The sequence below is a fragment of the Sarcophilus harrisii genome, chromosome 2, assembly GCF_902635505.1.
Source record: "Sarcophilus harrisii chromosome 2, mSarHar1.11, whole genome shotgun sequence".
Taxonomy (NCBI): Eukaryota; Metazoa; Chordata; class Mammalia; order Dasyuromorphia; family Dasyuridae; genus Sarcophilus; species Sarcophilus harrisii.
Window position 1 is genome coordinate 159,825,230 of NC_045427.1, and position 144,179 is coordinate 159,969,408.

Genomic DNA, 144,179 nt, shown 5'->3' on the forward strand with positions numbered 1-144,179 from the left:
GTAGATGTATACTAATTGTTAATTTGGGGATTCCCTTTGATTCTTTGTCAATATCAGTCAAGCAGTTTTAGTACTAGCTTTCTATATTTGTCAAGAAAGAAAGATAATTCTAATAACCAATTGGTCCACAAATAACAACAAAAAAGAAGCTGATAATAGGTTCACTCCAATAGACTTCATTCAATATTGAGGAATTTACATATTTTAATATAGATTGTGATGGAAGTAATAGCTAAGACATTCATGGAGATATATATATATATATTTAAATTTAAATTTTATGTGGGATTAAGTTGAAGAGAAGACAGTTCTTTTTTTCTTTGGAGTATTTCCAAAAATCCTTTTTATAGCATGTTTGCTTCAAAAGGATGAATTCTGGATAGATGAACTAGGTCAGTGAATACATAGAGGCTTTCATAATAAACTCTAGTTAAAAAGTAGTGAAAAGATGCACAGAGGTTATGATCTTAATTTAATAAAGGAATATAAAACAGAAAATTAATCTAGTAAAAATGTTTCTTTTAACTTCTAATATGAAATTTGAATTTGGAAACATTTCCTGCCTTGGCATAACAGGCACCAAAAGCATGGTCACATCATATAATAGATGTCACTTAGCTTAAGCACAATACATTGTTTCCTAGTTTGTTAAGACTCACAAAAAAATTTCTGCAGCTATGCTATCAAAATGTCTGCCAATAAGGAATTTAATCAAAGGAATACATACACACACACACACACACACACACACATCCATGCACTCCATCTCATTAGCTTAATAGTCAACCTTTAACAGTGTAAATGATTAACATATTTATTGTTCCTGAACAATTGTCTCAGATTTATTTCTTCTTTGATGATCAGAGAGCTTAAAATGGACCAAAGCAAGTGATCCTATAGAGATATCTATATAATGAAAAGTGTTAAAAGTTAAAACTGTTCCTGCTCTTTTTTTACAAAGGCTTAAAAAATACTGAAGAAAGCAACTCTACGAACCAATTTTATGTTTATTTGTATTTAACATGATTATACACATTCATGTGTCTAACAAGATCTGCACTGTTACATTAAAGATACAGTACAATAAACATTCAACATGAGGTACTTCATATTTATATATTTGTCCTTCATAAATAATGCTATAAGCTTGCTAAATTCAAGCACCCTGAAGCACAATTGGCTACTGTGATCTGAAATTAGCTTAGCTTAAGCACCTTAAAAAAATTCAGTGCAATAATTATGTAGAAATTAAACCATTTACTTAAATACTATTTAAGATATAAAGAATGTTACATAGCCTAGTTTCCCTCTATCCCCAGAATTAACATTGAAATACAAAGACTGCCAGGTACATTTAAAAATAGCATCTACAGCATGTTCTGTTTATTGAAGTTGTGTTTATATACCAAAATTGACTGGTTTGTTAGAAATATGATCTAGTTTTATAATCTATAACTACCAAGAATATACTGAGAAAAGCTAAAGCAAGCACATCAGTTTTCATTCCATTTTGCCTAAAATATTGAAGGGATAACAGATTTAAAATAAAGTTTTCCACTGTAAAATATCCAACTTTAATTCAAGAATATCTGCCTAACTTCATCACATGGTAGACCCAGCACTTAAAAAAAAAAGAATGGAAGGTAAATGTAAAATGAGAATGAGTTTACTGGCAGACATAAAAGGGGTATTCTTCCCTCTGGCTGTCATCAGGTTAATTCCTAAGCTACCATGAATACAGCTACTTAAGAATAGCATGGACAATGATTCAGTGAACTGAGCATACTCCAGAAGAAGGCCATCAAGTTGACCTCAACTCCTTAAGATTATGCCATTTTCCTAGTTTCTAATAAATTTTTTTTTTTAAATAAAAGAATGCATGATGGCTAATCAGGCTCTTTTTTTTTTTTTTTTGTATTTGTTTTGTGGTGGCAAAAAATAACAGGCAATTTAAACTTTATTAAAAATAATTTGCAGTAGTTTTCTAGGGAATATTTCCCTTTATTCCATTAGTATTTTGGCTCTTCTCCCTATTCACAATCTTCACAATATCACATTATTGTTAAAGCTCTTGGAAAGCTGTCCTAGGGGTTTTCTCTAATTACCAGTGACAGTCAACTCTTGATTGTATAGATGAGGACAGCAGCACAGAAGACTTTGAAATCTCAGACAATCCACTGTCCTCCTCTATTAGATTAGGTAATGAGAAAGCCATCCCAGTTTTATTAGGTAAAGGGGAAAAAGTGGCCTGGTAGCACACCAAAGAGGGCAGGGTAAAGGAAAATTGCCTAGGACCATACTAAGGTGAACAGAAGAATAATTTCTGTTCTACTGCCTAGATGGCAGACATAGAAAGAGGGGAATTCCTGAGTGTGCAAACACACACACGCACACGCACCCCAAAACTACCCCCTAGCTTCAAAAAGCCAGTCTAGGACTGTGCTGAGCAAGGGGAAGGAGGCAGCCAGAAGCCGCACTCTGGGTGGCGGGGGGGAAGACATCTCAGGATCATACTGGGCAGGAAAGCAACCAGGAGTGCATGGATAGTTCACATGCAAATAAGTCAGTCATAGTGAACTCTACCAATAATGTTAGGTACTAAACTTCCACAAACCATCTTATAAGGGAGATTATTTCTTGTAAAGCAGACATTCCCTTGTTTATGTTGTACATAGAACATATAACAAAGCTAGATACAATGCTGATGTTTTGGATATTAAGTAAAATCCACTTTAATCCTTTGAGATCATATTTTATTTTCTGTAGGTATTTAATATCACTTTAGGGTGACTAGATGGCACTATTCTAGCCATTTAGGAATTTTAAAGAATTATCACTAATGGATATATTATCATATATGCAAAACATATATTAGGTAAAACAAGTAAAACTTATATATGTAGAATTCTGTTAACTAAGTGGCATTCAACCAATCTAAACAACTGTATGGTCCTCTTTTAACAGAGAATATATAGAGAAATTAATCCTATTATGTATTAAGCAATTATTATATATTAAGAGCAATATAGGGGGAAAGCTCTAGTTTTTTTTTTTTTTCTCTCTCCTCAAATTGTGAATTCTAACATGTGCTATCAATTTTGTATCTTTAAGATTTTTCTACTTTCCAATAAGTGACAAGCCTGTAGCCCTTTTCTGTTATGAATGAAAACTATGATTTTGAAGTTACTTCCAAAAGAAATTCATGTGTTTCAAAATTCTGCCCTTCTAGATTAAAGAAAAGTAAGTTAATTGTTCTCAAGGAGTTCCTTTAAAAAAATCCAGTCTTTCAATTTTTCACTAACACCTCCAGGGAAATTGCTACCTTTAGCTTCACATATACCAGTCCAATTAATTCACATAGCAAGTACAAAGCAAAAGCTGAAAAGCAATGAAAAGAAATAAAATAAAAGTCAAAAATGATTGCTACCTATTTGTTATATATCAACCAAACTTAAAACTGTTACTTGTAGGTTAAAAGAACTTCATTCCAAACTAGTCTATTTTTTCCCTTGAGCCTTAAAAATAAAATAATCCTCCACTTCATTTTATACTACATATTTACACTATGATCAAAAAAAAGCCCAAAGGGAAATTTAAGACAATTATAAAAAGATTGTTAACTAGATAAAAGCAGTAAAGAAAATGTACACAATTTTTCTTAGTATATAGACGCAACTCTTAAAATAATAGTTTTAATCAGAACTTGGTTCTTTTGAGCATCTAGTTAGGAATGGAAAACTGCATTTTAGCCTAAAAATAATTAGGAATTACCCATAACATAATTAATTACAAATTACCTGTACTGAGCATTTATCTGCAGATAAGCAAAGCATCAACATGTCTGAACCAGACAGATATGCATTTCAAAGATCACACTTTCTTTTGGAAATGATATTTTAAGCATAAAATATAAGTTCAGGAATTTGTCCACCCTGTACACCAGTACCATTAGTACTATCTGAAGAGCATTGAAATTGGACAGTCACTTTGCCACACTGAACCTCTGTCATTCCTTCCTGTCCAAAGTAACTCAATTCATTGCCATCCAAAATTACGCTGGCTGTGTAAAAAGTGTCTGGCTCAATCTGCACAGGATATTCAAACCACACTGGGAAAGTGTTGCTAGATCCATCTGAGAAATACTTGCTTAAGTTCTGTCCCAGAATGACACCTTGACGTTTGAGTTCAATCTTGGCACTGTATTCTGCTGAACCACAACTAGAGCCATAGAGGCCAAAGCCAGCAATGAAGACCCTTTTGTCCACAGCAAATTGAATGCTGTCACAACGACCCCGGTACCGCCACTGATTGCTTCGGTAGGCACAGGACTGGAAGCGGTGGCAGCGCTGTGGAACGAGGCCCTTACGGGCATTGCTCACAAACTCTAGCTCGGGCTTTTTAGCTGCCGTATACCAAAGAAAGATGTCATTGGTTTCATTCAGAGTCAAAACTCCAGACTGAGCAGCGCCATTTGCAAAGTCATCAAGGGCCATGGTGGGAATTCGGATCAAGTACAGTGCCTTTCCAAGGACCTTCCGTTTATTTTCAATGCTCAGTGACAGCTCCTGGCGTTGACACTCAACTTCAGCCCAATTGAGAGCAGCCTCAAAAACAACAATCTCTTTGGCATTCAGGGTCTCCCTGCGGAGAATACTCTCTAATGTTTGGAAATCAATATCGCAGAATCCCTCAGATTTGAGAGCTAGCTCAGCCTGGGCATCAATGACTTCCCAGCAGCGCTGGGTCAGATCAGGTTCTTCAAAGAGGCAGCTCTGGGAAAGCAGCACACAAGCGTTTTTTGCACTGAGACTGGTCTCCAGGAAATTGACGCAGGCCCGAGCAAGATGAGGGACGATGTACTTTTTGGCAGCATAAAGGGTGGCCAGCACTGTGTCTGCAGCCAGGTCAATTTCATCGCAATAGATGTATCTGAAACAAAGGACACAGGTGTAGTGGGACTTCAGCAGAGTACAATATAATTAGAACTAGAAAAAGCAACAATGTTCAAGTTGTATGGAAACATGTATAGACCTACTGTATATCAATTGAGAATTAAAAGCAAAGTATATAATTAGGTTTCTTTGATAAGAATATATCTAAGATATATGACTAGAGAACTAAAACAACTCAAGAATAGGGGTTAAATAAATAAGGTTTCTTTTGATCTTAGATCATCTTTGAGAATGTAATAAAGGAATTTCACCATTAGATGGTAGGTGACAAAAAGAATAAATGAGGAATAAAATGTTAGTGTTCAAGTGGTAACCAATGAAAAAAGTAGAAGAAAAGTTCAAATGTAAAAAAAGAAAATACACAAATATTAAGAGAAATGAAGCATAAATAGTCTGAGAGACTTCCTACTTAGGTAAAGAAAATAGATCCTTTATATGGAAGTTCTCCTCAAAACTGGCTGATACAATAGGGATATTAAAAAAAAAAAAAAACATCATTATAGGATGATAAGCACTGATTTTCATCTTACAATAATTTTTATAATATTAATAGGTATTACAAACAAGGAGGATTTATTAAACAGGAGTTTTTGCAAAATAGAAACAAACCATTTGGTAGTAACTGATACTTGAGAAAATGATACTTGGATAAAAAGATGAAATGAACAATCTATCTCAGAGAGTTGTTTATAATGGGCCTGTCAGATCCTCTGAATCGGTCTCCATTAGAGTATTAGTATACAGTTAAGAAACTAAATAAACCTTGTGAATATATAGTTACCGAAATATGAGGAAGGTGATAATTCTGTGTTTATTGAACAAATTAGTTTCCCTTCAAAATTTTCGTCTCATTTCACAAGAAAGTTTATTTTTAATATACTTTTATGAGATGGGTAAAGAGAAAAGGTTTTTGGAATTATTTTATGGAGAAGTTTTTGCATATAGCATGATGAGAAATTTCTTAATTACTATATAAGTTTTTTCTAAGATGCTATCTGCATAAGAGATAAAAATATAATGCTAAAAAATGATAGCAAGACAAAAAAAAAAATGAACAATTTCAATGCTTGACAGTGTGCGCTCTCTACTGGACAGGCTGCATCTGGAGTACTACATTTAGTTTAGGAATATTCAGTTTTGGAAAGGAGACTGATAAGGATGAGAACATTGGAGAGCATAAAGGAAAAGTGCCCAGGATAGTGAAGAATTTTGACATCAGACAGGATGAGAATCAGTTCAAGAAAATTGGTTTATAATGTAGAAAAGAAGATCTGGGAGAGAGGAGAATATGTGAAAAAGGTCTTAGAGTGTTTCTGCTTACCCAAGAAGATAGAAATAGAAGCAATCGATGGAAATTGCTGAGGTAGATTTAGGATCATAAGGAAAAATGTTCTAAAAATTAGAAAGTAGGAAATTCATTCTTCATACTGAAATAAGCTGCTTTACAGCTTCCTTATAGGAGTTACATTATGCTAAGGCTAAATGGCCATTTGGAAAGTCAATTTTACATGGGATTTTAAATCAAGTATGGCTTGAACAGGTGGCCTCTGAGGTTTCTTCCAACTCTGACATTCTGCATATCTAATAATTTTGCCCTACTTGCCTTGCACAAGTAGGATTTGTAATTATAAATTAGATAATGTACATCCAATATTTTGTAAACATAAAATGTTATGCTGTGAGCAATTACTATATTTCAGCAGAAAATTTCTATCTTCTTTTGTGGAAATAAGTTTCATTATAAAAGAGTATGTGTATATGTATACATCATAAATGAGTATGTATAAATGAGAACAAGCATACTCACTCAAAAGTGAAAAGAAACCAATTTCCCCAAATTTCTCCCATTAACAAAAAGGCTTATTTAATATACACATCTTAATATTTTTTTAAAAAAGAAAATCTCTTAGCTTTTCCTGAAAAGAGTGATTTTTATGCAGAACATAATTCAGGTAAGTTCAGCTAGTGAATGATTTTTTTTAAAATGGTCTTTACTTAATCAAAATTGACAATTAACTAAAGATATCAACTTGTGTGAAGTTTCCCAAAGTTGTCAAGTCTGGAATAATTACAAAAAAATTTACATGTATTCCTTCCAACTTTAAAAATAAGTAGCACATTATTTACAAACTTTATATTTTTAAAATTAAGAAAAACCAACTCAAGTTTGCACATATTTTTGTGATACTGTGAACTTTCCACTGTCATTTCTAGAGAAAAGTACCTTTAAGGAGCTTAAGATCAAAGCATTAGAATTGCAGGATCATAAATTTAAACCTAAAAGGAATTTTAGAAGCAGAATGCAAAATAACCATCAAGTCTAAAGCCCTTATGTCACAGATGTGAAAACTGAGGGGTAGGAAGGTTAATTAATTTGCCCAACATCACATAGACAACAAGTCGCAAAGGCAATATTTGAGTTCAGGTCTCTGTCTGACTCCAGAACCAGAGTGTTCTAGCATTGTAATGTACTTTGGAAACAAGATGTCACACTTAGAACCTACTATTTTCCTTTTGTCTTTAATATAACAGAAGATCAACAAACAATTTCAGAAATCGTTGACTGCTGCATTTACCTAATTACCTTTTCCTGATCAGTCACCATTTCCCATCCTCAAAAAAAATTTTTTTTAAAAAACAAGAAATATTCATTATATTTTTCAATCTCTCTCCTTTAGTTAGAAGTACCTTTTTAAGTCATTAAGAAATTTACATAGATGGAAAGATATATACTAACAAAAAAAAGATACTTAATAATTCAATATCATGAAAAATATAACTCAAGAAGTTAGATCTACCCCCAGTGAGACAGTATAATGAAACAAAGATTGTAGCTCATAAGTGAAGTTATATTCCCAAAATCATAACCATGATCTTTTATTATCAAGAATCAAACTTCTAGTCTAACTTGTGGGATAAATAAACCAATTATTGCAGAACTGACTGATGAGGTATTGTAGATGCAATATCAGCTGAAGGCAGCTAGGTGGTTGGTTCAGTGAATAAAAAGCTAAACCTGGAGTCAGGCCCACTTGAGCTCAAATCCAGCTTCTGACACTTACTAGTTGTATAACCCTAGCCAAGTCATTTAATCTTTATTTGTCTCAATTTCCTTAACTGTAAAATGAAGACAACAATAGCACCCACCTCATAAAGTTGTTATGAGGATCAAAAAAGATAATATTTGTATAGCACTTAGTACAATTCTTGGCACATAATAGGCACTATATAAATGCCTATTCTTTTCCCTTTTTCCTTTTCAATAAAAGAATAAGGAAATGCTGATATCCCCATAGGGTATGGTTAATACTTATTAATTCTATCCTGGTAGTATTATCAAGTCTCCTAATCTAAGATCTTAAAGTTAGAGTAGCAGTTATCTTCTGAATCCCATTCCTCTTAATTTTAACAGAATAATATATCAACTATATTAGTATTATATGGCACAAGACCATATTTTACAATTTGATGGAAAATTGAATATGCTCATTATGAAACTATAAATCAATTAACTTCCTTAGATGTTAATATATTTATTTATAATAAATTTGATTCTGAAGCAAAATAATTACTAGGGATTTTTAAAGAAAAAGCAAAACTTGTGATTTTATATAGAATCTTATTTCTTTTGTCTTTATTTTCCTTGTCCTGATTTCTAACTGTTGAAGATAACTACTGATCCAAATGGGTTACTTGACTCTACAGTTAAATCAGAATACTGAATTAATGACACACTATTATTTTCTTCAGTAATAGAAGGCAATGCCAAACATAAAAGATTGGAACTTCACTGAAGAAATAATCTGAAGGTGAATTTTTCTTTTTTTATTCACATAGAAATATATAAAATGGTTGAAAAGGTAATAAAGAAAGGGCTGTCTTATTAACTTTTGAAGTTATATGTTTTTCTGTGCATCTGATTTCACTGTACTCCAATGTTAAAGTTATATTCAGCAGCACCGGTAAGCCTCCAGAATTTAGCAGACTTTCAAACCACAGCTGAAATAAGAATCTAAATACTTAAGTCCAAATTTTAGAGATATCAAAAATATTTTTCAGTAGATAGCATATAAAATGTAACATTTACTTGTAGCTATTCAAAGAATCACAACAGAATGTGGTGAATTGCTCAATAAATCAGTGAATAATTGTCAACATGTATGCTTTGTATATATGCTTTTGATTCCAATGACTTGAAATCCCTGCAGCAGTACTTTATCTTTATCTCTGTTTAATATATCATGGCATAGAAGAGGTTAAGAAAGATATTTGACAAGCATTATTTAGGATGACTAATGGATTAAAAGGCAGTAATTGAGAACTACAGTATTACATTATAAAGCATTAGTACCATACTACATAGGCTGATTATTTTTAACTGGTTAATGCTTGCATAATTCTAAGAGATACTAATGCTCATAATGTACCAAATGACTCTTTAATAAACATAGAAAGAAAAAAAAGCAACCCTGGAACTCTTTGTTTCTATATTGTATTTTTCCATATTAAAAAAAAAAAAGAGAGAGAGAGAGAGAGAGAGAAAGAAATGTCTTTCCTTTCAGAGTCAGGAAGACCTGGGTTCAACTCTTGCTTCTGACACTTACTAAATGTCTGATTACTAGCAAGTAAGTCATTTAAGTTAAGACCAAAAGTTAAAAACAAACTGTATCTGATATTCACTGGTGGAAGGACTTTCTATATCAGGAGTTCTGCATATATATTGGAATCGAAGCAACAGCAGCATAAAATGAATATTAATTTATTTCAAAAGGTAGTTCAAATTCTAGTACTTGATGATATCCTAAAACGACAATTCTTAGAAAACAATGAAATTTCTTGTATTCTTCTAAGAAATGAGTTTAAAATACAAGTATAGTTTTTAAAACAATCATGTATTATCTTGGGGCACTTGTCTTTCAAAATTTTGTGCGATTAAATGGTTAAAAGGAGTTAACAAATGAAGTATGGCACCGATGTTAAATTAAACAATGTTGCAGTTTTCTCCATTATTACTTTAAATCTATTAGATATTCTAAGAAATGTTTGTTTGAAAAACTCTTTGCACTATCTTAAAAAGTCATTGAATTTTAGAGCAAAATCATTCATTTCAAACATCTTACTTTACAGTTAGGGAAACTAAGGAAGGGCCAGAAAGATTAAGTGACTTAGTCAATATCATATCCATATCCAGAAACAGAACCCAGATCTCCTTACTCCTAGTTCCGAGTTCTTTACATTAAGAAATGAAGGTTGTTTTTTTTTTTTTAAGTTAATGCTTAAATTAGCCAGATACATTGCTTTAATAGATACTAAATTTAAAATCAAATCAGAACCACATGTTCAAAGATCACAAGATTAAATTTTCAATTAAAAAGTTTGTATTGTACAATGTACTTTTAAATGTAATCATATGCAGTCTTTTGGGGGTTTTAAGTGTAAATATCAAAAAGCAATCTCTTTGTCTATTCATGCTTTTGTTGATGTTAAAATACAACTCACATTTCAACTGTTACTAGCAGAGTAACCATGTAACCATACAGCATGAAAAATTCTTTTCCAACACATAAATGATGCTTACTTCAGCATAGCGAGAAAAGCAGCAGGTTCGACATCTGGTATACGGATTTCATCTTTGTCCTCAGCAAGCTCTCCATAAAACATTGCATGGAATACAGAGCTCCCAACAGCTAAAACATACTGTGGAGAAAGGGAAATCTTATTTCATCCTCTAAATTGAAAGCACTTTTAACAAAAAACTACCCAGGAGAGTTACTATGAGCAATCAGTTTCAATGGCTATATAGCCCAACATCAGTTCATCTGAAAAAGCAAAAACATTAAAGTCTTATAGTAGTAATATAAATCCAACATGTAAAAATAGCCTTTAAGTTACTAGCTGCCCAAATGCTTAAAAGTGACTGTTGAACTGGCACCCACAGAAAAATCTTATCTAACAAACAACTCTCAGAAAGTGGTAAACACACACTACTTTGCCAGCCTGTCATAGCAACTTCTAGTCACAACAGATTTTATCATATGACTGGAACTTCAAGAGCGTGCATATATTTGTGAGGGGCATAAAAACAGATAAATAGGGGCAAAGAAAGACTTATTAAGCAGCCAAAGTAACTCACAGAAGCAGCTCCCTCCCTGATACTCCCCAATCCTCTCATAAATAAACCTGAGACATAACCAACCATGCAGTGCCTGTCAAAGGAAATCTGTTCACACTAAGTTCCAGCCTAATAGTTAAAAGTTTCCTCTTTGTTATTCCCAGATCTAAACTGATAATGCAGCTGTTGCTTACTTTGTGTCCTGGCAACCGCTGTGTCCCACCTGGTGGCCCAACCACAAAATGAACATCTGCCATCAAATCATTGTTGAACATCACCGCATTTCTACAAACAGAGGCAGTTCATTAATTCACAGCATCCAGCATTTTTTACACACCCGGTTCACACTCCCACTGGCCACAAAGATCGAAAAGCCAAGCAATATTTCAGTTACTTCGAGGTAAAACAACAAAGATTATAAAATATATAACCATGCTTGTAATCACTAAAAATGTTTGTGAACAAAAACAGAAAACTCATCCAAGCTTTTTATAGAGTAAAAAGTTCCCATTATCTAAGAATTTAACTATGCATGCCTCATCGGCACAACTACATTGAGTTAAATATTACAGCTTGCAAAAACATTTTTATCTTAGAGGAAAACAGCTGTACTATTTAGAAAATATATAAGACACATTTCATTACCAAGAAAGCTTCTGAATTAGATAAGAAACACATATTTGAGTTAAAACTTGGAGGATGTACAAAAGTAAAAAACTTCAAATGAATATAAACTTTTAAAGTAAACAGAATGGTCTGTGTACTTACCTTTCTCTAATGGTAGGATAAAGCCCCTGCCAATTAGGGGCTGGGATAGTATTATTGTTATTGAGATTCTGCTGGTGATACTGCTGGACAGTGGTTGTACTGGAGTTGGTTGGCTTCTTACGGGGAAAAATATCAGCAGCCATCTTCTTCTTTTTTTTGGTCTTCAAGGTAATGATTTCATAGCAGACTGGTGGCAACTTGCTGCTGTTACTGCTATTTGCCTTCTTAGAGCTTTTCTTGGACCTGTTCTTGACAGTCTCTGGAAGCATCAAAAAAAAGGTAAGACATTTCATGTTCTTTCCCTTGTCATCTACCATGAGGACCGTATGTCTGTCTGTGCAGCTAGAAAGTCTACATAGATAAGATCATTTAGAAAAATAGAATGGATGACAAGAATTTAAAAGTAAACAATATTTTGCTTCTCTTCCAATGAGGCAAGGTGACCTTTTCACTATGATGAATAAGAAACTGGCTTTAAGTTTGATCCAGTACTTGATTTGTTAAATATATCTCCATTATGATTCTTGATTCTTATATTTGCTTCTAAGAGCCATTCTCAGCTTCCCAGATCACCTGAAAATGCTACAGTGTGCAAAGAAGATATACATAGAGCTGTAGCACTTGTTTTCTGAATTAGGTTAGCAAGATGTGCTTGCTGTAGCAGTGCGAGTCTGTTCAGCTGGCTGAAGTTGTGTGTTGAATGGATCCGACGAGAGTAGGTATTACAGCCCTGCAGATGGAGTCAGACAGCCAGTGTTTTGAGCCAATAGCTGAAGTCACCGACAATGATTGGACCAAGAAACACAGTGACACCTATTGTAATGTGCATAGCTCCTATATTAAAGGGACAGGAGTTGCTTTTTCTTGCTCACTGTGCATTCAAAAAAGAAACTACATACAGAGCACATTTAAAATACAAGAAGTGAGTTTATCCCTGTAGTGTGCTTTTTTCCCTCTCTTCTATAGACAGACAATTTTTTTTTTCAGGGAAAAATAAATAGGACCAATTAACAAAGGGTATTTTCTCCTTTTATTTCTACCAGAATAATTTTCCACATAGCATTTAATTCAGAATATTTTAACAATTCTCAAGCCTAAAAGCTTAAAAGGATTGATAGCAAAACTATATTAAACAAATTTATTACAGGAACATCTTTTAATAATCTCTTTTGATGCAAGTTATGTTATTATAGTACAAAACAAGAAAGAGATGAGATCATGCACTTAGTTTTAATTTACTGTGTTTCTCACTACAATAATGCTTGTTGATAGGAATCCCAAATCTCAACACATTTAATCAGACATGCTTATAGAAACCTGATTGTACTACATCATTTAAAAAAAATTCAAGATGTACAAATAAAGATTCATATGAGACAGATTACAGGGTTGTTTAAAGACTGTAATTCACTGAAAATACACAAGTTGGCATTATTTACTGGTTCAGGCATTTGAAATTTAAGTTAAAGTTGATAGTCTTATTTAGCTTTGCTATAAATTTAAAGCAAATTAATCATAAGCTTTTAATATCAAACTGATAATATGTCCTTTAAAGCATTAAGTATTTGGCTGTCTTTTGTTTGTTTTGCTTTTTTAAATGATTCAGGAAGGTTTCCCCTGCTTCGAGACATAAAAATAGGAACTACTGAATGTCTTATATAACTTCAGCATTCACTTCTGGCTGCAATAAGGAAAAAAGGGGGGAGTATTACAGTCAAAGCACCTGTTCTATATTTTTAACATTTTTTTTTATAAAGAGGAGCTGATGAGGATGATAATTGAATCTTATCTTCATATTTATTTAGATTGCTTCCTCACTGGCTCATTGAAAGCACAAGCTATTTTCTATTTCCACATATCTCACTGTTACTCTTCTAGTATTTCTTTGTTCTTTATTATACCAGTTTAATAAATAACTTAATAAAAATCATATAAAAAGCATGTTATTCTTCATGAATGCCTTCATTTACCATCTTCCACATTAAAACTTATCTATATCCTTACCTATCCTTTTCTCTTTCCCTCTGCTTCCAGAGAATGAGGGTGGGCTTCTTTGCCAAGATTATCCCATCCATTTTGGTATCCTTGATTCTAAACCTTGCTATTTAAAAAAAACCTCAATCCATTCATCATTCATTCTCTATCTCTCTCGCCCTCTCTCTGTTTCATCCTCAGTCTGTCTCTCTCCTCTCTTCATAATCTTTCATAATTTGCCTAAATAGAAATCCTGAGGTCTTTTTTTATGCTAACACAGACATCTATGTGCATGCAATATCCTGATCCTGGAATCATTTGAATGCTTTATATCTCTCCTCTTCTTATTGTTAGACTTTCAGAAAGAGCAGTCTGTGATCTGTTGCTTTCATTTCTTCAAAATCCATTTCTTCAACCAATCAACCATGGCTTCAGAACCCACCACTCCATGAAAACTTCTAACTTCAAAATAGCCAGTGTTCCTAACTGCCTAATCCAAAGGCAGAATCTGATCAGGCCTAATGTTCTCAATCTTTACCTTCTTGATAGTTTCTCTTCCTTTGGTTTCCTTGATACTATTCTTGTCTGATCACTCCTCAATCATTTTTGCTAGTTCACATCCTTTTTTCTTGTCCCCTATCTATAACTGTCAAAATCCCATAGGGATTCATCAGATAAATGGGATTAAACAGCAGGTGACCAGAGTTAAAAATTACTAATGTTGCACTTATAATCTTTGATTAACCTGACTCCTTTGGATATTAAGCACTGAATTCCTGGAGTCTAAAATCTCCAGTTTTATATTGCTAGGTCTTCTTGGATCTTGCTGAGAGTTTGTAGTCTTGTTCTTATTTCTATCTCTGATACTGCTTTCAGTCTCTTTTTCTTTCAGCTGCTTAGTCTGTTCACCTGATTCCAAGTCCTGGTTTTTCTGCACCATCTTGACTACTCTTACATAAGTTGAAACATTTCATTTCCACTGCCATGCTTCTTTAGACGTTACTTCTGACTACATTTTTAGTATAAGCCACATTTTATGGATCAAATATAATTTCTAAGTGTATATATTCAACCCCTTTATCTGTTTTCTTTTCTTTGATGATTATCTATGTTCATGTTTCCTGCAATCATTTTTATGTAGATGATTACCAAATTAATAAATCCAACCTAAATCATTGAATCCCATATTTCCAGTTGCCTATTGGACACTGATTAGACATCCCACCAGCACCTCAAACTTAACATGGCCAAAATCCGAATGTATTTCCTCTCTAAAATCTGACCATCTCCCCAAATTCTCTATTTCTATTGGTGGGATCAGGTTCCCAATTACTTAATTCAAAATTTAAGTACTGTTGACTCCTTTTTTCCCCCTCAGCTACACAACTCATCAATTGCCATATTTTGTTGAATGTATGTCCATCAAAGTTTCCCACACTGGTCCTCTAAGTTTTACTTACACTACCTTAATTTTATGCTCTTATTATTTTTCACTAGAACTTACTATAATAACTAACATTACTTGTTGATAGACTTTAGTGTATTCCTGTTCCAATCTATCCTTCACACAGCTGCCAAATATCATCACTCCCCTCCTCAAAAACATGGTTATATACAACATAAAATATTAACTCCTTAGCTTAAGACTTAAAGCCCCCCACATTTTATTTCCACCTTACCTTTTCAGTCTTATTTCACTCAATTCTTGACATATATTCTACCTTCCAACTAAGACTGAATTTAACTTGCTCATTCTTATCCTTGAACAGTCATTCATAAGACTTTCTACATAACTATGATGTATTCTCTTCCCCATTTTTGCCTAAGGAAGTCCAGTTCTTCTTTGAAAATCCAGTTAAGGTAACATCTCCTGATCTTTTTCTTGATCTTTCATGCTAGAATGTGGTGTACCTCCTCATATTTCTTAGAGTATATGGTTTAAATTTATCCTTTTGCCCAAATCACTTTCTATACCATGCTTATTTGATTCAAGCTGAATCCTACATTTGATTCATCTTTGTATTATCTTTAGTATCTAGAATTATGGCTTAAACATCTTGTTTAAAATGTATTAAAGAAATACTTATTAAGATGAGTTGAAATTTACCTAGATGCTAGGGTGTCCTGCTTTCACTATTATTATTGCCACAGCAGTATATAAGAGCCACTATAGGAAATATTAGTAGTAAGTTGGGATTATTTTTTTCCTAATGCATAAAACCACAACCTTTAATACAAATGTTTCTACTGCTTTTTTAAAGAGATGGAATACTGAAACAAAACAAACATTCAGGGTTGTCATACAAATGTAAACAAAGCGATAGTTTCACATGAGACCCTCAAATAAAAAGCTACACAAATATCAAGAACTTAAATCGACTACTCTGAAAGTGTATATCAGTACCAGGATCTAAAACATTTCAGAAAGTAAAGCAAAAGATGTAAATCTTTCTTAGCTTTGCATTAGAAAATCAGAATAATATCTTATTTAGCCAGAGATTTTTTGCACATAGTGAATAAATAATACACATTCACTGAATCAAAGTGGGCCAATTCAAATAATATGAAATACACATTATTTTTAGAACCCCCTCACTCCCACCCAAAAAGATTCTAAACACTGGTGCATTATGTTCACAGAAAAAGTTCTAAGATCTTTCCTCACTTATTTCTTACCTCAGACATAATTCTTAGAGGTTCAAAGGTACTATGTAGATGGCATCTCATACATCAAATAATCCAAATCCAATCATTTTACATGTTCTCACATGAGGGCCTATGGGTAAATAAGTTGAAATCAGGTCTTCTGCCTCCAAGTCCAGATCTCTTTCCAATGTTCCAATTTTAAAAACAAGATTATTTTGCTTGTCAGCCCATAATAGATTAGAAGAAACATCATAGAGTGGAAAAGAAACTCCATTTTTCAGTCAGCTCAATGAATTCATTATTTGCTTCAGCTACTTATTTTCTGTATGTCCCATATCAAATTGCTTTCTGAGTCTCTCTTTAAGGCTCATCTACCTTATCTGTACAATGGCAATTAATGTCTATATAATGTCTCTCTATAGAGTTTGTCCTTAAATATGTACGTAAAGGGACAGTACAAATAGATGATGATTTGGGCCTGGAATTGGACAAGCCAACTAATACTTTTTAAGGACCCAAGGCACTGTGCTTAATGTTGGAAATACAAACAAAAAAATACAAAAAACAGTTCCTGCTCTCAAGGAGCTCACAATCTAATGTAGGAGTCTACATGTAGACAACTGTATACAAACAAAACACATAGAGGATAAATTGGTGGTAATCTCAGAAGGAAAGGATGAGCAGAGCAGTAAGGGGAAATCAAGAGAGACTTCTTGCAGAGGGTAGGACTTGAGCTGAAATCTGAAGGAAGCCAGAGAAGCTGAAGGCAAATATGAGAATTCAGGCTTAGAGGAAAATCAATAAAAATTTCAAGACTTAAGGAATGGAGCATCATGCATGAGCCACAGCAAAGAGGACAATGTTTCTAGAGGACTGAATATGTGGAAAAGAAAACATGAAAGGATTCTAGATTCTTGAAGGCTATGTCATCAAAGAACAAACTTTTGGTAAATCCTACCAAGAATAGAATAACATGGATCTGATGACATATATCTCAAGTATAGAATACCTATATTCAAAGAAGTTTATGCCCAGGCTATCCATTAATTAATGAATTTTTTTTCACTTTAGGAAATTCTTAAGACCATTACTAACTTGTAAAATGTCAATAATCAGCATCAATGGAAAAAAGACTCATACTGGCCACACTAACTGAAACAAGATTTTCTTAGAAAGCCTAGAAAAAATGAAAACTTACTATACCTGGAAAGAGGAGAAAAGTGTTAGTAAGTAAATAGGGGAAAAACATGTTATTCATTACCATCATAAAAATAAGATAAATATATAAAATATTGGCATACAAGCTTCATTTTATTTGTAAGAAAAATAAGACCCAGAGAGATCAAATAAATCTTATTTCTGAATGCTTTCTAGTGAAGCATATTACTTTGCAAATACATTTCTGAAAAACTATCAAACATAGATCTAGAACTTGTTAAATGGCTGGGCTGAATAAAAAACAAAAGGTCAGTAATTGTTCACTGGCAACTTGGAAGGAACTATATGGTAAAAATGGCTTAGATAAAAGTAGATAATGCACTTCTCAAACATGCAGATACACAAATGGGAAGAATAGAGCCAAGATCCAGAATAATCTTGACAACCTAGAGCACTGAAGTGAATCTAATAAAATGAAATTGAATATGTAATGACAATTAAAATCTATCTGGATACAAAAAATTCAACTTAACTATTATAACAAGAAAGACATCATTTTGACAGCAATTTGTCTAAAAAAAGATGCAGGGGGAGGGTAGCAGGTAGCATACTCAATTAGTAAACAGCAGCCCCCCCCCCAAAAAAAAAAAAAAAAGGTAAGATTACATTGAGAAATGTAAAACTTCCTAGGGTAAAGATGTGAGAGTCCATCTGTAGACTTTATCCTAGTTAGACTACATCTTGAACACTATTTGGCTTATAAGTACCATTTTTTAGGAGATTACTAGTAGAGATTATTTATTCTGAAGAATGTCTAAAATTATGAAGCATTTTAAATCTATCTCTGATAATTATTAGAAGAAAACAAGAATATTTAGCCCGAGAAAGAGAAGATTCAAAAGGAATTTGACAAGTGTTTTCAAGAACTGAAAGGATTTAACAATCTTAACCTAGTTCTATTTGTCTCCTGAAGGCAGAAGTAGAAGGGAGCAAAAATTGTAAAGAGATAAATCTAAGCTTGATGTTGGGGGGAAAAAACCAAATTATCCAATTCAAATTGTAAAAGAAGGAAAATAGGAGCTTATTGGGGATAAAGTGACAGGGAACAGAAGAGAAATAAAAGGAAAGAGTAGATACCACTTATCAGGGTGTGTTGCAGGGAGATTCTTTTATAGGATCTGAACTGGGTTACATGGGCACCAAGATTCCTTCCAATTCTATAAAGTTTTGAGATTTTGTGAAGGGCTATATACTTGGAAGGCTATATGATATTCCTAGAAGATTTAAAAGTTATGAATTATAAGATAACTATTTACTTTCACTCAAAAATGTTTGTGAATAAATGAAAAGTATGTTGACCAAGTTAAAAACAGTGAACATATGCAAGATAGTGATAGTCAAGTTAGAAATAAAATTATATGTCCCTCTGGATCTAGTATTTTGAACTTTTTCTGCATTGTCCAAATTGGGTTTAAAGAGAAAAGGGGAAAAAAAACCTGTGAACTAAAATAAACTGAACTTACTGTTATCTACATTACACCTAGATTGTTAAGTTTTGGGTTTCTTTTTGTGTGTGTGTGGATAGTCACTCTTCTATACTTCTTTCCTTTCCTCACATTGCCAGGGTAATTTTCATGATTGCTTCAAGGGTATATTTTTAATAGCTTATGAAATTATTTCCAAAGGAATTTAAATTTTCATGAGCATGAGTTTCTCTACCAGAAAAAATACTATTTAAAAGCTACAAAGTATCTAGTTTAAATAATTGAGTATTTATTTGGGTACTACCTATTCCTACTTCAATAAAGAAGTCAGGCAATAGAAATTAAAATGGAATTCCTCTGGTTGTTTCTCAACTTTCAGTTTTTAGGTAGTTTAAAAAAATAAAATCCAGATAATTTTGACGTTGAAAAAAAAATCAGTCACAGAACATGCTGCCATGAATAATATCAACAATTTTATAGGAATATAACAATAATTTTCAATTGACAAGTTCAAGATGTATCGTCAAGGATGAAGAATGTTTTAATGTAGGTTTAATGTAGAAGACAAACAATAGTCCTGGAATCATAATATGGATAGTTCAAGGACCTTAGTTTCCTCATCTAAAAAAAATGGTGAAGGGGCATCTAGGTGACATAGTGAATAGAGCACCAGCCCTTAAGTTAGGAGGACCTGAGTTCAAATCTGGCCTCAGACTTAATACTTCCTAGCTGTGTGACCCTAGGCAAGTCACTTAACCCCAACTGCCTCAGCAAAAAAAAAAAAAAAAAAAAGGGGAAGGTGGACCAGTTGACCACAAAAGTACCTTTTCAGATACCTGTAGGCAGGTGGATGAATTCAAATTTAGCTTCAGACACTGATTAGCTCTGTGACCCTGTGCAAGTCTATTTTTTTTTACCTCAGTTTACTCATCTGTAAAATGAGGATAATGGCAGCATTCACTTTACAGATTTGTTGTGAAGATAAAATGAGATAATATTTGTAAAGTACTTAGCACAGGGCCTGGCACAAAATAGATGCTATAATATAATATAATATATAAATTATATAATATAATTATAATTATATATTATATAATTATAAATTATATAATATAATATAATAGATTTATTCCCTTCCTCCTTTTCAGGTATCAATTTTTAATATTAAATTCTGATTCTGTTGCTTATATTCCATGTATCTTTGGACAAGTTTTTTTCTTTTCAGTATCAATTTCCTTGTCTGTAAAAAGAAACAATCAACTCATGCAACTACCCCATCTCATGTTTAAGAATCAACTAAAACGATGCATATATATATATGTAAAACAAAAGTGCTATAGAAATATTTTAAATAAAATTATTTTTTAAAAAAAATCTCAAATTAGGATCAATTTTTTAATCCCTCTTTTTTTACAGAGATGTCAACAAGCAAATTTTTGTTGAGAGATTACTGTTGAGGTTACCACTATCTTCACAGTCCCCCAGACTTGGGTGGGTGGGGGGTGCAGACTTGCAATTGAAGTCTCATCCTCCACTATCTCACCTTTCAAAATCAATCTGTTGTACCAAGGTCTGTGAATTTTATACATCTCCCTATATCTTTTCTTACACTGCTATCATCCTGCTATAGGCCCTTATTATCTAATGCCTGAACCATTGTTATGAATGACTTACTGTTTGGTATCCTTGACATAAATCTCTCCCTATTACAGTCACTCTTCCATGCAAGTATCAAAGTGGCCTTCCTAAAGTACATACATTCCAGATGCTTTCTAATTTCATATAAAACCAGGCATAATACAGTAGTATTATGGAACAAAAAAAGTATGGAACAAAGTAGTTATTAATGTTTATTGACTTAAAAAATTGTTATAAAACAATAATTTTTATTTATCTGTTTGCTTTTGTGAATTCTATTATCTGAAAGAGGAAATTTAAAACAGCACTGATGACATCAGAATCAATTCTCAAATAATGAATATATTTAGAGTACATCAGAAACTCAAAATTGAGTGTGAAAAGATTTAGCAAAGACCTTATTTGTCATGCATATATCTATGTACCTATAGAATACATGGCCTAACAATGAAGAAAAACATTAACTTGAAAAATAAAAATAAAGGACCCAGTGTTTAAGACAAGGGAAATTATCAACCACTCAGGAATAATATCCTTAACTGGGATAATAAGGGAGACCTCCCAAGGCTGATGTTTACTCTTAGAACTTCTCTCCATTTAATAGCTTGACCATCATTTCAATTGAACTCAACTGAACTGAATTGAATTTGAGAGCTAAAGACATTTTCAATCCATTCTATTAAGATAATTTAATTTAGAGTTAACAGAATCATTGGGAGTCTGGTATCCACTGTGAGTAAGGCATTATGCTAGGCACTGTTTGGAGGCATCAGAACCATAGTACAAGTCTCCTGACCTCTACTACAGAATTAATGTTAGTGTTACTTCTACTCTATAATATCCCTTACTGCTTTATTTTTGACCAACCTTTATGTAGGCTGCCTTTATAAACTGCAAAAGTAGGGGATTTTTTTTTTTAAGACATGTCTGCAAAGGTCAGCAAGATATCTATTCTGCAATCCTATATAGTCTGCATACTGTCAATTCAATAAGAAAACAAACTACAGCTAGAGATGTATTATAATTTATATGAAAGTACATAAAGAAAACATATCTATTATGTTTTAACCAATTAATTAGACAATGACAACTGAGAACTGAGAACCAGCAACTGAGACAATGACAATTAAGCTGAGAACACAGTGATAAACTTATTACAACTCAATTGTCTGGACATGTCTGTAGATGATAGCAAGTAACGTAAATAGCTAAAATATGGTAAGATGAATTCAGGTTAGAATATTTGAATTTGTAGAAAGGGCTACTGAATGAAAAGAAAATATAACAACAAACTCCTAAAACATAATATCTAATAGTTGTCTGAAGGAGGACAATTGTAGAAAGTAGCAAGCAATATGATATTCTGTAGTAAAGTAATTCATTCTGAAGACAAAAAATTAAATCACCATAAAAAGTAATAAAAGCAAGAAAATAGCCTATACATTTTTATAAATTTGAAATCACAAGGAAGAAAAAACCCTATTCTGGGAACCAAGACCTGGCATAAAATGAGCAATAAATAAGTTTGTTGAATTGTCAAACTGATGATTTTACTTCTGGCTGTGCCACTAATCATCTGAGTAATCCTTTCAAAGACATTTAAATCCTATGTACCTCAATTTCCTTATATATCAAGTAAAGAAAAAATATATGATACCTAACAGTTATTTGAGAAAGCACTTTGGAAAAGTAAGTTTTTTTGGAAAGCTACCACTTTATAAAAGTTAAGGTTCTGTTATTCATTCCAACATAGTAAAAAACAAACAAACAAACAGCAATCCAACCTTTAATACAAAAGACAGTGGTTATATAAACAATACACAATGAGACAGTAAATGTAGTCACCCTACCAAGCCCACCAATGATGGAATGGGCTAGAGGCTTATTTTCCCAATGAATCATCTCTTCCTCCCACTGTACAAAATAAAACCTGGGAAAAAAATGGTTGTGGAGGGTTAGTGTTTTCATTTGAAAAAATGCCTTATTGTGTTTAGTGCTCCTAATTCTGTGCAAACTTATGAAAGGCAGGGATCACACCTTTAAATAATTCTTCTTCTTCTAAATAGAATCTAACATACCATTGCCACTGGGTTACTGAACTATTTAGTGGTCTAAACACAGTTTTCCTGAACACTAAAGCATATTAAAAACACTAATTTCAATTCAATAAACATTTGTTATTGAATAACAGCTGTGAAATTATTTGAATTAAAAGATATCATTGTATCCTATCTTGAAGCAACAGAAGTTATTTAGCTAATTATAGCTGATTCTTAGGTTTGTGAAATGCTTCAAAGATATGTTCAGTTTTGGATTCCATACTTCAAGAAAGAAAGTGACAAGCTGGAGAATATTTAGAAGGGAACAATTAGAATGATAAAGGACCAAGAGTTCATGATATATAAAGAGCAGTTGAAGGATTTGAGGGTCCTTAACCAGAGAACAGAAGATTGGAGAGGTAGAATATAGGACATAGGAATATAGGTCATCAATTATTTGAAGATCTTTGAATAGTCTTTTAATCTTTCTTATAGACATTTTCCCTATAAGCAGGGAAAATTTTTAAAGGCTTGCTGGAAGGAAAAACTTCCCATGAAGTAGAGTCTCAGGTGGTACATCCTCCTCAATGCATGTATTCAAACAAATCCTAGATAATGACCTTGTCAAGTATGTGATAAAGAAGATTATTTTTCTTGAATAATATGGAACTAGATAACCACTAAGGTCCCTTCCAGATTTGAAGTTCTGGGAATCTATTATTTCATGATCTTTTCACAATTAAAATAAAGGTTATTTTTATCCCTATTTTATAGATGAGAAATTTAAGGTAGTAAATAATTTGCTTCAGGGTCACACAATACTAAGAGTCTGAGGGCAAATAACTGAGCTACATATAAGATTCATATTTTTCCTCCTACACCAGGAGAAATTTTTTTCTGCCAAGGACCATTTGAATATTTGTAAAATCACTTGTGGGCCATACAAAATTATCAACTTATAGAATCTAAACAGTGGGAGAATGCTGTACCAATTTCAGCTGATCATCTCCTGCAATTGCCTTAGCAAATGATTTTACAAGTCTAATATGGTCTGCAAGCTGGACATTCTCCACCTGTGCCCTATGCCATGCTTTTATTTTATATAAGCAAAATTACATTTTAAATAAATTGGCATAATTTTTATTGAGAGGAACCTTATTGAGAATAATTTTGTAAAGGGTAGTTTTTTTGTAAAAGACATACTTAATCTCTGATTATATAATTTTAGAATTTCATGTATAAAAGGTTATATAAATTGAGGTATACCAGTATAAGGGTGAAGAATATCTTGTTTATAAGCTGGTTATCAACTCTCTCTTGGGAATACATATTTATGAATGAAATTGATTAAAATAATTGTACTTTTACTATCTAGCTAAAGAGACCCGGAATCACAATTTTCACCTGGAGCTGCTACTATGACAAATAATCTGACTAAATTTGTAAAAGCTTACTATCATCCTCATATTTATAATGAAATCTTACGATACATAATTACAGAGAAATGAATAGTCATATTTAAGTACTAGAAAGTTATATTTGTCAAAGATATTCCATCAATCAGGTTTATAAAATGCACGAAATCTTTACAAACTAAACATATGATAAATGATTAAATGTATACGATTATTTTCATAAAAAAAAAGACTACATAAAAAGCTAAGAACAGAAATAGGCTTCATCACTAACACTGATCACATATGATACCATGTTTTCATGCTTCACCTCTATATGCTTCAAAAATACAGATTTTTGTCAAAGAAAAAAAAAAACAATCCTTGCCCTCCTAAAACTATCAGAGAAGAGTATACTAGGCTACACCAATATCAACAAGATTATACACCCGAATTTATATAAATTTTCCCTACATTTCCTTCACTCTCAGAAAAATCTGAAGCTTTAGTTGATGAGTAGATAATGGAGTTTTTTAATCATCCAAAGGCAAAAAATATTTGCTTCAGAGATGTTTCTGCTTTTAGGTAATGTAAGGCATGTGACTGCTTTTGTCACCATCAGGCAATATCCAATAATCTCATCTTAATGGTAAAAACTCATGATTTGTACATTAAAAAAAAAAAAATCAGAGGAAGGATTCTGGGAAGACAGCAGAGTTGCTTGGTAAATGTCAAGCTCTCCAGATTTCCCCCACAAATACAGCAGGTATGAACGCTGACTGGTGCAGAACAGGGGGCCTCCTGGTACAACCCAAGATGATTTTTAGAAAGTCCCTAGGGCAGTGATTCCCTGTGTGAATTGCAAACACCTCCAGGTTAGCTCTGCAGAAACATCAAGTGCAAAGGTCTGGGACCAGCAGACCAAAGCAGGAACCACAGAAACTTTCACCCCAGGGAATGCTTTGAGTTGAGGAGTCTGGGGTCTGAGTCCAGGAAGACTGAGGGAATCTCAATGGAAGTGAACTATGCTGCAGGGATAGGCCCTGGGTAGAAGGAATGCAGAAGCAGTGGAACAGGGAGGCTGATGGTTGTAGGCACTTGCTGAAGAGTTGAGCTTTTGATTTGGGGTTTCTAGTCAGAGGAGAGAGCTGAAGTGACACTTAGAGGAACTATTTCCTAAACCTCATGATTAGAGGTGTTTACACTAAATATTTATTTTAAAAAATGAATCAACAAAGAAGAACAAACCCCATCTTAGAAATCTACTATGACAACAGGGAAGATCGGGGTTCATTTTCAGAGAAGGACACTTAAGTAAAAAAAAGCTTCTACCCCAAAGAGTAATGTGAAATAACTCTCTGACCAAAGAAAATTTATAGAACTCAAAAAAGAATTGAAAAATCAAATGAGAGACATTGGGGAAAAACTAAATAATAAAAATAAAAACCACCCAAGAAAAATAAGGTTATGAAAAAAAGACAACCAACTAGAAAAGGAGATACAGAGTCTCAAAGATGAAAATAATTCTTTGAAAAGTAGAATTGGGCAAAGGGAAGCCAGTGAATTTATGAAAGACTAAGAAATAATAAAACAGATTATAAAGAAAAAAAATAGAATAGAATATGAAACATAAGAAAAATGTCCAAATATAAGAATTGCACTGCCTGAAAATTGTGACCAAAAAAAGAACCTGGACACAATAACACAAGAAATAATCCCAGAAAATTGTCCCATAGTGAGTGATACATGAGGGTAAAGTAGAAAAAGGAAAAAATTCACCTATTGCTGCCTCAATGAGATTGTTTATGGAAAACACATAGGAATATTATTGCCAAACTTCAAAAACCCCAGCTCAAAATGAAAATTTTTGCAAAAACAAGGAAAAAAAAAAACCCAAAAACAATTCAAATACCCTGGCGCTACAATTAGAACTGTACAGGACCTATTAGCAGTCACAATAAAAGACCACAGGTCCTGGAATCATCTACTGACAATCAAAAGAACTAGGTCTTCGGCCAAAAATAGTCTATCCAGAAAAATTATCTATTTAATACTGAACAAGAAAAAATGAGCATTCATGAACTTGCATATTTTCAGGACTTTCTATCAATCAAATCCAAACTTATTAGAAAATTTAACATATAAGTCAATTTCTAGGAATCCAACATGGACAAAAACAATTTTTCAATATGGGAAATGTATGCCATGTGTTTAAGCTTGACGTCAACAATATGGTAGCTCAACAGAAATATTGGGGCAGGTAAGGTAAAAATAGTAATCATGTTATACAACTCAAGTGCTGACGCAGAATAGACAGAGGCATTAGAGGGTGAGTGGAGGACTTGTTCTGAAAACCTGCTCATGTCTGGAATGAGCTTAATAGGCAACACTAAATATATATCATGAAGGGCATAGCATCCCCCAAAATTTATAAAGAAAAAAGTGGGGAGAGATGAATGGATGGGGAAACAAAGGGTGAGAAAAGAAGAAAAGGGAGGGATGAGAGATTAACTTGCAAAGCAAGTTAAGGAGCAGAATTAAAGCAGTTAAGAGGGATAGAAAAGATATGTATGCATCTGGGGGGGAGGTGGGAGGTATGTGTTTGTATATATCTACATAAATATATCTTAACTACTGGCCTGCTTGGGAATGGTGGGAGGATGTAAGGAGGAAAAATGAATAAAGTAAATAGCTACACAGCAGAGAACAAAAGAAAATTTTACAAGGAAGTTAAAAAAAAATGGACATACATGAATACAATTTCTTCTACTAGTACTTTCTTGAACTAGTAATTTGTTGTTATATATTTTGAATCTTCCCTGATGTCCTGTTGGACACATGACAATGTTCTATTTTGTTTTGATATTCCTTTTCTATTTTTCTTTTATTTTATTCTGTATTTTATTTAAATAAAATACATTTTAAAAAAATAAAATAAATCAAGAAATGGTCATTTCTTGTCTAGGAGATAAAGGGATTTCTTATTTCTACAACTTTTTGCCATAGAATATATGAGTAAATACATGGAATGCACAAATTAATGTTCTCATTAGTATCTGTAAAGAAATGCTACTTTATGGGCTTCATATTCATCACCTATAAAAAGAGGGTGGTGGATTGGATGACCTCTAATTTCCAGTTTTAGGTTTATAATTCTATATCTTCCTCAAACCCCAATTTTAATGCAGCCTTTTCATGGCACTACTAAGAGTCTCTATGTAAAAGAGGTTGTGGGAATGGAATGAGCCTGTAGAATGCTTTGCAAATCTTAAAGTGCTATACAAATGTCAGCAATTATTAAAATTTGAAATATTGATTCAAATTAAGCTGGATTTCTCCTCTATAAAGCCATCAACAATACTCATCCCCCAGCTGAAATGATGTCCCATTTCCTCTGAACTCTCATTAATATATACTGTCAAGTGTAGCAATTATATATTTATATCCCACCATCATCCTGAATTAAATCTACTGGAGTGCACGAAATTACCATAGGGAAGTAGTATAAAAGAGAAAGTTCAAGAAGACCCAGGTTAAACCCTGAGGGACATCTGTTAAAAGGCTTGATCTGGAGGAGGATCCAGCAGAAAAGTGGTCAGAAAAGTTGGAGAAACTCCCAAGAATCTAGAGAGAAGAAAGTATCAAAGAGGAGAGTAAGCAATAGTGTCAAAGGCTTCAAAGAAGTTAGGAAGATTGAGGATTGAGAAAAGTCCAGTGGATCTGGCAGTAAAGAAATCATTTGATAACACCCAGGGCAGTTTTGATGGAATGATAAGGCTGGAAGTCAGATTATAAGAGATTAAGAAGAAAAAGTAAGAGCCCCTATTGTAAAAGGTCTTTGCAAGAAGTAGGAAGGGCAGGAGATGTATAGGAAGATAATAATTATGGAGGATAAAAGGATGAAGTGAAAGGTTTACTTTATTTTAAGACAGGGATGATTAGGCATGTTTATAGGCAGTAGGAAAAAAGCTACTAGAAAGGGATCAAGACTGAAAATAACTAAGAGTGGGGATGATTGAGGGGACAATCCACATATATTCTAAGCTTATAGACATTTAGAAAAAGAAATTTGGTTACCAAATGATGTTCACTTTTATCACAGCTACTCAAATACTTTCTATAGAGAAATGGAGAGACATCTGTCATTTGGAAATATTACCTGCTTTGGTGAAGTCACAGATGTTTTGAAACTTGGCATCCATGGCCCTGTGTTAAGTAGGGGGGGGATACAGCTACAAAATTAGGAGAGTTTCAGTCCTTGTGGAATTTACATTTTAATAGGGAGAGACAACATATAAAAAAGTGTTCACCAGGGGAGACTTTTAGTCTGTGATAAGGGATATGTATGAAAGTACAGTCACAATACAATTCAAAGGAACAGAAAAGATTTTGTTCCTAGAGCAAGAGACGTTAAGTTTTGGTATAGCAGGACAAATGGCAGGGGTGAAAGTCTATGTATACATTGCTTCTTTCCTAGTAGACCTCTGAGATCAGTAATTGTTTCTTTTTCATTTCTGTAATACCAGTATATTTATTACATAAAATTGAATTTTAAGATGACCTTTTTTGAGGGTTGATTATGGGAACAAAATCCTTTTCACTTATTTAACCTATATAATAAATAATATTTAAAACAATAGGTTGTTGTTTATCCTTCATTCTCGAAGATGATCAGAACACCAAGAGGTGATGCCATGACATACAAGTGAATTGGATTTAATTAGGGAAGGCTGTGCAAAGTCACCAGTTTGAATTTCTCCTCCAGAGCCATCTGAGTCCGGTGGTAAGATTAAGATCAGGACAACTGGAGATGGCCTTACTTAGATGCAGTGGGAGAACTTGGCCTTTTTAGCCTAAAGTTTTTAACAGGTCTCAGTCTGGCTGAGGCAAAATCCATCCAGTGATTAAGGCTAGGTAAGAACTGAGGCAAATAATAATTCCTTTTACCTAGTTTTAAAAAATAAGGCAATCTGTGAGGGCCACCTGAAGGGTTTCTGGCCAAAACAGAAACAATAGCTATTTCCATTCACTTAGCCAAGAGAGAGAGAGCAAGAGTGGGAGAGAAGGGAAAAGGGAGAGAGAGGGAAGAGGAAAGAAAGAAAAAGAGTGAGCCAGCCAGCCAGAGACAAAGTGTGCATTTTTTCAATTTCTGAAACCTCCCAAAATCTCAGAGTGAATAAAGGATTACGGAAGACCTAGCAGTGAATAGAGCATAATGCCTGGAATCAGGAAGGACTGAGTTCAGATTCAATTCAGATACTTCTTAGCTATGTGACCATGAGCAAGTCACTCACCCCTGTTTGTCTTAAGTTTCCTCATCTGTAAAATAAAAGAGGGAAATAGCAAAATTCAAAACAATAATTAGAAATAACAATATTCATTTAATCATCATTAAAGGATTAGAAGCAAAATGTAAAGGAACAAAGGTAATCATTAAATCTACTCTAAATTTAAATTAAATCTACTCTAAAAAGTATAATCATGAAAGCATTTTGTCACTGGCCTTGCCCAAAACACAGAAGACATTCTACATATTTTTTTCTTTAAAATGTGTTAGGGTCCTGTCAATAAATCCTCAGTTATTATTCTTGCTGATCTACTTTATTTACTGTGAGAGAGTTTATTATGTCTGTCATGAAATGGTAGGAAAGGAAAACTTGAAAAATAAATATTTAAGTAATGACATTTTATTTTAGATTTGTATACCATCTGGACTTGATACAAAAATGGTTATCAATTTCTTAGTGCTGCCACATATCTCCTTTTCTGGCTATAGTTTCAGGTTTGTGGAAATAGCTTAGAAAATACTAGCATTAATCTGAACTCCTATATTAGGACTCTTTAGTACTATTAAAATCTACCAAGAGTGAGACCTATGTTCAGGTATAAATTTTGTATGCCATTTTATATGACTATATGACATTTTAAAATAACAAGTCATTTTTGGTCTGGTTCCTAACATAATAGCTACTATAGCTCTTATATCATTGTGTGCAGCTACTGTACATTTTGATTTTAATGTTTTCAAATTTATTCCTTATTGTTAATAGGTATAACATGAGTATCATCTCTCCACTACATTCTAGTCCAGAGTATGAGCAAAAGCTCAAGTATTAAAAAACATTTTCTATACAAATGATTTACCTCTCAGGATTACATGACCTTTGACACACATATGAGAAAAAAGGAAATGACTCAGAAGGTGTCAAAAATGATGTTGTTCAAGGGATGACAGATTCATTATTGCTAAATCTTTATCCTGAGTGCTCAAAGACCTAAGGCAGCTAAATGGTCTAGAATTTTCCAGGTTGTACATACCAGAAAGAGAAATAAAGTACACATTCAGGGTGCATTTTTTGCAATTAAAAAAGTATTATGGTAGTTTTATAGCACAACTTTTGAATTACTGAAGAATCTTTTTTTAATTTTGAGAGAAGTTAATGCCTTTTTTAGGGCATTGGCATCAGGTACTTCTTTCCTTCCCATATGGCTCAGATGTCATGCCTTTATTTTAGAAATAAGACCATGTAATCTCAGAAGAATTTGAAGAAATCCCCAAGTACTTTGGGTGGACCCAGTATGACGGGTTTTTGGAAAAACATCAACAAGAGTCACATAAGATGAGCAGGCATGGGTGGGTTAAAATTTGCTATATTGGAGGCAATATTCACATTGATGACATTCATAAACCCACTGGAATATTATCATATGTCCAAAAATATTAATAAGTGATTATAAAGTTGTAATTCCCATTTTATAGATGGGAAAACTAAGACACCTAGCTGTAAAGAGACTTGTCTCAGGTTCCATAGCTGTAAGCAGCAATACTAGGATTGAAACTTAGGTCATCTGTAAGACCTCATGCCCTGAAAGAATTTGTTTTGCTGGACACATGATCACATCCTATATGAAATTTCAATATTTATAACAAGTTGGATGTACATGGAAACCTTTCTTTTTACAAATAAAATATTTAAGAATAGCATAAATATGTAATTCTGTTTCCTTTTTGTCTTAAGAAATTACATGAAACTAAGGTAAATGCAAATGTAGACTGCACTAAAACTATTTCTGTTGCAACAGCATGTGAAATTAAACATAGGAAATACTTTCTCAGTGCCAAATAATTTATTTCTTGATTCCAGTTGAAGTAGACCTGTAAATAGTTTAGTTATAATGATACCAGTATTAAGGTTATGCCAACATTTATAGTACAATATGCCTTGATATAGCATCCTTCACAACAGACTTAGGAAATTTCGTAATATAAAGCTAATTAAAAGCAGCATAAAACATGCTTCTTTAATTTGGACTTAAAATCAGAACAGATTTGGCTTTTTGAGTTTTAGCCAGAAGCTGATTTCCATAATGACTCTGTTTGTCATAGACTTTTAACTCTACTTTAAAATATTGTTAGGGAATGAAATCTTACAGTGTCTTAGTTTAGGAGGTTTTTTTTTTTTTTCTCCATCTAGTATCAAATGTATAAATTGTTATTTTAGGAATTGAGTGTGAAATGCCCTGAAACATTTTTTTTTGTCAGAGAATTTGTTAATTTGTATCCAATATAGACCTTGTATTTTTAGTTTTTCCTCTGTCTAAAATAAACTTAGTTTAGTTAGATACATTGAGTAAATGAAAAGAAGGTGGATGGATATCAAGTTTTTCTAGTTCTTAAACACCAAGCATCAACTTGCTTTGGCATCTATAAATTTTATCATGATGTCTAGTATTTTAAAAATAGGTGATCAAAAAACATGAACATTAAGTAAAGTCTGACAGTAAAGCTTATTTCAAGCACATGAAGTAAGGTACCACAGTAGCTAAAGCTTCTCCTGCATCTTGAATTTAAATATATGTCAAGAATTCTGAGTAGGGCTTCTTGTTTTTGGCTCTTCCCCCTGAACCAGAGATATCAACAATATCTGCTACCAAAATGAAGCCAAAAGAGCTAGGGTCCAGGGTACTAAGTTCTGCAGAGCCTGTTGGCTCTAGGCCAGATAAGAAAATTATGGCAAGGAAAAAAATCTAAATGGCTCTTCATATTTTCATCAAGAACCATTTATTCTACTGGCCGTCAAAGGGTATGTCATAGCATATGAAATTTTACTTTCTACATAGCCATTTAAAACTTTGTGAATAACAAATTACTCTTCTTTTGGTCAGGATTTCAGTTTCTTTTGAACTTGCAATTAATGTTATGACTTGTCAGAGTCCAAACAAATTAAAACACATTTTGCTGCCTGCTTTTTGAGCCCTAGGGAAGTAAAGATGGTGAGAGAGTGAGAAGAATTGAGGATTTCTAAGATCTAGGTAATGAGTGTGGAAGGCCAAATGCATGAGAACTCTTCTTTGTTGCTAAATTAAATCCTGTGAACTATGGTTTCTCACAGCAAACAGTGTTGTGCTATGACAAAAATAAAATTTGAGAATCCCTGCTAAAATAACTTACCTTCAATGTATGGAAAGGAGCTCTTATTAGTGCTATTCCAGCTTTTTCAGCTAACAAAAAAAATTCACCTATAGAAGGAAAATGCTTTCCTCCTTGATGTTCCAATAATAACTATCTCCCAATACCATTTTTTGGGAGGGATACCAGAAGAAACCTTTTCCCCTTTTCTTTTGCCCTTAAAATTCTCATCTTTTCACATCTGCTGGGCTCAGAGAAGTAAATTCTCTAGAATAAAGGTTCTTAACATGAGGCCTATAAATGATTATAATAAAATATTTAAATAACTATTTCAATTAATTTCCTTTGTAACTATTAATTTTATATATATATAAATATTATCCTTAAAAGAGGTTCATAGGCTTCACTAGAATGCCAAAGGGTCTTCTGTAATATACCCACACTCTTAAGATTCCTTCCCCAGAGATATCTCCTCTTGGAAGATTTTTATCTTTTTGTAGGTTTGAGAAGGAATGGACCTAATGAGTTTTTGATTTGTTTTGCTGAAGTCTTCTGTTCTTTGGTACTCTTTGAGTAGATAGGGACAAGAGAGAGGGACCAGATCAAAACATGTTTGATTATTTGAAAACCTTTTTTAATTTGGATTCATGCATTTATTTAGAAACTGGATCTCCCTATCTTAATCAGGATGAAAGTATAGTAGACATTTGTGAGCCCAACTGGTTAATCATCCAGGAAACTTTGACCAGCTGTCTTTCTTAACTGAGTTGCTTTAGTATGTCAATAAACCTTTATTAAACGCCTTAGGCAACCTGGTGGTCTTGTTCTCTCTGGACTCATCATTGCTTTATTTGGCTTCAGGCCTCAGGTTAAAGCCAAGACCTGAGTTTGAGAATTTGCAGAAAATTGGTACTTGAGAAGCTGATACAAAAAAAAAAAGAAGAAGAAGAAGAAGAAAACATTATTATATGGTATGGCAAGCAAAGAATACCTTTATATACTACATAGCAATATGAAGAAACAAGAGATTTGTTCATAGTGTTGCAAGAAAATCACCGAGCACAAGGGGAAGAAGATTTGTCATGAAGGAAATACACTCAAAATTGTGGTTCAGGTGGCAAAATTATTTGCTCTAAGAATAGGCTTGATTGAAAAAGGTAATAAACATCAGCTGTGGGAGGGATGTTCCTAATCAGACCCAGATATAGAGACATTTATACAGTCATACCAATGAGTACTAGGTTCAAGTAATGTCTGAGTAGTGAGTTTCCTTACTGAAACCAAGACTAGTAGGGGAGGATCTAAATTGGCTATCTAAGGCTCAGTAAGAGGATGCCTTAAGACATCTGCAATTGGTCAAAAATTTCTTCCAGTGAAAACTGCAAGCATTATCTGCCTGACATAGAGTTAACATAAATCAAAACATTGGAAAAATACAAACTTTGTGTTTGCTTATATGCTTTATGGACACTCAAATCTAAGAGACACTATAGTTGAATCCTATTATAACTAACATCAAACAATGTAAAATTATGACAGCCATATTAGTGCCAGATTTAGTGTATACATCCAATTGGTTGTTTTTATTTTTCTGCAGTTCAGAAATCCTGAGTCTAAATGATTCACCAGCTTCAGCCTTCCTCAATAACGGGGTGTGCCAGAATAATTGGCACTAACTTGACTCACTAAATAAATTCATCTGCTTTCCTAAAACTTGGGAAGATTTGGAATCCTGATATTAATGACTGCTATGTTTTTTTTTTAAAGAAATTTTAAGTAAATACTTTTAAAAACCAACAACTTGGTTCTGATTATTGATTATAATTTTGTCTGCCTCAAATTGATTATAATTTTGTCTGCACCAAATTTATCCTATTACATGTTAATGTCCAGAGCTTCTACATTTTAAAAAAATACAAGTGCTCAATATAAGTAAGAAAGCAGACTGCATAAAACAGCCAGTATACTTCACTGATGCCCACATAAATTGAGGTCTAAAAGTAGGTGCCCAGTATTGGGGATGGACTCTCTGTGGAAGATTTATGGAAGAGAGTATTGGAATTGTTTTGAAATATGTTCAAGGTACTATCCTAGGTGTTAAGGGAAACAGATAAGAAAGAAGTACCCTCTCATGTGTGACTAAGTTTATTGTATAGTAAAGAAGAGAAGACATAGTTATAGATAAGTATGAAATACAACAGTCCTACACATGGCATACTAATGAGAGGTCAGAGGAAATGGGACATCATTCCAGCTGGAGAATAAGTGTTGCTGATGGCTCCAAGGAGATTATTTAAAATCCAGGTTAATTTGAATCAGTATTAAAAATTTTGATAATGAGAGTTGACATTCGTATAGCACTTTAAGATTTGCAAAGCACTTTGCAGTCTCATTCCATTTCCACAATAATGTTCTGTTCAACATTCAAACTCCATAATTCAATGTGCTCTTACCTTTCCAAACTTCTCATAACTTTTTCTTTAAAACATATTCTTTAATCCTGTGACATTGGTTTCCAGGCTTTTTCATGAACAAAGCTCTCCCTACTCCACTTTGGACTACTGACCTCCCTGGCTTCCTTAAGTACCAACTAAAATTCCATCTTGTATTAGAAGACAACCTCAATTTCTCTTAAATCTGCTTTTGTCTGTTAATTGTCTTATTTATCCTCAATATAAACTTGCTCTGTATATATGTTTGCATATTTGATTTCCCCCTCAGATTGCAATATCCTTGAAGTGCAGTGCTTAGTAGTATTTGGCATGTTGTAAGCATTTAATAAAACGTAAAGATTATAAATTTGGCTAGATTGATTTCATGGAAATATAATCCTGTTCCAGGCCATCCTTAAAGTTTTTCTAACTTGGAAAGACCTGTTTACTATCATAGCTTTCAAGAACCCTGGTCATAGCCACATCTTAATGAAGTATCAGAATATGACTTTACTAAAGGATAAACTAAGTTTTATTTACTAAAGGAAAACAAAATATGTTTTCAAACAGCTATTTTCAAAAGTTATAATAGAAAAAAAGGACAATAGTGCAGAATAATAGGGTATTCTTTCACTTAAAGATTCTTAATTTAAACCTATGACGATATAATTTACCACTTAAGATTCTAGATCAAAATAGATGTTAAATATAGTACTTTCACATTGGCCATTATTCATATTACTAAAGCACAGATTTGATCCTATTTGGAAGTTTCAAAGAAAAAGCAAACTTAGAGCTTGGCTATATTTTAAACTACCATGCTATTGAAATTTTATTTCAATAAATGTAGAAATTGTAGTTGTCTGTTTATATGCAGAAATATTACCTTCAGTGGCTGGGCAATATCACTTTTACTCATCAACTAGTTAAAAAAAAGAACAAAAATAAAACACATGAGAAACAAGAAATTTTTAAAGTAAATTTGGTAAAATTTAAAGAAAATCTAATAAGCATCAAATTTTAGCTTTACATATTTTTTAAAAAATATAGTCTTTAATTTTTTTATTTTTCAATATTCTATTATATATCCAATAAAACATATTTCCTTATTATCATAACAATTATTTCAATAGTAGCTACAGGATCATGCAAATATTTATGGCTTTCTCTTAAAGAAATTCAAAAGAGCTGATGTCTTTTAAGTGGTGAGATATTTCAAAGATGCAATGGGAGGCAATATTGTCATATAGTAGTTTTCAGTCTTCAAAGTCATTCTTTTAATGTCTATTTACAGTTTGTTTAAAAAATATATTTATCATTGACTTTTTAACAATCTTTAAAAAAAAAACTTTTGAGGTCCAAATCTTTTCCTTTCCTATGCCTTTCCTCCATCCACTGAGAAAGCAATGTATCAGTTATACACATAAAATCCCATACAAAATGTATTTCTATATTAGTCATGTCACAATGCAAGAATAATTTAAATAACACTACTATATTTGATATTTCATTCATCAGTTCTTTTTCCAGTAGTGGTTAGCATTTTCATCAAGAGTCTTTTGCAGTTATCTTAGATCATTGTATTAATCAAAGTAGCCAAGTCTTTCACATTTGCTCATTGTTACAATATTACTGTTGTGTATGATGATCTATTTCTTCTCTCTATACTCTGCATCAATTCATGTAGGTCTTCCCATTCTTTCTTGAAATCACTCCCTACATCATTTCTTGTAACATACAGCAGGCTATACTATTAAAATCATATACCACAAATTTATTTGTCTACTCTCCAACTGATTTGCATCCCCCTCAATTTCTAACTCTGTCACCACAAAGAGTTGGTATACATATAGGTTCTTTTCTTTTCTTTGGTATACACACATAGGAATAGTATTGCTAGGCCAAAGGATAAGCAAAGTTTTACAGCCATTTGGATATAGTTCCAAATTGTTCTACAGAACAACTTACCAATTTCACAACTCCAGCAAATCATTAGTATGCTTATTTTCCCTCATCTCTTCTAGCATTTGTCATTTCTGATAGGTGTGTGGTGGTACCTAGGAGTTGTTTTAATTTGCCTTCCTCTGATCAATAGTGATGTATTTTTTTTTATGTGATTACAAATTGCTTTGATAATTCTTCTGAAAAATGTTCATTTTTTGACAATTTGTCAATTGGGGAATAGAACGTTTTTTTTTTTTTTTTAGATCTGAGTTTTCTCGATATTTGAAAAATGAGACCTTTATCTGAGAACCTTGCTGTAAAAATTTTTGATGTTATTTCATTGTATATGGTTCCTTTTTGCAAAATGTAATTTCCCTGATTATCTCTAAAGTAGTTGCTTTTATTTTGAGATCACGACTGCTATATTTGTCATTTTACTTCAGCTGAAACAAAACAGATTCTGACCCTGACCCTTATTTTATTCTATATATTTTTCTTTTTGAAGTGTGTCTCCCATAAACATATTGGGTTCGTTTCAAATTTTTCTGCTATTCACCTTATTTCATGGGTGAGCTCATCCGATCCACATTCACAATCATGATTACTGTATATTTCCCTCCATCCTATTTTCCTCTGTTCATCTTTCCCCCATCCCGTTATCCTGATCCTCCTCAAAAGTTTGTTTTGCCTTGCTCCACTGCCTCTTAATCTGCCTTCCCTTTTATTAGTGTCCCTACTTTCATTCTATACCCAACTGAGTGTGTCCATACTCTCTCCCTCTCCCTCCCTTTCTCTTTCTCTTCTTCCCTCTCCTCCTCTCTCTTCCATCTTGGAACCAATTCTGAAGAGACTCAAGCATCGCCCATCACCCAACATATTTTCTCCTTCACTGTGAAAGCTCTTCCCTGCATGCTTCTTTTGATGTGGTACTTGCCTTCATTTATTCTCTTCTTTCCCCTCTCACTCAGTGTATACTTCATTCTCATCTCTTCATTTTTTTCCCAACATAATTCACACTCCTGTCCCCTCTTTTGAACTGTTCTAATAATAAAGTTTTTGGAATTCCATGTATCATTTCCCTACATAGGAATGTTAACAACTTTAACTGTATTGAGTATCTTATAATTCTCTTTCATGTTTACTTTGTTATACTTTTCTTGAATCATAGTTTTGGGTCAAATTTTCTATTCAGTTCTAGTCTTTTCATCAGGAGTGCTTTAAAGTTCCCTATTTTATTAAATTTCCATTTCCCCCCAAAAAGACTATATTCACTTTTGATGTGTAGGTGATTTTTGATTGTAATCCTACATCCTTTGCCTTCTGAAATATATTCCAAGCCTTCCACTCCTTTAATGTGAAAGGTAGGAAATCTTGTGTGACCCTATCTATGGTTCCATAACATCTGACCTTCTGGTTGTCTGGAATATTTTCTCCTTAGCCTGAGAACTCTGGAATTCGGCTAAAATATTGCCAGTAGTTTTAATTTTGTATCTATTTTAGGAGGTGATTAGTAGATTCTATCAATTTTATTCTACTCCCTGCTCCTAAGATACTGAGGCAGTTTTTCTTTATAATTTTTTGAAATATGATGTCTAGATTCTTTCTGTAACCATGACTTTTCAGTTTATTCATTTCTAAAATTATCTCTCCTTAATCTATTCTCCACATCAGTTGTTTTTTCTGATGAGGTATTTCACATTTTCTTCTTTTCCTTATTATTTTGACTTTTGTTTTATTGCTCCTGGTTGTCTCATGGAATTATTAGCTTCATTGTCCAATCTAATTTTTAAGGAATTTTCTTCAGTAAGCTTTTGTGTCTTTTTCCGCTTGGGTAATTTTGCTTTTTAAGCAGTTTAATTGAATTTTTGTACTTTTTTTTGCCAATTCTTTGTACTTAAGGTATGGTCAAACCTTTAAAGTATACAAAAAAAATGCCTCTTTTATCAAGCTGTTAATTCTCTTTTCCTAATTTTTCTTACATCATTAATTTTTCCCAATTCTTCTTCTGCTACTCATCTTTTTAAAAAATGTCTTCCAGGAATTCTTGGACTTAGACTAATTAGCATTTTGCTTTGAGGCTTTGGTTGAAAATATTTTTAATTGTCTTCTTCTGGATTTGTATCTTATTCTTCTTTGCCATCATATAGCTTTTTGTGGCCAATTTTTTTTTTTTTTTTGCTGTTTTCTTATTTTTTCAACCTATTTTTACTTTGTGCTTTGTGTAAAATTTAGATTCTGCTTACCTGAAATAAGGAGGTACTGTTCCAAGCTTCCGAATTTTTGGTACTACTATTTTCAAAGCTAGTTCTGGAAGTCTATAAGTTTTTGGTCCTTTCATGATGGTATGATCAAGAGAGAGATGTAGTCACTTCCTCTTGGTCTGTGCTTCCTTACCCAGGAAGAAGTCCTGCTTCCCTAGAGCCCCAGATGCTAGTGTTCTTCTTGACCCTGGAACTTTGACCAGGTCTCTGGCTTTCCTGCAGTCTATTAATCAGCAATTTCTCCCATTCCTTCCCCTTAGAATACAAAAATGCTTAAACCCTTACATATCCTAAAAAACAAAAAAGTATTACTTATCACTTCTCTTCTTTTCAGGTATATTCTTCTATAATCTAAACTTACTGTCTATGCTTGATATAATTTGAATTTATTATAATTTAGCTTTCATCACTACTCCTTTATTAAAGTATTTTTTTTATTCAGTATTGAAGATTTTCCAGGTCTTCCATTTCATATAAGAAATAAAATTATTCATCATCAAAGTAAACAGTCTCTAGATCTAAATTCTGTTCTACAACAAATCAAAATATCTACAAAATGCATATAAAACTTACAAATTGGCCTTTCAAAGCAGTTTATATTTGATTCCAAAATATTTCTTAATAAAGAACAACTTAAATGGATATTTAATGTAAGACATGACAAATATAATAAAAATGAAAATTCTACCAAAGACTGTTTACAATTTTAATCCTGTACCAATCAAAACTACTGAAAGTATACTTTAAATAGCTAGATAAAATAACCATATTCTTTTGGAGGAAACAAAAGATTTATATCAAGGAAAAAAATGAAAAAGGGGGAAATGGCCTTAAACTTTATTATAGACATTCATCAAAAACATTTGGTACTGGTTAAAACAAAACAAAACAAAAACAGAAGAGTAGATAATTGGAACAGACTAGACAAGGAAGAATAAGAAATAACTGAACTAAACAAATAATTATTTAATATTATCTGGGAAACAATTTCCTATATTTGATATGAACTACAAAGGGAAAAAAAGAATGTCTAGCAAAAATTTTTCTTAGACTCTTATTTTACATCATATTTCACAATAAATTTTAAAATGATGTAGAATCTGAAATATTAAAGATTACATTCCTCACACCAATCCCTAAAATAGAAGAACAGATTCTCTACTTTTTACAGCTATGGAGAGGGGTTCCAATGCTTAGCTTAATGAGAGGAAGAAGCAACTTTATAAAAAGATAAAATGAACAATTTTATTTACATGAAATAGAAAACAAAATTAAGCATCTAGAGTCAAGAAAGCAATAAATCAACTGGGAAAAAATTGAAATATATGATAAGCCTTATTAGAGATACAAGACCAAAACTCATTTCCCAAGAGGAGTAGTCAAAAGATCTGAACAGTTCTCAAGAGAGTAGCAAACTATTAGCAATGATGTAAAAAGGAAATGTTCCAAATCACTAATAAGAAGTATGAATCAAAATCACTCTAAAGTTTCACCTCACAGCCCCCAAAATTTGCAAAAATGGCAAAAGAGAAGAACAATCAATGTTAGGGGGATGTAGAAAGACAGATTAATGTATTGTTGAATGACTTGAGAACTGGTATAATCATCAGGGAAAGCAATTTGGAGTTCTGCCTAAAGTTACTGAAATGTGCATTCTCTGAGATTACAATGCTAGCATATATCAACAAGGAGAAAGGTTCCATATACATCAAAATATTTGTAGCAGCTCTTTTTTTTATAGCAGCAAAATATTCAATAAAATATTCAACAATTGGATAACAAACTATGCTACATGAATATAATGGTAAACTATCATACTATATATATGATATATGATAAATAGAAAGGAGTATGAAAAAGCTTAAAACTCATAACAATAATGAAAATGTGAATAGAAAGAATACAACAAATCCCAGAAATCTCTGTTCATGGAAGTTAGCTCACTCTAGACCTTACAACACTTACAACAACTACCTCTACTTTCTCCCTTTTCACTCTCTTCTTAGCCCTTTAACAATCTAACTTCCAAACTTATTTCACCAAAATTGCTGTCTCCAAAGTTCCTAATGATTTCTTAATTGACAAATCCAATAGACTTTTCACACCCCTCATTTTCCTTGACCTCTTTGCAGACTGTGACACTATTGATCATTCTCTCTTCCTTGATTTTTCTTCTCTTTTAGGTTTTTAAGTTATCACTCTCTCCTGATTTTCCTCTCATCTATCTAATAATTCCTTCTCTAATTGCTTTACTGAATCTTCCATCAGATTAAAGCCTCCAACAATAGATGTTCTTCAGGGTTCTGTCCTACATCTTCTGCTCTTCTATACTACTTCACCTGGTGATCTCATCAATTCCAATGGATTTAATTCCTATCTCTATTTGATGATTCTAAAATCTTGCACCAGCCTCTCTGTTGACCTCCAATCTCTTATCTACAACTGTCTTTTAAACAGGATATGTAGTGATATCTGAAAATAGAACTTATCTTTCCCCCAAAACCCTCTCTACACATTCCACCTTCTCCATTACTCTTCTCTGACACCCTAGTGGCACCATAACCTGAAGTCTTGCCTATTACAAAAGCCCACTGGTAGATCTGCCTGCCTCAAATCCACCCTCCATTCAGCCACTAAAGTAATTTTTCTGAAACACAGGTCTGATCATATCACCCCACTCCCCACTCAATTAAATCTAGTGGCTCCCTACTGTTTCCAGGAACAAATACTAAATGTTCTGAGGCATTCAAAGCCTTTTATTAATTAACTCCTTCCTACCTTCCCAGTCTTCTTAGACCTTATTCTTTACTATGGACTCTTCAATTCAGTGATCATGGTCTCCTGCATGTTCCAAGAATGAGATCTTTCATCTTTCAGCTTCAGACATTTTCTGAACTTGTCCTCATTACCTGGTCTGTATTACTACACTCTGACACCCATCTCCAGGATTTCCTTTAAGTGCCAATTAAAAATCCTACCTTGTATATGATGATTTCCTCAACCCCTCTAAATTCCACTGCCTTGCCTGTTATATATTCCTTATTTATTCCATATATAGCTTGCTTAGTATATATTTGTTTGCTCCTTGTCTCCTCTATTAGATCTTAAACTCCTTGAGGGCAGGGAACTAGCTTTTGCCTTTTTTTTTTTTTTTAAATCCCCAGTACATAGGATAGTGCCTGCATTATAAATGCTTAATAAATGCTCATTGAATTGAATCAGATTTTGTTTTTATGGAAAAAAGATTCTTCTGTTATATTTTTCCACAGGAATGTAACACACCATAAATAGCTTAATGACAAAGTTTATTACCAAAAAAGCAGTGTGATATGATGAAAGAATATTGCTGAAAACTTGTTCTTGTTCAACCATTTTAACTACCTATGTGAGAAATCTCTAAAATCTATGAGTTATAGCTGTCTCATCAGGAAAAATGGAAAGAATTAAGTCTACCCCAGGCTGGGAGTTAAGTAAGACAAAATGATTTCTTAGGATTCTTTCTCCAATATCTAAGATTCTAAGTATGATATTGTAATTTTATCAGCATATTGTAAACAAAAAAAAAAAATAAAGTTTCAAAGTCATGAAGATAGAATCATGAAATCCTTAAGGCAGAAGACAAATTTTTATAGCCTCAAGTAGGAACAGAAAGGTTGTTACAAGCAGGCTGATTATCAATGATGTCCCAAAAATAGTGCAAAGAAAAAAAAAAAGGAAATGATAGGTAGATTACCATTTTTAGTAGGGTATTATAATGTTATTATTAAGGTATTATAGGTACTATAATGGCCTTGATAATGGCCAATATACCCTGAGGCTGACTCCCATTATTATTCTTTCTTAAAAAGAAAAAGTCAACAAGCATATATTAAGTACTTATGGTGCCAAACACTGTTTAGCACTAGGGATCCAGAAAAAGATAAATCATTCTTTGCCTTCAAGGAGCTTAAGTTCTAATAATAGAAGACAACATGTAAACAACTATTTAACATATAAACCACAGAAAGGAGCTTTGGGCAATGGGAGAAGTTCAAAAGACTACTTGTGGAAGGTAGAATTTGAACTGAGTTTTGAAACTGGGGATGCCAGCAGTCAGAGGTGGAGAGCAAGAGTTATTACAAACATAGCAAACAGCCAGTCACAAGTTACAGAAATAGTGGATTTTATATGTAATCCTGGAATAGGCAGCCACTAAAATTCATTTCTTTCCTTTCTTCCTTCTTTCCCTCCCTCTATCCTTCCTTTCATCCTTTCCTTTTTCTCCCCTCCCTCCCTGTCATTCTTCCTTTTTTTTTTTTTCGTTTTAGGAGCTAGATTTCCTACATAAAGGCCCACATCCTAAATCCAAATCACTTTGGCTAACATGGATTGGTTAACAAAGGCAAGCTACTAAGTCTTTGTTTTGCTTCTAAATATAAATTGTGGTTTTGGCCAAAAAACCCTGAGGGTCGTTCCTTCAGGTTGGACTAATGGACTGATTGATATATTTGGTTTTTTTGACTAAGTAAAAAGGCCATTCATGGCCCTATTTCTTTCTAACAGCCTTAATAACTGAATGAATGTTGCCACACTAAGACCAGTTAAAGACTTTAGTTTAAAAAGACCAAGGTCATCCATCCATTGCATGCAGGACTATTTCCAGTCGCTCTGATCTATATTCAGCCACTGGACTCAGACAGTTTCAGAAAAGAAAGTAAGACTGGTGACCTTGCAAAGGCCTCCAACTCACTTGCATGTCATAGCAGCACCTCCCTGAAGTCATGGTTGTCTACAAAGGACAAACAACAACAGCAGCAAAGATATAAAACATTTAAAAAAATGACTAAAGTTTCATAACTATCAGATTTCTAATTTTAAGTTAAAATTAGCTGGTAGAATTTTGATCATTATTTATATGAGAAAGTCTAAAAGTTAAAAAAAAAAAAAACACCAAATATTTTAAAACTAAAATCCTAATCCACTTATTTGTCCTACAGATTGAGCAAGGATATATGATTAATTTGTCAATGTTTTTGCATTGACTTTCTTTTTAAGGAGAAGAAAATTTATATTTTAGTTTGGGTTTAAATTCTTTTTAATTTTTTAAACTATCACTACCTTGTAATTATTCTAACTTTAAAAAATGAGGTGGTGACAGGATTCAAAAGTCACCTAGGAACTTAGCTTTGAAAGTTTAAATTTGTGTTTTACAAAACTACTCAAATTTGTGGCATTGTTTTACTAAAATTTTTACAAGTGTATAACTTCTTTACTTATTTCTTTGTATCTTAAGTGTTTTACCAATATTGAATTTTGGAGTAAAAATGCTAAATGATACAATTTTCATGTTTAGTCTGCAGAATCCAGATAAAGCTTCTGTAAATGCTTGGTCATGATTGACTCAGATGATTAGTTTGTAGGACCATGTAGTAAGTAGGCAGTTCTTCAAAAATGGGCAAAAAACAACTTTACCTTAAGAAATAGTGATGCAACTCAGGCCTCTTCAATTCAACATTAATTCACACCTTCTCATCTAGGGCAAAATGCTGTGCTAGGCATTTGATGGGGAAATGAAGAAAGTTCAGACAACAGAAAATCACAACCTGAAATGGATCATTTCATTTGTGTAGGACCTTCCAGGAGGAAACTAAAAGTATAACATCAAAAGTCTAGTGACTTCAAATGAGAGACCACAGCAGCGTACAATGAGACTCCCTGGTCCTGGAAAGTGATATCCTCTCATAATACAATGTAAAATCAAATGAGTCTTTTTGGTTCTCATATTACAGTACTGATTCATTTGATCTTACAGTTTACTAAAATCTCTATATCTTTTGTACATGAATTGGTATCTACATAAACCTCCATCTTTCATTTGTGAAATTTCTTTTGAGCTCAAATGTTAAAACTTGAAATGTAAGAAAAGATAAATGTATTATTATTCTTGAAATTCCTTCAAAAGTTTTAACATGTCCAAATATTTTTGGATTTAATCAGTCCTCCAACCTATTACATACCTATCCTAATCCTGTCATTTGCAAAATCTGATAAGTATATTATCTATGCCTGACACCGATAAACAACAGAGAACTAAGAGCCTTGGAATCTGTAAAGACTTTTTTTCCTTACATGTTATCTCCCATTCAAGAACCATCACTGGTTCCCTACTGATAGTCCAGTGCATCAGGTACTGAGACTGGAATAAGGAATTTCAAAGTCCAAAAGTGGCTTCAGACATTTCTTAACTCTGTGATTCAATGTCTGCCTGTCTCAGTTTCTTCAACTGTAAACTGGGGATGATAATGGGAAAACACTACCACTTACCACCCCAGTTGCAGTGAGGATCAAGTGAGCTAATATTCATAAGGTGCTTAGGCCTGGCACATAGGAGAAGCTTATTAAATACTTGTTCTCCATCCATTTCCCACCGCCTACAGAATAAAATGCAAATCTTCTTAACAATTGAACACCTTCATACTTTAGCTCCAGGTTTCCTTTCCAGGCCTATCCCACATCGGGGACACTTTGCTCCCAGTCAAACTTTTCCATTTACTGTTCTCTGAATTTAACAAATTTGATTTCACAATTCCTGTGCCTTCTTTGCCCAGCCCCTCTCAAATGCCTGTAAGGCACTCCTGTTTCACCCCCAGCTCTTGGAATCCCCAATTTCTTTTAAGGCTTAATTCAAATGACAACTCCTATAGGAAATCTTTCCTGATGTTCTAGCTATTACTATTTCTGTCCTCAAAATTTGTTGTTTTTATCTATTCAAATGTCACATCCTTCCAGTAGAATGTCAGTTCCTTGAGGGGATGGGATTTTTGTTTGCATTTTAGTATTTTGGACTATTGGCCCTGAACACAATGCCCTGCATAAAAGAGGAGTTTAATAAATTCTTGTGAGACCAATATTAATTCATTAAGGTCTATTTTTTGGGTCCAGCCACATTGCCCCACTTCATAATATACCTAATTGGAATAATCCAGTGGTTCTCAAAGTGGAGCCCAGAGAATTTTGAAGGTCCCTTTCAGAGGGTCTACAAATTGAAAATTAGGTTTTTCTTTTTTAAATTTCTAATATGGTAAGTATCTATAAATATAACCCCCATAAACAAAATCTCTTTGGACCAATCCTCAATAAATTTTAACAATATAAAGATACCAAAAACAAAAGTGTGAGAATGGTCTATAACCTTTCAGCAATAACCTTTCAGTTTTTCCACAAGAATATGAATGCTTTACTGAGTTTAACCTAAGACACAATTAAGACTCATATAAATACAACTATAAAACCACTGTGTAATAAATAAGACCTAACAATTCATTTTTCATGCCTGGGCCATACAATGCCAAAAAAGGACAAATGAGAATACTATTCAAATTACGCTGCAAATTTAATGCTATATAAATTACTAAGGAAATACTTTGTGGAATTACTTAATTTAGAAGAAAAAAGATCAAGAATATGTAAAAAAAATTTTAAAGTAGGAAGAAAAAGATGTTGGTGCTTTCAGTTCTAAAACTACATTACAAGCATTTAAATCTCATATTCATATTTTATAACTACACACACATGCACACATATGCACACAAGTTGATTCATGGAAAAGAATAGCTAACCAAGATCTCCAAACAAAGAAGCCCTGTGTTAATATATATGAAAAAAAAAAAAACAAAACAAAACCAGAAGCTACAGGAGAATTCTTTATTCAGAAGATCTTGGTAGATAGAATAAAGCATTATGGAGACTCTTAAATTGCAGATAAGATATGAATCTTCTTTTATAGCATTGATAAAAAGAGTTTCCTTTATCAATGGAATCATAGGTCCTGTTCAACTAATTGTATTGGGGAAAAGCCAAACTAGGCATAAGACCACTGTTTGAGATGGACAAGGGAATATTGAGTTATTTTGTGTATATTGAGTTTGAAATATTTATGGACCATTTAGGTGGACCAGCAGGTAGATGGGATTGTATAGGATTAGGAATCAAGAGAAGAGAGAAGGGGTGGAGATAGAGATTTGAGAGTCATCTGCATAGAGAAGTAAGATTTGAAACCATGGAGGCAACTGATACTCATCTGCACTCAGCTTGCACACCTATACTCTCCTGGTAAAGGGGATCTCCATGCCCTTGAGGTACTCAGCTATTCCAATTTGGAATTCCCATTGTAAAATTGTTCTTTCCTGACCAATCAGGGAAAGCCTGTCTTATCCAGTTTTTTAGCTACGCTAATGCAAGAAATATATCCATACACTTTTTTAGTCTGGGGAAAAAAATCAAATCAACACAACCATTGCCTCTACAAAGGGTATGCCAAACAATTACTCAATGTCTCTACTCACTATTCCCATGAATAAGGCAAAACACAAGTCCACAACAACCATTCCCCAATATTGTCCTATTTCCCCCTATTCAAGTGGAGTCCTTGAAAATAAAATCATCTGTTTTGCATCTGTATCCTTAGGATAGAAAATAATGCCGGGCATAAAGTAATTACTCTGGGAAAGGGAGAAGACATACGATTATAACTTGAGAAGTTGGGTTCAGATCTGCTTGTAAGCATGCTTGTAAGCATCAGAAAAGGCACCAGAGGATAAGGAGATGTGGAAAATCCAAGAGATTGACAACCTCCTAGGAAATGACATTAGCAAAATTAAGAAACGCCTTATTCTCTGAGACTATAGCAGAGGAGGGAAGATACAAAGGTGATCAACACAGAGTCTATGGGGGGAGGGGGGAAGATCATATTCAGCAAGAAAACTGGAAAGAGAGTGGCAGTTGGGGGAAAGTATGGAAAGTTTGATGGGCACTGAACACCAAACAGGGTAATTTTATACTTGATCACAGAAGTAACAAGGAACTACTGGAGTTTCTTGAATAGAAGGACGACATGGACAGATCTAATGTGTTTTTTTGAAGAACCCTTTGGCAGCTATGTGGAAGATGGATGGGAATGGGGAGAAACTTGTGGCAGGGAGAACAATTATGCTTACAATATATTACAACAGCCCAAACATGGCACGATAAGGGCAGTAAGAGAGAAGGGATTGTATGAGAGGTGTAATAACGGTATATTCCACAAGTCTTGCCAAATGACTGGATGAGTGAGAGGGAGGAGCTGAGAATGACATCTTGGGTTTGAGACTGGGTGAATGGGTATCCTAGACTGTACACTAACATTAAAAAGAAGAGAGAGAATGAGTTCAATCATGGACACATTGAGATTAAGATTATGTCTTTGTTGACATATCTTGTTCTAAACATTCAATAGGCAGTTGAAGATGTGAAACCAGAGGTCAACAGAAGTTTAAAGCTAAATAAGTTGATCTGAGATTCTTTGGAAGTGAATTAATTTTTGACACCTGATGAGATAACTAGCTGAAGAGTTTTGAAGACAGATTGAGTCAGGACAGAATTATGTGAGTATCCCTCACAGTTAAGTGTAATCTGAACACTCAGCACAAGAGACTTTAAAAAAAAAAAAAAGAGGATAACTAGAAAAGAGAACAAGGAGAGAGTAGTGTCATGAAAATATAGAAGAGAGTAAGTGTCAAAAGTTGCAGAAAGGTCAAGAAAAGTGAGGATTGAGAAAAGGGTGTTAAATTTAGCAATTAAGAGACTTTTAGAATTCATTTCTTATGAATGATGTGGTCAAAAGTCAAGAGTGTAAAGAATTAAGGGATTCAAAGAAAATAAGGCACCTATTGCTGCTCAAAGATTCTAGGCACAAAAGACAGGAGTTATGGGATGATGGCTAATGGGATTGGATGAATCAAAGGAGTACTTTTTGAGGATGAAGGAGACATAGGTATATTCACAGGCACCAGGGAAGCAGTCAGTAGACAAAGAGAGAACTGAAAATTACGTGAAAAAGTAGAGACAATCTGCTGGAGGAGACTGGGAATCACTTATATAGAGAGGTTTGACTTGGCAAAGAGAAAGATCATCTCATTATGTGAGACAAAGATGAATGCAGACACAGTGACAGGAAGAATCTGGAAGATGTGAATTGGAAAATAGGGGAGATGAGGGCCTCAATTTTTTCACTGAAATATGAGGCAACATTACCTTGCCAGAATTTGTACTGCATGGCATAAGCTTCATGTGGTATTAGAGTGAAACTTTAATGAAGAAAGTTCAACTATACTTCAATACATAAAAAAGCATGATCTTATCAATATGGGTTCTCTTCAAAGGTATAAAATAACAAACCATAAATGACATGGTAATAGACTTGAGATCTAAGACTTATAAAAGGTTTCGGGGTTTTTTTAATGAAAGAATATATTCTTAAATACAAATATCATGCTATAATGGACAAATCACTAGAATAGACTGAAGCAGGACACTTGGGTTCCAGTAGAAGCTAGCCATGTGATTTTGGTAAATCACACCTCTGAACCTCATCTATAAAATGAATAGTTTCTAGAAAAATAATCTATGTCTAAAATTTTATAGTTTTATGAATCACAAAAAACAAAGCAATTTTTTAAATTTTTCGAATAGGAATTTTCCAGAAGCTCGAGTAAATTTTTAATTTCAAACATTATAGCCAAAAAACTTTTCTAAAACAATTGTATATATCCCTGTTTATGAACAGTTAATATGGAAGATAATCCAATCTTTTTCTTGATTTCTCAGGGTCCCGATTATAGATATCAATATGGTAACATGTCAAGATTTCTAAAAGTGCTCCTCCACTAAATCCTCCCTATTGTTAAACTTCTGAGTGATTTCACTTTTGTCTTTTTTTTTCTTGTCAAGATAACAATGTTACAAGTCTGGATGTCTTCAGCAAAGGCCATTTCTAATTTGTTTGGTATCTTCCAACTCTTATGATTCTAGAAACCAGAAAACTAAATCTGTCAGAGAGGTATTGGAAGGAAAAGTAAATATAAGAAAGGAACTTCTCCTATGAGTGAAGTATATAGTAACATGATCTTTGTAACATTTTGGCCTTTGAAGAGCCAAAATGTTACAAAGATCATGTTACTATATACTTTTTATACTATATATATAGGTATACTATATAGACCTAATACCTTTTAACAGAGGTATTTGGGGGAAAGGGGAAGGGGAGAAGTTCTACCTTACAGGTTCCTAACCACATGTTCAATAACTGCAACTGTTTCTAAAGAAAGTATTACTTTGTTACTTCTAGAGAAGAAACTTCAAAGAAGCTGGAAAGTTACACTAAATTCAATATCTTTAAAATACTTTCAAAATTATTCTTTAGAAATCATCTCTCTACCCAGAATATTAGGTTATTATTCAATCATTTTCAGTTGTGTGACATGTGACCACCATTTAGAATTTTCTTGGCAAAAGTACTGGAGAGGTTTTCCTTTTTTTTTCCCTTTCAGCTTATTTTTGCAGATAAGGAAAGTGAGTTAAAAGGGTTAAGTCATATAGTTAGGAGTGTCTAAGGAAAGATCTGAACTCAGGAAGATGACCTGCCTAACATGTTACTGTATTTTTGATGAAAATTTACTGGATCTCTGAGTGTTTCTCTAACTCTCCACCATTTACACTTAAACATTACCTTGTATGTTATAGTCTCTCTTAGAAGATATGTCAATCACATTCATTACTGAGAAAGACTCATGACAACAGAAATCAAGAAGCATCTATTATTTCTCAACTCTGTGCCAAGTACCATACTAATTGCTAAGGATATAAAAGCAAAAATTGGTCCTTGCTCTGAAGAAGTTTATAATCTAACATAACAAGCATGTACAAACAAGATATTGACAAATATACAAACAAGATATGACGTCATGTGTATATGCCTATAGACATACATATATGCATATAAGCAAATGCAGACACATACTAAGACATACATGTGCACATTGTGCACATTATCTATACATGTACATACATGTATATGTATATAGATGCAGGTATGATGTGTATACATATTTGTATAGTCACATAAATGTACAAATATGCAGGCTTATTTATATAAACACATGTTTTTGTTTAGTTATGTCTGGCTTTATGATCTCATCTAGGGTTTTCTTGGAGTATTTTCCATTTTCTTTCCCAGTTCAGTTTATAGATGAGAAAACTGAAACAAATAGGGTTAAGTAATTTGCCCAAGATCATAAAGGTAGTGTTTAAGGCTGGATTTGAATTAAGATGAGTCTTCCTAACTTGAGGCCCAGAACTCTATCACTACAGCATCTAACTGCCCCTTATTGCACCTCATGCATCTATACATACAAATATATGTGCATATGCACACATACAAATATACACATGCACATGTGTGGTCATTCAGTCATTCCAACTTTTGGTGATCCCCATGAACTGCAGCACATCCATACCGTCCATATGGTTTTCTTAGCAAAGATATAGGAGCAGTTTAGCATTTCTTTCTCCAGTGGATTAAGGCAAACATGTTAAATGGCTATACCCAGTGTCACACAACCAGTATCCAAGGGCAAATTTGAACTCAATTATTCCTGATTCCAGGGACAGAGCTCTATCCACTGAGCTACTTAGCTTTCTCATAAGTATAAATACACATTATACAATATGCATGTACCTGCATATACAAATGTGTGTGTGTGTTTGGTGGCTAGGTGGTAGAGTGGATAGAGCACTGCTCCTGGAGTCAGCAAGACTTGAATTCAAATCTGCCCTCAGATATTTACTGTGTGACTCTGGACAAGTCACTTAACCCTATTTGCCTCAATTCCTGATCTGGGAGCTGAAGAAATTGACAAACCAGTCCAGAATCTTTGCCAAGAAAACCCCCCAATGGGGTCATGATGTTGAACTCAACTAATGACCAAAACTTAAAAAGAGTATATTCACATATACAAATATGCATGCATATGTATATATACATGCATTTGTATATGCACCTAGGTGCTGTGCATAGCATACAAATACATTTGTGCATCTATACAAATACATACATGTATATATATATATATATATATATAGAAATAAACATGCATATGTGTATGCACACCTACATAAACACTGCAGATAATAAACAGAGAGAAGGCACCAGCATTTCGAGAGATTAGGAAAAGCTTGAGATGTTATGGGTAACTTGAAAGAAGCCAGGAGGCTAGGAGGAGGGAGCGCATTCCAGGCACGGGAAATAGGATGAAGTATCAAGACTATAGTATAGAACGAAGATTATTAAGCAGCTCTGCTCCGTAGCTCCAAAACACTGAGCAAAACTCCCTCTCCCAAAGTCCTGGGACACCCCGCCCCGCTCCACGATGAGCAAGGAAACTTATGCTTTGGCTGTACCCCTTTGCATGGGGAAGACAGATCTGGGACACTCGGCACCGAGTTCGATCTCACTCAAAGCAAAGTTTGCTCTGACTCTCAAGGTATGGAGTGGGAAAGTGGGGGCCAACCCTATCGGAGGCCGCTCTTTGAGAATCGTGCCTTGCAAGACCCCGCACCCTAGCTGCCCCCGCTTCGCACCAGTGTTCAGAAGGACCCCTTCTCTTTCCCCTTCACCCCCTCCTCCTCCGCCAAAGCCCCCTGGAGATGCTCGGGCACTCCCCGCCCCTCCACCGCCGCTTTTGCTCTCCTAGCCCGGGCCCGCACCCCACGGCCGTTGGTCCTCAACGGACTGAGAGGGCGCGCGTGCCACCGCCCTGCCCGTCCCACTCGCGAGGAACGCCTCTTCTCTGCCCCGCCCCCCTCGCGGCTGTCCACGCCGGTGCCCACTCGGCGTTACTCACCGTACGTCGTGTCCTGAGGACAATCTCGGAAAGAGGCCAGGGCAGTTAAGGAGAAAGCGCCCAGCGGGGTCCGCGGGCACCCGCACGCAGAGCACGCTCTGGCGAGGGCGCGAGGCTAGGCGAGGCGCGCGGCCGAGGCATCGCTGCCGCCAGAGCTTCCCGGGGAGAGGAGACGTGGAGCGTGCGCAGTCCTGGCTGGGGCCGTCACCCTTTGCTTGCCTTTGTTGGGTTTTCCCTGGTCCTAGATCGGGGCAGGGGCGCCGAGTGAGAGAGAGTAGAAGGATGGTGTAGCTGCGCCCCGGAGAGAATGTGATCCCGAGGGAGGCTGAGAAGGAGAAGCGGAGGAAGGGAAGCAGTGGACAGAGCATCGCCAGCCCGGGTCAGACAGTTGGTATCTTTGTACCCAAAGACCCATTGTTCATTCATTCACCCTTCCTGCCACGGACAGTTACAGAGCAGTGCCTGCTGTACCGGGCATTGTATTAGGTTCTGGGGAATACAAAGATGCCTAAGATAAGATTGCAAGATTTAGAGTAGGAAGGGCACTGTAAGCTCCCCTGCTCTTATTTTAAATCGAAGGAAACTGAGGCCCAGAGAGATAAAGGGATTTGAATTTGCTCAAGATTGCAGAAGGACTAAGTGGCACAACCACAATAACAGTAATAACAAACATCTATACATAGTTTAGGACAGGTTCTTCTGTGACTTTTCATCAGGACAATTTTATCTGCAAAATGAAAAAGCTTGAGAATAAAATAAGGGAATTGCAAAGAGACAGATTTTGGCTTGATGTCAGAATAAAAAATAAATAAAACTTTCTACAGTGAGAGCTGTCCATAAGTGGAATAGATTGTTTGGGGGGAGGGGTGGATTCCCCCTTCATGAAGGTCTACAAGGAGAAACTGAAGAACCACTTGAGTGTTATGGTAACTATAATAAAACCCTGAATTACAGGGATTAAAAGGTAAAGACAGAAGTGAGAGACATTGAATTCCCTTCAATAAGTGTATACTATGTGCGAGGTATTGTTGGGAAGCACTGAAGCAAGTTTCTATAGAACTTGATAATGGATTGTTAAGAGCTAGGATCTTTTAAGGTTGCATCAAAAGGAGGCTGAGCAACAGCAGACTAGTTTTATTTTATCACAGTCTTTAATAAAAATTGTGTTAAGAACTGTGCTAAGAGTTTCACCAACTTAGTTTTAAAATATAGGAATTGACTTGTGAAGAGTACAGGTTTGAAAGATCACACATGCTATATGTCAGTTCTTTGGTTTGTTGGGTTTTGTTCAAATTGTTCTTAATTACAAGAAAGGGGAGAGGGGAAGAAAAGGAGAGGAGCATGTAATGGGAAATTGTGTAAAAAGTCACAGATATTAATTTGAAAAATAAAATTTTAAAAAGAAGACAAAGCCCCATGCATTGTTTAAACTATGACAGAGATAGACATAGAATAAACATTAAATGAATTAATTTTTATTTTACAGCGAAAGACACATTACTATTTTTTTCAAATAGGACAAGTGATTTCATTAGTATAAGAGAGTTCCCTCCTATAAAATGGGTTGCCTCCGAAGATAGCGAGCCCCCCCCATTAAAGGTTTTGTAAGGAAAATTTGGTATGCTAGGTATGTGATAGATGAATTTTTATCTGAATATGGCTTCTGTAAAGTAACCCAATTCTTTCCCTGAAGTATCTGATTTCTCCTCATGAAAAACAACTTTTCAGCTTTTTGTTTTTGTTTTTTTCCAGAAACATGCTCCTGAAACAACTGGTAGCTTGGTAGTCACTCAATAAACTATTAAAAGCTTCAACACAAACAAAACCCTAGCTATTTTGATACCCTACAGGGCAAGTACGATCACTCCATAATGGATAGGTTCCATTATATCTTTATCAGTATAGATCCCCAATATAGATATGTAATATCATCATTATGATTAACGTTAATGATGTTCTAGTTGTAACATGTATTTTAAATTAATATGCCCTCTCTGTTTTTGTTTTGTTTTTTTAGTGTACAGAGATACTTAATATATTCTGCCAATGCCTAATATTTGCCTTCATGGAAAATCTTTCTAGTAAAGGATAATTAGCATCTTGTTCTTTTCTTTTCTCTTTTTGTCTCTTTATTTTAAACTTAAATACAAAATAGTAAAAGAAAAAAAAAACATTTCCATGTACACAGCAGAACATAAGATGGGATTCAAAATATTATACAATAAATTTCCATTTCAAGGTAGGTTATATAATAAATACCACACACTGTGTTCAAAGCTGTCCATTTTTTCTTTGCTTCCTTCTAGGCCTTCTTTTGTTCTCCGCTATTTACTTTTTACTTTATTTTTTTTCCATTTCCTTCCCCCTCCCAGGCTATAATTAAGGAAGGAGAGAGAGAAACAGAGAGAGAGAGAAACAGAGACATACACACATAGAAACTTGCATACCTATACACATACATATATGTGTATATATATATATATATATATATATATATAAGCATACACATGTAAACATATACATTCATATTCATCTATGAAAGACTGTACTATCTATGGTTGTTTGTCCTCTTTCTCTGAAGATGGATAAAGTCTTCCTTCATAAGTATGTCTTTCCATATTTTTTTAACTCCACCATCTCATTATTTCCTATACCACAGTGTATTACAACTTTATATACTTTCTAGTTATTTTAAATAATGGAAAACAATATTATTTAATATGTCTGACACAAAGCCATATTTTTCTTCTTTTGATTAAATATATTTTAGCTTTAATTTTGAGATCATAATTACTACCTTTGCTTTTTTTTTGACATAATAAATTCTACTCTTGATCTGCATTTTATGTTTGTATTTATTTTTTTTATTTCCTATCCCTCCTGACTACCTGCTTTATTTCTACTTACTACCTTGCCTTCCTATTACTTAACCTACTCTCCCTCCAAGGATCCCTCTCTTATCCTCACTCCCCAACCTTTTCTGCTTACCCTCTTGCTTCTTTTTGAAATTAGGAGACATTTATAGCCTTTCAAATATATTTGTTATTCCTTCTTTATCCCATACTTATTAATCTACACACCTTTCTATACCTTCTTATCCTATTCCCTCACATTCTTATTTCTTTATAAATTTAGAAGACTTTTATTTCCTTCTAAATGTATATGTTGTTCTCTCTTTAACCCAGTTCTGATATGAGTAGAGTTTCCTCTAAAAATCCTTCCTTTATCCTCTTATTCTCTTATTTTTTTTCTGAATTTAGAAGACTTTTCTACACTAATGTTTCTTTTCTTCCAAATATTTAGGGCTAAGACAGAGTGAACAAAGAGAGAAAAAACATTTTATGCAGCACAAAATAGCAGCCATCCAGAAAACTACTGAATCTGACTCTACATATTCCTTCTCTCATATCTAGATCATAGTGTCACAGAAATGACTCTAGATTCTTGAAGGCAATATCAAGGAAGTAAAAAACCTGGAAGATCATATCAATACTGAATTAGAAATGAGTTGAGTATAGGGCAGTGACAGAACATGTCTTTCATCTGAAGATAAATCCAGGTAAGTTCAAAAAAGGATATCATCAGATTGGTGATAGAATGATTTTTGTATTACAAAACAGCTCCTAGAAACTTTCAACTAAGATATTTCAATTAACTAATCAAATTCTTCTTAGACTCTAAATATGTGCCAGGCAGCAAATACAAAGCAAAAAATGAACTAGTTCATAGTTCATACCTTCTATCAAGGCAAACAACATACATTTGTATAGGTGAATTCAAAACTAATAGCAAGCAAACACAAAGGATTTTTTTTTTCTTTTTGGGGGAGGTAGGGAGGTGGGGAGAAGTGATAGTGGCTCAGGAAAAGCTTTATAGAGGAGTGGGTGATTAGAAGACTATATAACATAGGAGGTAGGCTTTGAAGAAAGATAGGGATTCTAGGTGAAAAGGGAATAAATTTCACTTATGAAAACAGTTTATGCAAAGGCACAGGGAAGGCAGAAAGGCATTACAATTTACAGCAGTGAAGGGAGCACCCCTATCACCCAAATCACAGATCATTATAATGTTAAATATCGGTTATCAAAAGTCACAGTAACATGAAATGACCCTACCACTTAGAAATGGTGTGATTCTTTTCAAAACTTTCCTGAATAGAACATTACATCTTTCTGATTACTATGTCTACAACTGGAACAGCAATTTGGTGTGGGACTAAATGAATCTGATAATGAACAATTTGCTACATGACTGCATTATCTTTAAAAATCCTAAATGCCATTATCCATTTCTACCCTTAAAAACATTATAGGATCATAGATTTAAAACTGAAAGGGACTTTAGAGGCTATTTAGTCCAATTCCCTCACTTTATACATGAGGAAAACTCATATAAAGTATCTACCCAAGAGCAGACAGGTAAGTTGCAAAGCTTATGGTAGAATTGAGATCCTCTGGCTGACAATGCTTTTCCTCAGTATAACGTATATGCTCCAAAAAAGGACTAGGATAAATCCATAATTCTAATCTCTTATAGGAAAACAACTTTAGCCATAGAATTCACACCTCAAAGGTGCCTTCTGCCCTTGCAGCCCTTCCCTTTGATTGGATGGCTCCTCTCAGAATTTCTGTTTTTGGAGGGTGCTCCAACCAGTCATCAATTCATTTCTCACCAGCCCACTTGCTCTTTGAATTGACCTGATTGCCTCAGAGTGAAATGTTAATAGCAACAGTTCTTTTGGCCAGAAATGGTGAGGGACTTCCACTCTCACATGGATTCCATTTTTTTTTTTGTCCTATTTATTCACTTATTTTGATCATGTAAAAAAAACCAATTTTTGCTTCATTTCTTTTTTACCTAGTCTTGATCAGTGAATGATCAGTTGCCTCAATCACACTGAAGCCTGTTAAAGAATTTAGGTTAAAAAGGTCAAGGTCTCCCACTGCCTCCAGAGCTATCTCTAGTCCTCCAGATCTAAGTCTGGTCACTGGACCCAAATGGCTCTGGAGGGAAAATTAAGGCAGGAGATCTTGAACAGGCCTCCCTCACTTAAATCCAATTCATTTGCAAGTCATGGCATCCCCTCTCTGGTATGAACAAACAAAAAAAATAACCTCTCTCCACTACTCCCTTCCTTTTGTTATCTTCCCCCATTAGACTTCAAGTTCCTGGTACATAGTAAGTACTTGATAATGTTTGTTGACTGACTAAAAATAATAATAGAAGATAGTATTAGTTTTACTTATGCAATTGGGACAAAGCACAATGCAAATGTTTTGGAAATGCTTTCATTGGCTAACCACCATCACAATTAATAACAGAAAAAGCAAAACACCCTGAATAGGTGCTCAAAGTTTTTCCAACTTGATTGTACCTCCTAGAATGAGTGCTTTGCTTGTAATATCTTTGGGAATAGAGGATTATTTCCATACCAAGGAAAACTGAAGTAGAAATTAAGGACTACATTTCAAAAATATAAACATTTGTACCAAAGATGAGATGCATCATAAGTCAAATTTTCGTGTGTAAACAGCAGCAATGGCAACAGCACAACAAAACTCAGTATTTTGCCTATCCCTGCTATTACAGTTACTTCATTTCCTGTAAAATGAATTCTTGAAAAAAAATCCATCTTTTCTACTAGGTATAAGCATATTCTTCATCAGATATGTTTTTTTTAATCATATAAAGATTCAAATCTTCCTTTCTATATTCTGAATTCTAGTTTAGTGAGTCCATGAAGGGTCTTTATTTTTCTTTAAAGGTGCACTCAAACTTCAAATATCATGGAATCAGTGACCTGCATCAATTTCTTTCTGCACATTTGAAACCAATAGCTCTTTAAAACATGCCGGAAATTTAATGTATTCTTTAAAGCAGCCATCAAAGTAAATTACATTTTATTTTATCAATAAGGCATATGACTAAGCTATGTTTTAAGAACATAAAATAGGCATAAGTCTTGCTCTGAGATTACTTATTTGGCATCCTTGGAGCCTTAGAATACTATAGTCAATCCATTTCTTTCTTTTACACAGGCATACTGAATTATTTGCTCTTAGATTATAACCCTAAAAGAATAATTGCCATTCAAAGAGTTCTGAATTGCCACCCAGTATTTAGTGCCAATGTGAGAAGATGACAAAAAAATAGACTCAGAAAACAACACCTGCATATGTTATGATGTTTGCCCTTTTAAAGAGGTTACTTCTATTTAAGTCTCCACAAGGAAGGAAAAGCCAAATGTCACAGCTGGAGAAAACATTCTAACAGAAGAGAAATGAATTTAGAAGAGGGAGTCACTTGAATGCTTACCTACCAGAGTTTACCTTCTAGTCCTGGGGGAACAAGGACAAAGGGAGTCATGGAAACCTCTAACTCCTGCTGGCCCAACTATTGACTCCACCCAACTCAGTGATGCAAAAGGTTCTGTAGCAGGGAGTTTTCCTCTCCTCCCCTTGCTCTGCCCACTCTGTTCCTCTCATAACTCAATCACATACAATAGAGGGAAGCAAGTAAATAGAAAGACTTATTAGTCAGGCATTCACTCTGGCATGGGAAATAGAAGTAATACAAATTATATCAAATCACCTACTAAGATATTTTTATCCTTTCAAAAGGACATCTGATAGCTGCTATCTGTGAGATATTGCCCAGGGTCTGACATATAGTAGGTAATTAATAAATTTTGATTGATGTACCCACTGGTCACATAACCAGAATTTGAGGGATTGGAAAAAAGAAAAAAAAATAACTAGAAAAGTTAATTCTTTTTCATCAACTACAAAGGTGTAAAACATATACAGTAAATAGGATCATGAGATTTAGAGTTAATCCAGCTACTTTAAAAATAACTCCCTTAGTACTTTAAGATTTACATAGTGCTTTCTTCACAATAATTTTATAAGGTAGGTACTAAATATGAATGAATGGAAAAAAAGCATTAGTACTTACTATTTGTGTCAAGCACCTTGCTAAGTACTGTAGCACATGTAGGAGAGTGTCCAGGGAAAGACAGATATTTTGTTCTGGGAAATAATAAGATAATAAATGGAATCATAGACAGGAATGCATTGACATGCTTTTCTCAGTAGCTATGGTAATATTAACTTGATTATGGTTTTAGAACTGCCACAGGATATATGTCCGGATCATAAAGTAAAGCAGTGACATCAAACAAACAGAAACTATAAGAATCCCTGCAAGCTGCATATTGACCTAGAAAACGACTTACTAATATTATTTATATCTTATATTTTTATTTTGCTAAGTATTTCCCAATTACATTTTAATCTTGTTTGGGCAATACTTAGGGGTATTGTGGATTTCATGTGGGCCATCTTCCCCATGTGTAATATCTTTGAAGTTAAACTTACTAGAGACCACCTAAATAGAGTGAGCTGCATGAAGCACTTATTATTTAGAGCAAGGGAGCCCCAGTGTAGCTTTCTAGAGTTGAAAGTATTTTTATTATCTCTATATCTATTGATGTGGAAATTGAGCTTGAGAAGTAAAGTTTTACAACCATACAACTTTCAGTTGTGGGAGGAAGAAATCAAATCTTGCTTTCCTAACTCTAGATCTAGCACATTATTTTCAGCAATATTTTTTCCCAATGGAACTTGGAAGTATTTTTAAAAGTAGAAGAGAGGGACAGCTAGGTGGTGCAGTGGATAGAGTATCAGAGCTGAGTCAAGAAGACCTGAGTTCAAATGTGAACTCAGACACTTAACACTTCCTACCTTTGTGACTCTGGGCAAGTCACTTAACCCCAATTACCTCAGGGGAAAAAAATGGTAGAAGAATACTACTAGAAATTTATTATTTTGAAAATGTAAAAGAATCTGACAAATGTGCAGAGTTCCTCTGATGCTATTATCCATGAGGAGGAACCTGCTTTAGGGAGGAGCCTGCTTTAGAGAGAAATGAAATACATCTTAAAGAGACTTGAGTAAGTTTCAATTCCATAACTGATTTCAGTTTGCTAATGATAGTTAGAAGATGCTTTTCCTATTTGTTGCATATTTGAAGGAATGCCTTCAAAAAGCAGTGGGGATCAGTACCTCAGATTTTTTTTTTTTTTCTCTTTGCTGCTATGTTTTTGATTTGACACCTTTGCAGAAAGCATTTGGTGAATGACAATGCTGTAAGGAGAGATGCTTTGGAATCTCCACACTGAAGGTGACTTGTGATCTCATAAAATTTCCTTGACCTCTGCAGTTATTCTTTTAAGTTTTAGGTGAAGAATAGATATAATGAACTTGTGAGTTCTGAAAGATCAGAAGCACAAGGCACTGGCTGGCATTCTAGCATCTCAGTATCTGAATTTTGCAGCATTGATGCACAAAGGATCTTGATATGAATTTGGTAAAATCACAATCCTGCAAAAACTGAGCTAAATTTTAGTTTAATCTCCCTAGAGACCAAAAGAGCCCAACTTAAGGAAGAGGGAAGATGTTTTTACTTTTGCTATTACTAAATTTAAAAATAAATTCCTTTTGCAAAAGCTAATTGATGTTAAATGGTTAATGGAAGTGGAGTGCTAATCAGTTACTGGAAGCTAACAGATTGAAGGCCAGGTACAGAATACCACCAGTGGGGGTTCAAGCCAATGGTGATAGAGAAGAAACAACTTCCAACTCTTAAGGGTACTCTTGGAACTCTAACAGGCAAAATGTAATCAACTTGGCAATAAGATAGTAAGTCAGCGCAAACTTGCTATACAAAACTTTAGGAAATCATGTGACCTCATAACATGTTTCAGTTCATAAAAATTAGCAGGAAATCCTAAATCCCAAGAACCAATGATTACTGATGAATAGTACTATAGCACAAAAAATAGTCCAGTTATTTTTGATTCACCAAGTCAAGCATGGAAGGTGCTGACCCTCATTGATTAATTTCTGCAAATTTGATTGAATGAATCAAATTATATGTCATTTGATGCCATTAAATCCAAGTTCCTGCATTATATAAGGACCTTTAGCTTTTCAAGCTTTCTCAGTCTATGAAATTGAACAGGTCATTTATAAGCTATCATATAATTTTCTGTTTATCAAAATAAAAGTAATAATTTGGATACACAAGAAATTACTGCATAATTGACAAACCTGCTTTTACAAGTTTTATGTTAACAATTAAAATCATTTTATAATAAAAACTATTAGAGAAAAGTGATTTTATTTTAGAATCTTTTTAATTTAGTTATTAGTAAATAATCTATTTTTGTGATTTTTAAATTGAAATTTTCTAGTTTGAAACAAGTATTCTATTAAATATTTGTATTTTGTTCCATTGATAGAACTCACAGACATCCTAGAAAGAAAATCTCTAGATGGAAAGTTCAAGTTCTTTAACTCAATTCAGACATACATAGGATAGGCAAGATACTACAATAGGTACTGGGAAAACAAAAATGAAAAAAAGTTGTCTCTATTATCAAGTATCTCATAATCTATGAGAGGAAAAATCATGTAATAGGAAGAAGCCTTATATTAGTCTCATTTCTCTCTTTTACTTGTTTATGTGGCTATGAATAAATAATATAACAGCCTTCTTTTTTATCTGTAAAATGGGAATAATAGTTTTTTTATTATAACAATTATATATGTATATATAGTATATATATATATATATATATATATATATACATTTGTATTATTTGAAGGCTTGCAAACTACTTTTCTTACAACATCCTAATGATCGGGTTATTGTAAAGTATTATTTCCTTTTTTTTTTTTTTTGCTCAGGCAATTGGGGTTAAGTGACTTGCCCAGGGTCACACAGCCAGGAAGTGTTAAGTGTCTGAGGCAGATTTGAACTTGGGTCCTCCTGACTCAGTGCTGGTGCTCTATCCACTACACCAACGAACTGCCCCTATTATTTCCATTTTTACAAATGAGGAAAGAGACTCATCAATGTTAAGGGACCTGCTAGAGGTCACACAACTAGCAAGTAGCAAAAATGAGATTTTTAACAAAGATCTATTCTAGTGTTTTGTTTTGTTTGTTAGTATTTTGCCTCTCATTATATAATATTCTCCTTTTCTTTCATTGGATGGAAATTACTATTTTGTTATTGTGAGGGAAATGTTATGTAAATTGTATATACATTATTTACTACCAAAAGTGATAAAAGAGATAAACTATATAGACATATAACTACAAGGTAAAATGACCCATGCAAAAAAGAGATCCAGACAAAGTTCTCGAAAGAATTAAAGAGGAAGATATCTTTCAAATGGGGACATGGGAGTTAGGAACAAAGGAGAATTTCATTGGGCAGGTGATGCCCAATTTTAGCCTTGAAAGAAGGGATGTCAATAGGTACAGATATGTATATTTAAGGGGCAAAAGAAAAATGAGAATTCATTCCAATATAGGAAGGAATTTGAATAAATATAAGCAATAGGAAAGAACAGGATAAGAAAAGAAGATGGTGGAAGTTCAGTTTGATAAGAGATTTAATGGTTCAAAGAGAATAGTGCAAGATGAATGAGTGAATGAATGAAAAAAGCATTTATTAGCCATCATGCTTTGTGTAAAATAAAGTGCTAATAAATAGAAAAGCTAGACAGTCCCCGACTCTCAAGGAATTTACATTCAAATGGGTGAAACAACCCATATAAGAAAGTTCATCTGAAACATAGATGCGAAGTCCTGACTTCCCTATTTTTGTTTTTTGGTAAGACAGAGAATTTTTCAGAATGAACAGGAACAGATAAGATTGTGGCAGACCTTAGATTTCATTATAGTATCATTTTCCCCAAACATCCTTTTCTAAACTTCCCTATTATTTCAGAGTACACCACAATTTTCCACAGTCAGAATCACAACCTTGGTGTCATTTGCCTCACAGCTACTAAATCTTGCCAATTCTATATCCTCATGTCTCCAATCTGCTTCCCTCCTTTATTCAACCAACATCCTAATTCAGACTTTCATCACCTCTCACCTTGCCCTTTACAGAAACTTCCTAATTGATTGTCTTGCTTCAAGTCTCTGCTATCCAATTTATTCTTCATACAATTGTCAATGATTTTCCTCACATAAAGGTCTAACTTTGCTCACTCAGATTTCAGTAGATCCCCAAATATTACCTTTTCTTGAACTCATCCTTTATTAATTTCTATTTTGTATAAGTTTAATAATGTACATAATTATTACTACAGTGACATATACATTTAATCTGGAAATAAGTATTTATATACATGTTAAAAGTTTATATTCATTTTTTTTCTGATAAGGGTATACAGTTAAAAAAAAAATTGAGATCATGGGCCTTGACTACTGGTTACTGGGAGAGGTATTCACATTTTAAAGGATAAAGAAAAATTACCACAATAAGCAGGGCTAAACTGTTCACTGTCTTTCATATAGCACTAGCCCTAAGCAATAATAATTATTTGTCATGTGTACATGGTTCTTTATAATTATAGAGCACTTAATTGTAAATTATCTGATAAGTACTACAAAAACACTGCCAAATAGGCATTCAAATATTATCTCCAATTTCCCCCCATGGAATCACTGAATTGCAGAATATGGTTTATCTGGTTCAAGTCCTACCCAAAGCATGTACCCCATCTATGATATCACTGACACGTGAACAGCTAGCCTTTACCTGAAGAGCTCCTGTCAGAGGAAACTCATACCCTTTTCAAGCAATTCATTACATCTAGGGTAGCTCCAAAAACTGTTTATAGTAACAAAAGTTTGCCTCCCTGAAGTTTCAGTATATTGCACCTAATTCTTTTGTTTCAGGCGAAACAGGATAACAACCTATCACCTGGAAGGTACATGGTAAGTGTGTTATTCCTGTTTTAGAGATGAGCATATGAAAAACATATATTTAAGAGGTTAAAATGACTTGCCCAGGAACACATAGCAAGTAATTGTTTGAGGATGGACTCAAACACTGGTCTCCTGATTCCAAGTTTGGCCATTCTAGCCAGTAGTATATTATTGGACATTACAGGATCAGAGTTCAAAACTTGACTGTCCTAGTTCCTACCTGAATGACTTTAGGAAAGTCACCTAACCACCATTACCTGATATGTCTTCTAACTTTAGAGCTATAATCCTATGCTATCTTTACCTCACTTTATTTTTTTAAACTAGGAACCTTTTAAATATTTAAGAAAATATTAAGAAAAGAAAATATTTAAGAAAATATTTAAATATTTAAGAAAATTAAATATTAAGAAAATATTTAACTGCCTTAAATCTTTAAGCTAAATATCTGTAGATGTTTCAACTGAACCTTTATTGAAATCTTCAACTGATCCTAGTTCCACTGAATTCAAAGCTATAAAAGATTTATACATACTATTTTCTAGTATCTTTTTCTTTCTTTCTTTTTTTTTTTTGCTGAGGTAATTGGGGGTTAAGTGACTTGCCCAGAGTCACACAGCCTTCATATTAAATATCTGAGACCAAATTTGAACTAAGGTCCTCCTGACTTAAGGGATAGTGATCCATCCATTACCAATTAGCTGCCCCATCATCTTTATAAATAGATTTTGTCTTTGAAGTCAGAAGGTTTACATACCAATTAAGTTCTAAGTATTGGAAGTTAAGGGACCCTCTCATATACTTCTATCTTTCTCTCAATGTACCTTTCAGCCTTCCATGCAAGTAAAAGGAATTCCATAAATGTTCACTAGATTCTTCCTGCTGAACTAGAAAAAAATGCACAGCTCTCCAAATTAGGAATGATTTATTCTACTTCTTTCAAACCCTCCTAATGTCTCATATTCTGATGTTAACTTTCTCAAACCTTATCTAAAATTACTTTGAAATCAAATTCAGTGGATCAATTAAATTATCTCATTGTACTAGAAACTTTGATTCATGAAAAAAAAAATGCCCAAAATGCACAAAGGGGTAGGAGGAAGAGTTTAAGACTGGAGTCAGAGGAGCTGGACTAAATTCTGTCCTATCTTCTTACCACTTCTGTCTCTTTGGCTAAATCTTTTTCCTTAACTATAATTCAGTTTCATCATCTGCAAAATAAGAGCATGGAACTGGGTGCTCTCAACTCCTTTATAGCTCTAAATTCCCCTGATTTATACTATATAATCCTTTTCTCATGCATATTCTTGGTATACCAGGATTTTACCTGTATTTGCTTTTCCTCAAATTTTGTAGGTCCATTATTTTCTCTTATAGCTAAACATTTTACCTATTACAATAATTTGGAGTAGTTATGTCACAAAATATTGACAACTTTAAGATATTAAGTGTTGTCAGCCTAAAATCGGAAGTTTTGGGCATCAAAAGCAACATCTATTCTTTGAATTCTGTTTCTCTGATGTGACTTTCACAATCACAATCTCTTTTCATCTTTCTTTTACACCCCATTATTTATACTCCTGTGCTTATAAATGACAGCATCTGACAATTTTTATATCACTTTAAAATTAACAGAACACTCTACATTAAGAGAACACTCTACCTTTGAAGAATATACCATAGGTATGATTACTTCCCTCTCCAGATAAGTAAACTGAGGCTTGGATAATCGAACAGGCTTGTCTATAGTTTGCAACTAAGAAAAAAAGTGATGGTAAAGACCAAAATTCAGGCTTTCTGAGCCCAATCCAACAGTTTTTTCATTATATCATGTAATCTTTTGATGTTGTCTTATAGTATTCTTTTATTTCACTATAGTAAGACTTGTTTTCCAAAATAGATTTGGAAAATTTGTCTTCAGCCTTTCCATCCTCTTGCACTCAAGCTATCTAAGGCCTCCAACTGCAATATTTCCCTTTTTTTTCTCCTTCCTATCCTATCCCAGTCAATATCTAGCTATTAAATGTCCAGTTCTTATTGTTCTCTGAAGGATTAGCTCTTTTTTCCTTTTTTTTTTTTTTTTTTTTTTTTTTAAGGTAACAGCAAGCTGATCTTAATCTACTCTCAAAAAGTGTAGTGTGGAGAGCATGGATTGACGTTTTTCATCTTAGGTAAAATATATCTATTTTAACAGGTGGCCTTTTAGAAGCATCTTTCAGTGTAGGAATGGTACATCACCTTGTTCTTCTGTCCCCAGAACATAGCACAGTGTTTCAAATGTGATAGGTTCTCAGTTAAGTTTGAACTGAAGTGTTGAATAGCCAAACAAATTAAATATAATAGAAGTTATCAAAATTCTCTTGGTAATGCATGTAAGCATCGTAGTAGAGATCAATTTATCTTACAGTCTACCACATGTATATCAGTGTATATAATATGGGGGAGGGGAGGGAAAACCAGGTCTACATGGGCACAGAGGCAGATTAGGGGCCAAAAAAAGTAAAAATATTCTGTATATTCAAACTCAGTCATATTCTACCTTGTAAAACACAAAATTTCTATATCAAAATTAAGCCCCTGTTGAATGGCATTTAGCCATCTTATTGCAGAATATAGACAGGAGATGCTCATAGGAAATACAATGAAAACAACACTTATTTTAGGGAACAGAGAGAGATTATTTGCTGTACACTTTGTCCACCTCCCCCAAATGCCACCATCTGGCTCCCAGCATTCTGCCCAGCAATTTTATTGGATGAAAATTAATATATACTAGCTTTATTAGCAAAGAAAGAGTAATAGTGATTTGTCTCTGAATTACAAGGCAATTTATTCTTTTGCCTTGTAATGATAGATTCTGTTGATTTAAAATTCAAAACATGACTTTAGCCAGCAACAAAGACATTTCCACAGTACATATTCAACTCTGTGAAGGAGTGCAATAATTGGGAATGGAGTATTTTAATAATAATGTACCTAACATTTCAGATTGTTCATGGATCATAGATTTATAACCAAAAGGGATCCCAGAAGCCAATTCCCTCGATTAAAGATAATGAAAATGAGTCAAAATGAGCTTAAGAGACTTTTCCAAGAACTCACAGGTAGTAAGGTATATTTTGAACCCAAGCTTTTTGACTTCAGAATCAATCTTCTTTTCATTGTATCATATTTGAAACAATTTCTAAAGGAATCCAAGTAAATAAATTTACCTGAAATCAGCTGTCTGAGAAAAGAGATCAACTCATTTCTATTTAAAGTATAATTGCTATATATCATTGACTTCTTGGGTATGAACACTCATTCCAGGCCATTTAAAAGGTTTATTGAATTGAATCAGATAACTTCCTAACACTTGCAAAGCTACAACAATCTCCTCATGTTCTCCCCACCAAACCATCTTCCATTCAGTTATTTTCCTAAAGCTTGGGTTCAAATATGTTATTCCCCTACCCAATAAACTCCAATGGCTCCCTATCACTTCCAGGATCAAATGCAAAATATTCTGTTTCGCATTCAAAAACTTTCAAAGCATTCACACACACACACACACATTCTTCTTCTTCTTCTTTCTTCTTTCTTCTTTCTTCTTTCTTCTTTCTTCTTCTTCTTCTTCTTCCTTTTCTTCTTCTTCCTTTTCTTCTTCTTCTTCTTTTCTTCTTCTTCTTCTACCTTATTCCCTGCTAGGTACTCTGCCATATGGCAACATTGGCATTCAGGATGTACTATAAACAAGAATTTTCTCTCTCAACTCTGGATATTTTTATTGGTAGTCCCTATCCTTAGAATATTCTTCTATCTCATCTCTACCTCTTGACTTTCCCAGGTTCCTTGGAGGAGAAAATGAGGCTGGTGACTTTGCATGGCTAACCCTCCCTCAATTCCAACTCACTTGAATTTTATAGCATCACCTCCCTAATATTTTGGTTGTCTTTGAGAAGGAAGGACAAATAACAACTTAGCATAGTATCTACCACATACAAGGTGCTTAAAAACTGCTTACTGATTGATTGACTAATGGTCATAAGATCAGTTAATGTCAAGAAGTGAAATTTGAATAAAAATCTTGACCTTATGCTTAGCACTCTGTCCACTCTTACTTACTACCTTTTTAATTATACCATATTGTCTGAATATATCCTAAATTTTCTCTCAATATTGCATAATAGATATAAATGGTGCTTTTTGAAGATATGTGTGTTTATCTTTCTCTCTCTCTCATTTTTTCAAATGGTTTTCATTTTATATATATAACAGATATTAGGGAATGGCCTAAATTCTGACCAATAGAGTATATGCTAAGTTGAATATACAATAAATTAGCATTCCTTAATTTGATATTTACCTGAAAATATAAAACCTATTTTCAAAGATAGGAATATACAGCATGTATCAGTTGCATAATTGATATAGTATATGGCAGTATACCAGTCCCAGCCTTTCTCATCAAGGACAAGTGAATAAATTTTGATTAATTACATTTGATAATAATAACAACAACTATAACCACATCTATAACATGTATAATTCTTTAAGGTTTGTAAAGTACTTTTACAGTTATCCATTTTTTTTCTCTCTATAACCTTGGAGATAGATATTATTATCATCCCTATTTTTCTGAGGCAGATAGAAATTAAATGACTTGTACACACAAAGCTAGATTTGAACTCAACTCTTCCTTGACTCTCTAAGATCATAATTTTCATTAACTCTTCTATAAGCAAATTGGTTTTCTTTTTCTTTCTATCTACAATGTGTGTTATTTTATCTTTAGGCTTTATCAAGCTAGAATCCCTTCTTAATCAATGATTGCTAGTCCACAAATCTTCCCTCTTGAGATGTATCTTCTTCACATTTTCTCTCAAAGGGAATTTTCCCAGAGAACCAAAAGTTCCTATTTTGGATAACTGATGAGGCAGTAGAAGGAACAGAGAGTCAGAAGATCCTCAATTTAATTCTGATTTTATACTAACCATAGCATTTAACTCCCCCCCCCCAATTTCCTATGAATAATTAATATTTATATAGCTGTTTTTTGTTGCTGTTTATCCTTCATTTTCAAAGAAGATCATGACATAAGTGACACCATGACATGCAAGTGAATTAGATTTAAATAAGAGGGCTGTGCAAGGTCACCTACCTCACTTTCCCCACCAGAGCCATCTAGGTCTCATGGCAAGATATAGATCAAGATGATTGGAAATGGCCTTGGATGAAATGGGAGATTTTAACCTTTTTAAGCTTAGGTCTTCAACAGGTCTCATTATGACTGGGGTTGTATTCATTTAGTGATTAAATCTAAGTAGCAATTGAAGTAAAGAATCTCCTCTTTCACTTAATCTAAATATACCCACATATACATATGTATGATTTTATATATATATATATGAAAATCTGGAAGGGGCAGACCATTATGGATTCTGGCCAAGGCAGAAATGATTGGTATTTACATCCGATCTGAATCAATCAAGACTCAAACGATGACCAAATGGAGCTTGGCCATGGACCTACTGATGGCCTATGAGGTTAAGGCTTCCCAATATCCCCATGATCAAAATTCTTCACATTGACCATTCCTCTATCTTGCTTGTCTTCTTATTACCAACTGCACCCTCTCTCCAACTCCTACATATTATGCAATTAGCGTTACTAGCGTTCTTCAAACAAGAATCTACTCCAGACTGGGGTATTTTTAATAGCACTTTAATGTTTGCAGAATACTCTCTCTATATTTTCCCATGTGATTCTGTTAAAAAAAAAATACAGGCATTTACAGTTGAGGAAACAAAATATCACAACTATATGATTGACTTGCCCATAATCATGGTAATAAATTTGACCAAAATAGGATTTCAACCCAGATCTGCATCCAAATCCAGCACTCTTTACGCTATAACATTATGATATTCCCCATGTTGAAAGGTATACCGATACACATTTCCATAATATCTATAAAACTTGTCTTGTTGAAAGAATGTATATATATTTTAGAGACTTGAAGGAAGGGGAAAGCCAGGCACGTGTTTTCTAATGGTCCTACTCTAGCAATTCCACAGGCTTGAAGCAGGCACTGTGGAGTGCTCAGAGCTTAGGTATAAAAGCCATCACCAGAAATCCTGACTTTTGTCCTGCCACTGGAATTCTGTGACTCTGGAAAGCAGATTGAGGCTGATGACTTTATCCAACTCTGTGTCACTTAAATCCCAATTTAATCACAAGTCAAGAAATTATTACTCATGCACCATTTTATCCCAACACCATGATGTCATTGGTCCTATTCAAAAAACAAAGGATGGACAACAACAATTTTGTGTAAACTGGTGTGACAGATGGTCTCCAGGAGGTATACAAGCTAAACCTTATTACAGCAGTTAACAGCCTTGCTGATTCTCTTTTGGCTTCTGTACAAATATGACTCAGAAATTCAGTAACATAGAAAAAGGAATGTTTATTACAGTTCACTATTCATTGCTTCCCTTAGGAGAAGAATGTGTGCTCTTAGTCTGCTCTCTAATGAACACAATCCCCATTGTCATACTTGTGCTTTCACAATCTACCTAGTCTAACATAACATTCAACAAGGTCATTGACACATAAAAAATGAATAGATATATACATACATGTATGTACACATGAGTGAGTATATATGTATATAGGTAAACATATTATATATACATATGTATATACATATATATAAATATACATAAGCATTCATTCTATCACTATTCCTTAATTGACTATATTATTTTCAAAACTTAGGTGTAAATGTTTGTAAATTTCACTAATTGTTTGGGACTACTGAACCTATCTAACCTTTTCCCACTGTCCTAGTTCTAGCATATCTCTTCCCTTCTACCCATTCCCTTCTTTTCTATTCCCTTTGCATTGGTCTTCAATTCCAGGGAGACTTAGTTTTGTGACTTCTATTGAATCCAATTTAGTTTTTTTTCCCTCTCCTTGGACACACCATCAATTTCCACAGCTTTTCCCCTTCCCAAATCCAATGTCAACCTAGAAACAACTACCTGAAAGACAATGATTCTCTTAGCAATACTACAGTGGACTGAGAGTATCTTATTGCATATACTCTCTTCATACTGTTTAATAGGCAGTACCAACAAATGCATCAAGCATAATAGAGTGAAAAGAATGATGCCTTTGGGGTCAGAGGACCTGTGTTGTTGGGACAAGTCAGGACCTGGTTTTTAATTTCTAAGATGTTAGGGTAGAACTGAGTCATCTCTAAGGTTTCTTCTGGTTTTAGATACTGGTCAGAAGAGATTATTTTAGTTGTCTGATGATTGCTGACGCTCAGATATAGTGGTTTCTTAGAAGGGAAATCCTTGTATGTGTTTAGTAGTTACAAGTTGTCCACAGCTGAAGGTTATTTCAATTAATAAGGAGGACAGGGATAATACCAGAATATCCCAGCTAAAAAGGACAAAATCACACTTACCTCACTGAGCAGGGCAAATCACACATGAACTCTTTGTTCAAACTCAGACCTCCTCAGACTTATGACTTATACTGGAGTCTGTTTTCTGCTTCTCTTTTCACTTTTATTTAGTGCTGCTCGGGTAACCAAGTGCTCTGGTCCCCAGGCACATTTCCTGCCTTGGGTCTCCATTTGCTTTGTATTTCATTCTATTACTCTGGCAACAACCCTCCTCCTCCATACCTCTTGCTTCTTGCTTCTCATAATCCAACATGAAGGGGTTGTAAGCATGGGGAGCTCTTAAATTGAAGGGGTCTGGACAAGCATGGCCGGCTGAGCTCAAAACTCTCCTGTGTCTGTCCATCTGGTCCTTCTTTGTCTAGTTTGACTTCTTGTCTATTGACTGATTGCCAGCCCTTGCAGCATGAAGCCCAGACATTGTATCCGGCTGGCTCTACTCTTGAACTTTGTTGTAAATCTCTGGCTTTGATCCTCCTCTCTGTCCTTTCCTCCCACCCATACAGTTAACTCACTGATCTTTCTGCTTGGCTCCTAGTACTAACTTGGCCCACATTCTTGACTTTTATTTGTGTTTAAATTTCTCTGCTTCTCCTTTCCTCATTCCCCAAGGATGGGGAGTTAGTTCACTCAGAGTTGCGTCCTGTCAGGCTGTAGCCCTCACTAGACCTTGCCCCAATATGATTACACTCTCAGCAAATCTCTTTAGCCAGGGGGGCACTGGCAGACATTGTAAGTCCTCTCCTTCAGCTACTAGGAAGGCTGAAAATCCTGGGGAAGTGTTCACACAGCTGTGAGCAATGCTTAATTATCTCCCAGGTCCTAAGTATTGTGGAGATGGTCTCTTCATATAGGTAATTGAGGGTTTAGGTATGGTTGGAAGCCAGAACCTACTTGGGTGGTTAGGACAATGAGGAGTATGAGATATGCAGAGAACAGATTATGGGTGGAATCCCATTAGGCTTGGAGTAATTTGTGTTGCAAGTTAAGGAAAGAGTAATTAATTAATGACACATATGCAGAGTAAGGGAATATGAGAATGTGTATGTTGGATGAGAGCAATTAGTAATTTTAGAATGTGTTTTAGGACCTCTGGTGGAGATTCTCATGAGGTTTGAGGTATCTCTTTGATCCCGGACTTCAACCTTTTTGTGTCATGATTTCTTTTGGCAGTCTGATGAAGCTTGTGCCTAAAAAAAGCAAAAATACATAGGGTTACAAAGGAAACCAATTTTACTGAAATACAGTTATCAAATTATTAAAAATCAAATATAGAGATTCTGGGTTTAAAAGCCCTGATCTGGAGTAAACTCCCATGAGAGGATTTCTTCAATACACTTTTTAAAATTAAAGCTTTTTATTTTCAAAACATATACATGGATAATTTTTCAACAATGATCTTTAGAAAACCTTGTGCTCCAAATTTTCACCCCTTCTCCCCCCTCCCTTAGATGGCAAGCAATCCAATATGTGTTATACATGTTAAAAATAACATATGTTGGATTGCTTGCCATCTAAGGGAGGGAGTGGGGGAGGGGAGGAGAGGAAAATATGAAACACAAGGCTATGCAAGGGTCAATGTAGAAAAATTATTCATACATATGTTTTGAAGATAAAAAGCTTTAAAAATTATCAGTATATGTGTACATATATATTTATATATATCGTGCTGCACAAGAAAAATCAGATCAAAAAGAAAAAAAAAGAAAGAAAACAAAATGCAAGCAAAAAACAACAAAAAGAGTAAAAATGTAATGTTGTGATTCACACTCAATTCTCACAGTCCTCTCTCTGGGTATGGATGGCTCTCTTCATCACAAGATCATTGGAACTGCCATTAATCATCTCATTGTTGAAGAGAGCCATGTCCTTCATAACTGATCATCATATAATCTTGCTGTTTCTGTGTCCAGTGATCTCCTGGTTCTGCTCATTTCACTTAGCATCAGTTCATGTAAGTCTCTCCAGGCGGTTCTGAAATCATCCTGTTGGTCATTTCTTACAGAACAATAATATTCTATAACATTCATATGCCATAATTTATTCAACCATTCTCCAATTGATGGACATCCACTCAATTTCCACTTTCTTGTCAGCACTACAAAAAGGGCTGCCACAAATATTTTTGCACATACAGGTCCCTTTCCCTTCTTTAAGATCTCTTTGGGATATAGACTCAATAGAAACACTGCTGGGTCAAAGGGCATGCACAGTTTGATAACTTTTTGAGCATAGTTCCAAACTGCTCTCCAGAATGGTTGAATCCACTCGCAATTCCATCAACAATGTATCAGTGTCCCAGTTTTCCTACATCCCCTCCTACATTCATCATTATATTTTCCTATCATCTTAGCTAATTTGATGGGGTCTCAAGAGTTGTCTTAATTTTCATCTCTCTGATCAACAATGATTTAGAGCACCTTTGCATATTACTAGAAATGGTTTTAATTTCTTTATCTGAAAATTGTCTATTCATATCCTTTGACCATTTATCAACCAATAACCTTTCTTACCATATAAGAACTAATAAATTAATGATAGTGGACAGCTGTATAAATGTGCTTCTCTATTCTGATGTCTACTTTCCCCAGGATCCTTAACTATATAAAAACAGCTATCAGAATGGCAGGCCCAGAACTAACTAGAAACATATATCAATGGATCTACTATCAAAGGAGGAGATCCAATTGAATTAGCCACTTCTAAATGAATTAATAGAAAATATTAAAGATATAGTGTAGGATGAACTATTGAGAATCAAAGCAGATTTCTGCCGGCTTTGCTCCCCTCTCCCTTTAACTACTTATAGACAGTATAAGCAAATCAAGACCATTCTCAACACCTAGCCAGGGCAACCAGATCACTGGAATTCCATCCCTTCTAACTGCTCTGTGTTCCCACCCTGCCCTTCACATTGTGTCATTCTCAAAGAACCAATGTATCTTTTGGGGAGCCAGCCAAAACTAATTGGATATACCTATTTATATTGTGGTTTGCTCAGTTAAGGACCCAAAGGGTTAGAGAAATATTAAAATGCTCTGGTGATGAGGCCATTTATAAGCATTACCTTTTCCTTGCACACACAGAAAAGAAGAGCCTACCTGTACCTGTTCCTTCAACCCAGGTACTTAGAATCTAATCCCTGATAGACTCAAGGACCTTGTATACATAAAACTGACTCAGAGGAAGATAATAGCCTTACAATTCCAAAAGAACCAGATCATTGTAGAACAACTGATTACTAGCTTTTGCAATGTGGATTCTTTCAGGGAATGATTCCAGAAGTTAAGACTTCATGGGTAACACTCAAGGAACACAAGGGGTATCTTATTGCCAGATGCCATGAGACTTCCTCCATGTTTTAGAGGTCCCTGGGGTTTGAATGAAGGGCTTGAGAATAAGTGTATATTTCTTGGGGGCCACAGGAACCATGAAGTCCTGCTCTTTCTATTGCCAAAAGAGATATATTGAAAATAGGTGAGGGGATGTGTGATATATGAAAGCAGAGAACAATTGTTACCTCACAATTGACCATACAGCATTTTTCTCTGCCAACATTGCAGAGATTCTACCCCTCCAACCACTAATCCAAAGATCCTGTGGTAAATATGGCCCTACATGAAGTCATCTACTCATATCATTCTCATTACCTGATTAGGTCCAAATTCTAGAGCAGAGATTCTACCCTGGAAAGACTTAACCCTTTAATAATAGCATTTATATAACACTTTAACATGTTATCTCATTTGTATATATTATTACACATTTGTTATCTCATTTGATAATGAATTTTGGAACATCTTGGGGCCCCTTTACCTGACTTGAGTACTTCCTGTAACCTTTTATGCTCAGGTAATCTCTACTATCTCCCTATCAGGAACCCTGGGAAGTTACTCCTCCCTACTCATTTCTCCGTATCTATAATCAGATTGGAAAGGGTGTGTCAATCACTTATCCCACTAGTCACTATCTCTGTGACTTCCAGTTCAAAGAATCCTTTCCAGTATACCATCCCATTATATATGTCATCTTCCCAAATTAAGAGTGTAATTCCTTGGAAAGCCTTTACATCCCTAGGGCTTAGCTTAGTGCTTTGTACATAGTCAATACTTAATTTTTTTAAATTATATTTTCATTCAGGAAATAAGTGATCCAGGAATACTTGCAGAATTCCTGTGAGAAAAAAAGAAAGGGTTTATTTATTCCTTTTGTTCTCTGATTGTACTGTTACATGTCAAAAGAGTGTGGAGTTAGGATTCTGGATTGCTGTTTGGTCTCAATAGCTTGGTGATATATTCCTATTCCTTCTTTCTGAGCTCTTGAGCATCAGATGGTTATGTTCACTAAACTAGATCTTCAATAGGCATACTAAAACAACCTCATTTAGATTCCAGAGGGAGATGAATGGGAAAAAAAAAAAAAAAAACCTTTTAGCAGTCATTTGAAATATGAAATATCCCTTTGCTTTTTCAATTATTTCAGGAATTGTTGGATTGGGGATGAAGGAGATAAGTAGTTCTTTACTTCATTGCTTGCCCTGGCACCAAAAGAAAATCCTTTAATATCTGTACAATGATAATGACAGCTGACATTCACATAAAATCTTAAAGCATCACGGGTACTTTATCTCATCTCAGCCTCACGACAACCCCTCTGTGCAATAATTACAGTTACCAAGAGAGGTTCAGTGACTTGCTCTATTACCTGTGTTTCCAACTTTACTGAAGACTCACAAATCTTCTGGAGTACCCAAAGACTTTGTTGGACCCCTGCCTCTGACAGGCTTTTTAGGGAATTAAAAAGATTGTTCTCCAGCTCTTGATGGTAGCATAATCAGATCTGTGAAATCCTTTTGTCATGTAAATAGATGCCTTTCAGTTGGCAATAGGACCTAAGCTGGCCCCTCCCAAGGATCTGTATCTGTTTCATTAAAGTTGTCTATAGCAAAACAAGGTAAACCCAACAAAAAAATAACCAAGAAATTACCCAACCCAAAACCAATATTATTTTTGGGGAAAAAATTCTTAACCACAAAGACTATTTTTAAGATTTGATTCTATATCACTTGGAGTGGGGGTGGGAAGGGTGGATCCAACAACTAATGCCAGTTACACTGAAAAAATATGAACATCTTTAATAGACTTGAAAGCTCAACTATTGAGAAGAGAAGTGAACACATTTCTTCAGCTGATTTAATTTCTCCATGAACTGGAAGGAAACTCTGAATGAATAAATGAATGGAAAAGTCTTTATTAAATGCTTACAAAGCCCCTAGCACTGGCAAATACAAAGCAAAAATAATCTCTGCCTTCAAGGAGTTTATATCCTTGTTGTGGGAGACAACACATATTAGGGAATATTGACTAGGGAGGGACATTTTTGGTTTGGAAAGTTATAAAAATGGTAAGTTAAACCAAAGGGGCTCTGTTCTTTACAGGAGCGATGACAGAACTGATTTGTTTATGGATTCATAAAACTAATAAGGGAATAGAGAGCATGCATACAACCAGAAGGCTAATAATAATAAGATGCATAGTAAAACATGGCTGGAATTGGATAAGAGGTTTAGAAGCTACTGAGTTGAAATTCATCATTCTAATGTTGAGGAAATGGATCTGGACAGATTAAGCCATTTGCCAGGGTCACATTGACAGTAAGACTTTCCCTGTGGTCTCATGCTAGTGATGGTATCCTTGTTTTAAGTATGATGCTAACCATCTTGTTCCCTTCAGGGGAATGTGTCAAGAAAAGGAAGCTGAAGGGAAATAATCTGGGCTATTTGAACTTTCTGCAGGTCTGGACATCAGAAATTTGTCACCTTTTCAAAGATGTGATTCCATACTGCCAAGAGGATGGATGAAATAGTCCATTTCAACTGCTGCACTGGCTTCCCTCATAGCATTCAAGACAGCTTTGTTATTCCTTGAGGAAAATCCACCTCAATGGCCTACCTTCATATCTTACAACTGATTGGACAGCTAAATGACATAGAGGATAGGGCACTGCAATGGCATCAAGAAAACCCAAATTTTAATTTTGCCTTTGTCATTAACTTGCTCTGGGATCCTTGGATCCTCGATGCTTGAGTCTTTCTGAATAAAATTATAATTCAACCTACCACTAGAATTATTTGTCTGTCCTTCTTCTATTCCAACTCAAGCCATTTCTTCAGATGAAATATTCTTTCCTGTAAATCTATGGTTGTTACCTTTTGGTTCATTTCTATGGTTCTCCCTTACACTGATGATACAGGGATAGATAGCTGAAATGATTGGCTGAGGATAGGAGGAATGCTTTTAGCAGCCAAAGAAATCAGTAGACACAGCTTCAGGGGAGTATTTTACAAATAAAGGAACATATATGGCTATGAACATAGAACTTTGAAGAAGCTGGCAGATTGAGTGATGGGTGACTATTTTTTCTCTATTCAATATGTAAGCTGAATAGTGCCAGCCAGAATTCCTTCTTTCCCTCCGTGGATAATCATCCTATATTCCATTGGACTGTTTGCCCATACACATTGACCTAAAGATACCTATACTGGGTAGACCAATCTCTACTATCTAATACTGGTTAAAGAGCAGGAAGAAGCCATAGTCATAGAGAGTTTAGTACCTTGTGGAGTAGGTAGTTTATGGATCAGAAGAGGGAAACTGTTACCACATTTATACCCCAGAATTAGTGAAGGCTTTCATTCAATAGTACTACATCAAGCCCAAGCACAAGGCTTTATCACCCTCTAAATTTCATGAACTTTAATGATGATATAGGCAATTTTCCATCTGGAAGACCGAATCTACTTCCTTGTGGATCCCATGAGGATGAATGAAAATACTGAGGGCATAAGGAATGCTCTATTTGCAGAAAGTCTGGGTAGTGTTAGAAGCCATGGTTAATCAGTGAATGCCTAAGGACTAAAATTAAAGATTGACACATATGACTCTCCAAAGTGACATATTAAATTAACTCTTTGTCTTTCACTTGATACCTAACCTGTGCGCTCTGTCTCTTACTAGGCTTTTTTTTGAACCTTGTTGAGGATTTTTGCCATTAACACTGGTTTCATTTCTGACATTGCTTCCTGCCACTGACCTATTCCAATTCATTGATCTTTTCTATCTAGGTCCACAAAATTTGATTGTAATATTATGTTTCTGACCATCTGCACTGGGACTTCTCCCCTACTATTGAACCTAGTATAGAAAGATATGAAAAATAATCTCAGAGACTTAGAAAATAAGAATGGAATTTAAAATGCAAAATTGGAGGGATCATCCACATAGATAACCTCCTGAATTGCTCAAAGTATTTGTAGAGCAAAACTGGAATTTATAAAGCAACCAATGACAATTTTATGTGATGTTAGTTTATATCACTGTGTCTTCTCTAAGCAGGAAACTCATTCCTTCTTTTGCTTTTCTTCTTTTGTATCCCAATAATGTTAAAAAAACAAAAACACAAAATTGTGGTTTTTGATCCCTGGGATCCTTCTACTTATCTACTGGGATCCTTCCTTAAACTTCTCCTAACTCCCCAAGCAAGGAACTGGATTAATTAACACTTTAAACTAAGCCCAGCTTCAACCCATTCCAGTGGAGGCCCTACCTAATCATGGGACCAAATAGAAGATTCCACTCAAAGACAAATTTTATTTTGTGAATTCTTCTACACCAACTTTTTCCAGGATTCTGGTAATTGCTACAGGAACTCAACCATTTTTAGAAATGACTTTTGACCATAAGCATTGGCCATCCCTAACCCTGCTCTGGTCTCCACAATATCCAAATCTCAGGAATCAAATTATTTTCTACTTCACAGTAGATATCCATCTTTAAGAACATACTATTTCTTAGCCCAGAGAAATCTTCCTTTTGAAGTTCAGCAGGATCTAGAAAGGTGTTTAAAATTGGCTTCAGTAGGAAAGAACATAGTTAGATGGTAAAGAAAAAAAATGTTCCTCTGAAGCTTCATGCCAAAAATGAAATTTCTCTATTCCTGCTTCGGAGAAAATAAAAACATTAGTCCTTTGGTAAATGGCTATTTTTGTGAATTGCATATTGGACTTTTATGTCAACATTCTTCAAATGATGCTAAGTATCACGATATACACCATCTTTGAAGAATTAAAATTTAATTCTGCAATGTACAATAGAGAGATATAAGATAAGCATGAGACTTCCTGATATAATAAAAAATACTGGTTTGGGATCAAGATGATCTTGATTTGAACTCTATCATTTCTCAGCTATGTGTCCTGGGGAAAGGCACCTAACCTGTTTCTTTATCTATAAAATGCTCATATAATTTCTACAATCTTATATATTTCTCTGAAGAACAATGAGATGATGAGTGTAAAGCAATTTGTAAACTACAAACCTATATATATAAATGTGAGCTATTATTGACTTCAAATCTAGAGCTCTTTCTGCTAGATCATGCTTTCTCTCTATGTTGATCTCCAGGGACCATTATCTATTCATTGTTATGTTTAGCCTAGCACATTATCCAAAGCAAGCACTTAATAAATGTTTATTGAATGAATATTGAATACTGAATAAATGAATGTTCACCAACAACAAATTAGTGTCTACAATATATAGACCACTGTCATGAACTCTGCATGATCCATGACTGATTTTTTCAAGAAGCTTAACATCAAATTATAAAGAATTATTTTTATTTTTATTTTTGTAGATTCTAGATCTTGGCTTAGAATTGAATAAATCATGATCAATGTCCAGGTCTCATGCTTTGGATTGCTCTTGTGTTGCTAATGTTTGGCTATGTTTGGGAAATGTCTTTCTAGTGTTTTAAAAAAGATAGAAAGTTCAAAAATATATATTATATATATTTATGTTTGTATATATATGTATATATATATACATGTTTACATACTATATATATACATATATATATACATATATATATATTATATATATATATATATATATATATATATATATATATATACACACATTTATATACATGTATATAAAACTATCGGGCAACTTTCCTCTCCTCTCCAGGTATCAAAGTTAAACCCACTTGTTTATAGTTTGTAGGATCTTTCGATTCTCTTCTGAAAGTTGGAGTAACATTAGACCTTTTCTATCTGAGAAACCATTATTTCTTTTTCTTATAGGCTATCATATAATAATGACATTGAGTCAAAAATCATCTCTGTCAATTCTTACCCTTAGAATTTTGTTTATCTATGTCTGATGGCTTTAATTCATTGGCAACTCAATGTCCTCTTGTTCTCTCTCTACTTACTTTGGGTTTTAACTCACAGAATATGGAATTTGGGAGAGAACTGAGAGCTATTTTCTAATTGTGAAAAGAACATCCATTATAACATGTCCAACAAGTGGTTTGAGGACTTTCTATGAGGGGAAACCAACTATATGCTGAGTCAGCCTGATTCATTCTTGGAAAACTCTAATTGTGATAATGTTTATTCTAGTGTCTAGCACAAATTTGGGTCTTCATAAAAAAGTCAGGATTTAAAAAGATCTTAACATTGGATTTAACCTAAAGAAGTTAAAAATTGTGGGGAAAAATGAAAATTCTTAGGTGGAAAATAATTAACACACATACCAGATGGGGAAGACATGTTTAAACAACAGATCTTCTGAAAAAGTTGTTGAGTTATTAGTGGATTACATGCTCAACTTGAATAAAATATGATAAAGCAGGCAAAAAACTTAGGCTTCTTCAGAATGCAATTAAGAAACAATAACTAAAAAGCTCAACAAATTAGTGAACTCAAAATAAGCACAAAAGAAGAAATATAGAAAATTATAAGGAAATATAAATGGAAAATTATAATCCCATTAAAATAAATAGCTGAGGTCATAAAAAGCACAGCCAGGATTTGAACCTAGATCTTTTGATTCAGATTTTACAGTCTTTCTACTATTCCATGCTATGTTTAATTTGGGGATATTCTTATTCTGCTACTTTAAAAAGGATATAGGAGTAAAGAAATTTATAAAAAAGGATAAGATCCTTATTTGATCATAGAAAAAAAAGCAACTTTTCTCCTATCTTGCTTCTGTTTTCTGTATCAGGAAAAAAGATCTTCAGATGAGTGGTAGAATAAGAATCTTAATAGGAAAATAAAATGTAAAATAGGAGAAATGTTCTCATCTCTTTAGGAGATGGTAAGGATAGATACTTACTTTTGATGAATTAAAATTACCAAGCTAGAAATTTTGTGTCCAAGATACAGTAAGAACTGGCAGACGTGATGACTAAGTGATCTTTGAAAATTTGTAGAGAATGGGGGATAAATCAAATGGATAAAATTGAACAAATCTACCTATTTTCAAAAAATTAAGTTAGCAAGTCTGACTTCAAATTTTGGCTACATTCTAGAGCTCATTATTTAAGGGATAATAAATGAGAACTTAGAAAGGAAAGTGATTATCACTGAATGTACAAATTCTTGTGTATTTGGAGAAACATTGGTGGGATCAAAGGGTTTTATTTGATTTAATTTGTACCCTCTTAACATAATTATGAGCTTCATATCCCATAGGAATATCTCTTGATGAAGGCTAAATAAAAGCATAATCAATATTTTATTTTATGAAATTCTTTGCTCAGATCATAATGCCATAGACTTTTAAAGTCAGATGTTATTCTTTAAGACCACCTAAAATGGAACGTAGTAGCACACTTGATAATGTTCAATAGATGCAAAAAATAACATTATTGTTTCAGAATTCACCTGACATAAAAACTAAACCAGTTTTTGACAAAGAATAAAGTAGGTTGAAATAAAATAGGCATACCCTTCTTTGACAATATTATGAAGTACTTTTTAGTGTGTGGAATGTGACAACATAAGAAGGTAATTTAGTGGAAAATAGGTTTGGAATGGCATTTATACCATTTACCACAGTGTTGTTTGTCTTTCATCCTTTAAGACCAAATGGATTAACAATAGTGACATAAACAGTCACACCATAAAATTTTTTAAAATATATAGATTTTTTATATTGAATCTAGGACAAGAATTTATAACTAGATATGAGATAAATTGTATGATAGACTAAAAGTGGATAGTTTTAGTTATGCAAAATATTTTTAAAGGTTTTGGATAAACAAAATTGGTGTAACTAGAATAAAAAAAAAGATTCAGGAAGATGAGAGTATGCATCAAACATTTCTGACAAAAGTATTAAATCTAAAGTGTATATGAAATTGAAACATATTTATTAACTAAGAGCCATATCCCCAAAGACACATAAACAAAAGAAGACATGCAAATTGTCAATGTCCATATAAAAAAGTATTTTATATAGCTTGCAGTAAGATTAATGCAAATTAAAATAAAATCTGTGATTTCATTAAAAACTTATAAAATTGTAAAGTACAATAAAAATGGAAAAAAGACAATGGAGAGGGTGTAAGAAAAAAAGTCATAGTAATGCACTGGTGATGAAATTGTGAATTTGTCTAATAATTCTGAGAAATAATTTGGAATAATGAGAATAAATTTATTTAATAGAGCCATCCTACAACTATGATTAAACTATATTGCAGTTAGTGACATAAAAAAAAGTTTCAAATGGACCAAAATATTCATAGTGGCCCTGTGTATAATAGAAAAAGCTTGAAACAAATTATGTGCCCAACAATTAGAGAATTGCTGAACAACTTTTGTTATCTAACTATGATGGAGTATGGCATTATAAAGAACAATGAATGTCAAGAATTCAGAGGAAAATGAAGATAGTTATGTGAAATGAAGTGTATTGAAGAAATTCCAACCAAAAGAGCAACATACACTATGACTAAATGAAGATAGCATAAAGAAAGATAACAAAAGTTAGGTTAATTACAATGGATAATGTTATTTCTAAATACTAAGTAAAATGCATCAAAAACAATGCATTGAATGAATCTGATTCTAGCATAAATAGTGAATTTCAGAAGCCAAGAGAGTGTCTTTCTACTGGGATAAGGTTAAACAAATTGTAGTATTTACGTATAATGGAATGTTACTGTACAGTAAGACAGGGGTGTGCTGGAGCTAGTTTGAACCTGTTCAAAAGATGCTATTGCTAAATTTTCAATGGGAGCATTTACTCTTTCCAAATCAGTAAATACTACATACAAATCTTGATTTACAGTTGTTTTATTAAAGTTTTTTTTTTATTTTCAAAACATGCATGGATAATTTTTTCAACATTGATTCCTGAAAAACATTATGTTCCAAATTTTCCCCTCCATCTCCCCACCCCCTCTACTATATGGCAAGTAGTCCAATATATGTGAAATATGTTAAATATTTGTTATATATGTTATATACAATATATGTATACATATTTATATAGTTATCTTGCTGCCCAAGAAAAATCAGATCAAAAAGGGAAAAAATGAGAAAGAAAACAAAATGCCAGTACAAAAAGGGCTGCCATAAACATTTTTGCACATGTGCTTTCCCTCCTTTAAGATTTCTTTGGGATAAAAGCCCAGTAAAAACATTGCTAGATCAAAGGGTATGGACAGTTTGATAATGTTTTGAGCATAATTCCAAATTGTTCTCCAGAATGGTTGAATCTGTTCACAACTGCATCAACAATATATTAGTGTACCAGTTTTCTCACATTCCCTCCAACATTCTTGATTTATAGTTTTATTGATTGTCTAGATGTAAGGAAATGATGGAAAAAATAGTAGTAATGCAATAATTAATGGCTTAAAGATGTCTTGTGGATAAATTCTGCACTCCCCATAAAACTGGTTAAACATTTCCTAGCACATCCCTGCATTAGGAATAATGAAATCAATAGTTTCTTTTTAAAACTTTTTTCTTTTTATTAATTTTATAATAGTTTTTTTATTTTTCAAAATACATGCAAAGATAGTTTTCAACACTTACCTTTGAAAAACTTTGTGTTCTATATTTTTCTCCCTCCCTTCCAACTATTCCCTCTCTTAGATAACAAGTCCACTATCAAACAAGTGTCTGAAAGTGTCTTCATCTTCATAAATCAGCCTCGGTAAGCACTCTGCCACCAGCTGCTTCCATGCAATATTACTTCCGTCTTTATAGATAAATGATGAACTTAAAACATAGAGACATAAGTTTTTGGAAAAGGTCAATATTGACATTAGTCTGTATGAGTATGAATGGAGGAAGCTTAATTTTTTTTGGGGGGGAGTGTTGCCTTTTAAAACTTCCTCAGTGGTGATGGTGAGGAAATAGTAGAAAAGAGAAAAAAGAGATTAATGATATGATATATCACATGTACTTACTCACAGGTGTGTAGTGGTGGTGCTCTGAGTTAAAACATAGGCATAGAAATACACCACCAAAGGCAATATTGAAAATAATACTGAACATATCTTACTACTAAATTATACTAAATGGTGAACTCATATTGCTACTAAATATAAGTATTTTAATGTGCCCCCTTAATGAGTTTGAACTACTATAGATGTTACTGTTATATGTAATCAGAGTATATTTTTAAAAATGCTAAATACCCAAGGTTAAAATTGAACACCATTCATATTTTTAAATCTTCATACTGCTAAGATAACTTGTTATGTAGTTGTTTAGTTATAGAATTCTTTGTGGCCCCACTTTAGATTTTCATGAAAAAAATAGTGTAATGCTCTGACATTTCTTTCTCCAGCTCATTTCAAAGATGAAAAAACTGCGTTAAGTAAGTTAAGATGAACAACACAGGGTTACGAGACTTGTTTAGAGTCACACAATATTTGAAACCACATTTAAAGTCAGGTTGATGAGAGAGACACAGAAAAGGAGTAACTAGTTAGAGATATCTGTATTTTGCAGTTTTTTTTTTTCAAATCTAATTAATTGCAAGTATAAATGCAATTGATATTTGTTTTTACTTAACAAATACATAAAGCCTTTCCTGGGGGAAAAATAATGAATTCTCCAGCACTATATCTGTTCAAATAGACAGTGTATGATCATCTTTCAGAGTTGCATTATAACGTATTCCTGAAGTGAGGAGGAGGTTGGATGAGATTCTTCCAACTTTAAGCATCCTTCCAACCTTAAAAGTTTATAATTCTATTTGAAATTAACTCCCTCTACCGTTAACAAACGAGCAGCCTATGTTACCCCATTTTAAATTCTGCTAAATTGTCATAAGCTTCTTTGTGCATTCTCCAAATATGCTTCCCCAAATACCTTCCTATCTGGTTCAGCACCTGTAATAGAGAATCAAAGTAGTTTTTAACATCAACGTATAGCCACTGTTTACTGGATAAAGTATTTATTAATTGCTTCATATGAGCCAGACACTGGTGATACAAATATGAATGAGAAAATGTAACATAAGCTCTAGCCTTCATTTCACAAAGAGAAACTGGCTACATTTCCTCCTCAGAGTTCTAAGGGTATCCCTGAGAGATTGAGGTCCTACTTTTCTAATGCCATTGGCAAAAGTCCCTATCAATATGGTCTCTCCCAATTGTTAGTCACTAACATTTAAAGAATTTAAAGCTCCATTTAAAGAATTTACTTTTACAAAGACATAGCAAGAACAGAAGTACTAACATTTCTTCCTAACATCTTGAGGGAACACTCTCTCCTATTTCCCCTCAATCTCTGGGGAGAATTAATACATACTTAGGGAAGTTTTCACATATCATTGGTCTCACTAAGTTCACATCCAAATTCAGCATCATTGTTGGATGAGTCTCTGTCTCAGGTCCTGCTCAGCTGTATCTTTCTTCCTTGGTCCTAAAAGGTAGACCAGATTGCTGCAAACCCATCATAGACTCCAGTTCTAGATTTGCTGGTGGCTAGCTTTCCTGATCTTTTCAGGTTCATAAGTTTGTAGTCATGTCCATATCCTAAAACCGATGAACAAAAATCAAGGCAAAGAATCTGAATTTAAAGGCTTTGTGTTGCCCTCGAGTGGAAAACCTGTCCCTCATAGCATTGTCTCATTAGAATGCCAATAAAATGGAAGAAATTAGACCAAGAGGGAGGATGAAATTGATTAAGGCCTTATGAAGGCATTCATTCCCTTATATCCTCCCTATATTATTATATCCCTCTATAAAGTCTGCTTTATTCTCCCAGTCCTTACTACATAATCATATCCTATAGAAGAGGTATTCAACACATAGTTACTAAATTAGAACATCTATCCATGGCCTATATACATCTTCCATTATACATTATCATAAATTTCCCAGAAGTGGGCTCTCTAGTTTCTTCTACGTGAAGAATTGAATCAGTAGTACTCTACAGATGATCATAAGGACTGAGTAACTAGTCCCTATTACACAAGGAATTTTCTGCCCTCAAGGAACCTGAATTCAAATGGGGGAGGATAATACAAGGAGGGGTGCTGAAAAATCAGAAGGGAAGAAGGGACATTCTGGCAAGTGAGAAGGATGTGGAGTCAGAAGAAAGTCAAGGCAAAAATCAGGGAAAACAAAGTTTCCTAACATGGTTGTCCTGATGAAAGAGTTGCCAAATAGAAGAGCAGGGATTCAAGGTTGATGTTTCCCAGGATTATAATGGGGCAAATGAGCAGAAGTCCTGTTTAGTAAGGTAGTCTTATATACTGATCTAGTTTTTGATCAATATCCAACAGTTTTGTTTTAAATTTATTTTATTATTTAAAACAATTGTTTAAATTTAGTTTAAGTTCTGGAAGTGCTATTTCACATTCATATTTACTTTTAAAATTATTTTTCTTGATATTCCAGGTTTTCTGTTATATCAAATCCATTTTGTTATTAATTTGTCTACTTTAATAAAGTAATTCCTTTGTTTGATAGTTGTACAGATCCCTCTACAGGATGGGCATGCTTAACCCCCTTACATCAGTGGGATGGGTGTTTGGACTAGGTTACTGCTCAGAGTTAATTGAGAGTAGAGGGGAAGAAGACTTGTCCTGGATCATGTTCCAGTTCTCTTTTACCCAGGCAGAGAATATTTTCACTATTACTGGCTTTGATCTCCAAATCCCTCCTTGCTGCCTCCTCCACCCCCTCCACCCAGTAGCCGGTTTCTTCCGTTGATGTGACTGGGAAGAATTAATCAGTGTCTCAGGCTTTTTTGAGGGATATAAAAGCATGACTTTTAGGTTGAATCATTGCTCGGTTTGTATGAGAGGAAGGGAGCAAGAATGCCCAGGGACTGCCATGTCTAAACCCTGAAGCACAAACTTGAATTTACTTTTTTGAGGAGTGGGGGGCACTAAAAACACTTAAATTCTTTTATTTTCTTTTATAAAGTTTTCATTTTGCATTTTTTTTTTAATTTTCAGCTTTAGTTACTCTATAGCTAGGGTACAATTCTTTGTTCTGAAATTTGGGAGTTGAGATTTATAGAAAAAAACCTTTCTATTTCATCTTCTTCATCAGGTGAAAGTAATTATTGAATTCTTAACAGTGAAGATAATATAACAATGCAAGATGGAAGTTAGAAAGAAAATGATTAGTATTTTTTTTTTTACTTCAAACCTTGAGGCAGAGAGTGGAATAGAATAAAAACTGTCTAAGGAAATTAAATCACTAGTAAGGAATGGCACTGTTAATGACAACCAACTTAATTATAATAATTTATAATGGAATCACTGTGTGATGATTTCTAAGTATCATTCAATAGATCACAACAAGGCTGACCCAGTATGTTTCATGTAAACCTTTTCTCAGTGACTAATATTAATTTTCAGAACCTCCAGGAATAGCATGTGTAGTCTGTTATTAGCCAATAAAAATTAGTAAATAATTTTGAATAAGACAGCATCTGGCTGTCAGCAAGTATAGCATTATTAGATATTATAGAGAGACTTAGATAAATGGTACAATTGGAAATAAAAACTCCTAATTAAAATTTCTCATCAAGGAGGTGTATGTTTTTAATTTTGTATACAAGCTGATAATTAAGACCTAGCTTTTTATTTTATTTTGCTGCTAAACACTCCTAGATTTGTGACACTGGTTCATAGTTCCTGCTCTGACCCAGACCACCAATCCTGCTTCCACCCCATATTCCACAGCTAGAGTCTAAGTGTGACCCTTGTAGAGACACAAGCTGGCAACTGTCTGATCAGCAGTTGACTGAACACCCAAAAAAGAAACTTCTCACAACCAACAACTTTGATGCTATCAAACTGTTCAGTTTTAGAAATAGATATGGTCCCATCAGTGCAAATGACATTAAATAAATTGCTTTCACATTATACCCTAAGGATCACTGGGCCTTCACTGCAGATGAGCCCTCTTGTACATATTCCTTTATTAAAATATGAGTTCCTTGAGACCAGGACCTATCTTAAGTATCTATTTGTATCCCCAGCACTAAGCCCAGTGTTTTACACATGATATGTGCTTTTAAAAATGCATTTTCATATATTATTTTATTTGTTCTGGAGTGTTTTCCCCCTTCTTTGAAGAAACATGTAATATTTTTCATGCCCTTTATACTTATAGGTGAATTTCTATAAAAGGCATTCTAGTAATCTAACAGTAAAAATGTGGTGCCGATAGAACCAAAATTGTTTTTTCAATTCTATGTGGGCCAGTTAATATTGCTCTATTTTTGCCTTCCCGCTGCACCCTTAACTTCAGCCATTCCCAAAGCATGACTGTAAATGTATCTCATTGATGCTGAATTGATTGCTAGAAATCCATCACCACTAATGCAAAAACAACTTGAAATTCAAACTGTATTGGTGATGACTCAGTAAAACCTTTGTATATGAAGGCCAGCTTTTAAAAAAAATTATTTCTCTTTATTAGAGGAAAAAATTAGACATCGATTGAGTGACTTGCTTAAGGCTGTATGAAAAAGTGACTGACAGTGCTTGTGCCATGACTTGGAACATTGAATTGATTGTTTTTGATTAGGTTAGTGTTTAAAATAATAAACTATATAGGAATAAAATTTCATTAGCCTTGCAACTCCTCATCTTGGTATGGAGATGGCTTCTTCAAGGCCATACTAATGAAGAACAAATCCTGGAAGATGCTACCAACTAGAAAAGCTTGAGGTATGGATCCTATAGGTCAGTTATCTCAGGAAAATCCAAGTCCAGAAAGATTTAACATCATAAGGTGTGTGTGTGTGTGGGGGGGTGGTGGTGACAGAGAGAGATAAATACAAAGAGGGAGAGAGCAACAAAGAAAGACAGACAAAAACTGATTGAGAAAGGAGGGATAGATTCAACAAAAAACAGACTGAGATAACCAGAGAATGAACTATGTCATGTTTACACAAACAACAAAGGACAGTTATCTAATAAATAGGATTGTCTTTCCCTTTGAATTAAGGATTGTGCATATATAGACTAAATTAATATATGCCAATAGTATTATATGATATTATAACAAAGGTATTCTGGGCTAGGCCTGACTTAGGCTGATCCAATTGTCTGAGACTCAGCATTGCAAAGAAATTAGTTTAGATTAGTAGGCCATCAAAATTTATCAAAATGTGAATCTTCTTAATAGTAACATGGGAAGGATACCAGCTAGAAAGGATGGTTAGGCGAGATATTGTTCCTTTTTTTACCTCCCAATTTTTTTTGCATACTTGGTCAGAAAGATGGAGCAGGTCTAAGGAGTCTTAATCACTTGAATAAGGAGGTTGGCTTTTTTTTTTTTTTTTTTAACAAAATGACTTTAGAAAACTGATGGGCTACATCAAGATTTTGACTTTTATTCCCTTAAATCAATGTAAATCAAGGATGATTGCATTTTCTTTTTAGGGAAAATTTTGTCTAACCAAGTAATGTTGAAAAACTAGCCTAGTTGACTTATAGTAGATTTTGCTCCTACCACAGAAGGCAAATAAATAAGGGAAGGAAATCTGGACCTGATGCTTGAGCCACAATTAGGGAGAGCAAATGAAGAAGAGACAACATGATATGAATGAGCAGGGACTACTGAGCCCTAATATCAAAATTTGAGATGTATTTATAGAGGAGATATAAAAGGTCTTAAATAAATCCCCAAAGGGGGAACATATTTGTATTGGATTAAGAGAGGAAATACATAATAAAGATGATATAATTACAAGTGCATTGAACAGCTAACATACAACAGGTAGCCCTTCATACAAGGTAGGAAAATTTTGAAGTTTATTAATGCTGAAAAGGGAATAAGAAAACACTTATACAAACATATTCATTTGTAGAAAATATGAGAACCATCTATCCACGAATCAAGAGAACAAGTAGAGAATGAGGAGGATTTCACAAACTAATGGACCACATCTTTATCATTTCATCATTAATTGAAAGATGTAGAAAATATAAAATCCTATTGTACTTATTTATTGATTAGAGAAAGCATGTGATTCATTAGAACAAAACATTACCTAACAGGTTCAAGTGCATTCAAGAGCGCTTGGATGATATACCATTAGAAACAACTTTTTCCAGTGACCCTTTGATAATTAATTGCACTTCATTCTCAAAGAGGGACAAAATGTATCACTATGCAGTTACAGTGTGTCCAAATGTGGAAGATCAGATCAATATGAACTTGGAATACTCAGCTACAAATCAGATACAAATAAATAGTCCATGTGAACATTTGGGAAGGTGTTTCTAATTCTGCATGTTTCTTTTGAGCTAATTCAATTTTCTATTACTTTTGAACTAATTTCAATTCACTGATGAGAGCACATCATACTGGGTGATCCTGTGCCAGTGTCTCCCAGTCATACAATCAATTCTAAAGTTCTTAAGAAAGACCCTCAGGGTATCCTTGTATCACTTTTTCTAACCACCCTGGGAACACTTGCCCTTTGTGAGTTCTCCATAAAATAACTTTTTTGGCAAGTGTACATTTGGCATTGGAACAATGTAGCAAGCCCAATGGAGTTGTGTTCTCTTCATCAGAGTTGGAATGCTTGGCAGTTTAGTTAAAAAAAAAAAAGACCTTGGTGTCTGGTCTCTTGTCCTTCCAGATAATCTTCAGAATCTTCCTAAGACAATTCAAATAGAAGAGGGTACAGGATAAATCCTGCTTAGATACTATGGTTAAAGGCTGTGATCTAGCTGAAGTTCCAGCAAAGGAAATTGAGAATGAGTGGTTAAGATAGACAAAGAACCAGGAGAAAATTAAGTTCTGAAAATCTAGGGAGAAAGGAACATTAAGGAAGAGAGGATTATCAATAATTTATGATCAAAGGATGTAGAATGTGATCACAAAAGACCTAACCCTAACCCTAACCCTAAACCCTAACCCTAACCCTAACCCTATTGGTGTCTAGTCTCTTATCCTTCCAGGTAATCTTCAGAATCTTCCTAAGACAAATAAAATAGAAGAGGGTACAGGATAGATCCTGCTTAGATCCTGCTCTCCATTTCTGATGTCCATCTGATCCACCTCTCATCTGTGGTTCTGAGAAGCTGTGACATGCACAGTGGCCACACTCCTCAGTAAACTGTTTCAGTAAATGGGCTGAACCAGGAATAACCAAGTAACCAAGAGAGTAACCAAAGAGTCTCACACCCTATGGTGAGTTAGGGAGGTGTCTGCCCCAGGCATGGAAAGGCTTCCCCTGGTGGAAGGGGCAGATGAGAACAATTTGTTCCAATGGCCATGAAGCAGGTACTGCGGAACACTTAGAGCTTTGTTAGACATGGAAGATACCAAGGTCATTCACCGCATCTTGAGTCATCATCTGAGGGTTTACAGAGCCATTGTGCTACTCTTATTGCTGCAGGACTATGAAACCTGGACAGTCTACCAGCACCATGCCAGGAAACTGAATCACTTCTATTTGAAAATTAGATTCAGAAAATTAGAATGTTCCTTTATTTCACCCCCAAATTCCTATGAAAACAACTAGTGTTTCCACATAGCAGCAAGACATGTTTTCAAAGAACTAAAAATGAGCATTGTTCATATATAAATGGAGACATTTCCCAAATACTTTATATTTATCTTCTATTTATTTTTTCTTACTTATATGCATCCCTATCCCTATTAAATATAAACTTCTTGAGGGTAAGGATTACTGTATTTTGTCTTTGTATTTTCAGAAGCTAACACAATGTTACTTGACAAATAGTACATGCTCAATAAATATTTGTTGATTGATTGAACTATGTTTGCATGGCAAACCTGTTCATCATAAATCCTTGGAACTATACAATCTGTATAAATTACCTAGATAAATCCAGGTTTTTTCTATGCTATCACAACCCTGGAAAGTTACAGAAGAGGGCAAATGAAGGAACAATAATTTGTTGAGATGAATTGAACTGTTAACAAGTGTTAACAGATTGTCCACAAGAATAGACTGCTCTTCCATGAAAATATGTAGGGCCTAAATCCAACCAGCATGAATTCTCCCAAGCCCTTTTGATATTTGGGTTGGAGTGAATAAATTCCTTTCAATTCCCATAATACTCATAGTATCCAGTGCCAGAGCAATGCAGATTACTTTGGGGTTTAATTAAGCCACTCTGGAGGGATGGAGTGCAATGGTGACCTTTGTCCTGCTTTCCTGAAACTACAACCAAATCATTGCCCTAACTTTCTTCCCCTTACAATAGCATTTTAATGTGTGAACTCAGTGTTTTTTGACTTTGAGAACAGGGAATCTTGGCAGATAATACTTTATAATTCACTCACATATTTTCTTCTTGAAAACAGAATTGTATATTTATTGAGCACAGAGGATTAAAATATACATGGATTACTCTGGAGAAATTTTAGCTCAAAGACAAATATGCCAATCTATAAGAGATTTACTTTGCATGGAAACTAATAAATTCCAAGAACACCCTGAACAGCAAAATCCGACAGAGAAGGCATGAGCAAAGGAGATGAATGGGGTAATATCTTTTTACATTCTTGAAGTTAAAGGATTTTTGAAATTCCTAGATATGAGGAAGGAAAGGAAGAGGAAAGAAAGAAATAGAGACAAAGAGAGATACAGAGTGAGACAAAGAGACAGAGAGACAGAAAAAGACAGATATGGAAAAAAATAAAGAAAATAGAGAAGCAGAGAAAAAGAAACAAAGAAAGACAAACAGAAAGGGAGACAGAGAGACACAGAGAGAAAGAGTCAGAAAAAGAGTCAGAAAAAAAAAGAGAGAGAGAAAGAGAGACAGAGAGAAACAGAGGCAGAAATGGAAAAAACAACAAAAAAAAAACAGAGAAAAAGACAAAGAAACACAAACAGAAAGGGAGACAGAGAGAATGTGTGTGTGTGTGTGTGTGTGTGTGTGTGTGTGTGTGTGTGTGAGAGAGAGAGAGAGAGAGAGAGAGAGAGAGAGAGAGAGGAGGACTTTTAGTTTTATGATCCCAAAGGATTACAATATCTAATCTTAGAAGAGAACATTCTAGGAAAGAGAGGCAGTAGACATCAGAACATGGAGGGAAAGGTGGAAGCCTCAAGACTAAAACAACCTAAGATTCTAGGAAGCAGCTTGAGATCAAACAAAGCAAAAATTTTGGAGCACTTCCTGAATTTTGACTTCCTAAATTTTGGAAGCATGTTTTGGTTCTGTGGTGTTTGCTTGATACTCTGTGTGATACTTTCTTAGCCCCTTGAATATTTGCACCCTAAGTTACTTGCATAACAGAACTTAGCTTGGCATTTCTTTTCTGTCCATGCTCAACAATCCTCTTCTTCTGCCTTAGATGAGGATAACTCTCCCTCACCTGGCAGATGACCCCAAATTTCCAAGACCTTGAACACTAGGATTCCCCCACAGTATTCTGTCACCTACTTCTGCACCTCTTTGGGCACTAGAACCTGTTTTTCATTGCTTGTTAAGACCTCAAATTCTTTGTTTCCTCATTGCTCTCTTAATTTTCTTTCCTTTCCTCTACTCATTCAATTCAACAATATGTTATTCTCTTATCTTGACTCCCTTGCCCCTTTGTCTTTTTGCTTTTCTTTTCTGCTAAGCCTGAGCCTTTGGTTACCTTCACCACTTACCTTTTTCAGTCTTTCCTAGAAACTTCTAATAGTAGTGTAGAAAGTTAAAAAAAAAACAAAACTCTATAGACTGAGTCCACTACACATTTATCCTTTATTTCTCTTGAACAATACTTCTGTTAATCTCCCATTGACTGTATCATGTTGTCCACAGTTTTGTTTTTTAGTTCCCTCCTAAGCTCCCCACCTCTTCTCTCTTTTGCCTCCCAGCAGATGACTTCTTTCAAATTTACCAAGAAGTCAGAGGTCATCCAAGTTGAACTCTCTCATCTCTATTCTTCTAGAAGTCAAATTTTCTGTTATCAGCCCTTCTACTCCTTCCATTCAGTTTCAGAGGATGAAATGAGTTCCTTTTCTTGAAGAAGGCTAACCTGATCTCTAGTACTTATAATCTCATCCCCTCCTAATTTCCTGACTCCATGAATCATTTCCTCTCTCTCATCTGAAAAACATCCTTTCCTCCCTACACATATTAATCTTACCACCCCAAGAAAAAGATACTCTTCTAATAAACATTTCATGTCATCCACTCAAGCTCTCATATCTCTCTTCTCTGGTCACATCTAGATTTCTTGAAAGAATAGTTTAACTTCAATGTCTTTATGTTATCACCACTCACTCAACATCTTACACCGACTTGGCTTTCTTCCCCATCATTAACAAAGTTGCTTTCTTCAAGGTCAATCATGCCTTCCTCATTGCTGTATTCAATGTCTTTTTCTCATTCCTCATGCTCTTTGAACTTTGACACTATTGACTACCCCTTTTTCTTGATAAGCTTTCCTTCCTGAGCTTTTATGACACTGCTCTCTCCCTTTCTGTCTTTTTACTCTTTCTCTGTATTCTTTGTTTGGTTAATCTTAAAATTCTAATTATTTGAGGTCATGGATTTGATTCAATAATGGTTTGAGTTTATATTATTTCACAGTAAAGAAATTTAGTTCCCTGCAATTTGCTGCCACATTTTATGGTTCTACTTTTAGCTACATAGAAAGTGTTCATATTTAAAATGAAGATCCTTAGCATTTGATGTAGGGATGCCTCATAGGATATTATTGAAATAATTTGAGTAAGAGGAAATGAGAACCCAAATTAGGATGCTAATTATTAAAGGGAAAGAAAAGAAAGGAAGGATATGAATGAGATACTTGATATGAATAAATGAGAGTGACTAATCAAGGACTGTTATGCCTCAGTTTCCCTGTCTCAGTTTCCCTAAATTGTTCTGCATCAGTTTCCCTGAATTGTTCTTCCTCAGTCTCCCTGATGGCAACCCCCACTCCTGGCCATTAAGACTGAGATAATTAGGGCTAGGAGTCCTGGCCACTAGCATTCCAAAGAGTCATAAAACTACAGATGGCTTGTCTCAAATATTTGGGTATCTTCTGCCTCAGACTTCCTGGCTCCTAGAATTTATGATCCTTGCTCCTTACCCTCAACCTGTCAGAACTGAATTTAGGATCCTTACCTGGAACTTCCCACTCACCAGTGCTCTACCCACCTTGCCTTTGTTTCCCTGCTCACTGCAGCCCTATAAAAATCTCTGGAATTCTTTGCTGGTTGTTGGACACTTTGAGACAATAGTCCCATTCACCTGGCTGGCTAAAATGGCTTGCCCAGTCCAAATTCTTCCTTTAATAAAATATTAAAAACTTCTAATCTCTATCTTGCCTCCATTTCTCCAGCATTACTGGACACCACCAAAGTTTGTGGATTTGGAGTAGGAAGACCTGAGTTTAAATCTGGTTCCAGAACTTATTATCTGTTTGACCTCTGGTTTCATATTCCTACATATTTCATATGTAAAATGAGTATAATAATAGCACCTACCTCATGGGGTTATTGTGAATCTAAAAGATAATATATGTAAAAAACTTCAAATCTTAAAATGATATAGAAATGACAGGTATTATTATTGTTGTCATTATTAAGCAGTCTCTCTGTCTTTATCTCTACTGAATTTGTGTTCTAGCTTGGCATTATTGTTGTAAATATCTTATCTTTCCTCTTTCTAAATACTAAGCAAAGACTGTTTTATTATTCTTTCTAACTTATATAATACCCAATATTGTGCTTTGATACATGATATTTGAAAAAATAACTTAATGTTGAATAAAAGTGGAGATGATGCATCAAAAGAACCTTGTATATGAAATAATGTTCCCAGGGCTCAGATCCATGTTTTATGAATTCTTTTTTTTTGAATATATGTGGCCATCTGTTTCCTCATTTATAAAATGGAGGTCTCATATCTCTAGAACTGTATTTTCTAACTCTAAATCTATATTTCTATAAAAGGAAATTAATTCAGTTTTTGACTTGGGTTTGAGATGTCTATAAATTATCTGGATAGAGATGTCCAATAGACATTTGTCCCTGTTTTCTTCCTAGAGGCTGTGGTGAGAGGATCTGCTATAGCACCAAGCTATTATCATTCAGGCCCAAGTGGGTAAGAGTATACATCATTGAAATAAGGCTTTGCTCCTGACTCTTTAAGGCCATTGTTAGTGGTTATCACCACTTCTTCCTTGGAATATTCCAACAGAGTCCTAATTATTTAGCCTACTCTGACTCATTTCCCCCATTTAACCTATTTCTGCAACAGAAGCTGCAGCTGGGCAGAGGGGGCTGGAGTTGTTTATCCTTTTTCTCTCCATTAATGGGTTATTTTCAACTCTAGACCTATGCAAGTGAAGATCAGGTTCAGTTCTGGGGGAACCTAGTATGTAAAGGGATAGGTTATATTCTTTCTTTCTCCTATTCTTTTATTTGTCCCCTTTATATCCTTCCTCCAGATACTCAGGGAAAATTACTTAAAGCTTAGCTGTAGTTCATGTTTAGAGTCTTTTAAAAAGAAGGAGCAGATAGGTACTCACTGTATAATATAAATCAAATGTGGGGCAATATTTTTTTCATCCACAAAGGAACAGCTAAATACAATCACATATCAATATTAAAACTTAAATATTAATAATAGCACACAGTTATCAGTCCACCCCTCCACTCTTACTTAATAAATTCCATTTACTACCTATTAATTCTAGGATCAAATATAAAATCCTATTTGGTTTATAAAATCCTTTAAAATGGCTCTTTTTCACTTTTACAACATTCAATTTTTTTTCTTCTTCTGTGTGTTATGAGACACATTAACAATGATCTCCTGGTAATTCCTTGAACAAGACACTTCATCTCTTAACCCCATGAATTTTCAGTGGTATTCCACATTCTTGAAATACTCTCTCTCCCTCCTCATTTCCTGCTTTGAATTTTGTAGTTCACAACCTAGGTGTCAATTTAGCTTTCATCCTTGATTCCTTACTGTCTCTTATCCTACTTACTTAATCTGTTGCCAAAACTTGTCAATCTTACTTTTGTAATATCTCTGAAACATACCCACTTTTCTCCTCTGACATTTACACCACTCTGGTTTAGGTCTTCATATTATTCCTTGATTATTGCAATAACCTGATGGTGGGTCTGCCTCCTCAAATCTCTCTCCACTCCAATACATCCTTCAACCCAAGGTAATTTCCTAAAGTTCAGGTCTGACAATGTGTCCTTCCTTTCAAGGTTTAGTACAACATGTTATGCCTAGTAAATGCTTTCTTCATTCATTAATTCATTGCATAAATGTTAGAGTGAGGCTATGGCAGATGACACTTGTAATGAAAAAATTTTGTCTGTTTTACCAATTAATTCCAAAACAAAGGTGGGATACAGGCAGGGGAGAAGTTGGGTATAGATAAGTTAAATAGACTAAATATTTCAAGATTTCCCTTTAAGAATCAGTAAAAGAATAGTCAAAAGCCTGAAATACTATGTTATTTGCTATTGCCATGTAATTTAGCTCTGTATTATGTTTGCAACATGTATTGGGATGTAATTTCACTTTTACTATAACTCAAGTCCTAAAATAGTGAAACACCTTATTTTACCTCCAATAGAAGATAAGTATCTTTAGGACAAGGATTCTGTTAACCTTGTATTTGTATAATCAGCATCTAGTTCTTAGCAAGTATATAAAATTTTTTTATTGATTGCTTTATGACAACATTGTATTTTTTTGTTTTTTTAATTTTTATTTATAATATTTTATTTTGAATTTTGGATTCTAGAATCCCCCTCCCACCCGCTAAAAATGATATAAATTATTTGTTCATGTGAGATCATGCAAAACATTTTTATATTAGTCATATTACAAAAAAAGCAAAAAACATAAATCAAGAAAATCATATTTCAATTTGCACTCAGATTTCTTTAGGTCTTTCTTTAGAAGTGGATAGCAGTTTTTCATCATAAGTCATTTGGTATTGTCAGATCATTATTTTGATCAGAATAGCCAAGTCTTTCACAGTTGATCGTCATTACAACATTGCTGTTACTGTGCACAGTGGTCTCCTGGTTTTTTGTTCTTCATTTTTTATCAGTGAATATAAGTCTTGCCATAATTTTTTCCCTGAATTTATGCCTCTTATTATTTATTATAGTACAATAGTGTTTCATCACAATCCTATGCCATAACTTGTTTAGCCATTTTCCAATTGATGAGTTTTCCTTCAATTTCCAGTTCTTTACCCCCATAAAAATTGTTATAAATATTTTTGTACATAAAAGTCCTTTTCCTTTTTTTTTTTTTTTGATCTCTTTGAGGTCCAAACCTAGTAGAGTTATTACTGCCTCAAAGGGTATGCAGTTTTGCTGCTCTTTGTGCATAGTTCCAAACATTCTTGAAAGAATGTGGAGTTCCCAACTCCACAAACAGTTTATTATGTACCTATTTTCCTTCATCCCTTCTAGCATTTGTCATTTTTGAGAGTATGAGGTGATATCTTAAAATTGTTTTTATTTTATTTTTCTGATAATTAGTGATTTAGATCCCTTTTTTGTATTATAAATAGCTTTGACTTATTTTTCTGAAAACTTATTCCCATCCTTTGACCATTTATCAATTAGAAAATGGATCTTATTTTTATAAATTTGACTCAGTTCCTTATATATTTGAGAAAAGAGTCCTTTATCAGAGAATTTTGCTGTATTTTTTTTAACCTTACTCCATTGTTTAAGGTACCTTTTTAACAAAATGTAGTTTCTCTGATTTTTTTTTAAAATTAGGCATAATTTTGCTTTTGTTTCCTATGAGATCACAATTGCTATCTTTGCCCTTTTTTTTTTAATTTGGCTTAAGCTTAATAGATTCTGTTCTAGCTCCTTATTTTAATTCTGCATATATCTTTCTGATTACTATGTGTCTTTTGTCAACTACATAATGATAGATTCTGGTTTCTAATCCCTACTCTATCCACTTCTATTTTATGGCAGAGCTTATTCTATTTATACTCTTAGTTATGATTACTATGTATTTCCTTGCACCCTATTTTCTTCATTATCTTTTTCTCTTTTTACTATATTTCTCCCCAAAACTGTTTTGCTTCTGACTATATAGCCTTCTTTAATCTGTCCTGCCTATTATCATCTCCCCCCATTCCTCTTGTTCACTTATTTCTTCATTGAGTAAAATAGATTTTATGCACAACTGAGTATATGCATATATGTATATTATGTACAATATACATATAATGTATACACATGTATGTGTGTATGAATAATATATTTTACATATATATTCTTCCTTCTTTGAACCAATTTCAATGAGAGTGAGGTTCAGGTATTACCTGCTCTCCCCATTTCTCCTCCACTATAAAAGCTCTTCCTTCCAAATTTCTTTTATGTGAGAAAATTTTCCCTATTCTACCTCTTCCTTCTTTGTTCTTCCAATACATCCTCTTTTCTCAACTCTTCATTTTTTTGGGGGGGGGGATCATCCCAACATAATGAACTCACACTCCTACCCTTTCAACTATGTAGCCTGCTTCTAACAGCCCTAATAATGCTAAAGTTCTTAGGAGTCACATGTTTCATCTTCCCAGATAGGAACATAAATAGCTTAACTTTATTGAATCTTTTATGATTACTCAATCATTTTTAACTTTTTTATACTTCTCTTTAGTCTTGCATTTTAATGTCAAATTTTCTATTCAGCTCTGGTATTTTCATCAGGAATGCTTGAAAGTACTCTATTTCATTAAATATCCTTTTCTACCCTGAAGGATATATGTATTGTGTCTTAAAATAAATTCTGTTTAATTACTTTCAAACACACCTTAAACAAATTGATAGCCAGTAGTGTGTTGCTAAGCAGAGAAAACATAGATTCAATTAATAGATGAAAACCATTTATAATCTGTAGAGTGTATGCAAATAGAGTGTTGCTAAAGTGGATTTCATAAATGCTTAGAAACAGTTGATGTTGTTAAGCTAAATAACCCCTTGCTGGATTGTTTATGCTATTAATTTTCTCAGCAACCCCTCTTTTCAAAGATAGTGGAAAACAGATTTAAATTAAATTCCATTTTCTCATGCAAACCATAAAAGGCCTAGTTTTTTTCTGTGATACATATGCAAAAAAATTTAAATTGCAAAATTTAATGAAATTATCATTCCCAGAATTTGAGATCCATATAGCAAATTATATCTAATGATAATAGGCAAAACAAGGAATTAAAAATGCTCTATATCATTCTAATAAGAACAATTCCAATGTTTTGCTATTGATAATTAGAATAATATTAGCTATTGATCCTGGAAGTATATCTTACAATTTAAACCAGGATAGTGAAGAAACCATTATGCATAGTCTCTGACCTTGAGGTTTTGTCAGAAGAAAACAAATTTTGGTTGTCATTTACACATTAAAAAAATTGTGATAAATGAACAAAACTTCATTTCTGGTAACAAGTATTTTTAGTCCACTTAATGCTAATGTCATCTCTTTGAGATTATATACAATTTAATTTGTATATATCTTTATTATAAATAGTTGTTTGTATGTTGGATTATGAGCTCCTTGAAAACAAGAACTGTTTTTGCATTTCTTTATATGCCAAATCTAGTATAGGGTCTGGCACAGAGTAGGTCTTAAGAAATGCTTGGTGACTTTAAAAATAATTAACAGAACCAGACACTTGTCAAAAACAATAAATTAATATGACTGTCTAAATAATTATAGAAATCTCTGATTCTTCTTTGGGAAGCTTATTGTGCAGCTTATTAATTATGTGATCTTAAGCAAATCACTGTTTCCCTATCTGGAAAATGGGGATGGTAATACTCCTCATTCATCCAATAAGATGATATATGTAAAATGAGTAATAATTCTTAACTTGCTGTATAAATACTGTTGTGGCTGCTACTGCTGCTGTTGATCTCAAGAAGAAAAGATTTTCTAGATAGCAAATTATAGCACCCCCTCCAGGATTACTCCCCTACTCTAATTGAAACTAAGAGACAGCATTTCTAGAGGTTAGTTAACTATTTTCCCCTTTAAGATTCTAGGGGTGATCTTTAGGGTTTGTGGGAGTAGCTAGGACTTTAGTACTATTGCCCACAAACCCCTATCTAATGTGTTTCCCTAATGTCATTTAACTAGATGTAATATAATTATAAATATAATTCAACTAATTAATATCAATCAATTTTAACAATGGGATATTTATTGAGGAAGTATAACAAGTGCCCAAATAAATTTTCCCCAAAATTCTAGGACATGCTTTCCAGGAAATATAAATGGAGTCTAGAGGAAAGTGGAATCAAACTAAGAGTGCACATGTGGAAAAAGGTAAACCTTTGCTCCTGGTTGGATAGAAAATTCTTTCATCTCTTCTAAAGTTCTCACATAAGTTTCCCTGAATTTTCTGAGGTTTTCTGCTAGGCAACCTAATATTTGGCACATCTTTTATATTGAAACACTGTAATTTCCAGTATTATACAAGCTTGTAGTTTGGTAAAAATTGGACATTAACTAAAATTATGTCTAAGCTCTGGTTAAGAAGAATAGATTAAGATGTTTAAAATAAGAAATAAAAGGAATATTTTTCTAAAGATTGGGGTGATTGATTTATATAATCCCATGCTTACTCAAAGTGATTGATAAGTTGTCTAGTCTATTAATTTCCAAACACAGGCATTGGAAAAAAATTTGAAAAATTTTTGAAAGTTACTGATCAAGTGAAATTACCTCAGAAGAGAGGCCTGTTCCAGTTGTTTGGGAGATTTCATTATACCCTATAGGTGCTGTATAAAAATGATTCAGTTAGTTGGATTTGGAAAATTTCAAAAATTGGAGGAATATAGAGTCCCAACTGAAATTTCTCTGAAGAAACTGTATAGGCAAAAGAGAGAGAAATGAGGAGGGAGAAACCAAATCCAGGTATCTGATTGATTCCATCCCCACTTTGGCCAGAGGAAGTCACTGTTAACTGAAGGGCTTGGAACTTTCAATCTTTCCATTTTTGTCCTCTGTCAACATCCTCTACACTCTACATATATTTGTGAGTAAGTGTATCATAGACATTTGAGTTGATATTTTATACTACTGTTTTTATTATACTCTTTTAATAAATATCCCTTCCTTGTTGGAATCTTTACAAACTGTTAAGCCATTGGAGTTGATTTGATCTTAGAAAGAGATATTTTGGGCCAGAACTTGAAACAAGGTACTAAGTAGAACTGATAGAAACAATGCTTGTGTTCACACCTTTAGAGAGCTCATAAGTATCTAAGTACTCAATGATGTTCACATGTTTGAGAGAGTTCAGGGTTTAGAAAGAAACACCGAATTCACACCTCCCTTAGGGCCATTTTTACCAGCTGCCTGCATTTTGGAGTAATTATTTATTTCAACTGAGATTAAGGCTGCCTCCAGAAAACCTTCACATTTTGGTAAAAATGCAAATGTTTATTTCTCCTTCCAAATTAGCCCGGTTAGTTCAGAGACCTATCTCTCTGCTTGAGCTCTTGCAGCTTTGTCCTTGGCTTCTGCCTCTGCTTTCTTCAGCCTCTAGCCAGCACCAAGGTAGAAGATACGATGAATCTCTCTTGCCTCGAAGATAGGGCTTGTAGGCTTTCTTCCAGAGTGCTCTGTCTCCTAAGTCCCACAAGAAAAAACTAACTCAAGCTCCAAAAGCTCCCTATATATGTGATCTCCCAAAGGTTAACTCCACCTTCTGGAGGGAGAGGGATTCTGGGTTATCTCCCAGAGTGCTCTCTGGCCCTAAGGGAGGTGTGAATTCGGTGTTTCTTTCTAAACCCTGAACTCTCTCAAACGTGTGAACTCCATTGAGTACTTAGATACTTATGAGCTCTCTAAAGGTGTGAACACAAGCACTGTTTCTATCAGTTCTACTTAGTACCTTGTTTCAAGTTCTGGCCCAAAATATCTCTTTCTAAGATCAAATCAACTCCAATGGCTTAACAGTTTGTAAAGATTCCAACACTTCCTAAAAGCTACTTGATGCTGGCTGGTTAAATTGATTCTCAAATGATAATGGCAATTACCTTTTATGTTTGTTGTAAGTATCAATTAAGGTAATATTTGTGAAAAAAAAAAAGCACTTAGCATAGCTTCTGGCACATTGTAGGTATTATACAAATGCTTACTCCTTTCCCTTCCTCCCAAAGAGAGAGGCAAGTCTACAGCATTAGACAAATATAGTAGCATGAGAATCCTCATGGGGAGATTTATCTGACCAAACTTTGGGAACTCCGTGAGAGTGAGAGTTGGGATAAGGAACCATAGAGCTTAAATGGTCCTTATATTTCAATACATCTTGTGGGGAGGGTTCATCTTATTCTTTTTACTTATATCCCCAGAATCTAACATAGTTCCTGGCAGAGAGAAGTACGTAATAAATGGTTGTTAATTGTCTATGATCTCTTATATATGAGCATGCCCTTCCCCAATACAAATTATGACAAAACTATAGCTTCTTATTCTACATAATTTATCATTGTTATTAAGCTCTTCTATTTAGAACCAGAAAAGACTTTAGAGGTCATCATGTCCAAACCCTTCATTTTCCAGAGTTAAAGAACTAGAATGCAAAGGTCATGTAGATAGTAAATGGCACAGCCAGGATGTGACATTCAGTCACCTGACTCTTTCTTCAAGTCAAGTTAACCACTACTTGTTAAGCATTTGCTATAGTAAGCACCAAAACACTGCCAGACACTATATTAAACACTGTGAATAAAAAGAAAGAAAAAATAGAATTCACATTCTATCTAGAATTCACAATATGCAAATAATTATTTTTAGCAGTCATTGGTACTTTGTCAACTTTGAATGGTCTCAAGGACTTGGGACTTTCAGTTTTTCCATTGATGTCCTCAGATCAGGTGATGGAAATGTCAGCATCCTCTATACTCGACATATATTTATCAGTAAGTATATCATAGGTATTGGGAGGATATTTTATGTCAATTTTTTTTATACCAAAATTACTTTTTTCATTTGTTCATTCATCCCTAAAGAGCAGGACTTTTATAACTTTCCTAGTAATTTATTTAGTTTTTATTTCAATATGTCCATTGATAGAAAACCCACCACCTTGTGAGACAGTCCACTCTACCTTTTGGACAGTGCTACCTTTTATGGAGTTAAATTTGCTCCTTTCTAACTTCTCCCTTCTAGTTCTGTCTTCTGGGACTAGGCAGAATAAACCTAATCTCTCTTCCACATATTAGCTCCTTAAATACTTGAAGACTATTTGTAGGATTTTGAACTAAAAGTAATTTAAAGATCATTAAGTCCAACTCCTCTTTTATAGTTGAGAACACTGAGGTTTAAAGAGGATAACTGTTTTTATTAATGCATTGCAAATTCATTTGCTTTTCCTACTTTGTTGGATCTCTAACATGTTCTCCCTAAGTTTTTTCTTCTCCAGACCAAATATTCTCAGTTCCTTCAGTCAGTCATTAAATTCTTTTTTTTCACTTCAAGATACAACTCAAGCACCACCTTCTATGTGAAATCTTTCCTTTATTCTTCAACTCCTCAAATAACTTTGTATTCAACTACTTTATATTTATTATTTTCAAATTTTTATTTTTATGCATATCTTTGTCTTCCCCATTAGATATTAGCACCTTGACTGTAGGGATTGTTTCATTCATTATATTTGTATCCATATTGGCTAGCACTGAGCCTGATATATAGTAAGTACTTAATAAATATTTGTTAATTGATGGATGATCTCAGGGCTCTTCACCAAATTGGTGCTACTGTTATTTCCTCTTCCCAAATTGTATGAATTCCATCAAGCTGCCACCTGTCTTGAAAAGTTTGTCAGATCAGATTAGGTCTCAAAGTATAGTTGTGTGAAAGTCAAATGATAATGGGGTTCCCTAATCTTTACATAAGGATTCTTGAAGCCCACACATAGACACTTGTATATTTACTTTTAAAATACACACCAATACATTAAATCAGATGAACACTACATTTTAATCTGTCTCAGACCACACTCAGGAGTGATGTGAATCCCAAGGTGCTCATGGGCTGTATGTGTTCTTTGTAAAGCCTAATTTCATCAAGACCTTCTGTGTACTTAGGTATAATTTTGGGGAGGAATTTTTGAGGTGCTACGGGCATAAGGAATAGGTGTGGGATGTGAATAACAACAAATATTCAGCATTGGTTCTTACCAGTTTGAAAAGAAAATAACCGTAGCTGGTATGTGCATGGATGCCAAAAGGTTTTTTATTTTGTTTTTTTGCCGAGGCACTTGGGGTTAAGTGGCTTGCCCAGTGTCACACAGCTAGGAAGTATTAAGTGTCTGAGGCCAGGTCCTCCTGACTTCAGGGCTGGTGCTCTATCCACTGCACCACCTACATGACCCTTAAAAGGTATTTCTAATGATTATTTACAGAAGAAAAGGTACCTGTTATAACTTTCATTCTTATGTCTCTTATTAAAAATCGGTTGCTCTCTTTACCTGTAGTATAAAAAAGTGTGATGACCACTTTAGCACCCAAGGTATTTTAAAATCATCTGGAGTCAGGATAAATGAAAGTCCTTGTTCTTTATTCTTTGTGGAAGTGAACAGGAATGGTGAGAAGAAATGAGAGCAATTGTGATGCGAATCCAACCAGGAGTGACTCTGGCTTTCTCACTCCACCCACCAAATCCTCCATCCAATCTCCTATACAACACATCAAACATGCACAGAGAGTGGGCTGGGCCATTCTTTCTCCAAGCATATATTAATAGAGTATTGACCAATTGGTAATTAGCCATAAGTGCTTGGACCATACCTCAGTGCATCTGCTCAGCTTCAGCCCATTACAAAAAAAGACTGACAGAAACTTATCTGACCTTCAGATACTTTCACACAGATTGTGTTTTTGCTTTTCAAACAGTAGGTATGTATCAGGTTTTAAAAGCTGAGAAGGTTCAAATGTGCTGTCTCAGCTGATAAAGGTTTTAGAAACAACCCCTTTACTATTAGCACTTTACCAGAGTAAATGCAGCTTTACTATCGGATGCCAAATCAGTTTCTACCTGACATTTAAAGGGTTTGAACAACAAGAAAGAAAGGTTGAGGAATTACATACCTGATAGGTATACTTACTTAGCAAGCCACTTTCCAGACTTTCAAAACCTAGTACAGAAGATAGTAATTACTGCTGTATGATGAAATTGGAAATATTTATGTAAAGAATCCTGTCAAGGACAGTCAGGGACACAAGGTTTCTTTTACAGGGATTAAACCATTTTTAAAAATGAAAAATATTTGATGTATATATCTCACCCCATTGTGATGCTCCTTCCATCAATTTAAACTCCTTCAGCTCAGTGCTTTGATGCCCTATATTTTTGTGTGACTAGAACAAGATGACTTAGTTCCTTTATATCCTACCTGTGTCTTTTATTATTTTTATGAAGGCATATCATAATTGGAGACAATCAGGTACAATGGAAAGAGCTATATCTCTGGGTTAGAGATGTGGGTTCAAATTCTATTGCCAATACTTATATAGTCCTTGAAAACTTTGAGGATATTCATCCCAATGCACACTCACATTGATGAGGCAGCTGCCTAACAAAGCGAAATCTATGGTTCTAGAGGTGTCTTTCATTTTATCACTATGATATGAGCCTTTATGCAGTGTGTTCTTCATATGAAATATCTGTAGAGTCTCAGTTTCATTTAATCAATCAACTTATTTACATAAAAATATGCAATGAAAAATTATAGTAAGAACAGAAGCAGAGTTATTGTGTTTGTTGTATACCAGATACTGGATAACATTTACTTCTGCATATTGTTAATTTGTTCCACTAATCATTCTCAATCAAATTACTTTGAGAATTACTGCTTTGTAGTATAGTTTGATATCTGACAATGATAGTCTTCTTTGTTCTCACTTTTTTTTTATTATGCCATATAAAATTCTTAACCTTTTGTGCTTCCATATGAATTTTATTTCCAATTATATAAAAAATACTTTGTTAATTTGACTGATAATGTTTTGAATAAGTAAACTACTTGAAGTAGTATTGTCCTTGGTATGCCATTGAGTTGTTCTATTCATAAGTAATTAATATTTTTCCATTTATTTAGGTAGACTCTCAAGCATTCAATACATTCTGTTGTAATTTTAAATACAATTTTTTCTCTCTCTTCCTACTGGGTTTCAAATATATTAAATAGAAATGCTGATGCTTTCCATTTTTGTAGTGGCAAACAACTGGAAACTGAGTGGATTGCCTGAATAACTTATGGTACATGAATGTAATGGAATATTGTTGTTCTATAAGAAATGATCACCAGGATGATTACAGAAGGGTCTGGAGAAGACTTACATGAACTGGTGCTAAGTGAAGTGAATAAAACCAAAAAAATATTGTATAGGGGAACAGCAAGATTGTGTGATGATGAACTTTCTGACAATGAGGTGTAATTTAGACTTGTAATCGAGAGAATCATCTGAATTCAGAGAAAGAAGTCTATGGGGACTGAATATGAATCACAGCATAGTATTTTCACCTTTTGTTGTTGTTTTGCTTGCTTTTTTCCTCTCATTTTTTGTTTTCTTTTTGATCTGATTTTCCTTGTGCAGCATGATAAATGTGGCAATATGTTTAGAAGAATTGCCACATATTTAACCTATATTGGATTACTTGATGTTTGGAGGAGAAGGTAGGTGGAGAGGGAGGGAAAAAATATGGAACATAAGATTTTGCAAGGGTGAATGTTGAAAACTATTTTTGCATGTATTTTGAAAAATAAATAGCTATTATAAAAAGAAAAAAAGTTGGTGGTTTATGTAATTTGCTAGTTATTTTTTCAATAATTTTAAATAGAATCATTAAAAGTCTTTAAATATACCATCATATTATCTACAAAAAGTTATATTTTGCCTCTTTTTTTTTACCTATATTCATTTTCTTAATTTTTCTCATTTTACTGGTATAACTAACAATTCTAGCACCAAAAATAGAAATGTAACAATGGATGTCCTTATTTCATCCCAATTTTCTTGGAAAAAAATTTAGTTTATTAGTTCTTAGTTTTAAATATATACTATTTATCACTTAAAGGAAATATCAATTTATTCTTATGTTTTCTAGTGATTTTAATAGAAAAGGATGTTTTCTGTATCTATATGATTTTTTAATCAATATGATTAAATTTAGAGTTTTCCCAATATAATTTATATTGGAAATTTATATAAATACATTTATAATTTTCCCAATATAAAACCAAGACTACATTGCTAGTATTAAGTCCAACCTGGTCATATTGTATAAACTTTGTGATAATATTTCATTAAATTTTTTTTGTATCAATATTCATTAGAGAGAGTGGTCTATAGTTTTCTTTGTTTTGATTCTCTATGATTTATGTATAAATATTATATTTTTGTTATAGAAAAAATTTGGTAGAATCCTTTCTTTTATTATCTTTGCAAATTGTGGAATTAATTGCCCTTTGAATGTTTGATAAAATTCATTTGTGATTCCATCCATCTTGGAGTTTATTTGTTTCAGGGTTTTTTTGGGGGGGAGGGGCGGGGTAGGGAGAAGTTCATTAATGGCCTATTTAATATTTTCTTCTCAAAATGAGGTGATTAAATTTTCTGTGTTTTAATTTTAATTTGGGTATTTCATAGTTTCTACATCTGTAAAACATGATTGATTAAATCCTAAAATGGAGCCAGAGGGAGTCTGATGTGTTTAAAGCAGCTCACTTATTCCCTAAGGAGATGAATTCTATCTCCAGTGAGAGAGTTAGGAATTGATCAATCAGGTAAGTCTCCTGTTACTCTTCAAATATTACTTGGCAGGGGTCCTTGGTAGTGGAAGAGTTTTTCATATAAGCCTATAGGGTAGGTAGCCAGCATCTCTGTCTATTTGTAAATAATTCTTTTAAATTTTGGAAGCACAGTCTCTGTTCATGTGCTCTATAGTCCCAATTTTCAGAAGTTTTGTTATTTACTTCCTGTATTATTTTGGGAAAATCAGTTTTACCTATTTAGACCTCAAGTTCTTCATCTGTACCTGGAAAGAGTTGCCTACCTCTGACCTGGACTATGAACATACTTTCCTATTCCTACCCTTTTCTGGAAATTTCTTTACTTCATGAATGTACTCCATATTTGTCTCAGTTGAGTTTCTTTTATTAGCCAGTAACTAATGTCTCCTTGCCTGTAACATTGGGGATGAGAAGCCAAGTAGGATGACCTGAGTAAAGACCTACTTATTCCACACTTCAAAAACTATCATTTGTTTTGATATGAAGGAGGAGAGATGAAGGATTTGGCAAAGTTGAATGGGTCAAGTCTGAGTGAAGCTACCCAGAGGGATAAACACCTGAAGGATGGAAAACTGCCGTACCACTCAAGAATTATGTGAACACAATTACAAAACACTTCTCACACAAATAAAGTCATATCTAAACAATTGGAAAAATATCAGTTGCTCATGGATGGGCTGAGCAAATATAATAAAAATAACAATTCTACTTAAATTGGTCTACTTGATCAGTGCCATACCAAAGTGCTAAAAAAATTCATCTGAAAGAACAAAAGGTCAAGAATGTCAAGGGAATTAATGAAAATAAAATACAAAAGTTGATGGCTTAGCTGTACCAGACCTAAAACTCTATTATAAAGCAGTGGTCATGAAAACCATTTGGTATAGACTAAGAAGTAGATTGGTGGATCAATAAAATAAATTAAGTACACAAGACATGATAATCAATGACTAATAATCTAGTATTTGATTAAACCCCCAAACTCCAACTTCTGGAATAAGAACTCACTATTTCATAAAACTTGCTGGGAAAAGAAACTTGGCATAGACTTATATCTCATGTTTCATATCAAAATAAAGTCAAAATGGGTACATGATTTGACCATAAAGGGTGATACCATAAGCAAATTAGGAGAACAAAGGGATAATTTATTTGTCATATCTTTGGAAAAGGGAGGAATTTATGATCAAAGAAGAACTAGAGAACATTATGAAATGCAAAATGGACAACTTTGATTACATTGAATTTAAGAGTTTCTGCACAAACAAAACCAATAGAAACAAGATTAAAAGGGAAGTACAAAGCTGGGGAAAATTTTATAGCCAGTGTTTCTGATAAAGGTATCATTTCTAAAACTATAAAGAACTGTCAATTTAATAAGAATACAGTGCTAAGTGAGATGGGCAGAACCAGGAAATCATTGTTCAAGGAAACAATAAGATTATACAATGATTGATTCTGATGGACGTGACTCTCTTCAACACTGAGATGATTCAGAACAGTTCCAATGGTCTTGTGATAAAGAGAGTCATCTACACCCAGAGAGAGGGACTGTAGAAACTGAGTGTGGTTCACAACATAGCATTTTCACTTTTTTGTTGTAGTTTGCTTGCATTATATTTTCTTTCTCATTTTTTCTTTTTGATTTGATTTTTCTTGTGAAGCATGATAATTACATAATTATGTATGCATATATTGCATTTAACATTTATTTCTACTATGTTTAACATATGTTGGACTACTTTCCATCTAGGGGGTGAGATGAGGGAAAGGGGGGGGGAATTTGGAACACGAGAGTTTGCATGGATTAATGTCAAAGAATTATCCATAATTATGTTTTGAAAAATAAAAAAAGCTTTAATAAAAAGAAGAATACAAATCATCCTTTAATTGATAAATGGTCAAAGGATATGAACAAACAATTTTCAGATGATGAAATTAAAGCTATCTACAATCATATAAAAATGCTCTAGATTACTATTGATTAGAGAAATACAAATTAAAACAATTCTGAGGTACTATCCCATACCTCTAAGATTGGCTAAAATGACAGGAAAAGATAATGATAAATATTGGAGGGAATGTTGGAAAAATAAAACACTAATGCACTATTGGTGTTGTCTGTATCTCAAGGAAATCCTAAAAGAAGGAAAAAGACCCATATGTGCAAATTTTTTTTGTAGCAACTCTTTTTCTGGTAGCAAAGAATTAGAAAATGAGTGGATATCCATCAATTGGGAAATGTCTGAATAAGTTGTGGTATATGAAGGTAATGGAATATTATTGTTCTTTATTATTATTAAAGCTTTTTTATTTTCAAAACATATGCATGAAAAAATTTTCAACATTAACCCTTGCAAAACCTTGTGTTATAATTTTCCCTGCCTTTCCCCTACCCCTTCTCTAGATGGCAAGTAATCCAATATGTGTAAAACATGGTAGAATTATATACTAAATTCAATATATGCATACATATTTATATAATTATTTTGCTGCACAAGAAAAATCAGATCAAACAAGAAAAAATGAGAAAGAAAATAAAATGCAAGGCTGAAATTATTTCCTTTCATGCTATCAAATAAAGGAGTCCAGATCAAGAAATTAAAATAGAATTAAGTATATACTATTAACATAGATTATATATATATGCATATATGTATAGTAAGAAATATGTGTGTGCTAAATATATAAATATATATTTATATACACACATGTGAAGGAGGGAGTTAAAAAAAAAGAATTTGTCACAGGACTTCTTAGAAACTTTCAAAAAGATACTATAACTATTTTGTAGAAAACAGAGGCCCAGAGAAGTTCTTGATAACTATTTGATGTTGTTCAATCTTGTCCTGTTCAGACTGATTCTTTGTGACCCAATTTGTGGTTAGCAAAATACAAGGACAAAAAAAGTGAAAATGCTATGTTTCTACACTCAGTTCCTACACTCCTCTCTCTGGGTATAGATGACTCTCTCTATCATAAGTCCATTGGAACTGACCTCAATCATCTCATAGCTGAGGAGAGCCACATCCATCAGAATTGATCATCATATAATCTTCTTGTTGTCATGTATAATGATCTCCTCATTCTGCTCATTTCACTTAACATCAATTCATGAAGTCTCTCCGGGCCTCTCTGAAATCATTCTACTGGCCATTTCTTACAGAACAATAATAATCGATGACATTCATATACCATAATTTATTCAGCCATTTTCCAATTGATGGGGATCCATTCAGTTTCCAGTTTCTTGCAACTATAAAAAGGGCTGCCACAAACATTTTTGCACATGTGGGTCCCTTTCCTATGGGAGTATTTCTTATTAGCTTTCTGCAACATTCCATTAAATTCTTATTCTAATGACCTAAGAGCCCTGAATTCTCAGAATTTATACCACTGAATAGAAAATTCTCTCAGGCTTTTCCAAGCTAAGTAAACTTCTGGTATAGGGAGCCACAGACTATATTTCTACTTTCAAAAAAACAACCTATTTAAGTCCCTGAAAGTTCTGCAATAGAAAGTAGGATACTGGGTAATCTTTTCACCATCATTATTATTTTGCCATGTCTACCTCCATGAAACAGGAAAATAGTAGTCCTTAGTACTTCATAGTGATCTTTTGGCTCTATAATGACAAGGATAGTAATAGCAAGAAAGGGAACAAAGCTTGCTAGGGATGCTACATATATTTCTTTAAAACCTATAAATAGTACAGGTATTCCTTATTTTATATTCCTAGTTCCCTGTGATGTAATTAAGTAGCAGATTAGTCAGTCTCTTGAACAAGCCACAGTTATGTGCAAAAAAAATGCAAAAAAGTTCTATTTTCCAGTTTCTACATCATAGGGAATTGGGATAATGATTTCTTCAATGCAAACAGTTTTGTTCTTAAAGAAAAAAAATAGAAAAGGCTTGGAAATAGCATTTTGTGAAAAGCTTGTTAAAAGCAAATTATGTGTGCTTAATGAGAAGAAAGTTAAGAAATGAAATCTCTTTAAATGTTAAGTATAAAGTTAAAATATTAAGATCTTAAATCAAATGATTGAGGGCATAAGTCAAAAAAACTAATTTCCAACTCATTCGTATGGAGCTGTGTAATGTCTCCAAATAGTTTCCAGAATCAAGATATCAAAAATGACTAAGTAGTCAAAGAAGATAAAAATACTGGAAAAATCTGGTTGAGAAAGAAGATAAACCTGTGCATTATGGAATACAATGAGGGAATGATTCTTCCACAGTGGCCTTCTTTTCCTCCCCTCCCCCCATGTCTGTTTAAAAAAAAGAAAAAAAGAATGCCAAAGGCTGAAATTATTTCCTTTCATATAATCAAATAAAGGAGTCCAAATTAAGAGACTAAAATAGAATTAAGTATATACTATTGACAGATATATATGCACATATGTATAGTAAGAAATATGTGTGTGCTAACTATATAAATATATATTTATATACACATATGTGAAGAAGGAGGGAATTAAAAAAAAGAATTTGTCACAAGATTTCTTAGAAACTTTCAAAAAGATGCTATAACTATTTTGTGGAAAATAGAGGGTCAGAAAATTTCTTGATAACTATTTTGTTGTTGTTCAATCTTGTCCTGTTCAGTCTGACTCTTTGTGATCCCATTTGTGGTTTTCTTGGCAAAGATACAAGAATAATTTTCCATTTCCTTCTCCAGTTCATTTTATAGATGAGAAAACTAAGATAAACAGGGTTAAATGACAGTGACATAGCTGAGGTGATATTTGAACTCAGGAAAATGAGTCTTCCTGACTCCAGCATCACCTAGGTACTCAATAACTATGTAGGAGAACCCCTCTGATTAATACTAATTTCTAATGCTCACTTCAACTAAAATCAAATAATAAGATAAAGTGTTAAATAATGGGGATATCGTCATTGTTGTTTGTCCTTTGTTTTCTGAGAGGACCAGGACTTCAGGGAGGAGATGCCATGAAATACAAGTCAATTGGATTTAAGTGAGGGAGAGTAGTGCAAAGTCACCAACTTTACTTTCTCCAGGAGCCATCTGAGTCCAGTGGCAAGGTTTAGATCAGGACAACTGGAGAGATGGCTCTCCAATAAAAGATAATTTCAGAAAGGGAAAAAAAACGCCAATGATTTGGAGAGGCAAGCAGGACTTTTAGTAAAAGAAAAAAATGGGAGTTGAGTCTCAGGGAAGTTGGTGATGAGGAGAAAAGGCATTTTATCACTTAAGGACTGGAAATGTGATCTGTGTGAATGCACTGAGATGAAAAATGGAATGTCAAGTCCAGACAACAGTTACTTGTCCAGCTTTGCTGAAACACAGACTATATGAAAGGGAGCATGCAATAAGGCAGAAAATCCAGGTTAGAGCTACTTTGTAGAAGGGCTTTAAATGCCGGACAGGCACAGAAATCAGTATTTTATTCCAGAGGCCATAGGAGAACCCTGAAGATTTCTGAGTGGGGAGGGGAGGACTTGGGTCCAGACACAAGCCTTAGAAAGATTAATTTCCTATGCCTTAGGCACAAGAAGATTAATTTGGCAGCTTTGTGGAAGAAGAATTAGAGAGGAGAGACTAGAAACAGGGAGACAAAGTACTTGGCTATTACAATAGTCCAGGTTAGAGGTAATGAATAAGGTTGGGCATAGGATTTCATTGATGTAGGAGAACTCCTGAAGGAGGAATTTCCTCCACCACTGCAAGTCAGTAACTTCTTTGTTATTTATAGTCTTAAAAGTTGCCTAGCACACTGAGAGGTTAAGTGATTTGCCCAGTTGTATAGTCAGTATGCTTCAGTAAAGGGTTTTGAACCTAGTGGTTCTTGGTTTTTAGGGCAGTGTTTCAACTGCTACACCATATCGACCATTGAGTGACAATGCGTGTATGATAAAAGATATTTTCACCTCTTGCAATTCTGCATAAAAACTCTATAGGAATGAGGAGATCTAGTTTAAAAATAGGTACCTTGAGACCCAAGGCCTTTGGAACGTTTTAACAATCTAATTCAAACTGTGCACCTGATATCTGACTGTCTCAGGTACAAAGGTGACAATGCATATATCTTTTCCAATAAGCCATAATACAATGGAAAAGGCACCTGACAGAGAGTTCTGAGTCCTAATGATTGTTTTGGTCACATGACCTTGAGAGAATCATTTAATTTCTCTGGATTGCAAAATCAGAGATATCCTTTCATCCAGTGCTTAGCACAGTGTCCACAGCTTAGCATAGGGTCTGACACATACCAGGTACTTAATAAATGTTTATTGACTGTCTGACTGATAGATAAAGTTGGATTGAATGTCCTCTTAAAATTCCTTTCAGTTCTAACATCCTATAATTCAATTCCAATCAAACATTTTAATTCCTACTATTTACCTGCTAGATGTGGTGCTCTGTAACTCACTGGCTTGGGGACATTAAACACAACCTTCCTTTCAGTAGAAGGGTACAAAACAAATATAGAATCTTTTTGAAAGTTTCTAAGAAATTCTGTGACAAATTCCTTTTTCAATTCTACTCTTCTTTTCATGTGTGAGATTATGTATCTGTATGTATCTATCTATCTATCTATATATAAAATGCATGCACACACACGTATACATACATTACACATATTTCTGCATCACACACATGTATTTCTGAGCACATATGTGTGCATATATTTAGATACATATGCATACAACATATACATATATGTTGATATATATATGTGTGTGTATGTATACATATATACATATATATGTATATATGTAGGTATATAGTGAATTCTATTTCAGTCCCTTAATCTGGACTTTCATTTGATGGCATAAAATCAAATAATTTAAGCCTTTATAGGTATATATCCTTAGGGGAAAATAATGTCCTGCTGAAGGAAATAATAGGTTAGAAATTCAAACTGATAAAAATAATTATTTGAATTTGTATTTTAAGATGGAGCTTAAACTAGATTCCATTAAACTCCTTTCCTAGTGTTGCATGGAGATGAGGAAATGTCCTTGGATTCTTGAAATTTCAGCGATGCACAAATTCTATCAGGTTCCACCAAACTGGGAAGGAATCAAGTTTGGATTCAAAAGTACCCTGTGTATTTATCATCAGAGTCAACCACCAGGTCATAATTCATGGATACTGTCTATAAAAATATCACAGCAATATCTCAATGAAGGATTATCTTTGATATAATAATATACTATTAATACCCATTGATTAAAATAAAAGTCCTCTGAATCATTTAAATGAATTAAACTATGAACTGAAAAAAAAAGTTATTGTTTCTGTCTGGTTAGATGAAGCCTTTCATCAACCCCAAAAGGGAACTAGGGGGATCTTTTAAAACCCTGACACTATAGTAGTTCTCCCAATCCCCGTGTTTATCCAAATCTTATCTACTCATGACTTGTACAGTCAAAATAGCTTAGGATCTTGTTGCCCTGGTGCATTTTTTAAAGGTTGGAGATACCTTTGCATGAGTATAAACACCCTAATAGCTCGCTGTTCACTTTGAACACTTAGAAAGTTACTTAGAAAAAGCCTAAAAATTGTAAATGAGCTAGCTGCTTGAGACTATTCAGTGTTCTGCTAAATTCAAAGACAATATTGAGACCCCAGGAAGCAATGAGGCATCGAGCATATAAACAATTCCAACATCCTTTGTTTATTAGGTAAATTTGTATTTGTAATTTGGGTTTCAAGAAAACCTGAGTGCACTAAAACTTTTGGGATATTATGTGTGCTTTTGTACACATAAATATATGTATATATACCTGTAACATCATATATATGCATATATGTGTACAAATACATATTAAGTACATGTATAAGATATAGATATGTAAAATAATACAAATTTTATTAGCTAAGTGGCAAATATATAGGCATTTATACATATATACATTTCATATAACAAGTATAAATAAAGGCATATAAATAAAACAATATGTTATGGGTATTCATGTGTATGTAAAGATAGGTATTTTCCATGTTCTTAGTTTATTCTTTATAAATACATTACCATAAATCACAGATTTTGGGGGGATAACTTTGAAGAGAACTTAGAGATCATCTTAGGGTACCACTAACCTGCCATTTTACATCTTAGGAAACCAAGGCACAGATCACTTAAATGCATTTCATAAGGCACCCTCTCACACAGGTATTAAGGGGCAGGGCCATGTTTTGATGTCTTTTGATACCCAATTCAGCACTTTTTCCACTATACCATAAGTGGTGTTTTCTCTTCACCTAATAGTAAATGAATGGTGATAACAGGAGGCTGGAAAAGTCTAAATTTGATACGCTACACAGAACAAAGTATATTAAACAAATAAATATATTTAGGTTAGTATCTTATCTCCCAGCTAAAAGAACATGTTATAGATTGAGACATTGTAGAGAAACATATGGAGAGTGTTCTTTCCTTGTTTCCATGGAGGAAAGAAAAAGTAATAGATTAAAACCATACAAATAATAATGCTTAATATAACTGTTATTATTATTTTCTTTCTTAAATTGGAAGACCTTTTGAATGACTGATTTCCTTTCTATTGTCTAACATTTTTCACTTAAATTTAGGAATATGCCAATGAAACACACAATAGATCCAAATGAAATCAATGATCCTAAAAGGCCAACCTGTCTTTGCCATAGCTCCAATTAAAGCAGTACAGTAAAAAGCAAAACTGACATTGATTTTCTTTTCTCTTTAAAATAATGGATTGTTCTTCTATCCTCTGATAAGCAAAGGAAAGCATATTATCCATAGGACCATTTTTCTTAGTCTGTACAAAGTGGGACCTAACAAACTCTCTCAGCTGTCTATAGGATAATGAGAAAATTTCCATGTAAATGAAATCATTATGATTTTATTTTTATGGAGTTTCATTCAACCTTTTTATGGAAAATGTCTGAGAAAAAAGGGAAAAAATGGAAGTAGATGTTTACAAGGATCTTGAAACTTATAGCCAGATCAAATGCAATGAAATTCTTGAGCTTTCAGAGATGGGGAGGTGGGGAAGTAGTAGGAAGGATACTTAAAACTATAATCAGGATGGAAAGTAAGCCATGAATTTACTCTCTACCCTTCTGTATGGCACTTTAGTCTTGAAAGCTCATTATGTATACTAGTCCACTGGAGTCTCATCTACCCAAGTGAGCAAGGCAGGGAAAACAGTTAGCCCTGTGTTGCAGTCACAGAAACTGAAGCCCTGGGAAAAAAACATCAAAAAGGGTTTGGATTCATTTGATACAAGATAAGTCTTGACTTATTTAATACTGATTACTCTTAGAGATAATTCCTTCATTAAAGTAGATTTCAACCCATTTATGTTTTAGACAATAAGTTCTAGATAGTTGCCATTGGTATACTGAAATTTTATGACTTGTCCTGCATCTTTCAGCTAGTGAGGGTCAAGGATGAAGATTCTGACTTTCTTCAAAATAAGTCCAGAATTCTATCTGCTCTATACCAGTAGTCCTCACAGTGTGATCTGAGGTCCTCAATCTTTTTAGGGTATCCATGAAGTCAAAATTATTTTCATCACAACACTGACATTTTAATTTTTAATATGTCAATTATTAACAGCTGGGTTCAGAGACCAAAGTTTGAGAACTGCTACAAAACACTATGCTACATTTTACATAAAGCATTAAAATTTTAAAAATTAAAATTTGTTATGCTTCAGGATGAATGAAGTCTTTATTCCCCTGTAAACTGAACTCCTGATTTCCTCCCAGACTTTCTCTAAGAAATTCCAGAAACCTCTTCATCCTAGACTTAAGTGTTCCTACACTTTGGAAGGATATTCAATCCCTGTGGCTTCTTCTCTAATTGAATGATTCCTCCCAGAAGCTTTTTTTTTTATGAGGGTTGGTTCAGGCCAACCATGTCTTCTTTTATTCTTCTCCAGGCTACTCTCCTGACTCTCTCACTGATTTTGTCTACAATGTCTCAGTGTCTTCATTTCCCTCTCCTGCTTGTTCTCTTTTTCAGTTTTATTTTTAGCTTTTTTTCATGAGTTATCTTTCCTCATTGGAATATAAACTCCATGGGGGCAGGGATTATCTTCCTTTCTACTTATATTTAGTGCTTATCATGTGGCTACACAAAGTAAATTTTTGTTGGCTGACTTTTTCCCTACTGTTATATATAAACCTGGTTATTTAAATCATAAATATTTCGTGGCAGTAACAGGAAAGAAATCATCAAAGATTTTTTTCTTACATGAATAAAATTCAATTGAAAGTTGATCAAACATCCATCCATGCATAATATATACAGATGTAAAATTACAAATAGGTACATATGCATATGTACATATATATATACACACAAATGCATACTTACACCTACAGAGACAACCCAAAACACACACACAGACATGTTAATACCAATAAAAAGGTGATTCCATAGACATAGGGAATTTCTTTGGTAATTTACTGTCTTAGAGTCACGCAGGATACTGAGATACAATTGATTTCGCCAGACTCAGCCAGTATTCAGAAGTTGAATTCAAACCCACATATTCCTAATTAACTTTTACTCTGCCATAAAGGAATTGAAAGAATGAAAAAAAAATAACTAATGGCTGATAACAAAAAGGATCAGGAGTCTGAAAAAGGTTAAAGCAAGGTTCCTAAGTAGCCATTCAATCAATATCATTATTATTTTGATTTCTAATTACATAGGACTTTAGTTGTATATAATTCTTGCCCTTTATAAATTTGTGTTGTATACAAGAAGCAGTGTCATATTTAAGTCAAAGGACCAGAAATCAAATCTCAGCAATATAGTAAACAGAGCTTGTCTTGAAGTCAGGATCTAAATTCAAATACTTAACCTAAGTTAAGTTAGAAACCTCATTTTCTTTATCTGTAAAATGAGGATGATAATAATATCTATCTCATACAGTTGTTATTGAGGCTGACATGTGTAAAATGTTTCACTGACTTTAAAGTGTTATGCAAATGTGATCCATAACTATTATTATTGTTGATGTTATTATAGTTGTCCCTTCCACATTGCTACTTTCCCTGTTGTGGTTTTGATATCTCATGGATTAAGATAAGAATTTAAGTGAGAATTTTTTTAGAAGTTTCACAGAAACTACAAATAGCATGTAAAGGTCAGCAGACCACAAAGAAAAAGTTTGGAAATTCTGAAATGCATAAAATATGGGAATAATATTATATAATATCAATATATTTTTATCTTCTAAAACAACAATAATTAAAATTTCTTCTCTGGTATGAAAGGAGGGTCAATAATCTTTTATGAGAATTTTCCAAATCACAGGGGTTCTGTGTCCCTACCCCAAGATGTGGAAGGAATAATTGTACCTGTTAGTTCTATGACCTTGAGCAAAATAACTCTCTTGGGAAGTAGATTTGGGACTTATTTTTTTCAGCTGCAAAATAAGGGGGGATTGAACAAGATGACCTGGAAGGTTTCTTCCAGCTTTAAATATATGATCCTAAGAACTAGGATAAACAATTGATACTCATCTTTTCATGTGCTTGCTTTTTGTGTTGAATATATGCTTATGTGACCTTTTCTTCTAGGGGAGAGCTACATAGTGATATAGAAGGATATTCAACTTTTTTTGTTTTCCCTTCATTTTTAGAGATATTTGAAGTGAACTTTGAATAAAAGAAGGAGAATGGTTTTCACGATAGAGATGAAGGATTTACCAGGCTTAGAAAACAGCATGGAACATCTACACTGATGTTTAAATCCATCTAGAGCTGTGCCAGAAAGAATCTCATAGTCCACATAAGAAAACAATATTGGATAAAAATTGCTGCCAAGATGTGGCAGTGGGGGGGGGGGGAGCAGAAGAAAAAAAAAAAGAAATACTCCCAAGATTATGATGTGCACGTGCATATGTAACTCATTGAATTACTCTTTCAATATTATATATGACTGTGAAGATAAAGCCAAGAAGGCAAAGTAAAGGCCTGTTTCCTCCAAATCCCTTTAAATGATTATGCTAAACAAATTCTAGAGAGGCAAAACCCATAAAAAGATGGAGTGAAACAATTTACCAGCCCAAGACAACTTAGAAGTTTGGTAGGAAAGGTCTGTTGCATCAGAGTGAAAACGGAGTACAGAACAGGCCCCAGGAACAGGCTTCCAGGTGACTGAATCAGTAGCAGAAGTGATAGTTTCTATTTACCAAAGACAACTTAGAAAGTCAGCAGGAAAGGTCTATGGCCTCAGGTGACAATAGAGCCCAGGCCCCACAAGTATAGCCCCAGCCTCCACAAAGTAAGTGCAGGCCTTGGGAGCCACTTAATCTGAAGTGCTAGTGGTGGCTTCTGGATCTCTCAGCCCACAGATGCTGACAGATAATAGGTGAGAAGGAGATACAGGGGGCCTCTTTGCTAGCATTGGGCTAGGATTCGGTTGCTTTACCCAGATCTTGGTCCCAGTCCTGGGTGGCAGTTGCAGGACAAGGAGACACACTAGCATACCAGATCTTGAGGCCACAAGGGAGGAGGATCCCTCCTTTAACTTCTAGGGCAGAAACGAGTGCTTGTGGGTTGCTCACAGATCAAAACACAGGCCAGTAGAGGAGTAAATGCGCTTCTCCTTAGATCATACCATCTTGGAAGAACTGAAAACTTACAAGTCCCTAGAAGTATTTCTGAAAACAGCTGCACAAAACTCTCAAAGATTGGGACAGTAAACCTTCTATCCAGCAAGAAGACCTGTACTTTAACAAAGAGTTAAAAGTCAATTAGTACACTGGGAAAATGAGCAAACAGCAGAAAAAAGTTCTGACCATAGCAAGTTACTATGCTGACAAGGAAGGGCAAAACACATACTCAGAATATAACAAAGTGAAAGCTCCTACAACCAAAGGCTTGAAGAAAACAAAATGAATTGGTTTCAGGCCATGGAAGAGCTCAAAAAAGAATTTTGAAAATCAAGCAAGAGAGGTAAAGGAAAAATTGGAAAGAGAAATGAGAGGGATTCTAAAAAAAAAATCATGAAAAACAAGTCAATAGCTTGGTAAAGGAGATACCAAAAATACTGAAAAAAAAAATCACACCTTTTAAAATAGACTAAAAAAAAAAAAAAGCAAAATTAGCTAAATGGAAAGGAAGTTAGAAAAATTCACTGAAAAATAAACTCCTTAAAAATAGAATTGGCCAAATGGAAAAAAAAAATTCCTTCAAAATCAGAATAGAGCAAATGTAAGCTGATTACTTTATGAGAAATCAAAAGGCAATAAAATCAAACCAAAAGAATGAAAAAAAAAATAGAAGATAATATGAAATAACTCAATGGAAAAACAATTGATCTGGGAAATAGATCCAGGAGACAGAATTTAAAAATTATTAAATTACCTGAAAACCATGATGAAAAAAAAGAGAACAGACATGTTTCAAGAAATTATCAAAGAAAACTGCCTGGATATTCTGTAACCAGAGGATAAAATAAATATTGAGATAAATTCCCAATCACTTCCTGAAAGAGATCACAAAATGAAAACACTCAGAAATTTTATGGTCAAATTCCAGAGCTCCCAAGGTCAAGAACATACTGCAATCAAATAAAACAAAACAATTTAAGTGTGGTGGAGCCACAATCAGGTTAACACAAGATTTAGCAGCTTCTACATTAGAAGTCTTGGAATACAATATTTTGGAGGGTAATGTAGTTAGGATTACAAGAAAGAATCATCTACTCAGAAAAACTGAAATAGAGGACTTTCAATCATTCTTGATGAAAAGAAAAGAGCTGAAGAGAAAATTTGACTTTCAAATACAAAATTTAAATGAGGCATTAAAAGGCAATCAGGAAAGGGAAATCATAAGGGATTTAATAAGGTTAAAACTGTTTATATTTTTACATGGGAATATGATACTTGTGACTTATATGAACTTTCTCATTTTAGGGCAGTTAGAAGGAATATATATATATAGACAGAGAGCACAATAGTGACTTAAATATGAAAGGGTAATAGATTTAAAAATAAAATAAAATAAACCTGCAATTTTAAGAAGCTAGAGAGGAATATACTAGGAAGAATGGAAAAAAAAGAGGTAGATTGAGATAAATTATCTCACATAAAAGAAGCAAGAAAAGTATTTATACTTTTAGAGAGAGAGAGGGAGGATTAAGTGGAAATAAGTGAATTTTACTCATCAGAAATCGCTCATAAAAGGAACAATATACACACTTAATTGGGTATAGAAATAAATATTACCCAATAGGAAAGTAGGAGGTAATGGGGGAAAGAAGGAGGTATTGGGGAGAAGGACAATTGGGAGAGGGAGTAGTCAGAAGCAAAATACTTTTGGGAAAGGAAAGGGTGAAAAGGGAGAGAATAAAATAAATGGGGCAGGGAAATATGATGGGGGAGGGATACAGTTAGAACTAGTTAAAAAAATCAAAGTAACTTACTCTGGTAAAGGTCTCATTTCTCAAAAATACAGAGAACTGAATAAGATTTATAAAAATAAGAGCTATTACTCAATTGACAAATGATCAAAAGATAATGAAGAACTTTCAGATGAAGTAATCAAAGCTATCTACAGCTAAAAGAACCAAAGCAAAACAAACCAAAATAAACAAACAAAAATGCCCAAACTCACTTGATTGGAGAAAGACAAATTAAACAATTCTGAGATACTACTTCATCTTTATTAAATTAGCTAATAGAGCAAAAAAAAAAAAAAAGAAAGAAAGAAAAGAAAAGAAAATGAGAAATAGAGGGATGTGGGGAAAATGAGACTCAATTAATTAGTTAATACACTATTAGTGGACTCATGAACTGATTGAACTATTCTGTAGAGTACTTTGGAACTATGACCAAAGGGCTATAAAACCATGTATACCTTTTGACATAGCAATACCACTGCTAGGTCTGTATCACAAAAGAGATTAGAAAAAAAAAAAAAGACAAGGAGCTATATGTACAAAAATACTTATATAGTTCTTTTCTGGTGACAAATTGAAAATAGAAGTGTATATATTTTCAATTAGTAAAATATTTTGCATGCATGACTATACATGTAAAATGTATAATTATAAATTATGGAAAAGTTTAATCAGAAAAATTTACATTATAATAATAATTCAGTAATTTAAAGAACTATGCAAAGATATATGATAGTTAGTAGATTTTGACATATAACTAATAATGTATGTTGAAATAGGGGTAAAAAGGCACTATTGAAATAATGTGCTTCATGATTAGAAAGAGATGGGCTAATAATGTGGTAAGGTGGAGAAACAGAATATGGAGAACCCAAATGGTGCTTTAGCATATTCAAGATATTAAGAGGAGATGAAGGCAATTATCTGTTATGTAGGATTTCTAATATGGCTCAAAAGTGCACCAAGACTTTTGGAATATTCTGGAAATGGTGAAATATGAACAAGAATTGCATAAGATAAGAAATGCTGCCATGATTTTTCTCAGCAGAAAAGTATCATCCTTAATAGAAAATCACTGATCTTTTGAAGTAAGCACAATCCACATCTTTTTTTTAAGTCATTTTCATTTTATAAAACCATTTTATACATTTTTAAAAATCAGATAAAATGAGATTTTACTATAATGAATTTTTCTTTAGGGAATCTTTGGTTAAATAGCATCATCTACTTAATTCAATCAAAATGTGAAGGCCAAAACTATTTAAATATCCTCACATGTTAAAATGCTCTATTAGCATCACTACTTTTAAGTTCTTCAATCAAAATTCAATAAAATCTATATTAATCCCTAGTTAATTTTCCAGACGTTGTTTATTATGATACTTGAGGACTTTCTTTATTATTTCTCTACAAACTGAAGAAATCCTTCTTTGAGAAAATAAGGATTGGAGGTAATATACAATGAAAAGAGATACCTAGAAAGGAGGTGACTATAAGCTAGGTGCAACTTTCTAGCTTCCTCTTCTTAAATCATCTTTATAGTTGAAATAAGAAAAGTAAAGGAGTAGAAAATGATAGTAGACTGAGAAATTTATGCTTATATAGTTGTTAGATTGGTTCTCTTGTTGTAACCCTTGGTAGGGCCAATTATTAGGAACAAACTTGCATACTAATACACTTACTCTAAAGTAGAATTGTAATTAAAATAAAGAGATTGGGATTTTATTGCAAGGCATCAACATTTAAGAGGCATGCTTTTTCTTTAGAAAAAAAGCTTTTCGTGTGTGTGTGTGTGTGTGTGTGTGTGTTAGTATATTTCTTATTATTCTCATACCTTGTACATCTTGACTCTCTGCCAGCCTATAAATCCTTACACTCTTAACAAGTTTGAGCCTCAAGCTTTCAATGCAACTTTTGTCCCTGGATCGCTTTCCTCTCTGCTAGGTGTTAAGTACATGTGGCTGAACTATCTTACACTTTTGTCCTTCTATTCCTTCACCATACTCTTCTCACAATCACTATTCTTTCCCTTCATACCAAACGTTTTAATCTACATGAAATAATTCCAATAATGGCTTTACCATAAACTGTTTCCTTCTCTGAGAAGTCATGGTGATGTCTATTCCTTCTGTCTAGAGAGTTATAGATACTCAGTTTCTAGTTTGAAGGGATCTTAGAAATCACTGAAGATCGCACAATCATAGGTTTAGAATTAGAGAGGAGATTACCTAGTCCTGATCACATTTCTTTATTCTGTACATGAATACTTAATTAGTTAATGGTAGAGTCAGTAACTAAACCCAGTTCTTGCTACCTCCAGTCCAGTGATTCTAAATAATTCATTCCTTTATTTGTAGGGAAAAAGGCCATTACTATAAGAATACTATGTCTAAAATGTATGCTTTTCCTGAGAACTGAGAGAGACGTTCTAGTCTTCCACTAACAAAAAGGACATATATGAATGTATTATCTTAGCTAACTGGCATCTGGGAAGGGAGGAACAGGGAGAACGACTCTGAGTCGGTTTCAATAGGAAGAAAGAAGTGCATGAAATAGATAATAGCCAGGAGGTTGTTTAGGATATTAACCAGATATGGATGATGAACTGTCATAATATATTATAGGTCTGGATAGCACTGGGGGTGGTATGATAGTCTAGGGAGGGCCTATGGAACAGGGAATTTGGATACACTTACTAGAATATGTGTGTATATATGCATGTGTGTGTATGCAGTGTGTGTGCATGTGGATGTATTGGGGGGAGTGTTGGGAGACGAGAAAGAGGGGAGTGGAATGTTACTCAAGAAAGAGGGGAAAGGAGGAGGCATTTTACCTACTTTAAAATTTTTTTCTCCTTAAATTGTGGTTGAATTATCACTTTGCTTTACAATTTATAAAAAAAGAATTTTTTTTTGTAGTCCTAGTCTCTCTCCAATCAATCTCCAAAGGACTCAGATACTCTCTTTATAAAGGTTCTTGTTGGATCAAAGAGCTGATGATATTAAAGATATCTCTGTCCAGAGTGCTTCCAATAAACAGAAATTAATATGTTCCACTTGGACAGCTTCTTTCATGCCGGCATAAAACTGGCAATATAGGATTTTAAAAAATGAAAAACAAAAAACAATGCAGGTCTGGAGATGATTCGGATATCACATCCAATGAATTTCAGGTGTCCCTACAGAAGAGGGAATGTTTATTCTTTCCATAGTTCATTTAAACAAATGGAGAGCTGTCTAATCCAATGAAATAAGAGACAGTAAATTCATTGAGCATCTCCAACTAATGTCTAAGACCATGCTAAGTACTGCCGAATATTATCTCGGGATATAATTTTGTTTCCTCTTCATTTATTCAATAAACTTTTATTGGCACCTACACTAAATAAGGCCCTGTGGGACTCACAATAAATTACTTACTTCCCCACTCACAGTTTATAGTCTGGGTGGGGAGAATTTACTTAAGAGATTTGAGACCACTAAATGACTCCTTCTAAGAATTATCATCTACAAGAGTTAAAAGGGAAGACAGATGGCATTTTGGATAGAGGCAAAAACGTGTAAAGATAGAAATGTGAAAATGAGCATTAATATGAGGGGTTGGGGGATGCAACAGTCCTAATAAGAATAAAGAATTCCTGTTCATTTAAAATAGCAAATAACGTTGGCTCAACAGGGTTGTACCAGATTATATGTGACCCTGAAAACCAAGTAAAGGATAATAAATTAGAGATTTAAGGCCGGCAAATTTACAGTGAATATTGGCAATACAGTCAAGTTATCTAACCTAAAAATGAAATAAACTTTTTCCTGAAATAGGATGTTAGGATTCCTAAGTGGGAAAGAATTTCAAAGATCATCTAATCCAATCAACACCTTCCTTTTATAAATAAGGAAACTGAAGTTCAAGAGGTTTATGACTTGTCCAACAAAGTTCACAGAAGTAGTTAAGAGACAAAGCCAGGATATGAACAGAGGTTCTGACTCCAAATTAGGAGATAATAGTTTAAACAAAAGCAAGAAATAGCCAAAATGTAAGACATGAATGTAGCAATAATAATAGCAAGCATTTATCTAGCACCTACTATCTCATTACATTCTCACACCAACCCTGGGAGGGAGCTATTATTATTATTCTCATTTCACAGATGTGGAGGTGATAGAAGGTAAATGATTTCCCTTACTAATGCCTCTACTAATATACAGATATTAAATTTCTGAAGCTAAATTTGAACTTAACTCTTAACTCCAGGCATAGCACTCTATGCACTGTGCCATTTAACTTCCCACTATCAGAAGCACATACAAGATCATTAGATTAATGTATACTGCCTCCAAGTTACATTTAGTGAAATGATCCTGATCTGCAGATCCAACAATTTTCTTTAGGTTCTTTCAGTTTAGACTGGGCTCACCTGTGAAATATGAAAGGAGTGAGTCAAGGGCACCTATAACCACAGATTTCTGCATTGTACTAGACTTTATTTTCCTTGTCTTTTAAGAAATACATTGGGAAGCTCTGTTCTGCTGATGTCAAGAACTTTCAGTGGTATCAATTTCTTAAAGAAGTTAAGTCTGCTTCTCAAACCTAGAGCACACACATTACCAAGATAAGCTTGAAATTGAATCTCATTTAAGTAATCAAAGCATCTCAGATGATTCACATTCCATCATTGCTATGAAATATTCAAGACACAAGTAGCTGTGCTTTATACATAATAGTCATGAAAAATCAGCATTTCTCTGATTTAAAAGTCCTTTCTAGAATCTAGCTGAACAGGACTTTTCTAACGGTAGCTCTGGTTGTTTAGTCTCTCACTCTTAGCTGTAGAAGTATTAAGTTTCATATCATGAACTATTTTTTTTTTTATGAGAGAGGAATTAATTATTTCTGAGGTATGAAATGCAACAACTGGAGCAATCAACTTGTCAGAACACAGATTAACTGCTGCTGGCTTAGAATCCTTTTAATCTCTTTTCTTGATGGGGACTCAAGCAGGTTAACTGTTTTATGATTCGATGTAATATGTACATAACCCTTGTATAAGAGACTGTCATGGCTAAAAGATCTCTTTAGTATAGGGAAGTGTCTTACGGTAATGAAATAGAATTCTGTCCTTAGAATCTGGAAGACCAAAGTTTGAAGTTGGCCTTTGACCATTAGCTGTGTTATCATGGAGAAAAAAAAAAGTAACTTCTTTGCATCTTAATTTGCTCATTTGTGAAAGGGACATTATGTACATGATATACATGCATGCAGGCAATACACATATTTATATTTAAATGCACCTATACCTATGGTGCATGTGTATATCTATATTTACACATATGTTATGAACATATATACATGCTTGTGCATATATTTGTATGCACACCTACATCTATACATATTTTTGAATCACAGACCTGTACAACATACTTAACTGAGGCTCACATGACATAGTGCATTCAAAGCATTTTTTCAAATCTTAATGTGTGACACTCGCTTCAAATCAAAGAAACTTGGCTCTGAATACTGCTTCTGCCAATTCTTTTTTGTTAAGGGAAGGGTTCCATCATCTTCTCCCACCTCAGTATAATCAGAAACAGGATCAGTCAATCAATGGGTTCAGAATATGATAATTATGTATAAAGTAGTTGCTAAGGAATTTTCTAAAACCCTATACAAATAATTGAATGGCTTCTTAACAATACCTATATGTAGTATATCTTGGTATACTGCATATTGGTAGAATTTATATATTTTACATGAGTAAAGTGTTCATATACATATGCTATACTTAGCCTATATAGCATACTATATTATATGCATGTACATATATACATATGTACATATATATATGCCATATATATACTACGTATGAGGTGATTAGGTTCTTCAGTGGACAGAACAAGTGGGCCTGAGAATAAAAAAGACCTGAATTTAAATCCAGCCTGAGAAATTTAATAGCTATGTAACTTCCAAATCTCTTGACCTGTTTGACTCATTTCCTCAAAAGATGAGGATCAAATGACATGAAATCGGTCAAGCACTTAGCATAATGCCGAGTACATTGTAGGTGCAAAATAAATGCTTATTCTCTACTTTTTTCTATGTGCTCTTGGAGAAGTCACAACCTCTTTGGGTATTAGTATCCTCATTTGTAAAATTAGTAAATTGGAGACAATGATTTCTAAAATCCTCCCAAGTTCCAATTTGATATTCTTAGAATTTTTATCAATTAACAATTATTTATTTTGTACATACTAATGTTCCAGGTACTCAGGAAGAAAATAGAGACAGATAAACACACAAACAATAACAAGAAAAACACTATTCCTGTATGTTTTCAATGATCTTAAATCCTATCAGGGAATGAAAAAAATGTAATATATAAACATACATGAAATTTTAAAAAGTGATTTTTAGGGGGTGAGAAATGTGGGGATACTAGCAGTAGGAAGGCCTCCTGTAAGAGGTGGCAATTTGAGTTGAGCTTTGGAAGAATACTTGGGGATCCAAGGAGGCAGGTGTGAGGAGGAAGTGCATTCTGGGACTGGAATCTTATTATGCAAAAGCACAGGGATGTGTGTGAGGAAGGGATAGCCAAGAAGGATGGTCTGGCTGAAAAAGAAGGGAAGTGATATAAAATAAACCTGCCAAGTTAGATTGGAGCCAGGTTGTGAAAGGTTTTAAATATAAAACAGATGAGTCTATATCTGATCCAAAAAGTAGTAGAGGGCCACTGGATTTTGATGGGGAGTGACATGGTTAGAGCTATGGTTTAGGAATGTCACTATGGCATAAAATATCATCACTATCTCCATCATCATCATTATTATCATCATCATCACCACCACCACCACCACCATCATCACATCCTTTACCTAGGAAAATTGGGGAAAATATTTGCATGGTCCCATATAATATATTTATCAACTGGCTTATTACAAAAACATTGATTACAATATTAGAGAAGAAAATATTGAAAGATCAAAGAAAACAAAACAGAATTCGTGAAGAGACTATTCAATTTCCAATAACTCCAAGTATTTATAAAACCCCAGTCACCATCCAAACACCAAGTCATCCTCTGGCTTAGATCTTCCTTCCACAGTGCTACTGTTCACCCTTTGGAGTTGTACTATTGGTAGCTGTCTCCTTGTGCAATCTTTTATCTCCCTCCTCCTCTTTTATCTCATTAGGTATTTTCAGGTATTATTTTCTACCGTTCAGGTTTATGAGCTCTCAGCATTGATTTTTTTGGATCCTAGTTAGTAAAGTGGGTCACTAAAAGGACAGAAATAGAGAAGTTAAGAGTAGTTTCAGGGGGAGGAAAAACAAACAAACATAATGTCTTCTGTTTTCAGTATATTGAGTTTGAGATACCAATGGAACATGTCTCCAGTTGAAAATGACCAATAGATAATTGTTGATAGAGAACTGGAGCTAAGAGGAAAGAGTAAAATTACAATTATAAATCTGGGAGTCATTTACAGAGAGATGATAATTGACTCCATGAGAACTGAAAAGATCAGTATAAGCCTCTAAGGAAAGGATTCTCAGAACAAACTGGTGAAAATAGGTAAGCTATTATGCTCACTGTGTTTTGTTTTATTTTCCTTAGATATGATTTAACTGGAATCAATCAATAAACATTTATTAAATGCCTACTATGTGCCAGACACTGTGCTAATGACCAGGGAGGCAAAAGACAGTCCTTATCCTGAAGTAAGCTTGCAATCTATTGGGGAAGACAATATGCAAACAAAAATTATACACACATATATGCATGAATACAGCCACACACACACACATGTTATATACAGGATAATTAGGAAATAATTAGTTATTCTATTTGGGTAACTACTGGTGTGGAAACTCACTACTCTGTAGATCAGCAATTTCTCTGTAACTTTACATTTTAGAGAATTCTTGGGATAATAAGAAATTAAGTGACTTGCTCAAAGTTACATAGCCAGAAGTAAGAATCTCAGTTTTCCTTACTCTAGGACTAGACACCATGCTGACTTCTCTTTTCAGATGAGGAAAGTGAACTTCATAGATTATAAATTAATTGCCTATTTTCAAATGGGTGGCAATTGCCAGAGACTGTGTTCAAATCCAATTCTTCCTGACTTCAAGTCCAGAACTGCTTTTTCTAAGCCTTGAAGTATTCCTGTATTTAACTGATTAATTATCTAGAACTTTGGCTAGCTTCATTTGATTATGTCTGATTTCAGAGTTTTGCCTTAAGCTATTCACTATTTTTGAGCCAAAAAATTTGGTAGAAGATTTTAAATAATGAGTCTTTCCAACTATACTGATAAATTATTAAACTGTGGGTCAGGAGGAAAACTACACGCAGCAAATATTTAGACTCCATTTAGTCAGTAATTAAATGAGAAACCAAATAATGCTTATTTAGTCAAGGTTTCAACTAATTATCAAAAGTCATTAGGCTATAAAAATTTGATTCAACCCACATAATTTGCAGAAGTTTCTATCCTATTACCTATCAAGAAAACTTAATTTTAATTCAAATTTTGGCTCTAATGCTACCAGCTATGTTTTTTTTTTCTCCTAGCAATTTACTGAGTTATAGAATTTTGGAAGTGAAAAGAATCTCAGAGGTCATCTAGTTGACTTGACCTGAATGGTAATGACACTACCCCCATTCCCCAGCATCACTGAGATAGATGATCAAGCATTTAGGTAAAGACCTTCAGGCAACATATTCCACTTTTAGATGTTCTAGTTACCAAAGAGCTCCCTCTTCCATCTCTACCCCCACTATTCCCCCATAAATAGATTAGTAAGATGACTGATAGAGAAATCACACTGTAATTTGTTGCTAGGAATAAATAATATAAAGATCATCAGCTTTTTCAAACTAGCTAAGCTTTTGTGATTTGCAATTAATAGATCTGCATGATGCAGGGTGATAACCAAGTTTCCCCACCCGTTTTTATCTGTTTTTTTCCTACTTTGAAAAAGAAGAGTCTGGGAATACTTGTCTTTAGTCAGTAGAATATTGTGAGTAGTAGGAACTAAAATGGATTCCTGAGCATAATCATATGGGAATTGATGGTGGAGAATCAGAGGAGTTGGAAGAAGAGAGGGAAGTTCAAAGATCCCAGGTAATCAAAGAATAGAGCTTGAGCATCTACTGTCTTTTATGGTATAAACTGACTGAAGGGAAGTGGCTCATAACCATTGGCTATGGTCTTTCTGTTTTAGGGGAGAGGCTTGCCAACTTTAGCTCCCCGTTTCTACCAGTAGGGTGGTGGACAGTGTAAAAGATGGTCCTAATGATAGCATCTCAATTGAAGACTAGCTAAGGTGCAGTGAGAGGCTGAAAAACATGATTGAAATTTTGTAGTCTTCTCTTGTAGAAGAGAGGATTATTAACTTATTTACTATTTTCCATTATAGATAGTGAATATAGTCTTAGGTGACCCTGAAGAACTCTTCAGATATTAAAAAAAATATATTTCTCATACTGTCCCTAAATCTTTTCTTCTCTAGTTAAATACCTACAATCCCTTCAGCTGACTCTCTCTCATATGGTTTGTATTCAAGATGCTTTATCTTTATCTTCACTTTTTTGAATGCTCTCCAGTTATTGATATCTTTTTTCTAAAATGTGGTGCCCATAAATGAACACAATGTTACAGATATGGTCAGGTCAGTGCATAGGAGGATTAAGAGCTACTCGATCCTAACAGTGAATCCCTTTTTAATGCAATTTTATTAGTTTTCTCAGTTGCCATTTCACATCGTTGACTTTTTTCAAACTTGCAGTCCATCTGAATTGTCAGAGCTTGTCGAGAAGATGAACTATCTCACTATGTCTCTTCCAGTTTGCTCTTGTAAAGTTGATATTTTTAAAGCAAATTTTAATATAGTTGTTTTTTTTTTTTTTTTTTTGAGAGAGGGGTTTGGGTTTTTTTGTGTAAGGCAAATGAGGTTAAGAGATGTGCCCAGGATCACACAATCAGTAAGTATTAAATGTCTGCAGCTGAATTTGAGTTCAGGTCCTCCTGACTCCAGGGCAGATGCGTTATCAACTGTGTCATCCAGCTGCCCCTAAAGGAAGTTTTAAGATTTTACAACTATTGCTATTCAATTTCAACATTAAAAGGGACATTTACTTTTCTTCAATTCTGCAATGCCAATCCCATTCTCTGCAGTCTTTTAAAAATCACTACTAGTGAGCAAGCAATCACATCTCCCAATTTTTATATAACCATCTGAGACAGGTTAACTTGAATTTCATGGGAAATTAAACATTTTCTAAATAGAATACTGATTTTTTTTATGTCAACTTCCTGTTCACCCCAATAGTTCTATGCTTTCTAATCCAAAGTTTTGTCTCCTTAGCAGACAAACTAAGTGAGAATTAAATAGTATTTTTCTCTTTTTAATTTTCATTATTCCATGTAACCCAAATGGCTGTCTTGTACCTTCTTTGATTCCCAAACATAGCCTTAAATATAAAATCCATTTGTTTGGTTAAACTTAACTTTCCCTTCTAGCTTCAGGTAATTCTGTGTTTTAGTACTTTTGATGTTACTTTTAAGAGAATAGCATTATGCTTTTCTATCTCTCTTGTCATCTGTTTTTGCTGCCATCTTTCACATCTGTCTTTAAAATTGAAGTTGGCTATTGAATTCCATGGTGAGTTCTCTTGATTATTGAGTTCCATAACAAACTATTCAAGAGCATTGTCAGGAAAAGGTAAACTATTGTAATAGAAGTTTCTCTTAAACAAAGATCCTATACCACAAAAAGGGGAATAAATCATGAGGACAGAAATATTTTATTTTTAAATAACTTTTTATTGACAGAATCCATGCCAGGGTAATTTTTTACATTATCCCTTGCACTCACTTCTGTTCTGATTTTTCCCCTCCCTCCCTCCCTCCCTCCCTCACACCCTCCCCCAGATGGCAAGCAGTCCTATACATGTTAAATAGGTTACAGTAGATCTTACATACAATATATATGTGCAGAACCGAACAGTTCTCTTGTTGCTCAGGGAGAATTGGATTTAGAAGGAATTATTAGAAGGTTATTTAACCTGGGAAGAAAAACAAAAATGCAAGCAGTTTACATTCATTTTCTAGTGTTCTTTCTTTGGGTATAGCTGCTTCTGTCCATCCCTGATAAATTGAAACTGAGTAGATCTTCTCTTTGTCGAAGAAATCCACTTCCATCAGAATACATCTTCATACAGTATCGTTGTTTAAGTATATAATGATCTCCTGGTTCTGTTCATTTTACTCAGCATCAGTTCATGTAAGTCTCGCCAATCCTCTTGGATGGAAATATTTTAAAGAGATTCTTCCTTAAAATATCATCGCTTTCAATATTCATTCCTTTAAAAAAATGTCAAGAGAAAGAAAAAGATCAGAAAAGGGATGGTCACTATGTATGCATAGAATTATAATAATATATGGTAGGAAAGGGGGAGATAAAACTTATTCTGCTAAAACTGCAATAACTAATCCATCTATCATTTCCATGTCTTTGTACAAATGCCTCTGTGCTTGGAAGGTATTTTCCTCTTATCTAATAGATGAACTTATTAGAAGTCTTAGTAACTTCCTTCAGATTTTAGCTCAAACACTAACCTGGGGTAAATTACCTATAGCCCTCTACTCCAGATTAACTTTTATTCACTTTGTAAATGGGAGTGAAGTATAAAAAGACAAACAAGAAGGGGCCCTGAATAGTCATTAAATGTTTTAAATACTAAAGAAAAATCTTTATATTTGATATTGGAAGTATTGGGGGGCACTGGAGTTCATTGAGTAGTGACAGTGGGGAAGGAGACATGGTCAGGCATCATGTATTAGGAAAAATTACTTTGACAAGCTGAGTGGAGTGTAGTAGGGAGAGACTTGAGGAAGGAAGGGAAATGAAAAGGCTGTTGCAATGCTATAGGTAAGATGTCATAAGTGGCAGACTAGATTAGAGAGTGTGTGACTAGAGAGATGGTGACATATATGAGAAATGCTCATAAAAGCAGAGAATTTGATGACAGATTAGATATACTGGGTGAATGAGACAGGGGAGTCAATGATGACATTGATGTGAGTTTTGGTAACTTAGTGAATAGGAGTAACCTCTAAGGCAAAGCTTCTTAAATTGTGGGTTGTGATTCCACAAGGTTCATGTAATTGAATGTGGGAGGATGGTCACAAAAAAACTCAGCAACAGTAAAATGTTTCTGAACACAACAATCAAAAATTAACTCAAAATAAAATGCATAATGAATCCAAAGTATTTCTGGCAGCTCTTGCCAGTGGTAGGTACATTGCCCAATTTCAGTACAGCCTTGGTTTGGAATATACAACATTCATACTTTGCACTGAGCATACACAAATGCTGCTGTAAACACCATGGCACAGATTTGAGAGAGGGTCAGGCAAAAGTTTCTCAAGCAAAAAGGGGTCATGAGAGGGAAAAGTTTAAGCCCTGTTCTATAATATAGGGATGCTCAGAAAAAAGAATTTTGGGAGCAAGATGAGTTTTTTTTTTTGGATATGCTGAGCATAAGATACCTGTATAACATCCAGTTTGGAATATCCAAAAGATGTGATGTAGGACTAGAGCTCAGGAGGGAGACTAGGGCTAGAATAATTTGTATAGAAATGATTATTGATTGAACTCTCAACAAATGATGAAATCTTCAAGTACTGTATCATAGAGAGAAAAAGAGAAGAGGATCCAGCACACAAACTTTGGTGAACACTCAAAACTATCTAGATTGGGGCTGGGAACTCTGATTTTTGCTATATTTCTAACAATAAGCTCAGTGTCTGGCATTTTAAAATAGTTGATTGAATGATTGGTTGTCTAGAGAGTTTAAGACACAGGGGTCCTCAAACCACGGCTGCGGCCAGATGCAGCAGCTGAGGATGGTTATCCCCCTCACCCAGGGCTATGAAGTTTCTTTATTTAAAGGTCCACAAAACAAAGTTTTTGTTTTTACTATAGTCTGGCCCTCCAACAGTCTGAGGGACAGTGAAGTGGCCCCCTATTTAAAAAGTTTGAGGACCCCTGGCACTTTAAGTCATTTGTCCAAGGTCACCCAACTAGTAAGTGCTAGAAGCAGTTTTGAACTGTATCTTTCCTGTTGCTCCAAGTTTTTATTTCAACTAAGCCTTTGTTAAGTCTTACTCTTTAATCCAAACAAACTAGAAGACATATTTAGTTGTTCTTTTATATAAGCAGAATTGATGAAAGCAGTAACTGAAATGAGATGTATCTTGGGCAAGAGGCCATATGCCTTTTTCATACATCTTGAAGAATGTGCTTCAATTCTTGACCTGAGACATTGTTATTGAATGAAAGGTCCATATTACCCAGTGACTTTGATGTGGCTGATGCCCAAAGGAAGCCAGGGTGAGAGGTTTCCAAATCCATTTCCCTGGAGATTGAAGTTAAGCTTTAAGGATCTAAATTGCTCAAAACACAAAGAAAAGAAAGGTAAATAAAAGAACACAACTTTTATGTCAAGTTCATTCTCCTTTACAAAAATTAAAAATCCTCTTTCAATGGACTGAATTTCTGGCTATCTCATATCTTTGCTGGCTATTGTTTACCTGCCTGCCTGCCAAGTCCTCCATGACAAACTTAATATCTTCCAGCACCCAGCTAAATCAATGTCATTTGACTGTTTTTTGTCTCATTTTTATGTTCACATGCTTTGCTTAAGTCTTACTAATCAGAACAGAGAGTGTCTTTAATAAATTTAAGACTGATAATTTACATGTATCTTGCAAGAGTCATTATTTTGTTTACATTTTATGAAGAATGTGGATTTCATCTGTTTGACCTGAATACTTACTTTGAATTTCATAAAGTCTCTCCCATGTTTATGGGTTGTGCTCAAAGAGCAGAACAGTTTCAAATCACATTTCCTGATACTGATACACTTTAGCTAATTTCAACAATTGAAAGAAGGCAATAAAACTACTTTGTTTCTAATTTTTATTATTAGAGATAATTTTAATAGGTTATTTGAGTGATTTGTTTATTCTTGAACTTTGGGGAATCTTTTTAATCTAATACATGTCCTATGAGGGAAGAAATAAAAGCTATCTCATAATCAAAGCAATGCAGCACATTGATATTTTGATCATATATCTAGAGAGTATGTAGGCCTTCTTAGATGCTATAGTAAAGTGTGTGAACTTGAGTGAGAAGGAACTGTGATTAAGTTTTCTCTTTCGGTATTATTTGTTTACATGGTTATAGCTCATTTAGTTTTATGGACCTGTTTTCACTTCACTTTGAATTTCCATGAAAGTGCTTCCAGTATGGTTAAGAGTACATTTCATCATCTAGACACTAGCATCATAATATCAATCAATGTGTTACATCGTATTGGTTATGGGATAGCTTTTATTTTATCTAAATATATTAAGTTTATCTACTTTAGGCAGATCTGTAAGCATCTAAGTAAGTCTAGAGGAAGATAAAAGACTGCAAAAAAAAAAATGATTTGTCTAGATTATGAGGAGGCCTTCTACATGCCAGCAGAGCAATTTGTATTTGATCCTTCAGGTGATGAGGACTTAGTGGAGTTTAATGAGTACAACAGTGTCATGATCAGAACACACCTTTTGGAAAATCATTTTGGAAGCTGAATGGTAGGGATAAGTGTTGGTGGGGAAGGTCAGTTGACCCTCAGCAGGCTATTGCAAATATTAGATGGTAATGGGAGCCTGCTTTCAGGTTTAATCATGTCAAAGGAAACAAAAAGATATATTGGAGAAATATTGCAGAAGTGAAATCAACAGACCTTAATCATAGCTTGGATATGGGTGGTGAGAGATAGTGAAGAATTCAGATTGACTCCTAATTTGAAAGACTGAGGATTCAGAGAGTTATGGTAATTGTCTTCTAGTATAACTTTGAAAATCATTGCTAATGGCGAGTAAATTTGATAGGGATAGTAGGTATTCCTACTTTGCTAGCAGTTAGGTAGCAAATTGAGTATGCTGCCTGCTCGTGTGAGGCAAAGACACAAATTGAAATTTAAAAATCTGACCTTGGACATTCTACCTGTGTAAGCCTGGGAAAACTACTTAACCCTGTTTGCCTCAGTTTCCTCATCTGTAAATTGACTTAGAGGGGGAAAAATCCTCAGAATAACCATTCAGTAACTTTGCCATAAGAACTCAGGGGCTGATTGCCAAGATGTTGGAGAAGGCACTACATGATCTCTAAGCTCTCTCTGAGAAACCTATTTAATCACTGACATTTACCGTAGCCTCGAAAAGTCTTGACCTGTCTAGTCAATCTGTAAATGATAAGAGGACAACAACCTCAGCCAAAGACAATCTCAGTTCTGCCAAAAAAGGTTGGTCGGGGCCAGGGGGAGACAGCACAGACTGAGAGATATACCTTAGGTCATTAGAGAGCCTCAAAACGAAAGTTTGAAAGCACAGATTCAGAAAGCAGCCCCAAACCCATACGGCTTTCCTTGGAGCTGTAGAAATCCTGCACGCAGGAGGAACAGCCGGTTAGCCTCCAACCTGGGCAGGCTGGGAGCAGATTGGGTCCAAGAGCTTTTCAACGAAGGAAGCACGATTGCATCAAGGCAGAGACGCTGGGCAGAGTTCTGGGGCAGCTGGATCTGCACGGCAGGGTCAGCACACACCACGTCCCAAGAGCTCCGCTTGGGGCAGTGCACTTTCACCTCTTAGTCTCAGCAGAGCGGTATTCGCACCAGCACAGCGAACTGGGCACTGATAGCTTGACAGTGCTGAATCCACTCCTGTCTGGGGTGAAGGGACTCTCACTCAGAGCACTCCAAGCCTCGGAGCCAGGAAACGGTTTACATCCCCTGCTCTGCAGAGGAAGCTGCTAACCCTTGCCTAGAGACGAACCCTAAAGGCTTTAAACATGAATAAACGATGGAAGAAGATCATAGACAGCTCATGCAAAACGAGCAGGTCAGAAACCTGTAAGACCTCAACCAGCAAATGCATCAGACTGTCCTCCTTCTACAGATGTTCATAGAAGGTTAACATTAAAAAAGTCTCAAAAGAAGAGCTTAGAAGAAAATGAGGGAAAGGAAAGAAGCCTTAAAGAAGAGCAACAACTTCCTGAGCAAAAGAATTGAAAAGTTAAAAAATTCCAGGAAGTGCAGGAAACAAAACTGAGTGAATTGGAAAAATAAAAAATCTCAGGAAAGTAAGAATTGTGAATTGAAAAATAAAGAATTCACTAGAAAGTAGGATTTGTGAATTGGAAAAGACAAAGAACTCAGCAAGAAAGTAGGATCTATGAATTGAAAAGACAAAAGAACTCGCAAGAAAGTAGGATCTGTGAATTGAAAAGAAAATAATCACTAAAAAAATTAGTGAAATGGAAAAAATTCCACAGACCAAAACAATACATTTAAAACTCAATTGGACATATACAGAAAGAAGTAAAAAGCTATTGAAGAAAATAATTCTTTTAAAAATTAGAACTGAACAAATAGAAACTAATGCTTCATTGAGACAGCAAGAATCAGTCAAGCAAAACAAAAAATGACAAACTGAAAAACCATGAATTATCTACTTGCAAAACGACAGACTTGGAAAATAGATCAGGAGAGATAATCTGAGGATTATTGGACTTTCCGAAAACTATGATGAAAAAAGAGCCTAGATACTCATTTTACAAGAAATCATCAAAGAGAACTGCCCAGATGTAATAGAATCAGAAGGTAAAATAGGCATTGAAAGAATCTATCGAACACCTTCTGAAAGAAACCCTAAAATAAAACCCAAGAAATTTTGTGGCCAAATTTCAGAACTATCAGATTAAGGAAAAATTTTACAAGCAGCCAAAAAAACCCATTTAAATACGAGGTGCCAAATAAGGATCACCCAAGATCTGGCTGCCTCTACATTAAAGGAAAGAAGGGCCTGGAATATGATATTCCAAGGCACAAGAACTTGGATGCAGCAAGAATAAACTACCCAGCTAAGCTGAGCATTTTCTTCAGGAAGAAGATGGATATTTAATGAAACAAATGAATTCCATTTGTTTCTGAAGAAAAACCAGAACTAAACAAAAATTTGATCTCCAACCATAGAACTCAAGAATGCAGAAAAGGTAAAATAACTCTTGAGAATTGTATTTCTGTTTGTGGATATACAAAAGAATACATGTATAATTTGATTGTACTGATTAACATAAAAAGGGAAGTAGATATGGAAAAGGGATGGATGATGGCAGAATAAGGTGGGAAGGAGGGATAAAAGAGGGAAACCACACTCCACAAAGAGGCAAAGGAAACTTATCATATCTGAGGGAATTTAGAGAGGGGAGGAACATTGTGTGAATCTTACCCTCATCAGAGTTGGCTCAAAGAAAAAATAATTGACATTTGTTTTAGAGAAAATTCTCTCTCCTCTCATTAAAACGGGGAGAAGAAAAAGGGAAAAGAAAGAGTAATAAGAGAAGGAAGGGGGAAAGACTCAAAGGGGAGGGAGGGATTATAAAGAGGGTAAGCATCGTGATACAAGAGGGGTCACATAGGTTTAAAAGGGGGAAAGAGGGTTGGGGAGGAAGAATAAGCAAAGCATAATCTGGGGTTATTAGGATGGAGGAACACAGATTTAGTAATTCTAACCGTAAATGTGAATGGGATGAACTCCCATAAAGAGGAGGCAGATAGCAGACTGGATCAAAAGTCAGAACCCTACAATATGTTGTTTACAAGAAACACATTTAAAGCAGGAGATACATATGAGTAAAGGTAAAAGGCTGGAGCAAAATCATTATGCTCAGGTGAAGTCAAAAAGCAGGGTAGCCATCCTATCTCAGATCAAGCAAAAGTAAAAATTGATCTAATTAAAAGAGATAGAAGGAAACTACATCCTGCTAAAGGGAGCATAAACAACGAAGCAATATCAATATTAAACATATATGCACCAAGTGGTATGGCATCCAACTTCCTAAAGGAGAAGTTAAGAGAGTTGCAAGAAGAAATAGACAACAAAACTGTAATAGTAGGAGATCCTCAACCTTGCACCTCAGAATTAGATCAACCAAACCACAAAACAAGTAAGAAAGAAATTAAAGAAGTAAATAGAATATTAGAAAAATTAGGTATGTTGGATCTTTGAGAAAATTGAATGGAGATAGAAGGGAATATACTTTCTTCTCAGCAGTTCATGGAACCTATTCAAAATTGACCATATATTAGGGACATAAAGACCTCAAAATTAAATGCAAGAAAGCAGAAATAGTAAATGCTTTCTTTTCAGATCATGATGCAATAAAACTACATTCAACATAAAGTTAGGGGAAATGGACCAAAAAGTAATTGAAACTAAACAACTCATCTTAAAGAATGATTGGGTGAAGCAGCAAATATAGATACAATTAATAATTTCACTCAAGATAATGACAATGATGAGACATCATACCAAAATTTGTGGGATGCAGCCAAAGCGGTAATAAGAGGGAATTTTATATCCTTAGAGGCTTACTTGAATAAAACAGAGAAAGAAAAGATTAATGAATTGGGCTTGCAACTAAAAAACTAAAAGACCAAATTAAAAACCCCAATCAAATACTAAATTGGAAATTCTAAAATTAAAAGGAGAAATTAAAAATATTGAAAGTAAAAAACTATTGAACTAATTAATAAAACTAAGAGTTGGTTCTATGAAAAAGCCAATAAAATAGATAAGCCTTTGTAAATCTGATTAGAAAAGGAGAGAGGAAAATGAAATTAGTAGTCTTAAAAATGAAAAGGGAGAACTTTCCACCAATGAAGAGGAAATTAGAGAAATAATAAGGAGTTATTTTGCTCAACTTTATGCCAATAAATTTGATAGTCTAAGTGAAATCGATGACTACCTCCAAAAATATAGACTTCCCAGACTAACAGAGGAGGAAGTAAATTGCTTGAATAGTCCCATTTCAGAAAAAAGAAATAGAACAGGCAATTAAACAACTCCCCTAAGAAAAAATCCCCAGGACCAGATGGATTTACATGTGAATTTTACCAAACATTTAAAGAACAATTGGCCCCAATGCTATATAAATTATTTGATAAAATAGGGAAAGAAGGAGTCCTACCAAATTCTTTCTATGACACAGACATGGTACTGATACCTAAACCAGGTAGGCTGAAAACAGAAAAGAAAATTATAGACCAACTCCCTAATGAATATTGATGCTAAAATCTTAAATAAGATATTAGCAAAAAAGACTACAGAAAATCATCTCCAAGATAATACACTATGATCAAGTAGGATTTATACCAGGAATGCAGGGCTGGTTCAATATTAGAAAACTATCAATATAATTGGCCATGTTAATAACCAAATTAACAAAACCATATGATCATCTCAATAGATGCAGAAAAAGCATTTGATAAAATCCAACATCCATTCCTATTAAAAACACTTGAGAGTATAGGAATAAATGGACTTTTCCTTAAAATAATCAGCAGCATCTATTTAAAACCATCAGTAAGCATCATATGTAATGGAGACAAACTGCAACCATTCCCAATAAGATCTGGAGTGAAACAAGGTTGCCCACTATCACCGTTACTATTTAATATTGTA

At 34.2% G+C, this 144,179-nt stretch overlaps 1 protein-coding gene and 1 long non-coding RNA gene across 5 annotated transcripts; one reads left to right on the plus strand and one right to left on the minus strand.

Annotated features, from left to right (window-relative positions):
* Window positions 1–989: 989 nt before the first annotated feature.
* BTBD3 (BTB domain containing 3) lies at window positions 990–52,926 on the minus strand. Of its 4 annotated transcripts, none has more exons than XM_031951087.1 (5): window positions 52,910–52,926; window positions 11,833–12,091; window positions 11,259–11,349; window positions 10,531–10,649; window positions 990–4,929 (listed from the first exon to the last, which is right to left on the minus strand). In XM_031951087.1, the coding sequence occupies exons 2-5, from the start codon at window positions 11,973–11,975 to the stop codon at window positions 3,897–3,899; spliced, it is 1,386 nt and encodes a 461-aa protein (XP_031806947.1). In that variant the 5' UTR covers window positions 11,976–12,091; window positions 52,910–52,926; the 3' UTR covers window positions 990–3,896. The 4 variants fall into 4 exon arrangements, with proteins under 4 accessions (XP_031806947.1, XP_031806948.1, XP_031806946.1 ...); XM_031951088.1 differs by lacking the exon at window positions 52,910–52,926 and adding an exon at window positions 16,483–16,574; XM_031951086.1 differs by lacking the exon at window positions 52,910–52,926 and having other exon boundaries at window positions 11,833–12,783.
* A 189-nt stretch (window positions 52,927–53,115) lies between these two features.
* Window positions 53,116–78,274, plus strand: LOC116421461. The gene is made up of 3 exons (XR_004231822.1): window positions 53,116–53,288; window positions 56,323–56,468; window positions 77,949–78,274. It is a non-coding gene; the product is annotated as an uncharacterized LOC116421461 (long non-coding RNA).
* Window positions 78,275–144,179: the final 65,905 nt, after the last annotated feature.

Coding starts and splice junctions, on each gene's coding strand:
- BTBD3 (XM_031951086.1), bottom strand. CDS start 12,149: ATGGTAGATGACAAGGGAAAGAACATGAAATGTCTTACCTTTTTTTTG. Junction 11,350..11,832: donor TATCCTACCATTAGAGAAAG/GTAAGTACACAG, acceptor CTCTGTTTGTAG/AAATGCGGTGATGTTCAACA. Junction 4,930..10,530: donor GCTTTTCTCGCTATGCTGAA/GTAAGCATCATT, acceptor CCTTTGTTTCAG/ATACATCTATTGCGATGAAA.